The sequence below is a fragment of the Phascolarctos cinereus genome, unplaced genomic scaffold (genome assembly GCF_003287225.1).
Source record: "Phascolarctos cinereus isolate Bilbo 61053 unplaced genomic scaffold, phaCin_HiC Scaffold_4;HRSCAF=312, whole genome shotgun sequence".
Taxonomy (NCBI): Eukaryota; Metazoa; Chordata; class Mammalia; order Diprotodontia; family Phascolarctidae; genus Phascolarctos; species Phascolarctos cinereus.
The window spans coordinates 313,742,160-313,876,810 of record NW_027555847.1 but is presented as its reverse complement, the minus strand read 5'-3'; the positions used below and the strand labels follow the sequence as shown (position 1 = coordinate 313,876,810).

Genomic DNA, 134,651 nt, shown 5'->3' with positions numbered 1-134,651 from the left:
AGGTAAACATGATTTGTGATGTATGATTTCTATTTTAGCAATAGAAGCATCCTGTGCTTTACCCGTCTTGCATCATTCAAGCCATAATAGACTGCTGTACCGAGAAATCAGCAAGTGAGATCCAGGCGTAATTTAAGATGTGGATTTATTAGCGCATGACTGCCAGGGGTATTGACATCCAAATCAAGCAGCCCCCATCAGGGGTTGAGCTAGGGTTTATATAGAAAAGAGCATGGGAAAGAAATGCGTGGAACACTGATAAGGTAATCCAAAGATGCAGGTGTCTTTGGGGCTATGGATGGGAAAGTACAGGGAGTATACAGGACAGGGAGGGGAATGGATCTTTGAAGTCTGGCAAGAGGAAGAGTTTTTGGGCTGGTCAAGGGCACCCCTCTCCCTCTGTCTTGATGAGAGAATGCTCTGCAACAAGGGAAAGCTTTCTCACAACACAGGAACTACTGAGGAATTGGGAGGCTTCCAGAGACATGATCTGAGGGCTGGGGCCTGAGCAGCCCAGCTCTGTGTAGCTGTACCAGGGAGAGAGATAAGGGTCGTGCTGAGGCCCATGCATGAATAACTGCTAGGCACAGTGTCCTTAGGCTGGGGAATGGTTGTTAGAGACAGTGTTTCTGAGACTAGGGAGAAATTGGGGCACAGGTACAAGCACAAGCACCCAAACACCCCATCATTATGGGTCAGAGATCACACAAACCAGACCAGGTATCCTGGTCTCTGATATAAACATAATTATCTAAAGCAATTATATTGCAAGCTTTCTTATCCATTTGCATTGGAGGTACGGGCTATGCTGAGCTATGCAAGAGTACATTTCATTATTGTTTAGATTTAGGAGAAAAGAGGTCTGGGGCAAGATTAAGCACCAACTTTTGCTTTCCATGGCTTAAAGGGCCCTACTACCTAAAAGGCAAAATAATGTTCTGTGTTACAAGACAACTCTGGACAAAGGATGCACTGTTTCTGGAATCCCCTGGGTTTTCCTCACCACTGTATTACACCAAAACTTGACTGAGTGTGCTGGACCCTCGATTTCTTAGGGTTGATTTCCTACCCCTTGCACCCTGGATAGGCCACCATCTGAACTAGGGCCTCTGCCAACGTGCCCTTATCAGACTCAGTCAACATTATGTCATCAATGTAGTAGTGTAGACCAATGCCTTCAGAAAGGGAATCTCTTTCAAGTCTTTGCCCATCATAATGTCACAGTATGAGGGAGAGTTCAGATAGCCCTGGGAAAGGACATTGAAGGTTTATTGGACCCCTCAGGTGAAAGCAAATTGTTCCTGACTAGTCTTAGCTCAGGGGTGGGGAATCTATAGCTTGGAGACCACATATGGCCCTCTTGGTCCTCGAGTATGGCCTTTGACTGAATCCAAACTTCACAGAACAAATTCCCACCCCTGTCTTAGCCACATGAATAGAAGGGGAAAAAACCACTTAGCATGTTGATAGCCCCATACCATTCACCATGGGCATGAGCTACTTGGTACTGATGAGGTCAGGAACATCTTTAGAGAAGACATGATGATTTTGTTCAGTTCCCTTTACTCCACTGTAATCTCAGAGGTACCTCCTGCCTTCCTCACAGGTAATACAGCATTGTAAGGGAACTGGTATAATGAAGTACTTTTGCTTCTTTCATCTCTGTCACTAGGGAAGAAATATCTTCCACTTCCTTGGGGACCTAATGTCACATATTGTTAACTACTTGGGATATTCGGGTTCAGGAAAATAAGGGTTTCTATTTGGCCCTACCCACAGTAACATGCCTAGAGGGTTCTGAAAGGGCTTGCACAGCTACTGAGCCTGTAGTTCCTTCTCCCACCCTGTGCTGCCCTCTGTAGCTTCTACTGAAAGATCCAAATGGGGCAGGGGCTTTGGAGGCTTGGGTGGGGCTAAAAGGGCGTGCTCTGGTGCTTAATTTCTCTGTAAAGTTTTACTAGCACCTCCATGTACTGGCCATCAACTACATTCTATTTAGTAATTAATTTTATTTTATTGTTCCTCAGTTACATTTAAAAACAATTTTTAACAGTCACCTTTAAAACTTTGAGTTCCAAATTCTATCCCTTTCACCCCCTCCCCCTCCCCCCGCCCCAGTTGAGAAGGCAAGCAATTCAATGTAGGTTATACATGTGTAGTCATGCAAAACATTTCCATAGTAGTCATATTGTGAAAGAAAATATACTTTTTAAAAAACTCAAGAAAAATAAAGAAAGCAAGAAAAGTGTGCTTCAATCTATATTGAGACACCATCAGTTCTTTCTCTGAGGATGAACAGCATTTTTCATCACAAGTCCTTCAGAATTGTCTTGGATCATTATATTTCTGAGAATAGCTATGTCATTCATAGCTGATCATCTTACAGTATTGTTGTACACAGTACATTTCACTCTGCATCAGCTCCATGCTTTTCCTAGAGCATCCCACTCTATTTCCCATAGCAAAACAGTATTGGATCACAATCACATGTCACAGCTTGTTCAGCCATTCTCCACTTGATGGGCATTCCCTCAATTTCAAATTCTTTGCCCTCAGAAAAGAGCTGTTATAAATATTTTTGTACACAGAAGCCCCTTTTTATTTCTGTTGGGATGCAGACCTAGTAGTGGTTTTGCTAGGTCAAAGGGTATGCCTGGTTTTATAGTCCTTTGGGCAAACTTCCAAATTGCTATACAGAGTGGTTGAATCAGTTCACAACTCTACCAACAGGGCATTAATGGCTCATTTTTCCCACATCCTCTCTACCATTTGTCATTTTCCTTTTCTGTGCTGTTAGCCAGTTCCTGGTTTAGGTCTGAGACCTTGGGGCAGGTTCCTAAGCACCCCCCTCTCTATCCCCACTCTCATTAAGAGAGAACTCTTGCTTGGCCACCAGCTCCATTAGATGTCCCTGGCTTTCACTGCACTGTCCCTGAAAGTCAAGGACAACTCTGTCTCCAGCTGCTGAATTTACTGGCCCAGTGTATTTATATTGGCAGTCCAATTTATGCAGAATAGTCAACAACATGCTGGCCTTGCTACTTTCTTTACCATCCTGGACAGCCTTCTCCAGCACCCACCAAGCTAATTCCTCAGCTCTAATGGGATCCTGCTTCAGATCCCACAGACTCCTCATACACAGTCAGGGGGCTCTTGCAACAAGAAGTCATGATGTGTCCTGCCATGTGACCATTAGACCCTCCTCTATATTTGCTGGGCTATTCCCCCAACTCAATTACTGTGTGAGCCAGGAGGCTATCTGCTCTTGTCCCAGCCTGCCAAGACTACCAAATGTTGGAGATGTGGCTGTAACACCAGTACCCTCTTAGTTCAGGTTTGGTGTTGGGACAAATCAAGAGGTACTTGCAAGTCACTGAATATTTAACAGGAAGAGCTTTACTTTGCTACAACAGAGCGAAAGTATGCAATAGAGATAACGATAGATGCAGCTCCTCTCATCTCCATCTGTTTAGTAAGTCACTGGGGTATGGTGACTCAGGTGGTCTCAAGCACCTGCCAGTCTGAGAGGCCCAGACTGCACTGTAACTGGGACTTTTCATGCCTCTTGACCATGAACCAATCATGTTGTGGGGTGTGGGGGAGAGGAGATTGCATCAGAGAAGCTGGGGCTGAAGGAAGTTGCATCAGGAAAATGCTGGTCATATCACAGGTATATAATTTTTATCTTTTTTTCCGGCGGGCTGCTTTAGTTGCATCCCAGAACTTTTGGTGTTTCATCAGTATCATTCTCTTTCATATAATTATTGCTTCTACTACTTGTTCTTTGACCTGTTCACTGTTTAGTATTCCATTTTTAAGCCTCCATTTGGGTTAATGTCTTTTGTTTGTGCTCCTTAAATTGGTTACTATTTTTTATTGCATTGTGGTTTGTAAAGGATGATTACTGTTTCTGCCTTTTTACATTATGTGCAAATGTGTATGTTTGCAATTGTCTTTGTGTCTTACTACATGCACAACTTCTGTAAAAATTCCCTGTGATTTTGAGAAATACATATATTATTTAGCAAGCCCATTTAGAAGACACCATACATCTTTTAGGTCTAGTTTCTCCTTTTGTTCATCTTCATAACACTTGTCTGAAACTGAAAGAATGACATTGAAGTCTCCAGGTATTATTATATTGCTGTGTGTGCCTTAATGTAATTAATTTTTCCTTTATGAATCTAGATGCTAAAGAGTTTGGAGCATATTTAACATTGATATTGATTTACTGTCTATGGTTCCTTTCAGTATAATGTAATTTCATTGTTGATTTCTTTTTATGTTGTGAATTTTTGTTTTTTGCTTTAACACCATGATTACACCTCTTGCTTTTTTGGATTCACCTGATGCATGGTAAATATTGTTCTAGCCCTTCTGTTTATTTCTGTATATGTCTTTACTTTTTAGGTGTGTTGCCTTTAAGCCAGTGATGTCACACTCAAATAGAAACTGAGGCCACTAAACTGAACATAAAGATCCCTGCTGGTCTTATATTGGCTTAGAAAATCACATATTAACATTATCTATGTTTTATTTTATTTTTATTTGTTTTGTCAAGTATTTCCCAATTGCATTTTAATCTAGTTCTGGGCACCGGGGAGTGTTGCTATCTACATGCAGTGCAGCCTGCTGGCCATGTGTTTGAACCTCAGTTCTAAGCAAGTGTTGTGTTTTGTTTTCTTGTCCAATCTGCCACTCATTTTTGTTTTATTAGATTGTTTAGTCCATTTATATTTAAAATTAAAAGTTAGGTTTATATTTTCCTCCACTTCTCTCTAATATTATCTAAATTGGAACTTTTTTGCTCCTTTTCCTTTGCAAAGACAGTGTTTTGTCTCCAGTTATTTTTGCTTAATCTATTTTCATGCAATCCTATTCCCACAGATTCTCTTCACCTTATAGTCAAGTCCCATTCCCTCCTATTTGTCACCTGTTTCCTTAGTTTTGGAGTTTTGTTTAATTTATTAATTCCTTTTTCTTTCTTTTTTAAAATTATGTAAATCTTCTCCTTTCTGTCAGTTAAGTGAAACCTCCCTCTGCAAATTTTTTTTATTTTTAAAAAATGTCTTTCCCTTTTACTCATTATTAATGTTCTTCTGTTTCTATTCTACATTTTTATTCTTTGCTTCATGATTTTTTTTATAGGCAGTTGGGGTTAAGTGACTTGCCCAGGGTCACACAGCTAGTAAGTGTCAAGTGTTTGGTCTGAGACTGGATTTAAACTCAGGTCTCCTGACTTCAGGGTCGGTACTGTATCCACTGTGCCACCTAGCTGCCCCTTGCTTCATGATTCTTATGTAATTATAACTCCTTCCTTATTGGTAGAGATGAATACCCTGCCCTGTGTGAGAAGTGGGGTGGAGTTGGCAAGAGGGAGAGAAGTCAAGCCTTCTTCAGTTCTTCAAGCTTCAGGGCTTCAAGCTTGGAGTTGCTTTGGGCACTTGTGGCTTCCAACTTCTGGAGAGCCAATTCCACTTTATGTTGCTGAAGGAGAAGACTCTGGAAAGGCAAGAGATGAGCTGGCAGTTTCTACTCTGGAGACATTAGAGAGTTTCCCCTTGGGTGTGATCTAGAACTCTTCTTGCTCCCAAAGGGAGAATTTCATCACTGTGTTATTGGTACATATTCTCCTAGGTGTGCCTTCTCCAATTTCTCTAGCAATGATTTAGTTAAATGGATTTCTTTGCTATTTACTATGTATGTTCATTGTGGGACTGGTATTTGGTGGGAAAGGGATCAAATCTTGAATATAGAGATTAGGGCCCTCCTTCTCCCCAGTAATAATGACACAGTGATCAGAAGTTAGTTTGAACTTAATCATATCTCCTAGAATAACAATATTAAGACACACTACTTATCCTCTCTCTCAGAGGAGACCCGAGTAGCCTCAGGCCCTAACCTCCGGCATTGTTCCTGACAGGAAATTAAATACATTTAATTTATAATTAAAGCCTCCCTTGGAGAAGGATGTGGGAAGAAGAGACTAGGGATGTATATTCTGTCTTCCTTCTGACCACACAAGGACAGCCCTCAACACAGGTGGGCCTCACTATACATGGGACTCACATTATACATATTTGTTCTTTTAGTCTTTGTGCTCCTTAAGGAATGAAAGGAACTCCATCTTCGTTTTGAGTTTCCTCTTCTAAACTGTTTCTGTTATTGTCTTGGAGATATTGACTCCTTTCCCCCTTTTTTGTTGTGCCTCAAACTTAAAACTTTCAATTCCTGGAGGAGTTAGGGTAAAAAGTATTGCCCCATGGTAGAAATTTTCCTGTGTCCCTGATTGTGCAGTTCATTACTATCCTCTGAGTGCCCCATGATCATTTCCCCCTATTTCCCACCAAAAAAAAAAATCCCCACTGGGTCCATATCCTCCCACCCATCTTAATGTCTGTTGCCCTCAGGAGTTCCAGTTCTCCTCCTGAGGCCAGATATTGTCCGTGTACAACATTTTTTTAAGAGGTAGTGATCTCTCTTAAGTACCAAATCCCTGCATTTAAGGTCCCCATTTCTTGTGAGAGAATCTCCCTCTACTATGGGAGTGGTCTTCAGAGGAAACTTATTCCACTGAGTTGAGAGTTCCCCATTTTCTCCATTGCGATCTGTCCCTTTGTCACCTTCCTCTTCCTAGGAAACTTCTTCTGCTACCATTTCTCTTTAAGTTCTTTCACCTTTGTCTCCTTGTGTTCTTCTAGAAAGAAAATCTTAATGGCTCTTCCGTCATTATTTTGTTGTTGTTTTGTTGTTGCTGTCTTTCTCTTTTGATTTTCTCCCTTATATTTCTGTCTTATTTAATATTTACATATAAATATGCCATATGTTATATGCTATATAATATATAAATGTAGCATTCTTTTTTTTTCTTTAGTTTTTAGGCAATTGGGGTTAAGTGACTTGCCCAGGGTCACACAGCTAGTAAGTGTCAAGTGTTTAGTCTGAGGCCGATTTGCACTCAGGTCCTCCCAACTCCAGGGTCAGTGCTCTATTCACTTCACCACCTAGTTGCCCCTCCGTAAGCTTTTATGGAGACTCACAAACACTCTGGCTCTGTCCCAGTTCTGTTTTTTAGCTCTCTGGCTGAGCTATGGTTTAGTGTGTGAACTGCAATTCTAGGCAGAACATGCTTCTGCTTTTCTACACCTCCAGCTCTTCAGTATGGAGTGAGAGTGAGAAGGAACGGAGTGGAGTTCCATTGCTTTTTGCCACAGAATAGTAGGGTGAGTGTTGGGGTGTGTGTGGCAGGGAGGGTTGCCCAAGACTGCAGCAGTAGCAAGAGAATTGCTGAATGAATCCCAGAACTCAAGCCTGTGGGTCCCACAACACAGCCAGAATTAGTGGGTGACGAGGTGCTGAATGATCGTGTTAGGGATTAGAAGATTGCTCTTCTTTGCTGTTTATCAGGTTACCTTATTAGAGTTTTTGGTGCCTTAGCCTCATGCATAATTCACATCTTGTAGAGTTTTGAGAGGTTATGTTACCTCTCAACATGTTAGTATGTTTTTATACACACAGTTATACTTATACTGATATGTATGTACACACATATATTCCGTATATGTGTGTTCATATAGCAATAGCTGTGTATAGATATAGTATATTGTGTGTATATATATATATAGTACATATGAGATGAAAAAATATACATAACATATTCTGTATCTAAATGAGTATATATATGCCTATATATGCCTGTGTATATGTATATAACATATAAACATGTTGAGAGGAAACAGCAATCATATATATAGAATATACACAGGCCCTATATATAATCTACATGCTAATCTGTGTATCTATAAACATACTACATGTTAAGAGGTAACAATGTATAATAGATACACATATTCTGTGTATACACACATCACTGTATATTAATTTAAGTTGTTCTGGTTCTACCCGCCTCATTCTGTATCAAAGTGAGGTTCTCCTCCCCTTCCCCCTTCAGTAATGTAGATTTTCACTAGCACCCTCCACTTATGGAAGATAAGATGTTGTTCCCTAGACTATCACTCTTCTCCTCTTACCCCTTTCCTTTCTTCTTTTATCATCAAAACATAATGGAAATCTCTCTCAGAGTCCCCATCTTACTTGCTTCCTGCTCTAGACCCTGCTGATATTAGGGTTCTTAGGGTGCGCTTTTTTTCTCTTCGGTAAAATGAATAAAAGGTCCCTTCCCTTCCAGTTCTAATTCTAGGAGCCTAACACTAGTTTTCTCTGATACACACTGGCTGTGTGATGTGGGCAAGTCACTTAAATTCTCAGCAACTGGTGCAAGTCTCCAAAAACTAAATTGAAAAACAGTGCCAATCTGGATTGACAGAAAGTAACACTAATTCTGGAGTCATGAAGGACTTGGGTTCAAATCCTGCTTCTGATACCTACCTGTGTTATCTTGAGTAACAACTTCCCCAGGACTCACATTTTTCTCATCTGTAAAATGGGGGGTGGGAGTGGGGAGAGGTGGAGAGAGGCAACATAAATTGGAGTTCTCTTCCAATTCTAGATGACTGATCCTATGAAATCACACGTTTAGACCGATAAAACTCCTACATTATACACAGTCTCAGCCATTGCCCCTTCAAGTAGGAAAAGCTGTATACTCAACTTGAGGATTAAATCACCTATATTTTTTGAGGAAACCTTTTCCCCATATAGTAATGCTCTTGTTGAAAAAAATCTAAATCTAAATCAGATCTAAGTAACTGAGACTGACTTTTTTTTTTTAACAAGGGCAACATTGTTAAAAGTGTACAGCCAATAGAAGTGGTTTAAAGGGCATACTTACATAAATTTGAATATTTCTGTTTAAAATCATTAGAGTCCCACTTCATTTATAAAACAGAGTCAGTGAAAAAAAATGAAAGAATATTTAAAATTATGTTCTCTGAAACATCTGCAGGCTGTTATCACAGATCCATTATTACTAGACATAGAACCATGAGGATAATGGTAGTTACCCCTTTATCTGGTTTATCTTGAATGTGTCTAGTTTATATATAGATTTTGCATGATGTCCTCTTCAGACAGTGAGCGCCTTAGAAGCAGGGAGTCCCCCCTTCTTTGAATCCCTAGTGCTTATTAGTATAGTGCCTGGCACTTAATGTTTAATTAAGACATTTTATCTCCTCTTGAGTCTAGCATGAGCTTTGCACACTGTAGCTTAATGATTGTTAGTGAGATGCTGAATACTCTTATTCTGATTGTAGTCATCAAAAGGGATTTAAGCTTATAATTCGTCTCCACTTATTTTATCAGTTTGTACCTGCAGTGCCTAGTCAGATGAAATTAGTGTGCTCATAACTCAGAACCTGAGGCTGCCAAAATGTGGTGTCCCACCTACTAGCAAAAGCTTCTTAAGCCAAAATGAAGTATTTTGGTGAATAGAATTTAGGGTTATACTTACTTGCTTCAAGATGCTGTGGCAAAAGGGCATGTTTGTCTCTTGGGAATGCATGCAATCCGTTTATTATATCAAATATAATCACATTCGATTGTATTTTATGTAGAAAAGATCTGAGCATAACATGCTTATTAAAATTGGGTATTTATGCTACCAAACCATGGTAGAAGCAAGGGTTGACAGTAAGGAAAATGATTGTGGTAAGAGAATTTCTGGCTTAATTTTACAATTAACTTAGAGATAAGCACCTCCGGTAATGAGTCTGAGAAATAGAGCTTATCAGTTAGAGGTCCTCAGTCAATCAGGTTAGTTTCCTGTTTTATCTGACATAGAACTTACCCTCCAGCCATCTATTCTTTGATCTGCAAATCATTATCTTCCCTCATTTGCTTTCTCGAATTCCATTGTACCCATCCTGTTTACATAACTAAAATCTACCTAAAGTAGCTTAAAACTGATGTTGGTCTCTGGGAAAAAAAACTGATGCTGGGATCTTACTGATCCATTTTGTATATTATGATCAGTGCAGCCTGGGCTGAGTATAATAAACTGCAGTCTCTATCTCTGTGGTTATTGTACAATTGGCAGCTGTCCCTAATCAATGGACCTTAGGACTTTTATGACAGATGAAAAACTAAAATCAAAATTTTTTTAAAGTTTTAACTGCTGTCACCAACTTTTTGTTCAAGGCCCTCAGCCTGACTTATTTAGTGTTTCTTTCCTTTTACCACTGTGAATTCTCCATTCTAATCAGTGTTGCTCCAAGTGCTAGTTTTAGGGGCAGATGAGTAATTTTAAGTTCAGACCCTTTAAAAACATGAGCTTTAGCTCTATTATTTCGGGATTCCAAACTGAATTAGTCAGAATTTAAATTTCCAGTCACTTTGGACTCTACTCCCTCAACCCTGTACATTAAAATTTACTTTCACTAAGTATTTGTAAATACAATTCCCCAAATTGATTTTGGGTAGTTGTGCTTCAGAAATATCCTAGTCAATTTGCAGTAAAGAATCAGGAGTCCTGAATTTAAAAAAAAAGAAATGCTTTAATTTTCTAGCTGTGTGACTCTAGGAAAATCCCTTTACCCTTCTGAGCCAATCCCCTCATCTGTAAAATGAAGGGGTAAAGTAAGGACAGAGTTGGAAAAAATGGTCTCCAAGGTTCCTTCCAGCTCTAAATGCTTCCTTAGCCTCATGACCAATATTCATAATATTTTAAGGGATATTTCTGGTCATACATTTTGTCGAGGACTTTTACTAAATTTAAACTGTAGGAAAAAAATTCAGATTAATTTACTTGACCTCATCAACAGAGAATATCACTTTTTGTAAATAGCATGAATTTGAAGCCACCAATGGCAAATCAATTCATCTCCCTCCTATGTCTGCCTTTAAAAATTTATCTCAGCTGAGGAAGGTGGGAGGAAATTTTCTTTACCTCCTCAAACTACTCTAAAAATCATCCAGTTTGAGTCAGCAGTGTTATCTCTTCCTTTCTAGTCATTTTTTTTCAACTTATTGATTTTAGGTCTTTATTTTGATAAGTAGGACAACCACTTGTCTAGAATGCTAAAGACTGGATAGTCCTTTTCCAATTCTAAGGTAATGGGTCCCCACCAACTTTGAAGTTAAGCAGAAACTCTGAAATTAAATACTTAAGATATATTCAATGCATCAAAATTAAGCTTATACTTAAACCTAAGCTCCATTGTTTATAGTATTTAACATGCACTTTAATATTGTATGGAACCCTTAAAATTGATAGCCTGATTGAGATTAATTCAACCTCTTTGCCTTTCCTACTGTAATAAATAGTGAGCTACCTCCACAAGTCACTAGATGTCATAGAGACCAGGTGACTGAAGGAATAATCACCAGAAATGGATGAGGGACACCTTCAAAGATGTCATTACTTTAACATTGTTTGGGAAGTGGTAGAAGATAAGATAGAATAACGAATTGGAGGATTATCTAACCGAAGTCACTCTACCAGTGATTTTTACAATCTGAACCAGGTTTACAGAATCTCATCTCTTACTTTTATCAATTTTTTGTAGTCTGAGTGCCCACCAAAAAAAAAAGAGTAATGTAATTTACATTCTCAATGATCCCAAGCAATTCAGTTGTGGTATTAACTTTAGTACTAAGGTGTTAACACAAAATAAGAACTGTGAGTATATATGTGGCATAATACCAATTTAGTAAGCAGAACTTAACGATTACTGAAAAAGAAGTACACTGGCATCTTCCCATAAACACCAGATGTATTCCACATTTCTACCTTCTCTCCTACCCCATGCAAAGTGCCTTTTATGTCAGGCAACCAAACCTACCACACAGACATCAATTTAAGCCTCCCAAGTAAAATTAAGCTCTTAAGAAAACATCTATTCATTACAAAAATTAAAATCACTTAATGACACATAAGCACTGATTCACGTGGTTAAAAGCACAAATCATTAAATATAACTAATTTTGTTAATATTCAAAGGTTGAGAGGAAAGTGGTGAACTTACCTGAGTAAAGAATCAATTTTCGTTTAAAAGTGATTGACAAATTTCAGTAAGAAATTCTAAGTACCATACAATAATCCATAATTTGCTTCAGTTTATGAAACTCACTCCCCTGATTATCAACAGAAACTTTAAGTTAATTATATTTGAAGTGCCTAAAATGATATAGATTACTTTGTAAATGCTCAGTTATCTTTACCAATTTTAGATTACCCCAAGACAACTCAAAACATAAAGCATTGCCAATTGAGTATTTTAGCTTCAGGTCTAGTCTTCTATAAATTGCCATACAAACATGAATACATGGACCTCTCTGACAATAAAGAAGGCAAACTATGTTTCAGCTAGGTGAAGCAGTAGATAGTCCTCCTGACCCCAGGGCTGGTGCTCTGAGTTCAAATGTGAGTCAAGCACTTGACATTTCCTAGCTGTGTGACCCTGACAAGTCACTATATCCAATTGTCTCACCTCACCCCCAAAAGTAGTAATTTCTAGGATCAATTTTTACCCTAAAACTGGATTTTAGAATGTGATAACCAAATTCCAATCGTCACTTCCCTACTATTTGTTATATGCTGGATTAATTTCATTATGCACAAATCACACTGAGTGAATATACCTTGATAAAACAACCTGGTTACAATACCAATCTTCCTAAAATAAGTACATCTAATTTTGGTTTACAACGATGTGTAACCATAATTCTGCAACTTGAAGCCCATTTTTCATAATGCAGACGACTTGTGCTTCATTCACAATCACTGAATACTTCCTTTGTGCAAGACAGATATAGGCAGCCTTCAAGCTTCGTTACTTCGTAAAAGGTTTATTTCACCATAATTTTAAAAGGCTAACATGATAGTAATGCCTCAATTAAAAAAAACCACACACACACACATGCACCCATTTCTTTATCCTTAGCTAAGAGTTTTCTTCACATGAATGAAAAAAAAAACTACTTTGCTGGTTTCCTTTACCCCAAAACTAAAGAGGAAAAAAAAATGGATACAATGTTCAAACAATTCACATCTTGGTAACAGAAATTAAAATATAAGAAAAAAGTTTCATTTGGTCAAATGTTCAGATAATGTAGAAAATATCAATCTTCAAAATGGATGATGCCAGACAACAAAAGTGCCCCATTTCAAGATAGCCGTAATTTATAGACACAAAATGAGGAGGGGGTCCCTCAAATCTTCCATTAAAAATCAGAGTGCAACATCTATATTTAAACAACTTTATTAACAGTCAAGCAGTGATTAACATTCACATCTATTATGTCACATCATACAAATGTAAATACAAAATTACTACAGTACAATATATATTCTCTGCATGATCCAAAATATTTGGTGGCCCCAAAAAACTTTCTTTAAAATTCAGCAGCTTATCAAAAATTAAAACCATATTCTATTTAATATGAAGTTCTGTTAGCACAGAGTCAGACTTCAAGGTATATCAATTTAGTACAGCTTGAGAAGTTGCAGGAGGATGTTTGAAGGAAACATTCTAACATTGTGTGGCAGATATAAGAAACATTAGATTTAAAGCTTTTAAGCATAACTCATACAACCTAAGTTGTCAGCAGAAAGATCCAGTTGTTTTCACTAATGCTAAACTACTAAATTATTGCACCCAATGTTAACAAAGTATTAAATTGAAAAACTTTTAATATTAATTCACATACAATATTTAAACTTATTTATCCTTGCAAGTGACAATCTATTTAAATTTAAGTAGTGCCAAGTAAACCTAACTACACAGTACTTTCTTATCGCTGCTTTCATAAAATTATCTACACCCTTAGTTTGGTTATATGCTCAGAGGAAAACCAAAAAGTATGGTGAAAGTACAGTGGTACCCCTTTATAATGCTGGTATGGGGGGGGCCAATACTGACACCTAACTTTAAAAGCTGTGTATCACTTTCACTGTATCATGTTCTTTCTTGGGATGTGATCCAAGTTAATCTTTGAAACACCTAGACATGGCATAATGGGATTTTACTATAAGTCAACTAAACTGGCATAAAAAATTTTTTTTAAAAGTAAACAACCGTTTTGCCTAACCAGTGATAACAGTGCTTGGCAAACAGATTTGGCTAGGTTTATAAAAAAAGCACACTGGAAAATTTCTAACTTCCTTCAAATCATGCATACATTTTGCTAATTAAACATTTCACTAAAAAAAAATTCACAATAACTGTGGGGGATGCAAACCACAATAAGTGACAATTTGATTATCATAAAATTAATTATTCTAACAGTTACACCTAGAGATTAATAATTAGCACATATAAACATCAGTTGGGGAAAAGCCTATATAATACAAAGGGAAAAAAAGCACAAAAACCCCACCAATTAGAAAGCATACAGGTAAATAAGATTACCCTTCAGCAATGTTTTATCTTTTTCTTAAGTGGCATCAGAGATGTCTCAGTATTTAACACAGTATGTAAGGAATATCTGTATGCAAACTAAATTGGTGTCCAACTAAACAATACTAAGTGGCATTCTTAGTAGTTAACTGTAAGTAACTCTCTGGAGATCTGAACTACCCCAAGTCCCTTAGCAGATACTCTGTAAACCTTGTGAGGTTCTTAAAGATTCCACTGCCTACATTTCAATAATAGTTTACTAACTAGCAGTTGATAATATTCATTTAAGTTGTTCCTAGTATTTTATTAGCAATAAACTTAATATGCAGTGATGTATCTAAAGTATTTTATTTAAAGAAGGACTTAAGTTGAAATTATGCATGATACATCCTTCCCTTGGGAAGAATGCTTTTGCACCGTTATGTTAATACATTCAATATGAATAAGATATATTACCTATACGAAACCAATTTTTTCCCCATCATAAAAGGCTATATTTGAAATACTTATAGTGTAAATTTTATAAGCTCAATTATCCCATTTCAGCTATGCAGGGTACTAAATGTCTTTTGAATAACTTTAGGAGAGAAAATCTTCCATTTGCCTATTCTTGAATGTGTAGCTAGGGGGTGACTGAGGTGGGGGAGCCAAATCCTCCCATCTCAAGGTAAACCTGGTAGGTAGTTCCCCTATAAAGGTTTTACACAACCCCAGGTGCTAATAATAACTGGGTAGGAAAACTGGGCTAAATAGGAAGTTCCTCTATGAAACACATAAAAAACACGTATAATGAGTTTAACAAGCATGTGCTCCCCAAACAAAAAAGGGTACAAGAATTTATTCACCTGAGATAAAACTGGTATCTGAATATTTCATAACTGAGTATGCAAAGAGTTTCAATTAAGGAAAGCCAGTTGAAATTTTAAAATATACATTTGATTCTATTTTACAGTATATGCAATTTACTTCAGAACAATGCAAAAAGTAAGTCTTAACAAAAAGTATCACAGTGTCTATCAATGTTAATTACAAAATGAATGCTACTTGATTTTTTCTTTTAAAGATGCAATGGCTTAACTAAGCTTTTTAGTTTCCACTCTTAAATGATGTGTCTGATGTGTCCATCAAAACCAAGTAGCAATAATCTAAAGCATCAGAACTGGCTCTTAAAGGATTATTATTTACACGTTGATTATTTTGAAAATAACCAACTAGAAAATGTACAAAATGATTTTTACACAGTATGAAGTCATTAGAGATTAGACAATATGAAAAGCAGACTAATTTCCTGAATACATAAAAAGAAAACCTGTGGCATTAAGTTCATGTACTATTTTAATTTTTACTTGGAACTGCCAAAAGATGCATTTAAATGATATTAAATACACTTTCTGTTACCAACTTAGGTTGATCAGCAGCTTTTGTTCACTGTTAGAATCCTTCAAAGACGGAAGCTCAAACAGGAAAAAAGAAGGCATATATATAAAACAGTAAACACTGACCTCCTGAGGTTCCTACAACATAAAAATATTCAAGTAGAAAATCTACGTCACTTAGCAGCGGCTATTTCTGTAGTTGAGCACACTAACAGCACTTTATTCAGTGTGTAAGGAGCAGATGAAGTAAGCCGTGCTTTTAGCATGCCAAGAGGCAGAAACACTGGAATGTAACAAAGACAAACTCACAATTCCATGAACATTCAGTCAACATTCAAAAACTGTCAAGACTACACCACAAGAAGATGCTTTATATATCCCATGATGCAATAATTTGAATCACAACTATTAATGCTGAATCAGAATGGATCTTACTTCAAACTAAAACTTAAATGGCTTCTGCAAATCTCTGTTATACTATGTACTAGAAATATGGTTTAATTATGTAGTAGTAAAAGGACCCCCTCAAGAGAATGTTTCAGTCTCAAATAATGGTAGTCCTAATTTAAGCATTAAAATTTTTTTTTAAAGTATTCTCTTATTTCTGAGGCCAGATTGATAGCCCTTAATGGGCATAATTCTAAATATCCCTATAAATATGGTAAACACTTGCAAAACTGGATCTATGGTCTAATCTAACACGTGACAGTGTTGCTTTTAATCAACACATAATTGTCACAATGAAACACAGGTCCAAATAACGCTGAATTATGTATCTATATATAGACATATAAAAGACTGGTTTTAGCTTTTATGTTTGGAGTGAATTTTTGTCATTTTTATCTGAAATACTTAACCAATACCTATCTTATAAAAATATTAAAGTTTGTATCCAAGGTGTTTCCCTTACCAAACTTTTAATAGTAATTTGTAGCACTTAGGTTATCATTTAATAAAATAGTGACCCAATTTAGAAGGTTGAGAGATTAACTAGGAAGCAAAATTTAAGAGCTTAAAACGAAGCAATGGAATTTGAAAGCAAAAATGCAATGTGCCCTTTTGATCTAACTCAAAATTAAAACAAAGAAGGTGCTCTATCTGGCATTACTGAATTCACTTCATCCAGTTTATGCACTACAACTCCAAGAGCACATCACTTACTGAAATTTGCAAAGCCAAGGGGAAAGTGGGCAGAGGGAGGGGAAGGAATGTGTAAAAATTTTTCTGCATGCTACCATGCACTTGAAACTATTTTGAAAGAGCGTTTATAAATTCACGCACACAGCTCAAAACTTCAGTGCAATGGCTGTATCATTCAATACCCTTAAAGAATAGAACCATGCAAAGAGGAGCAATTTCTTATAAAAACTGTTATCCAGTATTCATTCTGCAATGCAAAAGTGAGAAACTAAAAATACAAAAAGGCTGTTATGGCTTAATGTTTTTGTTGCAGATTAATTATGCAGCATTTGAAAAATGGAAAGGTGTGGCTTCACCTCTGACCAGCAGAGTTAAAAGAAATCTCTCCATTTTCCTTCATCATCATGGGATACACTGTTCAGGCAATCTAAATTAATAAAGACTTGCACTTTCATGTGGACACAAGATCAAGTGTACCAGTTAGATTTTCACATTCACAGTATATAAGAAAATACACATGGAAGGAAAAGTAAAGGGTTAACTTAACAAGGATTTATTCACAGGAATACATGTAAGTAGAGAAAACAACAGAAAAGCTAAACAAATGAAATGAAGAGGATCCAAACCATCTTTCACTCTGTCACTTTTAACTTGCCCCTTGTGCATGTGTCTAGGGCACAGAGGGCCACCAACATGCGCCATACAGTGCAGGGACCCTGCATTACATCCATAACTTAAACATCTCTTTAAGATCATGCTTTGAACAAAAAAGAAAGCTTAGAAGGTATATGTTGAGTGGGAATAAACACTGAAATATAGCAATCATGTCATCAACTTCTACAATTGTCTTGACGTGCCAACTAACATTTATGCAGCCTTTACAGATCTTTTACCATGAAACTTAGTTTTAGAAGTTTTGATAAAATCACTAGTAGTATATAACCATGCAGAAAGCACATCACACTGACAGCACAGAGGCCAAGGTTTTGCACAGGTATATCCGCTTTCCACATTGTGCAGGTTACACACAATACAATATCAATCTTATTCCTAACAGATCCTAAAAAGATATTTCAAGGCCTAACTGTAAACTACAGTACTTTACATCTATAGTCTTAATAAAAATAAAATCCACAGAATCTTAAAGGAATTTCAAATGCAGGGCTATATTGGATTGGTAAACTGCAACACAAACTGGCGCAACATAGGTAAGTGAATACCAATTTCACTCTAAGTGATGTGAGCATGCTACTTTCCCACTAATTTAAATTACTTTCAATCACTATGAGCCAGAATGCATGCCTGAACCTTAAACTGCACATTAATAATGCCTTGGTCTAAAAATTAAATCTAATGAAATACAACCGTCAAATTATATTCACTACATTAATGTTTTAAATGTAAAATTAAGATGTCAATCTTTAGTTTGATATGCCCTCCCCCATTTCTCCCACCCCATCCCCCAAAAGGTGAAAGGAGTGACTCATTTGGCATTTCACAGGGCGCTTCATTTTGTTTTAATTTGTCTTGTTTTATTTCCAACTTCTTTTGGGGTACCTAAATTGTAACTCACAGGAACCTGCCTCTACTATGGGTAGCAAGCTCCATTTTAACTGTACTAACTTCATTTGTGTAGTTCTTCATTAACATGCAAATAACTAGAAATCCCATCAACTGGGAAAATTATGTAGAAAACCCTTATATTAAATTAAAAAAATAAAAAAAAAGCCTCTTTACTGTTTGTAACCCCCATTCTTAGGTTTCCTTTATTGTGCGCTAAAGAATTTTTCCTCTCTTTCTTATCCCTATGGTTCAATTATATGGTTCTTGTTTTGGTACAATTCCCCATAATATTTCATAATGTGCTGTTTTGTGAACAGATTCTCTTTTTTTGCTTCTTCACATCCAGTGCGGAGTTGTAATAGGAGACAGATTTCCACCCACAAAGGCTCCAGATGTTAAAACGTTTCCCAACATCGACTTAATACAGTGACGGCAACACCTCCCTCCCGCCCCTCCCAGTAGGGTTGGGATTGTACTGTATTCCCTACTGGTTTACCCTTCCCCCCTGTAAAGGGTAACATTTTCCCTGGGTGCAGAGGCTCCCTCATAGTCTCCCAAGACTGAAGGACCTGTAAGAAAACAGAAATTTTCTTTTACTGAATAAATACATACACTGGTATTAAAATCATGACTTCCATTACTCGTTTAATGTCTCCTCCCTCTCCGCCTCCATTACAAATAAATGAGATTTTTTAAAAAGAATTACTGCACACACCCACACCCCATGAATGATTTTAAGTATATTTCATTCAAAGACTAAACAAGTTAATGAGGTAGCCAGACCCCATTTGCAAATAAGACAATGAGCATGATTTCCCCCAATACTTATGAAAATTAATAATGTTGCTTTCCTTTGCCTTTGGCTATTTTTCATCGGAAGCAGGTATAAAAAATCAGTAGGGAGAGAACTGTCCAATGGAGGTACAATGTACTATATTAAACGAACTTTATGACATCATGAAAGTTAATGAATACACTGTTTTATACAGGCACAAATACAGCAATCACCCATTACTGGTAAAAACTAAACTAAAATATCACTTCTTTTAGGGCAGAGTTTTTACCATTTTAAAAATTATAACCCCTTTGACATTTTGATGAAACCTATGGACCCCTTTCTCAGAATAATGTTTTATTACAAAGCAAACCAATTATATTGAAATACAGTTAGCCATCCCAGTTCTAGGGTAAACCCTGCCCCTGAGGTGAATCAAATATTACTGCCTTTTGTTTTTTTTTAAAAACACATTTTATGAATCTTTGCAAGATTCAAAAACAAAGAAAAAATGGAAAATATTTTTATGTGGTCTGAGAATCAAAAAGGGCAGTATCTCACAACTAGACTCTATACCAAAAAAGGCTTTAGTTTAGTTTGATTCTAGTTCTGGCTACCTCACAGAATGTTGTGAAATTTAAGTGAGATAACAGATATGAAAACAATAATAAGTATAAACTAAATGCACATAACATAGTGATCCCTTGACAATAAAGATGACTCATTATACTTAAACTTAACACATAAAAGGCACATGCTGCTATTCAGTTAAACACAAAACACACACACACACACACACACACACACACACATGATAAGTGAAGAAATAAAACTTTATACGCTTCAAAAAAGAAAAAACAGTGGCACACCTAGTCTCAAGCACACTATTTAACAACTTTGTATTTATTCTGCATGTACTTAGGAAGGAACATAATTATTTCCTCCAATAGAATTTAAGCTCCTTAAGAATAGGGATTGTCTTAATCTTTCTATTTGTATGCCCAGCCCCTAACAAGGTACTTGATGCATACATAATAGGCTGGTAAATACTTGCTGATTGATGTCTGAACACAGTATCATTATGCTTAATTTAGAATTGCTGGCAAAATGAGACAAATAATGTACTGAAGCCTTCTATGTTATATTAATAGGTGCTGAATGTGGAAATAGCCAAGATGTCCATATTCTAATAATTGAGTGCTGGGAGGTCAATAATCTACCCCTACTAACTGCCATCCCATTCCATGAGTTACACAGAATTCAGCACACTCTCACATCTGTGCCCTCCTGCCTATCTGTCCCAACATATCTCAGCACTTTTCTACATCCTCACATCTAAAAGACTGTGAAATCTCAAGGAACTGCTATAACTGGGCCTAGAGGCAGCAATTAGGCTTTTCTCATCACATTTTTGACAACTACAACTCAAGGGCACCAGTAATAGCTAATGTCTCACCTAAACATCTAGATGACAGACATAGCTGAGACTCTTGCAGGGTAAATAAACAAACAACTCAACACAAGACTGAGGAAAATCCAATCATAAGGTGAACTTTGTCCATGAGGTTTGCTCTAAGGCTTCCTACAGGCTGCTGGGTGACTCCACAGTCAGAGTGCTAGGCATGCAGTCAGGAAGGATTGAGTTCAAACACCACCTCAGACACTGTGTGAACCTGGCCAAGTTCCTTAACCTATCTGCCTCAATTTCCTCAACTATAAAATGGGGATGATAACAGCATTGCTATCACCAGGTTATGACTGAATTACACACACAGAGCACAGGGCCTAGAACATAGTAAGAGCTTAATAAATGCTTACAACCCCCCCCCCCAAGTCCATGACTTCTCAGCTAATTCTAGACCTACAGATATTAAATTAGAAGTTAGACCTTTCTAATTGGCCCTGTGGAAAAAGGTAAATTTAATTTTTAGAATAGTATTAGACATGTATCTCATATGAACTGATGCAAGACTACTGTAGCTTTGGTACTAGTAATTATAGTAAATTCCTTCTTATCCAGAGCTAGGAAAGCAATGTCAACTCTCAGCATCAGGACTGGTGGCCCCAGGAATCTACTCCCTTTTAGCTTCTGGGCAAAAGAAAATAATGCTCATTTCATTTTTTAGGTATGGGAACTCAAGCGAAAAAGCTTTATGAGCAGCCAATAATCATCGAACAGAAACTTTAAATATCACCCACTTCAATGTCCTTATTATCCACTAGAGAATTTTTTTTAAAAGTTCAGAAGATTACAGAGCTGAAAAAGGACCTTAAGAGGGAAATAAGCATTTATTAAGCACCTTTGTGCTGGATGCAGTGCTAAGCATTTTACAAATATCTCACTTGAGCCTCACAACCACCGTGGGAGGTAGATACTATTGTTATCCTCATTTCACAGATGAAAAAACTGAGGCAGTTTTTTGTGTGCCCAAGGTCATATAGCTAGTAAATGTCCGAGGCCAATATTTGAACTGTCTTTCTGACCCAGGTGCCCCTTAGCATATTATCTAGTCTAAAACCCTTATTTTACAGATGAAGGAACTGAGACCCAGAGAGATTAAGTAACTTGGCCAAGGTCAAAAAGATAATCAAGCAACAGAGCAACAACTCAACCTTAGGTCCTCTGACAGAGTCACTGCTCTTTCATTAGACCACACTACTTTCCTACCTCAGTGCTACTTAAACCTTGGCTTAGTTCCTATTGGAAAGTTCGAACAGGGCTTTGTGATCAGAAGAATAGCAATGTCTAATCCAGGGCAGAGCAAATCTCCTATTAAAGGTCCACATCTACTCTTTTAAGCCTGTGAGGAGTATATTTTGTGCTTCAAAGATGTGCCTGTGCCATTTAAGTGACCATAGAGACTTTCCTACACTTACGTTAATTTGGTTAAATATTTATTCTCCTGAAAAACAGACTAAGTATGATTCCTGTCTTTCATAATTTAAAATCTTGAGGAACACTGCATTCAACTTTGTATGACTATATTCCTATCTCATGACACATTCCTTTTAGGAACTTACCCCTAATCATGGGACTGCAGCCTAAGTGCATGAGATTAAACTCCATAGTAAGCTGCAAGACGCTCTTTTAAAGGAAGAGGAAACTGGTCAGAGAAACGCCTCCAATTTTCATCCCCAACTTGATTTTTAAATCCATGAAGGATCTGTGAAGGCAAAAGAAAGCACATTTCAATTTGTTAGTTTCTAAAGGTCAACACAACTTTTTTTTTTTTTTTACTAATTAAAGAATAATTTTTTCCTAACCTTTTTGAAGTTGTGACACTGCTGACTTAATTACAATTTCCTTTTTTTTTTCTGGGAGTAAAATTTTAAAATTCAATTTGCTTTGAGAACTGAGACACTACTTCATGATAAATATACTTATTTTGGGGTGCAATAAGACCAGAGCTGGAAATTACATTATAAAGATGCCCCTTTTAATGGCATACTAGATAGTCTCTCCCCAACAGTAGAATTCCTACCTTTAAAGCTGCTCCAACACAAAATCTGTTAAAGCAGTGCAAGTTAATTTACTTGGACAAAGCTTCCAAGAAACACTTCTAAGAAGAAATAATACAGCCTTTTCACATTAAAAAAAAAACACACTCATGATTTGACTACAACTAGATTTCAATAATTTTAATATTATTTAGTGGCTCTATTGGCCAATAGCATTTACTTTTCAATTATTCAAGGCCAAGGAAATCTTTTGGTTAGAAAAGAATTAGAAGTCACCACCCACATGTAAGGCTAAAAATTTTGCTATTTAAACATTATAGATGATTTTTGGAATCACAAACTAGCTATTTTGAAAAATATGTTCTGTAACGAACAGAATGGATAAAAGAATCTAAGAGCCACAACTACCAAAAAATTCAACTTAAATATGTCATCTGATGATTGATAGTGCATACATAAAGTATAATTAATGCCATAATTCCAACTTATTTTGTACTGAGGGTAATTGTTTTCCACAATAAAAGAAAATGGAAACAGGAATATCATAACACTCCAATAGGAAAACAAATGTAGTAGCAAAAGGTGAAACCCAAAACCAAATAAAGATCTGAAGAAATAATACTTTTAAAACAAAGCTATAGTTAGTTACCTTACAGAACATGTCTCTGAGATCATCTTTTGGACTAATCCATGATGCAACAGCATCACAAAAAAATATAAAATCCTGTAATGTGAAATGATGAAATATCATCAGGACCCAAAATCATTATTTCCATTTAAAGTATCAACATGACATAAAAAAATCTAAATTAAATCCACTTTACAATAAAAAGTAAAGAAATAGGCCAACAGTGTTGAAGTCTTCCAGCTTTTGTGTACTATACCTCTCCCATTTTTCACACTGTTAGAATTGACTATGTCCTCCTACTTTTGCCCCATTTTGTATTATTCCAGCTAGATTTTTCCACATAGGCACTGTAAGCTTTTTAAAATTATTCTATGGGGGCAGCTAGGTGGCACAGTGGATAGAGCACCAGCCCTGAAGTCAGGAGGACATGAGTTCAAATCCAGCCTCAGACCAAACACTTGACACTTACTAGCTGTGTGACCCTGGGCAAGTCACTTAACCCCAATTGCCTAAAAAAAAAAATTATTCTATGGTACAGGCCACTGCACTGATGTAAAAATTAATTTAGCTATTTCCTAGGTTTCTGGCTTTTGGCTAGATAGCATCTTCGTACAAAGATTCTCTTTACAAGATGTCTAATAAATGCCCAATATGTACAATGTGCTAAAAATACAAAGGAAAAAAAAGAAAGAAAAAAATTTGCTGCCTTCAATTAAGGGCTACCAACAAAAAATAAGTTTCCCTTTTATCATTCTAATTTATTTTGGAAGTTGAGATTTTATTCTGACACTCATCAACATTTTCCCTCCAAGTCTGTTTCCTTTTTATATTTTCCTTTTAATATTTTGTATTAAATGTTTATCTTTTTATACAAGTTAGCCCATAAACCACTGTCACTGTTTCTGATTTGCAAATTCATCACCTTTGTACTTAGGGACAAATCCTGAAACTTTTTTCCTATGTACTCTCTCCATAGTTGTAGAGAAAGAGATATAGCTCATACCACAGAATCATGGCACAATCCTATAGATTCTGATTTAGTTTTTTTTTCTCATTTTTACCTTGGTTCATTCAAAACGAATTTACTCACATTATCTTAGAAAAAGTGACAGACCACATTGGTTTGGCAACATAATGCTTTGTTTTTCTCTCTTAACCTATTCAAAATTTGACAACATCCAAAATTCCTAAAAATTAAATCCCTAAGGGTCTCAGCTAGTGCTAAAAATCAGGCAGCTCCATTAGGAAATAGAACTAAAATCTTCAGTAGCTATTAAAATGACAAAATGGGGTCACTACTGATTTAGCTTGGCTTTGAAATCATGGAGAGATAGTGTGATGATGAATGTAATGTTGAACTCGGGAAGACCTGAGTCTGAATCCTACCTCCGATGCTAGCTTTGTAATTATGGGCAAATCCTTTAATGTAAATCCTCAGTTTCCTCACTTGTAAAGTTGATAAATAATGTCTATCTTACAAGGTTATTAGGATCAAACGAGATTAACTGGTAATGTACTCTGTAAACCTAAAAGCACCCTATGTTATTTACTATTTTCATTTCTAAATGGTGGCCCATAAAATATACAGCAAAATCTCAACATTAAAAACTGGACAACTATTTGTAATTTTCATTAAATGGACCTATAAAGTAGTAATATACACCCTGGAAGGTAGGAACTATCTATTTGTAACACCACCACCTAGTACAATACACAGCACTTAAAGGAGGCATGGGAATAAGTAATTTGCTGATTAATATGAATGCAAAAATAAATCCCAATGTGATTTCAAATATTAAAAAGAGACATTGCAGTTTGTTATGAACTCGTAACAAAATCCTCCTTTTGTAAAACCTTCAATTAGTATAAAAATTTTTTAAAACCAGTTCAATATGCGGATGGGCTTGATATGAAGTCAAAACATTAACAACTGAAATGAGTTTTGTGAAACAGAAAAAAAATACTCAAGGGACAGCCATTTATTCAGACACAAGAGGGGAGGTCACCAATTTAAAAATCAGTAGGTTCTTTTGACTATAAGATAATACAGGGGGGAAAAAACACCACTATGATATTTCACAGAAAGGAAAAATTACCATCCCTCTATCAATATGAGTTGTCTGCCAATGTATTGATCACATCAGAACAGAACACAAAAAGGTATATAAAATTCAAGATAAATGTTAAATTTGTATATAACTCCCCTATAATGCTATTCATTTCTTAAACTCCTTTCCTATTAGTGAACACTTTAAAATTCAATCATCAAATTTGTAAGAACATTTTCCTCATAATTTAGTAACACTGAGTATTATAACTTCAGATATGAAAACCCACAAAAAATGGCATTAAACATTTAAATAATTCAGGCAAATTTCAAATTTTCTAATTTGCATTAATATCTTTATTACATATATTATAGATCAATTAAGTGATATCATAATTGGAGAAACAATGATTTTTAAATTATAAAGGCAAATAAAATAAAACCTAACTTCAAATATATAGTAGGACCTATCATTATTACAACTTTTGCGCATATCATTTCTTAGTTAATTCAAAGATCTTTAATTTATTGGCATGGGTACTCCACAAAGACTTTAAAACTTAAGATGATCTTCAAGAGTATCTGTAGTTGAAAAAAATTCATCAAGCTTACAACCAACCTGGTAATGAATCTCTCTGAAATTAGCCACTGAATGAATGAAATGAAATTGGTCATTACACAATAGACAAATGGTTCGCTGGAACAAAAGCTTCCATTAAAGGCCTGGCATTGAACCCCATTGCTGTAACTTTCTAGAATTCAAGGTTATTAGCTCCACGGCACCTGAATATAACTTTAGTCTGATGTATTTTTGTAAATTTTTTTTTAAAAGAGGACCCCTCCCCCACATCCAACATATTAATCCACGGTTAAAGATACCCAATTTTTATTTGGCATTTCCCACCAGCTCTACATTAAAACAGAACAACTACTATTAAAATTTTATTGCTGCAAATAAATGAGTGTAAAATAATTGCTAGGTCATTATTTTATTTGTAGGAAGAGCATCTTATAGCTAAGTACATAAATTCCTTGCAAACACAGACTGCTAAAATATTTGTGCTTATATCCCACTTGTCTTGGACACTGAGAGCATTCAATTTTGATCTTGCAGCTTTGAAACCAAAGGCTTATTAAAAAATGCACATCAGGAATATAATTTGGAAATTTTATAGTATGATGAATCTGAAAAATGTCCTATTTCTTAAGTTGTTTGCAAAGAGAACCATTTCCAAACCTTGTTTTGTATAATCTTAGTTGTTTTCGTATTAGAAATGCTTTTTAAAAATTATCACTGAAAAAAGTTGTACCTAATTATTCAGCAACTGGACATTTAACACGATTAACTCAAACCTTTAGATGGAACATGAGTACAAATAAAATTAATTTAGGTAACTAAGCTTAATAAGAAACATAATGTAATAATACCAGAATGAGATTTTTGAAAAGCTCTATACGTGGATCACAACTTTCTGGGGGAAGTATGATTTGAAGTATTTATGGATATTACTTAATTTTTATAACATTAGTCTTGATGTATTTAAGTTTTGCCAGCCTCCCCTTCTTAAAGGGATGTTTTTTGGGGGCAAGAGAAGGAAAAAATCTATTGGGAAATGAGGATGATGTGAAAAAAAAAAACACGTCAATGGATTTTTTTTTAATTTTGAAGGGGCTTACAAAATCCAAATGGCTAGTTTAAATTTACCTAAGCTAATGATGAAACGGAGTATCAAATTATTCAACTATAAATCCAGTTTCAGACTAGCTACAAAATGATACTTTCCATTATTATGATACATGTAGACAAAGCCAAGTAAATTACATTCATATTTTTATCTATCTTATCTTTTCTTACACATTTATGCAGGGTTGGAGACAGTTTAATGAATACAAACTGAAGTGACCAGGTATCCTAAAGAAAAAAAAAGCACTTCAACTAGCACACTTTCAAAGGATGTCACTTTCTGGGGCAAAAGGTTCAAATTGTCAACAGTTATTTGTCTGTGGAATGTAAAAATTTCTAATCAGGTATTTCCTAAATTAGGATACAGCTGAGGATTTCACAAAAATTGGCTTAAACACACATTAGTGAAAAGACATTTCAATGACTATTTCAGTATATGTTTTCTATGCCCACTGGCTCCTATGGTCATTTAGCAAAATATTAAAAAAAAAATAGGGCTATTTCTGAGGTAATCTCCTAATTAGCAATTACCTTCAAAAGTTACATCATACTTTAAATATACAAAAATAAAATTCCCTACACACTGTTAAGTCACAATAACCAAGCCATGCTTATCTTGCCATTGTTCACAAAAAGTTTCCTGAATTCCATTTCTCAGTTCTTTGCCAGGTCACCACACCTGCATCCATTCCCATGCTCCCTACCAACTCAACTATATTATTCTCCTTTTACCCTTGAATTTCTAGTCCCTTTGTTCTGTGATGATTGTATCTTGCCAATTCCCAACTGTGGGTCACTCTCACCATCTCTGTCCTTTTCCCTTATTCATATGCACATGAACAGAATTGGGGGAAATCATGAAACTGCTGACGAGATCCATTAAAAATTTATTATATCTAATCTCCATTGGGCCACCACTGTCACAAGAAAAACATTCTATTCCTTCCTAATAAGTTCACTACTTTTCCACTATGCACAGAATTCATTTGAAATATTGTTTCTCCTCAAGCCTCCTCCAGTATCCCTCTCCCCAATAAACACTCACAGCAGAATACTTCAGTGAACAAAAAGTTATACTCTTTAGCAAGAACTGCTCCTTTTCTACACCTTGAATCATTTGGGCAGTCTTTGATCTCAGATGAAGAGGTGACCTTTCTTACCAAAGCCAACTTATGTAGGCACAACCCTTCATCCCATCCTCTCCTGACTTCACCAGCAAATTGCTTCCATTATTTTTGATAATCTCATCTTCTAATTCAGATGAGGAAGTGACTAATTATTCTCATTTTACAGATGAGAAAGCTGGGGTTCAGAGAGGTTTATAGGATCACAAGTTTAAAGGTGAAAGGGACATTGGAAGCCACCACTCTCTCATTTTATCTTACACATAAAGAATCTAAGGCCCAAGGAAGAGAAGGGTCCTTCCCTGTTGCCTACAAACATGTCTAGGTCTCTTCTACTCTTAAGAAATCTTCACTTGGCTTTTGCAAGCCCCACTAGCTATCATACTATGTTTCTCCTCTCCTTCAGGGCTAAACTCTTTCATAAAATATTCTATAATCAGTGATCCTACTGCCTGTCCTCTCACTCTTCTAAACCCTTCAGAGGTTGGCTTCCAACCTCATTATTCAATTGAAATTGCTATCTCAAGTTACCAGTAATTTAATTGTCAAATCCAATGGCTTTATTACAATCCTTGTTATTCCTGATCTATTTTATTGATACTGTTGATCTTTTCTTATTGGATATTCTCTCACCTACATTTTGATAACATTGCTTTCCTGGTTCTTCTCCTTGTCTTACCATTGGTTGGTTGGTTGTTGTCCTTCGTTTTCAAAGAGGACTAAAACGACATCACTATGCTGGAGTCAAGTTTTAGTGTGTCTGACTATGACTGATCAGACCAATATGAGCTTGTAATGATATACCACATGTTGAGTACAAACAGTTCTTGTGAACCTTTGGGGTAGATTCTCTAAGTCTGCATATTTCTCTTGAGCTATTTCAATTCTGCTTTGCTCATACAACACAGAACTTTTTCTGATGTGGACATGCCATGCTGAGTGGTCCTGTGCCAGTGTCTCCTATGTCACACAGTCAATTCCATAGTTCTTAAGCGAAACCTAGAAAGTGTCCTTGTATCGCTTCTTCTGACCACCATGTGAATGCTTGACCTTCGTGGGTTCTCCATAAAACAGTCTTTTTGGCAAGTGTATGTTTTGCATTCAAACTATACCCCTAGGTTATGTCCTGGACCCTCTCTTCTTTCCTTGTATTCTGCCTCATCTGGTGATCTCATCAGCTACCACGGTTCAAATATCTATACACTGATGACTCCTCAATCTAACTCTAACCTCTCTCCTTGGCTAGTCATGTATCTCCAGTTGCCTTTTGGACACCTCAAACTGCATGTCCCTGTGTAATCTTAATCCAACATGTTCATTTTTTCCCCTCCAAACTCCTCAATCTTCCCAACTTTCCTATTACCGTCAAGGGCACAATCACCTAGGCTCTCAACCTCATCCCTAATACATCATCTCACTCCACATATCCAAATGGTTGCCAAATCTTGGTTCTCTCTTCAAAACAGGCTATTGTATGAGACTTCTGATCTGTCTGCTGGCCTTAAGTGTCTCCCCACTCTAATCTACCTTCTACTCATCCACCAAAGTGATTTTTCTAAAGCTTAGATAGGTCTGACCATGTCAACCTACAGACTCTGGAGCCTCTCTATTACCTTCACTAGTTGATATTTAAAGCTCTTAATAATCTGGATCCTTCTTACCATACTTTGATTCCCTCTGCATGCATCCCTCCACATAGATAATGTTGATTTATGGTTTTCTAATAAGTCAATATACTTCCCGCAGCTATCCCTTTCTATTTGGGTTTGACACCACTGATTTAAATGCTGTTTTCTTCTTGGGTAAACAGGAGCACCAGAATTGAACCCAGGTTCCTCTGACTCCCAATATAGTACTCTTTACGTTATATCGTCCATAAAATTCAGAAGACAACAGTTTAAATCTATCCCTAGAGACGAAAATAAGTAATATACTCAAGAGTTAAATTTCTAGGCACAATCATCAGAGCAGTACATCATTATGCTGAGTCAATTATTCTAATAAAATTTTTCTTTGTATTTTTGAGGCAGCCAGTACAAAATCGAGATTCTATAATTTGCATGGAATAAGATCACTGATACAATTGTTTTCTAGAAAGCATTTCTCAGAAAATACAAAAAGAAAAAGCAAAAAATAAACACAAACCCTAGAGTTTAAAACTTCAAGATTAAGAATATTTTCCAACAGATTTTGTTATATAATTACTGAGCAAATGGAATTTTATTCTTTCTTTATGCTTGCCTTTACTAAATAAAGGGAGATCTCTTCATTAAAAAAAAAATTCCTCCTTTAGAATGGAAGCTCCTTGAAGACAAGGACTGCTTTTATGTTTCTTTGTATCTGACACATATAAGTACTTAATAAGTGCTTGACTTTACTCTGTAGGTAAAGGAATGGAAACCTTTTATTTTCTGATAGATGTTTAGGCATAGGTAAAATAGTGGTATAGCCCTACAGCTAAAAATAAAACCATAACTAACCAATCACTTCTGCTGCTCAAAGATTTCTTTAACTTCTTGATACAAAATAAAGGGAAGCCTAGTGACAGGAATGGTTCTATAGAAATCCCTTTTACGTTCAAAATAGTACATTGTTTCCTGAATTTGAAATACACAGTTAAGTAGTTATGTGCAAAGTTGCTTTAGGAGATACCATTCCTTTGTACTCAGATAAAATTCTCCCACAGTGCTGTTCACTTAACGGGCATTCAGAAAATATTATAAACAAACCAACAAAGCCCTCACTAGTTAATAAATTCAGCACGAAACATCCATTTTTAAGAGCTAGTTTGCATTTGCCATAAATACTGGCCTAATTTGCTATAAATTTCCATCTATTTGTTTTAGTTCAAAAACAGAAGTTAAAAAATTCATCTTACTTGGATTACTCCACTGGGGTTGACACTGATCATGGTACAAATCCCACGAAATGCTGAATCCTTTTCCTCATTGTCCCTTATATTCCTCAGAGAAGTACACCTATTAAATTATACAAGTGAGCTTTAGTAATAAAGTAAAAAGGTGCTTCTGTTTTATTACTAACAGTATTTAATGGAATTCTACTCAAAGAGTTCTTGGAAAGCTAAAAGATGCTCAATAATTCTTTTGCTATATCTACTTAATATCAAGTAATTAAAAAGTGAAATTCTTATTCCTTAGCAACAAATCAGTTATGTGAAAAATGGATGAATGAATTTAGATTTTGTACTAGATGTGCATCAACTGTTGAATTTCAGCCATGTGAAGGTTATTAAACTAGTCTAAAGAGTTAATACAAAAAGTATTCCATTAAACACCACTAATAGGTTTTTTTAGTTTATGAAAGCTATAGATTTTAAGAAGCAGAACATAGAATATACTGCCACAGTGTAAACTACATATCAATACAACTTATGGTAAAAAATATTTAAATTTTACAGCAGCAAGCAAACAGTACTTGTATACATAACAAATCTAAACATCTATTTCTTAATGCAATCCAAGTGTTCAAATTAATTTTAAAGTAATCTAATGCAGTCTAATTTTTTTACATCTGCATGCATCAGTATTGTTCAGGAGGATTTTTAAATGCTCTGTAGGTATAAATCAAGCTTTTAACACAGCAAGCATGTGACAATCTTATCCCATGCATCAATTAGTCGTTAGCCACAACATAAAATAAATATACATGACGATGCTACTGAAAAACTCACAAACCTGATAGGACAAGATTAGTCACATGGTTGGCAATGATTAAGGATTGTGATTTTGTAACCAACTGAAAATATATCTAAAAGTGAGATAGAGAGAGAGAAAGAGAAAGAAAGAAAGAGTGAAGAAAAAATGAATTTTAAAAAAAAAGATTGAATAATACACACCAGGGTCTTATAAACTGCTGTAGCATGGGGGCCACCTCTTGAGGACAAACGTAACCAAGACGACCAATTGTTATTGCTAAGGTAACGCAATCACGGTTATACACCACCAAACGCCAACCAAGACATGAGCAAATGAGGGGGAAGGAGAAAAAATAAAGAAAAAACAACAAATAACTCAGAAACAGAAACCAACAGAATCTGTGTATGATAATAAACATAAGATTTCACCAGTGCTGTTTATTACCACCCCCTAAAATAAGGGGCAGCAACATATATGGCATACTTTTGGGGAAAAAGAAAGCAAAAGGAATTAAAAAAATTTTAAAGATTGAGAGAACACCAAAAACACAAGCAATTTTGCTTCTCCCACCCAATTTATAATGCCCACATATGACTATATACTAACAAAAAGATTGACTTGGAGGTCACTTGGTATAGGCTAGTAAATATTTTAGGAATTCGATAACAAAATGAAAAATATTTAAGTATAGTTCTTTTGTTTGGATTTTTTGGTGAGGCAATCGGGGATAAGTGACTCGCACAGAGTCATGCAGCTAGTTAATGTTATGTGTCTGAGGCCGCATTTGAACTCAGGTCCTCCTGACTCCAGGGTCAGTGCTCTATCCACTGCACCACCTAGCTGCCCCAACTATAGTTCTTGAAGTTACATAATTTAGGTAAACTTACTTAACAATTTATATTTATTACAGAATCATTTATATGAAATGGACCATGAATCATCTCAAGTGTCATGTCAAGTATATTGTTAAAAACTTAAATCCGGTCTGTTCATCTCACCAAATTTCTTTACGTAAAATGAATTCCTTTCATACTTCAATTTTAGATCATCTAAATCAGTAGTTAAATCTCAAGTGTTGAGGTGCTCCATTCAGGAGCAGGAAACAATTATTGTGATAGGTCAAATCTCATTTCAGCAAAAGTCTCCATGTAACAAAAAACTTCAGGTCACATATTAATTTCAAGCAATATTCAAATTCTAATACAAAAAAAAAATTTTGAACAGGAGTTCACTATAATCCAATTTGTTCCACCTATTTTTTAAAAACATTTTTACTATATGGTCTAACCAATTTTCTACTTTTATTATAAAAGGTATAGTGGAAAAGTAGAGATAACATAAAGGAGTAAATGCTAATTTTTAATTTTAAAAATTAAAATGGAAAGTAATCACCAATATGTAATAATTGAAAATATTTTCTTAATATGAGATGAAACAATTGCAACTCAGAAGAGCATTCTACAATTCAAAAATACATACATAAATAAATACACTTATACATTTAAAAAAAAACACAGAAAACAAACCATGAGGTGCTTTAATGGTGTTCTCTCAAAAACTCACAAAAGGTTAATATTTCAGAAAAAAAGGGGTGGGGGGAAAAAGATAATGTTTAAGGATTACTTAAAGCAAACTACACAGATAATACTAAAATCCAGCAGATTCATATGAAGCAGAGAAAGAAAACCTATGTTTAAGAGACACAAACTATGCAACATTCTTATTAAACAGGCATAATGAAACATGCAATAAAGCAGATGATGTTCTATTAAAAAGTTCAGTGTAGGATATACTATTTTTAAAAATAATGTTGGTAAATAGGCACTGTATAATTAATCTTGGAGCACTGAACTTGAGCAGCAGAAGATCTGGTTTCAAAATTCAGTTCTAGCACTTAATAGCTGCGTTTCGTCTTAACTTCCATTAGGCTCAATTTCCTCATTTCAGGATACTACTGGAGCTACCAACTTTGAGAGTTGTAGTGAAATAATATGTATCTGAACTATCATTATCATTTCCCTCTTAATGTTATAAAATTCATGCTAGATGAAATGAAAATAATGGAAAGTCAATATATTCTAACTGCAGGAAGGTCTAGATTTCTAAAAAGTTGAAATGGTAATGAAATTGTTTCATTTTTTTATTTGTATACATAGCACCTGATACAGCACCTCCCTCAAAGGGGTCCACTTACTACGTGTTAACTGATTTGATAAACCATTAATTTTTAAAAGCTCCATTTTACCTCTAATGTGCAACATATTCCAATAAAACGTTTGGCATTAAGAGGTATGTTATGGAGCAATCTGTAAGTAACTAATTACCAGCTGTATTTTCAATGGAGGTTATGAACTTGGATTTCACCATTTTAATCCAACTTCTAATTTTATTATAGTATAGGTCAATTAATGTTCCAGGATGTACTGCTGCACATTCAATAGCTGGTATCCCACAAAAAACTTTAGGTACATCACATTCAACATTTATTTGCAGTTATGCATTCACATTTAAAAACAAAGGTTTCTTTTTTTTTAAATTATGATATATGAAAGCTTCTATAATTTTATAATAGTAAAATGCTTCAACTCTGGATGAATGTTACATACAGGTACTGTACTCTAAAAAGGAAAAAAACTGTTAAGATACAATTTTTTTCATTTTTCAGCAATGTTTCCCTTGTGAAAAGTTTCAGTACCTATACAGCCAAACAACCAGATCTTTTTAAAATTTTAAAAGATCTCCTTCCATACTAACTCCAACACTCTAAAAATAAATTTAAAACAAACCTTTTCCATTATAGTTGATTTTATTCTAATCTTTCTATGGAATCTTTAGAAAGACAATCGCAAATTGCAGATCATCACTAAAACCAGTAATCAGCATGGTACATAAAAAGAGGAATGAGATGAATGGAAAAGAATTCTGAAATTTATTACCCAAAACTATCAAGAACACTAGCAAGTAAAAACAAAAAAACCACAAATATATTGCATAGTATGGAAGGTGCTCTTTAAACCATACATACATGCTCTTTAAAAATGCAAAAGGGAAACAAGCCCCTATAAATCAAATCCCACAAAGCTCTGTTTAAGTTCACACTTAGAAGTTAGTTACTAGAGAGAATACAAAATGTGCATGCTAGTAACAACAAATTAGCTTTCAACAGCAATGCCATATCCAATGTCTCAATCTATCTCAAAAACCTTGACAGAGGGAAATAAAGCAGGATAGATAAAATTTTTGCAAATTTTTCAGACTCTTCCCCCATGTCCAGCTCATATGGCTCAAAACTTTAAAAAGTTAATGTGTATAAACGCAACATATAGGTGCAATATATTTTCTGAACCAGTATAATACAAAACCCTTGAGGTTCCAGCATCATTCAACCATTAGCCATACTTTAAGCCATAAATATCAATATGTATTAGAGGAAGCAAGGAAAATGGACTTCTAGTTGTCCTGTTTGTTCGTCAGAGTTTTACAATACTGGTGCAGGAATATAGCTTTATTAATAAACAGCATATTTTATACACATGATCCACAAATGTTTATTTTAAAAAGCTGGACAAATGTTAGTATTGGTATAGTTTTTCTGAGCAATTTAATTTAAAAGAATTTTAAAGGCAATTAGTTTTCCCTTCACCACAACAGTTCCGTTATATGGTACCTGTATTCTCTAACAACGTCTTTGGTGTGTTGGGTCTGTTAATGATTTCTACAAGCTGGTGTAACACCATTGGAATATAAGGCTGCATCTCTATACCTAGATAATAATAATAAAAAAAAAAGAAATTGTATAAAAAAATTTAGAACTGTATTTACTGTGATACAATTTTATGTTAATGATAAATCTGATAGCGCTTATGTTAATCTGATAGCAAACATAAAGAGTGTTCATTTTAAATCTCAACACTTACTAAGAAAGAAAAAAAGGTCTCACCCATTTGAATAGAGATTTCTCCAATTGCCCATGTTGCATTGTTGCAGACTGAAATAAATTCTGGGTTTAGGTTGGTTCCCAATATTGGCATGAAATCAGCTAGAAAGAATAACATTTTTTAAGATACTGTGCACTGACTGAAACATCTTACTCTAAGTGAACTCTGCTTCAAAGGAGAAAAAAAAAACCCTCCAAAACTACGTGTAAATTGACCTGGGGGAAAAAAGCAGATTGGATGCTACACTAGAATGCCACCATCTACTAAGTGAGACTGTTAAAAGAACATGCATCATCATACAAAATATATTCTTTTAGAGCAAAAAGGAATTTAGATTTTAGCAATATTGGTAACTTGTTTCTCTGAATTAAAATGGCTACCTCTATACTTTATAGGCTCCTCTTCCTAGGGAGCTGGAACTACAGATACAACTTAAGCTTTTTATTTTTCTTGTTAAGTCATTTAAAAAAGATTTACTAGACTTTATTTAAAGCATGATTTTTATTACGCTAGCAGTCATGAAGGGAAGAACCTATAATAGAAGTTGTGACAATATAAGACTCAACTTTTTTACAAAATAATTTACACAATACTTCAAATAAAAACCTAGTACTTGAACTGGTCAGAGACAATACAACTTAAAAACGCACAACACTTGGCATACAGTTAAATGCTTAACAAATGTTTTTTCTTTCCTTCTCTCACTTGTTCACCTACGAAAGGCATATTTGATTATTTAATCATTTATGGACCCCTTTGTATTACTCCAAAACCAGTTTCCCTTGAACTCTAAACAAGATTAGTGGAATTTTTTAATGTCTTATTCTTTTAAGAATCCTCAGTGCTGGAGTGCATGGGTGGTGGGGAAAGGGAAGCAGAAATTGGTCTGTATTTCAGTTATGAAATGGTATGATTTTTTTAACAACTTGTTTTTGGAAAGGTCATTAATTATAATCCAGCCACTGGAATAGGAAAAAGTAATGCTAGATATCTTATGCTCTTCCCCCCACCCCACTGGTGTAGTCTCATGTAGAAGCACAGCTGCAAAAGTGTGACTAATTTATACTGATATTTTCTTGTCCTACATAAACATATCCTCAAAATTCTGAGGAAGGCAAGTAATCAAATTATATATATGAAAAATTTGTCACCACATAGTATCCATTAAAGAAAAGCTGAGTTAATCATGCTAGTGATGTTATCATTATAGAGGAAGTGGAGAGGTAAGTATGGTCATACCTATGCAAGGCTTAACATGCTGAAAGCATGCCTTTGTCAGGTCACCTAACAAGGCAAAGGAACTCTGTCGAACTTCTGGCATTTTATCCTGCAAAAATGAAGGGAAAAAAACCATCATTCCAATTCAGAAAACTATATGTCATTTGAAGACATCAAAGTAACTGGTTACACAAACATTAGGTGAAATAATACTATAGGGAGCACCCCATGAAACAACACTGGAGTGGGGATTGGTTTTAATTTGTTAACCACTTAACTGACAGCGAAGTAATATAGTATATGCCCCGTATGGGATTAAAAAACAAAATCTTACCTGCATGCATTGGTACATCAGTGTTAGAATGTTGCTTCGAGCTACTAGCTGTTCAATGTTGCCTCCAAGTCCTTCAGCTAGGCCACTGAGTAAATCAAGAGCCACAATCATGAAATCTTTATCAGGAGCCTCATATTGATCGGGTTGAGCATTGTGCAGCTATAATTTTAAGAAATGGTTTTAAAATGAATACTTTAAAACATTCAAGAAAAAAGCTAAATTTTATAATGGACTATGGCTACTGCCAATAACTGATGGGATTTAGCAGGCTAGGAAAAAATGAAATTATAATAAAAACAATGAAAATACCATGGCTTGTGCAAGAGTCTTCTGGACAAGGTTCACACAACGCTGATACACAGGTTCACAGTATGGAAGGAAGCCAGACTGCAGGGCCGTGGCAACCGAAGACAGGCACTGAAACGAGAGTCAAGTATATGACTGCTTTTTTGGCTACACTCAATCAAGAAAGCCAGAGATCTCTGAAAGCACAATTCAACAAGGCAAAATGAAATCTTGTATAGCTAAATACTAATGGTTAGAGTCTCAATCTGGGTTCAGTAATGCACTAGTTGCTACATCAAGCCTTACTTCCTTGTTCTTTTTTTATTAATTTATTTTGATTTATCAACAATCACTTCCATAAGCTTTTGAGTTTTAAGTTTTTCTCCCCCTTCTTCCCTACCTCCGTCCCCAAGACGGCATAAAATCTGATATAGCCTATACATATACATTCCTAAAACATATTTGCACATTAGTGATGTTGTAAGGAAGAATTAGAACCAATAGGAGGAACCACAAGAAAGAAGAAACAAAACAAATAGAAGAAAAAGAGCAAACAATAAGCTTCGATCTGCACTCCAACTCCACAGTTCTTTCTTTGGATGTGGACAGCATTTTCCATCATGAGACTTTTGGAGATGTCTTAGATCCTTGCATTGCTGAGAAGGGCTAAGCCCATTAAAGTCAGTCATCATACAAAGTGGCTGTTACTGTGTACAACGCTCTCCTGGTTCTGCTCACTTCACTCAGCATCAGACCACACAAGTCTTTCAGGTTTTTCTGAAGTCTGCCTGCTCATCATTTCTTATAGCACAATAGTATTCTATCACATTCATATACCACAACTTGTTCAGCCATTCCTCAACTGATGGGCATCCCCTCAATTTCCAATTCTTTGCCACTACAAAAAGAGCTGCTATAAATATTTTTGTACATGTGGGTCTTTCTTCCTTTTTCTTATGCTTCTTTATGCCATCCCTACGATGGTTTTTTAAATGGATTCTATTCCCAAGAGAAAAATCAGTGGGTTCATCAAACAAATCATCTGTCTGGACTGCACAGCATGTTTAACAGCCCCTTCCCACTAACCACACTTGAATCAAACCTACCATACGTGTATTATGTTAGTAAGTATTGAGCTGGAGAAGTGGCATGAACATACAATACTCAGTCTGCTCTGAGGGTTAGAACTCTATGTAATTCTGGTACTCTTGGGTATACTCTTCTTCCTCCTTAGTCTTTGCCACAAATTTTTACAAATCCTATCTTTCGTATTTTCTAATTATACCTCTACCCCTAATTATAATCTTAGCAATTAAAAAAATTTTTATACCAAATTAACCCTTTTAAAGCTATTTGACAAATTATTTTTAATCTTAAAAATCTGGAAATGCTGTTATGGATCACAGGAACACAGGTTTAGAATCAGAAGGGATCTTAAAGATCCCAATTATTAAGGCTAATTTTTCCTTAAAAGATACTGAAACCCTTCTTGAGACTTGCCTGGCTCAGAGAACTAAAAGCTCAGGCTGTTGCCATCACTTCTTGGTCACTGCAGTACAAAATGTTCAGGAAAAGCTCCATGTAGTGCTGATGATTAAGAGACCATGATGGAAAACACAGGCAAGGGAGCTAATACATCGACTCAGCATGTCCTCAGTGGACATCCTTTTGGGATAGCCTTCTGCCATGCCTGAGTAATTCTCCTTCTGTTAACTGCTGGAGGACTCACATGGTTTCATTTTGTCCCAAGACTGAACACAGACTACCAGAGGATGGGCCCAAATCAAGCTTAACCCAAAATAGACATGCTGCCAGCTGTCACTCATTTTTAAATAAGAACATGTATCATAAACAAGAATTTGGTCACATTTTTCTGGTCCTCTTTTCCAATACCCTTTATAGAAAGTTTAAGTAGCTCCTAGCAAGATCTCTTTGTGCATTCTAGGGCCTAAACTATTTTCCAGTTCTCCACACAGGTACTTAATAAAGAACTGTCAATTAATTCACAGACACATGGAAGTCATCACTGCAGGCACTTCCCTCACCTCAACAATTTACTGCACACTTGCTATGTGCCTGGACCTCTAGCAGAGTATTCTATGTTTTAAGAGTCGAAGTTAAGTTAAAGTTACTACATTACATGTAATACTACAAATGCAAGTAGATCACGCTTTATGTCAGTATTTCAACTGGTACTGTTTTAAAATCTTTCTAGTTTGAAATAATTAATATTCTATTCCAATACTCCATTGTAGCGGGGCAGCAACCAAGGGCTATGCAAGAAAGGCACAACCTCTAGAAGGTCACACTCAGGTAGGAAGGGGGGATGACAGACTGCATTATCTGCTACTCAAAGACCAGATTAGCTAAATACTTAGGGGCATGCCCCTAGGAGGCTGGCAACTTACTAAAAAAATTCCTTTGGTCATTGCAACTTTTAAGATATTAGGAGTAATCCATCAAGAGAAAGAATAACAAAACGAATAAAAATAGTAGATGGAAGCACACTGCATGTGTTGTTATCACAAATACAGTTACAACTTACATGATAACAAACATTTTGTACTTCACCATCCTTCAAATCAGAGGTAGCAAACATATGACCTGCAACACTTCTGAGTGCAGCATGGACCAGATTAAAAAGCAACTGGAAAATACTTAATGAAATAAAGCACAATATAATGTCAATATGTGGGTTTTTAAAGTAAAGATGCAGTCCACAGGGATCCTTATGTATAGTTTAATGGCCCCCTTTGTGTTTGAGTTTGACATCACTGCTTCAAATGATCCTACCTCAAGTAAAGGGAAGAGATCTTTATCTTCATCTTTCAGCATGTTCCATTTCTGGATTAGTGGAGGCATTAGCATCTGTATATATTCCTATTTATATGGAAGGAAAAAAACCCATGAATTTTTAAAAAAGGAAAGTTCCATGATAAAACGAAATCAACTTTAGTACTGAAAATCAAGGAAGAGGAATTGCCCTTTATAAGACATCTAACCCTACTGTTTTACTTTTAAAATATTCTTTACAAGTTTGACACCTCTTTCTGGAGAATGGTAGAACCATCTCCATGGCTCAAGATAAAAAGAATCCTAGTTTTTGACAAACCACTGATGTCTTCTGACAATATATAAACCTGCCTTAGATTCCTTAAGGGAACTAACAGTATGTTTCACAACTCCACCGCTGGAAGAGGCAGCATGGTGTAATGGAAAGGGCACTGCGCCTGCAGTAAGGAGAGATGGCAGTTCAAGCCATGGCTGACAGCACTGTGGGACTAAGGGCAAATTCATTTCATGTCTCTAATCCTTAGATCTTCTTCTGTCAAATAGGATACTACTACTTGAAATGCTCACCTTGAAAGGCGGTTGTGAGAGAAACACTTTGTGAAACAGGATTTACCTAAGTGTGATTTTGAAAGATGATAGAAAACAGGTTCTTAAGCTTACCTTCCAATCCATTAGATCAGTGCTACTGAGGGTTGTGGCCTCATATGGGGTTGCAACCCACAGTTTAACAAGCACTGAAAAAGTCTGAAGTAGGAAAAGTTTAAGAAGCCCTGCTGAAATAAGCCTTGGAGGGAACTGAATCTATCTCATATTAATGAGGGAACTGAAACACAAACCTAAGTACTATGATTCCAAATCTAAATTAAACTGACATTACACCTTATCTTAATTCTCAATCATGTATCAGCCAGCTATATCTTTTTCTTACCTGATACAATGGGGGCTGTGGTAGACTCAACCTATAACACGCTATGGTTACTACTGCATAGTGCTTTAAAATTAACATGTAATCTGAAACTACCTAATATTCTAAAATCATGCCAAGGTAATCTTAAAATGAAGTTAAAATATAAAGACTTAAAGTATTACATAAAGATGAGTTATTAAAGATGTTTCTGATTTAACTGTAGACAGTACAAAAGAAGGCAAGCAAAATAAGACAGGTCCAGATGTCCAAATTCTCAAAGATCATTTCTAAAATAAATCAGGCCAGAGAGCAATGAAAAGTGAGTAGACTATATTTTGAGGTGGAAGTGGGTGCTTCAGATACTCCTAGCAACATCAGCTCTTACCACAATTTGCATTTGATATATTTTTGGTCAGACTAAGCTTCTCTTGAAGGTAGGAACACATGCAGGCAGAAACAGTTAGCACACCCATGAGTAAATTTAATAATCCATGTTTGCTCTTATCTAGATTCCTCATATACAGTGTACATTAAGATTCCTGGGGTCTGCTTACTCTAAATGGTACATCTGCAAAGGATGTCAGTTCTCTTTGTCCTTCTGATTATAAAAGTATACATGCCAAAATTTAAGAGCCTCTCACTCAAGTCAGTCTACAATCCTACCAGAGCCAACCAGCTCCAACTGGGTTTCAAGTGTGCTATTGTACATCCTGGACCAGGACAAAAGGACCCTGGGTGGCTATGTCATAGAATGACACTTGTTTTTTGTTTTGGCACTTGTTAAAATGGGTATACACTAAGGATATCCTATAAACTAACTGTGAGGGCACACCAAAGATCTTTTCTGGACCTTCTCTTGTTAAACCCTCTTTTTCTTGGTTCCCACTGTTTTATCATGCTTATTTATGAAGACGGTTCTCAGATCTATACAAGCCCTAGTCTCTATCCTGAACAACCTTTGCACATCACTACCTACCTTTTAGGTAATTAAAGTAAATTTTCCAGAGAACATCAGATAGTCAAAAACAAAACAAAAAAAAACCCCACCCCCTTAAGCTCCCCCCTGCATTCATCCCTCTTCTAGACCTTATCTCAATCAAGAATCTTCCCAGTATATCATGTTTACGCAACCTGACAGTCCTCCTCCACTCCTGATTCTCTCTTAACCCACATATCCTATGTGCTATATACTAACATTTCTACCTCTATAGCCTCCCTCCTATCCAATCCCTTCTGTTTACTCACATGGCTACCACCCCAGCTTAAGCCATTATCACATTCTGCCTGACTATTGCAATCCTCCTGGTTCCCCCTGCCTCTCACAAATCTCTCATCCCCTCTAATCCATTCTTCATACAACTGTCAAAATGGATTTTCCTGAAATATATTTCACTCTCTTATTCAAATTCCCTTGTACATGCAGGATCAAACATAAAGCCGTCTTTGGGACACTGAAAAACCCCTTACAACCTAGCCCCAATCTACCTTTCCACCTTACACACATACTACAGTCTAGCCAAACTGGCCTTCCTGACATTTTCCCCCACACAACTCTCCCCTTTCTATCTCTTGCCTTTGAAATGGTTGTTCCCCATGACTAAAATTCCTATTTTCCTTCAAGACTCAGCTTGAGCACCACCGTCTGCGGGAAAGCCTTCTCTGGTCCTCCCAGATGTCAGTGTCCCCACTCCTAAAAGTTCCTTCTATTTATTTTGTAAATATTTTTCTATATGCTCATTTATATACATGTTTGTCTCCTGATAGAATGCAAGCTCTTTGAAGATAAGGACTTGCTTTACTTTTCTCTCTGTAACCCCAATGCCTGCCACACAGTAGGTACTTGACAGATGCTTATTTATCAGCTGAGGATTAGAGGTAGGACTGGAACCTAAGTGTTCCCAACTCTGGCAACTGGTGGTGCAGTGGATAGAGCACTGGGCCTGGAGTCAGCAAGAACTGAGTTCAAATCTGGCCTCAGAAACTTACTAGCTGCATGAACTTGGGCACGTCATTTAACCCCCGTTTGCCTCAGTTTCCTCAACTGCAAAATGTAAAAGAACAACAGCATATACCTCACATGGTTGTAAGGACAAAATGAGATATTTGTAAAAGTGCTTCGCATAGTGCCTGGCATAGAGAAGGCATCCCCTTTACTACCCATCCCCACCTCCTCTCCCAACTCTTAAGTCTAACACTATATGTACCTGGTCATGCTGCTTGCAAATGCCAAGCCTGAACCTTCTACTACATTAGCCTGATCATTTTATCATTCCCCTCAACCAAGAATATTTATTGTGGTCATCTAGGTTGGAATAATTCTTTTTTCTGTTCAAGGGCTACATTAATTCTCAAATTGTCTTGCTCTAGTATTTCCTCCATGAAGCCTTTCTTGAGGTAGCCTGGAATAATTATTCTTTTTAGCTAACTTCTCTTAAAATGTTTTATAAGGTTTAGTCTTGTTTTCTGTTTCACTTACATCTCTTTTTCTCTAATTATAATATACTTTTGGTTCCCTCCCCAATAGGCAGCACTGTTGATTAATAAGCACTAAAGTAACTGGGTTCCTTTAAAATTTGTATAAACTAACTTCAATGGGAATTGAAGAAATTTCAATGGTGCATCTGTAAATGTCACAATGAATTCCAGTGAGTTCAGTGCTGTTTCTTTAACCTCTTTCCGTTTGACTTTTATAGTAGAGAACTTGCATATTAAGTCAAAGGATTAATATCGAAAGGGGCTAATACTAGAGCCACGCCTTTCTAATCGATCTATATTCTGTACGACAGATATACATAATTAAAAACATGCATCACTTCACGGTGCTACATGGCACTACATAATCCAACTAAGCTGTATTACCTTCTCTTAAAATTGTTAAAGACATCTACTTACCGGTTTATTTAAATGATGCCCTACAGAATCTGCTAATGTTCCTATGGCATCATAAAGAATGAGCAGATTCTTATGCTGGTATTTACTAAATGCGAAGACCAAGGTGTCAAGTATATAAGCAAGATAGGGAACAAGTTCTGTACAAGCCTCCTCTTCCAGGGTAGCAAAGGCACTGAGAATTTTTTTTTAAAAAGAGAGAGAAATGGTTATTATATTAAAAAAAAGTGTGACAGGGATAGGTACATTGACATATTATGTGTCATTATTTTCTACAAGCCCATAACACCCAAAAAGACTTCCTCTTCTTCTTCTTCTTTTTTTTAAAATTATTTCAACTTCCCATTCCCATCTGCTCCTCCAATCGTAGGCCTGCCTGGCTGGTACCATTTAGCCCATTGTCACCACCAGATCTAAAGATTAGACCTTAAGATTACAAAATACAATGAAATAAAGTTGTCACAATCTAGTCCTTTACAAACAATTCTAACATACAGGATTAGAAACGAAAGAAGTGGCCTACTGCCTGGGAGTAGCTAAACAAACTGCCATGTATTAGAATGATGGAATATCAGTGTGCCTTAAGAAACAAGAAATATGAAGGATTCAGGGAATCACAAGAAGGCCATATGAACTGATGCAGAGTGAAATAAACAGAACAAAGAACGATTTACACAAGGCCTATAATGATGTAAAGAAAAACACAGAAAGACAGTCAATGAAACAGTCATAGCTTCAGAGGATTTGGAGCCAAACAAACCTGGGTAAAGAGATGGCAGATTCAAACCGCGCCATAAGAACTGTATCTGTCAGATATGGGCAACCTACTGATCTGATCAAGTCAAGTGTATTGATCAAGTCTTTTTGTTTTCGTTTTTTGTTTGTTTGTTTTGAGGCAATTGGGGTTAAGTGACTTGCCCAGGGTCACACAGCTAGTAAGTGTCAAGTGTTTGGTCTGAGGCCCGGATTTGAACCTAGGTTCTCCTGACTTCAGAGCCGGTGCGCTATCCACTGCGCCACTTAGCTGCCCCTGTATCGATCAACGTCTCATAATTAACTGCATGGCTTCTTTTTTAGAAGATCTAGAGAAAAACATGAAATCAATTTACCACAGACTTGAGAGACAGAAGTGACCTTAAAGATTACAGTGGCCAACTCCTTCGTTTTACAAATGAAGCCCAGTGAGGTGACTTGCCCAAGGTCATTCCACAAACAGTTCAGTGACAGCTAAGGTAGACTTAAACATACACTAGCTACTACTTATGTTAAAAACAACCTTGGTTCCTGAAAAAATTTTAATTTTCTGATTGGTGCTACCAAGAACACCTACCAGTACACTGTTTTCCCAATTCACTTCATAGTAAAATACCTCTAGAGAAAAATTTTAATTGAGGAATCTTAATTATTTACAATATTTTTTCTTTATAAGTTTCATGTTCTGCTCATTTCCATTATTCTCATCACCCCCTAATCATTTTAGCTACTGGAAAGGATTTAAATGAGGCAAGAGTGAAATATTTTCTTGCTAAGAATAGGTTATGAAAGAATATTTGGTTGTAAAAAAACAACCAGAAATAAGGACTCCAAAATATGTTAAGTGCATTCCAGAAAAGTAGGACATTTATGTCAAAGGACATAGCTCAAGATAGGAACATCTCTAATCTTAGCCTGTAAAGTAATTCTAAAAATGGAAGGTTCAAATGCCTATTTACATAAGACTAGTAGTTGAGAACAGATAGGCAAGGGATCTCTTTTAGTGAAAGGATAATCCACCTGGGGGAATAGAAAAATGGAATACAAGTATTCCTTCAAATATTTGAAGCTAGATGTAACAATGTCACCTAGAAACTAGCCTAAATACAATCAAGGTTAGCAGTATTAAAAAAAGGTCCTAACTTTTTACCTTCATCACTACCGTCATCTTTGGAAAGCTCTAGATGGGGACTCATTCCCTCTTTAGTTTTCTCACTTTTGTTACTAGGTAGTTGTGTGCACATGTGCTATGCAGTGGGGAAAGAGAAACAATGAGAAATGTGAGCCTAAGTTTGGGGCTATTATTTTTGTGGCAAGCCCAAATTTTGGAAAGTACTGGAAGGCCCTCTATAAGCACTAAGCAAAAATTTAAAGGTGTGGAATAAGATTAATGTTAAACAAAAACAAAAAAAAACCCCCCAAACTTTAAGTTCCTTCTTGTTTCCCTCTATTCCTAGGGAGATACTACCAAATTATCAGCCAATTTTTTCCCCAAGCAAATAAAATTTTTCTAAAAAGCTAAACACTAGAAATAAGTAATGCAAATTTCTTGTAAACAGACCTGTTCATCATAGTTTCCCTAAAGCTTCATCATCAAGGAAAACATGTAAACAGGGCAGTAAGAAAATAGGTTTTAAACATAACATTCAAAAAGGGACTTTATAAATTGAAATTTGCTAATCTGATTTAAATGACTGCTAAGTCATTTCACAGGGTTTCTGACCTGGAACAAACCTTAAGAGATGCTGAAAAGTTTAATCAATGACTAAAGTACCAAAGAAAAAGGTGAGTTATTTGTGATTTAAGATGATAGCCTACCTGCAGGCAGCTTCTTGTACTCTCTTGTTGCTATCTAGAATACGTTTAAGTAATTCTGTCATTAATGGCTTCAAGTACGTATCTGGGGGCTGGCTAACTACCCAGTGTGCATAGCGGCTAAGAGTCCAGCATGTAATGGAACGTACAAGAGCTTTTTTATCAGAGAGGCACTGAATAAGGTGAGGGATGAGTTCAGGCAGATATGGTATCATACCCTGCATACAACCTGAAAAACAAACAAACAAACAAAAAAAAACAGGAGGAAATTACAAACTTTTAAAATAAATCTAACACAAGCTACTTCTCATTTTGAAAGGATTAGTTGAATAGCAGAGATGCAAATAATATTAGAACAAAATAATCTGTAGAACAGACAACATCCAAGTTTAGCTCCATCTCCCTTTTTAAGTATTATTCAATACATCAAAAACTTCAAATTACAAAAAAAAAGTGTATGTAATCCCTTGAATCTTTAGAAATGAAATCTATTACTTTTACTTAAACTTAAGTGACAAAAAGCAACAAGACATGAATTTTTATTGTAACTTACTTCCAGTCACTGAATGCAAAATATATACAGATCAACTCTAGGTATGCAATTACTTAACAAGATTCATTTTATTACATGTAAATTACCATATATTAACAAACTATATACAAGACTAGTTGGAGATTATTAATAGTGGGAAGACACTAAACAATAAAAGGAAAGGATTCGTGTATAAGGTGGGATTTTAGCTGTGACTCAGAGGAAGCCAGGGAAGTCATGGCAGAGATGAGGAGGGAGAGAATGTAAGGCACAGAGAACAGCCAGGAAAATACCTGGAGTCGGAAGATGGATGTCTTATTTAGGAATAGGTCATTTTCACTGGACTGGAAAGTACATGGGGGGGTAAAAAGAGTGGAAAAGTAGAAAGGTAGGAAGGCGCCAGGTTATAAAGACCTTTAAAAACCAAGCAGAGGGCTTTATATTTGATCCTGGTTAATAGAGAGCCACTGCAGTTTACTGAATGGGGTGGGGGAGGGAGTGTTATGGTCAGACTTTCAATTCTGGAGGATCACTTAAACAACTGAATAAAAGACAGACAAGAGTGGGGAGAGACTTGAGGCAGAAAGACTAACCAGCAGGTTGTTACTTTATAATAGCCCAGGCATGAGTTAAAGGCATCACCTTGAGTGGTAGACAGAGGAGAAAAGGGAGTATATGTAAGAGATGTTATAAAGAGTCACAAAGATTTGGCCACAGATTGGATATGGGAGGTGGTGAGAAGAATAGAGGATGATACTTACACATTAGGAGCCTGAATGATTAGAAGTATAGAAGTACCTCCAACATTAAAAGTTAGAAAGGGGAGGATCTGGGGAAAGATGAGTTTACTTCTGGACATGGTGAGTTTTAAGCAGCTAGAGATGGGAGATGGAGGTTAGGGATATATAAGTAGATTTGAAAATCATTAGCATACAAAAAAAAAAACAACCAAACCAACCAAACAAAAAAACACAACATCAGCATAAAGGTGGTAATTGAATTCATGGGAGCTGATGAGATCATCAAGCAAAATAGTATAGACAAGAGGGCCAATGACAAAGCTCTGGTACTTCCTATCAAAGCACCTCCTCCCTCATTTTGGTTTCCTATAAAATAGTTAAAGGCCTGAAAGCATGTTTGCCACTAATTGTACTAATATGTTACTTTCCCTTCTTGTAGTTTATTTTTTCAAACAAGTTCATATTGAGAACACTGTATTATGCTCTGGTAGTACTTTAAAAAATATAAATCTTGGACCCAGCTCTTCAGCAAATTAAAAGTTAACAAAAAATTTTCTGAGGCTTTTGTAAACAAAAACATCAAAGTGCAAAACGATAAACTACAAAAGCTTAGTAAATCCAATTATATTTCCTCAATACAATCAATTTTAATTCAAACATGATCAGCATCAACTTGCCAACAGAGCATGAGGTAGAAGGCATTCTATATAAAGCTAAGAGTAAATGTACAGTTATTTAATCTAGAGCTAACTTTGTAAGAAATAACTGAAAACAGCAAGTTATCTGCTAAATGTCTCCCAGAAGGGTGGGGACTTCATCCTCTGCTGAAAATAAATAAAAAAAACATTAAACAATGTCCATAAAATGGTTTCAACTTCTCATAAACTGCATGCATATATACATAAACACATATGCACATATACATAAACACACACTCATTAAAGGATGAGTGATGTCCATCATTCATTTCAAAATGTTATTACTAACCAAACAATAAAAGGGCATGTACTCAAATTATTTTTCTTGTAAAGCCACTGGATACTTTATGAATAATGACCATGGCCAGTGGTAAACATGTGGAAAAACTCTGACTGGGACAGAGTTATAGCTTATTGCTATGCAATGGAACAAGGTCAGATGGTTCAGAATAGAACTCCATCATAATACAGTATATTCAGATGTACTATATTAGTATTATATAATATATATAATAAATGCTATATAATATTGGTAACAATCTAACTTCTTATCAGTATTTTTCTGGTGATATAGTTATCTGAGTCACAAAATATTCTGATCTCCTAAGAACCTAAACTGAAAACCATACAAAGGGTCATGGAGAGACAAAACGCAGAAATGGTAGGCTATAACGCATTACCAATGAGAAATCATACAGGAAAAGTAATGAAAAAAATGTTATCAAAAAATTTATGATAGGAAAAAATTATGGTCACATGAGGAGCAGACAAACAATGGATAGTCAATGTGCTCCAATGGTATTTACCTAACATGAAGAGAATATGAGGACCACCCCATGGAAGCTGGCTCCTGTGTGGTAATTTATGGAAAGACCATGGGATCAAGATATAGAACTGGAAGGGACCTTGGGATTGAGTACAACCCCCTCATTTTAGAGATGAGGAAAACAGAGGTTAAGAGACTTGTCCAGGTACCACAGCAAATGTCTCAGCAAATAAGCCCAAGTCTTTGCAGCTCCAAACTCAGAACACCATCCACTACCCCACGGACGACAACTGAGTAGATATTTGGGCGTGGAAGGGCTGTGATATGCGACATTGAAGGGAACGGCCACACTGATGATAGCATACAACCACTGGGAGTCATCTGTCAACTTCAATGTAAAAAACAATTCCATTACATTATTTAAAAAGTTTTTATAACATAGTGTGTTATACTTCTCTCTAAAGAAAGACGTAGGCCTAGGGATGGAATTTTATACACAACGTCAGATGTAACGGCTATGTGCACAGGTTTTGCTCCAGGTTGTTTTCCTTTCTTTTTATTACAAGGAAAAATTCAATTGAGAGGGGAAATGTATTGGGAAATAACTGTGGTGTAAAAACAGAAAGGCAGGGGCAGCTAGGTGGCGCAGTGGATAGAGCACCAGCCCTGAAGTCAGGAGGAACTGAGTTCAAATCCAGTTTCAGACCAAACACTTGACACTTTCTAGCTGTGTCACCCTGGGCAAGTCACTTAACCCCATACTGCCTTTAAAAAAAAAAGTTTAAAAAAAAAGCAAAACAAAAAGTCATCACGACTCAAAAGAAACAAAAATACTCTGTTGTTCTTTGGTATAATGGTAATACTATTCTTAGTATAATAATTTTTTAAAGAAAACTGACAGTCTTCTGAAGTAAGTTTATTAAGGATTTAAAAGTAAAATCTAGACTCTTACTTACCTTCAGCAATTGCTCCTAAGACTAAGATGCCTGATTCTTTAACTACCCATTCGGGATGAAAAAGCAGTTCTTTCAAGAGGGGCAAAATATGTGGCAAAAGTTCATCACGAAACACATTCGCCAGGACATCTAGAGCGGCAGCAGAGCACTTTCCTAAAGGAATGATTTAAATTCAGTTACTCAATAACACCACACAATTTTCCTGACTAAAATTAGTGGCACTCCCCCCCCCCCAAAAAGGCATTACTTCATATATGACATTGTTCTAGAGAGAGTCATTAAATAATAAGATAATAAGAAAGCTCTTTGGGACAGAGTCCTGCCAGTTATGAAAAGAGTTCCAAAATCTACTGTGTGCTTTCTAGTGGCTGAATCTAGCACAGCACATAACACACAAAGGTCAATACACAAGAAAGGTCTTGCTCCTTCTTTTAGATAAGTAGTTAACTGAACTCCAACTGGGGATAGTTTCTTCCCCCTGTGATTTCCATGCAAAAATATTGGTTATCAATGGCAAATTTTAACTGAACATGTGTTGCCCCAATCAAATGTTCAGAATATGAATATCTAAATATATTGGCAAAGAAGAAACACTACTATTTATTTCCAACATTCCTAAAGCTTATTAATACTAAGAAACTAGATGGAGCATTGAAATTGTTGAAGAAAAATAAATCACCAACAAAAGGATAAAACAGGCTAAACATATACTGTAGTTTTAAATGTAAAGGAATAACAAAACATGCTACAGCAAAACTTGTTAAAGGTATGTTAATCTATAATGCTGATTTTTTGTTTTGAGAGGCATGGAATCTAACTACAATTCACTCACTAACCACAACTGTAAATCAAACGCCAAGCTTCAATTTCCTCTTTTGTCAAATGGGAATACTCCACTTTATAAAACCTTAAAAATGTTGAATAACAAATCTAACTACTTCCCACAGTTCCTAACCAGATCCAAGAGAATAATGAAAAAGTACTTTTGGACTGTACATTATCTCAAAAAAGGTCAACATGACTACATCCCTAAAGATAACACAAGTCAGATCTGGAGGTAAACAAAGCCTACATTCATACTGATACAAGTAATTTTATTTGATATTCTAATTCTACAATGCCTTAAGTTTAAGCATTACCAACTTTAGCTGCTCTGGGAACTAAACAGGTTCTTTAACTTCCCTGATCATCAGTTTTCTTCGTTGTAAAATTGGGACATCTGAAATACCTCACAATTGTGGAGAAAGTGCTTTGTAACTTATAAAGTGCTTTAACTGAGCAGCTACTACAGGAAAGTCATAACATTTTCTGCCTTACTTAAATTCCAATCTGATATTGTATCATCATCATCAAGTTCATCATCATCATCTTCCTCTTCCTCAATTCCATCTTCATCATGCTGTTGAGCCACTGTCCGTGATCGATGAAAACGAGGCCTTATATCTTGTTCACTATCAGGAATAGCTTCATCTTCTTCAACATCACCCTATTTTGCCAAACAAAACAATGACATTTCTTTAAGAACAATCTTCATCAGCTAAGATGCACATCAGTACAAGCGAAACTTGTATATTTTATTTATTCATTTCTTCATTTATTTACATATTATTCATATATTTCCAGACAGGTTGAGACTGTGCTTTATATCTACTATGCAAAGAGGCAGCTCTCATCTTTTTTTTTTTGGGGGGGGCACTTTTCACTTCACCAACATATTCATTTAAAGCCATCTTGAAAACACCTCTTTTGCCCTTCTGCTATCCACTTACTTGGTGGATTGACATCATTCAAATAGCTGAATGTGCTTAATAAGCATTTTATTCTAACTGATAAAGAGCCAAAATTAAAAAAAAAATACATAAATGCAACCCCAACCAAAACATCACATGTTTTAGCCCCAAGAGGCAGAATGCTCCAGGTTATAAACCTCAAAACTGGACTGAAGATAAAGCTTAAGAAACTTGTCCTCACCAAGGAACTGAGGATGATTAACAAAACAACTTGGATTTGCCTTTTGTCTACTCTAGGTAACTGCATTCACCCACTGTCTTACCAAACTGGATTATTCAATTCAATTCAAAAGGCATTTCTTAAGCACTGATATAGCTTCCTTTCTAATACTTTGTATCTTATTTTATTCATTTAAAAACATTCTGAAAAGGAGGGAGTTCATAGGTTCGGTTTCAACAAATGTCAAAGGGGTCCATAACAAAAAAAAGTTAAGAATTCCTGATTTAAATGAAATGATTAATCAAATACTCTAGCAAAAAATGTTTAGTGTACGAGTGTGTATGTGTAGAGATCATCAAATTTTAAAGAACCAGATTATAGTATACTTAACACATTCTATAATGAATATAACCTAATCCTTCTATGATGATAAATTCTCTACCCCTCCTCCCAAGTTTTAAACAGTTAATTAAGTTACATCACCTTGAGAATATTACAAGAGTGGAAAGACTAATGCAAAAATTACTCTTCTGTGGTGCTAACTGATATTTATATTTTGAGGAAAGGCAACAACCAAAATAAAAATGGATAAACATTGCCAGAGTTTTCTTTATAAAGGGGCTACACTAGGTAGAAACCCATTATTTTGATACTGTGGATATGGTAAGAAACCTAATTTTCAAGCTCAAAAAAGTGAGTTTTTGGGATATTAACTTTGTAAAATGTATTTGCTTTGTTGTAACCTTACAACTAAAGGCACAAATTTTAATATAAGAGGACTACTGCAGCAAGAGTTCTAATTAACATGATGCTAATAAGTTTAATATACTAATTAATATACTTAATATACTAAATATACTAAAAATAATACACACAGAGGAATAACTTAAGCTGGTGCATTCAAAGCAGAATCCAACTGCCCTGGAAGGATGTTGGAGGGAAAAAATAAAGTCTCTGAATTAGGCTGTTGGTATTTTTTTTTTAATTCCATGAATAAAGAGATACTAAAGGAGGGGCTAGAAAGGAAAACAGAATTTGTGTTTTTCAAAAACAATCTAAGTAAGCAAAATAGCAATTTGAACACAGAACAGAAAAGGAAGTAAAGGACACTTGATAAATAGAACATCAACAAAAAAAGAATTAGACCTACCCTCTGCTCCTCTGGGATGGTTATCTCTTGGATGACTATCTCTTGGATGACTCATTTTCTATCCTTCTATATCACTCACCTCACCTCAACTTTTTTCACTGTCCTTATAAGCTACTTCTACCTACAAACAGTTTCTAGGAATATCCTACAGGGGGAAACTGAGACTACTTGTACAATACAGAAGTATGAATAACTGCTCCCTAAGTTTCCTATATTTGGATTTTTATATTTTACATTTTTATATCTTACATTTTTTTTAAAGGGTGACTGTGCTGAGTCAGTGTTATATTGGAGCTTATAGCTTTTTTATCTTCGATCCATGATCTTTAAACCACGGTTCAACAAATGCTGGACACCAGGTGGCTAAGTGCCATTTCATCATATTGTCTAGTAGTTTTGGCACAATCTTCCCCAAAGCTATAAAAGTGCAATTTATTCTTCTTGCTCATGGACAGTAAGTTTAAAAAGTAGAATTCCATAGGGCCAGAAAGCACTGCTCAGTAGCTGTGGGGACCCACTTAAGGCCCTCCTTGGGCTTCTCTGCTGCCAAAGCAAGCTCAGGAAGATCTGACACGCTGCTTGTTTCTCACCCTTCACACCTCCAGAATTTGTTTCTCTTTCTTCGGAAAATGAAAAGTTTACAAGGACCTCTACTTCTGGGTCTGAAGCCTAAATCCAAAGGCAAACTATGGATCTGTTTTAGCCACTCTAAATGTTTCCTCTTAAACAAAATAACCTTGCAAATGAAAATTTTATGGAATTTTTTCTGGTTTTCTTTCAACAAAATTTCCAAAGGTAAAACTGAAAACAAAAAACTGCCTTTTAATTGTATAGAGTAAATATACTTTTGTAACCTAAAAAAAGTACAATGACTCAGAGAACATTATGAAGAATGCACAGAAGCGCTCAGAGCAGAATATCTGACATCCCATTTCTAAATTAGTATAATGCGAAATCTAGATCTACAAAAGTCTAAATTACAAATTGGCTTTATCTGGGGGCAGCTAGGTGGCGCAATAGATACAGCACCGGCCCTGAAGTCAAGAGGACTTGAGTTCAAATCCAGCCTCACTTACTAGCTGTGTGACCCTGGGCAACTCACTTAACCCCAACTGCCTAAAAATAAAAAAACAAAAACAAAAAAAAAATTACAATTCTAAAAAAATGGCTTTATCTATATATGACAGATCAAAGTTGTTGAAACCACAAAGAAAAAATAGACTTTAAAGAGAAAAGAGGGAAGCATTAAACTATTATTGCATATAAGCTTACGTAACAACAAACTAAACAGCTCTATTTAAAATATTTTTATACCAGTCAACTTATTTTTCAAACCCACTGCTTTAGTGTGTGATTATCAAGACGGCTTTCCTACATACATAAAGAAATAGTTTTATTTTGTTACCTTAAGTAGAATAATATCTATTTCTGAGTACTTCATGCCATTTACTAATACAGGAATCAACCTATTAAAAAAATTGAGATAAACATGAAACAATAAGTACAAAAATTTAAACTGCAGCTTTAAAAATACTCTGGTAATAACTTTGTTCTAATTACCTTTTTCTTATAGCAAAACCGATATTAACACCCAAGGTAACATTTTATTTCAAAGTTTTAAACTTAACCATTAATGAGAAGATATGCAGTCCCTACTTGTGAATACTTGTTCCCATTTTATTTATTCAGTGCTATAATCATCACTAATAGTCAAGTCTATTTCTTGAGGTCTCAATTTCATAGACTGTGGTGGCACATAAGCGCCCAGGCACACCTCGGAGACTGCCTTCTTCCCTTCAAGATAAATTTGATGTTTTTTCTTGCTGGAGGTGGAAGACAGAAGAATGAGAAGCAAATTTGGGAGACCTGCTCTTCCAAATGCTCTTCAATAGAGAGGCATTCAAATATTCAGATACTAGAAGGAATACTTTTGCACATCTTAGCTGACAGAGAAAGAGACAAGAAAAAACATCCACTTAACTTTTCTTCAACGATTTCTTAAAGAGATGAGGTGTCCAAATCAAACCCCCTCCTCAATTCAAAATAAAATGAATGCATTCACCACAATAAAGAGCTAATCAAGATTAGCTCTGGATAGATATCTATAGCAATATAATTTGATCTACTACTTCAAACATAATACAGCAACCCTTTAAATAATCAACAGACACAGTAATTAAGATTTAGAACATACCTTTATAAGTAGGACTCCCACAAAAAAGTTGTTTTTATCTTGCCCATATTGTTCTGGTTCTATTTTAGTGCAATGTTCAATTTTTTAAATTTGATTTGATTATCTAGTTAAGAGATTAGATTCATATTTTTGAAACCTCTTTGATAAGCTACCTTTTATACAGGCACTTATAACAACAAGAAAACCACTGTACTGTCAATCAAGCTCTAGTATGGAGAACAGCCAAAGCTCTATTCAAATAGCTCATGGGGAGGACAAAAGAGCAGTAATCATAAAAATTCTCAAGGTTTTTTATTACAAAATGCTTTAAATACAGACATGAAAGCATTTCGGGTCATCTAGTACAACCTCCTACCCAAAGTAACAACCTCTAAGTCTTCAAATGGTCATCCAGCTTCTTGAGTACTTCCTAAGATTATGAAATGTCTCTCAATAGCTCCATAACATTTCTCCTTATAACTGAACCCAAATCTTATTTGACAGAACAAATTCCACTGCCTTTAGTTTCATTTTCTAAGCTACAACAGCCCCATAATCCCTATTTCTACAAAGTTAAGTACTCTTTAAATATTGGAAGCATAATTATCATTACCTCCTTCCTAAGTCTTTCCTCTTCTAAATATTGGAAGCATAATTATCATTACCTCCTTCCTAAGTCTTTCCTCTTCTAAACTAACTGTCCATTGTTCCCTTCAATCATTTCCTAAGGATCAAGAGGGAGATCACTTTGTTCTAAAGAAGCTTCATTTCTAAAAGCAGAAATGTAGTAAGAGGGTCTGTAACAGAGTCCCCGAGCTCCCCCAACGCCCTCTCTTCCTCGACAGTCACAGTCCCAGAGCTAAGGATGCTGTAATGACATGTCTTATACCACCTTTACCGCCTTGTTTCCAGAAAGATTAATGGAAATATTTGTATTATTTGTAAACCTAGATTCATGTACCACCTGTGCATAGCAGGCCTGTATAATAAACGTTAACCGATTATAGGGTAGTAGAATTAGCTGGTGATCGTGGGATGCCTTTAATAAATAAGCTTGCCTAGATTCACTAAAAGACAACTTTTAGGTACTTTTTTTTTGTACAAGGTATGCTACAACGATCTTTCATAGAAGCTCATACACTTAGACCTTGTTCATTTGGATCCATCCAGTCTAAAATTTGTGCAAGGATAAGCTTAAGTTTACTTAGTAAACTCCTTTTCCATATAAAGTGCCAGGTAATAATTTTTAAAAAGCTTTTAAATAACTGATAACAATTTTGTAAACTCCATATTACAAAGCCCTATCTACATGTTAAACATGTGAAGTCATTATTCATTAAATCAAGCTACTTAAGACTTCTATTAACCATTTTTAGCTTCTTATTCTATCACTATCTTCTCTTCTTGTTCTTTAGAGGTGCTTATTTAATAGCTAACATTTATATAACACTTTAAGTTTTGCAAAGTGACTTACAAACATTAGCTCCTTTAATCCATCTGACCCAGGGAGGTAGGTGCTATCTGTATGCATATTTTACAGATGTGATAACTGATGCGAAGTTACATGGTTAGTAAGCATCAGGATATGAAATCAGATCTTATCTCCAGATCCAGCTCTATATCCACTGCATCACCTAGCTGCCTATATCCTTGTTATATGTTTCAGTCTACTCACAGCCATGGTACACTTTCTGTTAACTTCTGCTGTTTTAAAAGCAAGAAATGTTTGTTTAGGTTTGTGGTGGAGATGAAGGTTTTCCCCAAAAAAACTTCAGATCACCAAAGATAGGAAGAACTTCTTAACCAGGGGTCCATGAAACACCCCCCACCCAGGTATCTGTGAATTTGGAGAAATTACTTTTTTCTTTTCTAACCTCTAACTGAAATGAAGCACTTCCTTTAATTATTTAAAACCATTATTCTGAGAAGGGATCCACAAGCTTCACCAGACTGCCAAAGGAAATGTGATCATTCAGATCCTTGTGTGGAATAAGGCAGAAAGCCTCATTTATCTTCATTCTGATTCTTTGTAGAAAGTATACCAAAAAGGGAGAAAGACATATTTGAGCTGTGGGTTCAACATGGCGATCGGCTCTATAAGAACATTTTGAGGAGCTGCCTCAATTCTAGTGAGGGACAGAAGCAGCACTTAAAATACAGAGACACTCTAAAAATGGACAAAGTCCAGCTACTACTATAAGTGTTATTTATTTTAATTGGTATGGGGCCAAAGGAACGAACTGTCCAAAAACCATTTATGTCTGGAGGGGCAGCATGGCAGAGAAAGAGGATCTCACCTCAAAGTCAGGAGGACCTGGGTCCAAGTACCAACTCGGACATTAGTTCTGCAACCCTACTTTAGTTACAACCTCATAAGCCTCATTTCTCTCACCTGAAAAATGGAGATAACAGGACCCACCTTACAGGTTTGTTACAAGTATCAAATAATGTATAACGAGCTCTGGAAACCTAAAAAGTGCTAAATAAATGTGAACTTTTGGAGCACGTGTGGTTTCAGAATGAAGACGTGCCCATTTTACTTGGGCTTGTATTTAGGCTAGAATTAAAATGAATTTACATTCCCCTACGTGCAGAGCCCAACAGACATGTCTGAGTAGAAAAGTGAAGTCAGCATACAATTAAAACACCACAAATCATTAGGAATAATTCACAAAGCATTTACATGTTATATACATACATCACCTCATTTAAAGGCTTTTATCGAACTTAAAACAACTTCGTGAAGAACCTGCATCTTTTTAAAGTGCTTAAAAAGTAATTCCTTTTAATAATCAACCTACTAGTTTTCTAAGAGCCACTGTCAACCTTATTGGCCTCCTGTTTGTAGAATCCGGAATCCACCATAACCTCTCAAATCACCTCTTTGCATCAACAAATACTTTCTTGAAATACAACTTTCTTCACATCCATCCCCAACTCAAAGATCTATAATAGCTTCTCATTTTCGACTGGATTCAATTTAACTTCTTCATCGCAGTCTTCAAAATCCTGAGTAATCACTGCCCCTTGAACTAACCACACTCATTTTAACCATCATACCTTTGTTTATGCTATTCCCCTGGTGAGAATGTCTCCTATTCCAATATACACCTACTGCTCTGGTTTGGCCAATCACCTCACTATCCCCTGCCCAAGCCCTGTATCTGCTGACTGGAAATACTCCCTCCTTGTCCTCCCTCTTGACCCAGTTTCAAAGGCCATTCATCATTCAAAATCCATTCCAAGTTCCAGCTCTCCAAGGAAGCCTCCTCCACTACCTCACAGCAGCTCTCCTTTATTTCAATACCTATAGAATTTGTTGTGCCACACATTTTGATAGTTTGTCTGTCTTGCATTATTCCTTGTTTCACATGTGATTAAATGATGTACACAGCGGTGTGTTAAGTGCTAAGGATACAAAGACAGGAACAAAACAGTTCTCTCAATGAGTTAGTATTCTACTAGGCATGTATGCTATATTCAAAAATAAGCATAATATCAGAAAGACAGAGGCAAAATAGGCAGCCAGCAAAACGACTCCAGGAAGGTTAAAGGAAGAGGAGAAGTGTTTCTCTTTTGGAAGGAGGAGATGGGCAGGAAGTGGAAGGCACACAAACTAGGAGTATTTTGAGCAAAAGTGTTTAAGTCCAGTCTGGTATTAACATTTTTGCACATCTGGACTGGCTATATTAAGGATAATTATTAAAAACACCTTAAATTCATTCAATAATTCCAAAACGAACAAGGAAATAATTACTTTGACTCAAGTATTAATAGTGTGCAGAAATTCTACCTACTTAGAAAGATGTCTACAGAGTACATCTTTGCAGATTGGCTGTTCAGCCAAAGTGAGCCAAAATTCACAAGCTTCCAAAGCCACATTTTCATCTTGATCTTGGGTCCTCTGAAGCATGTACTATAAAATAAACAAGTTTATGAAATATTAGCTTATGCACAGTTAAAAGCCAACAAATAATGATATACAGAAGCAATACTACCTGTGAAAATCTGGTCACATCACAACTCTCTGAAACTCAAGTTTTCTCATCTCTAAAACGAATGGGGCCTGTCTAGATGATCTCCTTGATCTTTTCTCCAGTTCTAAATCTAAATTTACTGTTGTGGAGATGTTCTTTCTAATGCAAATGTACCCAGAGGTAGCATGGGGCAGTGGGAGGAGCTCTCTGGATTTAGTCAAAAGAAAAGGGTACTCCTAGCTGTTTCCATTTCTGATAACCTTGTACAAGTTACTTACCTTTTGACTCAGTGACTAGGCAATTTCTAAAGCTCCTTCCAACACCTATGTCACACTTCATATTATGCAATGTCCCTGAATTACTGCGTATATGGATTTTTTTTTTTAGGAAACAAAATAATACTCAATTGAACTTGCTACTATCGTGACTTTTCATGATAAAAATATTCTATAACGTTAATAACAAAATGTGCCGTTTGTTTACCTTTATATCTAAATAAAAAGTACTCACCTTCTCATCCATAAGAATCACAAAACACCTCAAAATTATTCCCTTACTGTAACACTTAAAAACGAAAAGTGGAGTCGCCCTCTCTCTCTGGGCTGGAAACGCAGTGTGTCTGGCCCCCCTCTGATTGGCAAGGGAGCTTTTACAAGCTCCATTTCACTTTTGCCTCTCCTTAGGCAAGGTAGTGCATTTCAGGCACCCTACTCCCCTCTCCAACCTGAAATGCATCTTCCCACTGCTGCACAAAAATTCATGTTATCACTGATACTGAGAATAAAATATTTAACAAATCAGACCTATGTTGGAGGAACATTCCTGGGTAACCAATCCACTGCTCTCTTCATCTCTACACCCCAAACAAAACTACTCAAGATATCCCTTCCAACCTCAGATATCTTAAAAACAAAAACAAAGTAAAAAAAAAAATCCTACCATATCTGCTTCTCGGAATTTTCCCTCCTAAGAAATCATTTAGTGGATTTATCTCAAAACCTCCACTCAATTTTGAATTTTCATATGTCAGTGCAACCCTGGACAACTACTGACATCTGTCTTTTCAGATCCTGTTTGTGTGTTTCTAAAGAAAACCTTCATTTGAGCAGACTTGGATAACTACCAGTTATTCTTTTCTGCTATTTAACTCAATCCTAGAAACTGCTTAGCAATCCTACTTTAATCAACTCCCTGAGTCACTCCACAAGTAATTCTCAAAAGTTCCTAAGAAGTCCTCAAATCTCACTATGCCGGCCCTTAGCAGTCAACAGGCATATATTCAGTGCCTCTTACATGCCAGGTCCTGTGGTAAGAATTAGGTACTCAAATAAAAACAGCTAAAATTTAAACAGTGCTTCAATGTTAGCGATGAGCTTTACAAATATTATCTGATTTGATCCCCCAACAGCCCACAGAAGTAGGAGGGGGATCAATGATCATTTCTATGCTGATGACTCTCAGAGCCCTAACTCTCAAACTAATATCTTTAATTACCTATTGTACATCTCAGAACTGGATGAATTGGACATCATGTACTCCTATCATTTCAGCATCCTCCCACCCCCAGTATCCAATCTGTTACCGAAGCTTGTCAGTTTTACCTTACCCTTTTAACATCTCTCATATATGCTCTCTTCTCTCCTCAGACACTGATTCTACCTGATGCAGGAAGTCCCTTCACTTCATCCTTGACGATTACAGCATGGTTGACCAGTCTCTCTCCGCTAGAGTCCATCATACCCAGCTGCCAAAGTGATCTTCCTGAAGTGCAAATCTGGCCCTGTTAGCGCACCCCCCCCAATATTCCAATGCCTCCCTATCAGCTGCAGATCAAATACAAAATTCTGTTTGGCTTTACAAGACCCTTCTAAACTGTCCCCAGCACCCCCTTTTCCAGTCTTCTTACATCTTATAGTCCTCAACTCCCATGACTCAATGTGCATTCTGATCCAGTGACACTGGTCTCTTTGCTATTCTTCAAGACACTCCACCTCCCAACTCTGGACATTTTTGCTGGCTATTCCCCATGCCTAGAAAAGCTCTTCTTCCTCATCTCTGCTTCCTTGGCTTCCTTGAAATCATGGCCAAAAATCTCATCATCTACAAGAAGTCTTTCCCAACCCCTCTTAATTCTGGTGCCTACTCTTTGTTGATTATTTCCAATTTATTCTGTCTATAGCTTGTTTGTACAAAGTTGTTTCCAGGCTGCCTGCCCCATTAGATTGGAAGTTCCTCGAGGGCAGGGACTGTCTTTTGCCTTTCTTTGTATCCTTAGCATTTAACACAACACCTGGCATACAGTAAGCATTTAATAAATATTGTATGACTGACTTCATGAAGGTCAAGTTAATACAAATCTTGTCTTATCTCTCCATCTACTTGTATCCTCACTTATACTTAGACTCTCATCTTTTGAAAGTTACCTTCCTCTTTTGTGCTTTGAGTCCCATTACTTTCCAGTAGAGGATTTTGCTTCTACAAGTTTGCTCTACAGCCACTCCCCAAATAACATGAACTTCTATGTGACCAAACAGCTATTTTTAAAAGTGCACACACAACTACAACCAGAACCACTCATAATATAAGATAGACATTGATATCACTCATTAAATCGAGATAAAGCTGAAATAATAATGTAAGAAGTAGAATTTTCCTGAATGTATATCAGTAACTTTAAAATAATCATGATTAACATTAAATGGTTTGATTTACACGTGCATGACATGATAGTGAATGCCATACCAACACCTTTTAAAAACTGATAATAAAATGTTTGAGACTGCTGACTTTTAAAGTTACATCCATGCCACTCAAAAACTCCTTTATGATAAACCATACATATATACATCAAATCAAGTGTACTGGCTATGACTAGGAAATACAGTCAGTCACTAGCTTTAATCACAAACATATCTGATAATGTCATAATCTTAATTCTAAATAATCATTCTGAAAAACTATAATCCACTCCAGTAAGAACTTTAACTAAAAATTAAAATAAACTAATATGTTCTTTATTGTCTAGTTTAGGAACCAAATTTAAATGTAAAACCACCTATTTTATGAAGATCATGAAAAAGTAAAGCTAACTAGTCACAGCATATCCAAAAGAAAACATTTCCAGATTATCTTTTAATTGGGAAAGGGAAGTGACATGATTAAGTCATAATTAATAATTACCTCAACTATATTATGCATATGAGGAAGCAGGCGATCCATTCGGACTTCAAGTAGCATCACGAGAGCCCGACACACATTTTTACGTACCTCTGGCTCTTCATCACCAGCCAATGCAAACAGATTCTATCACGTGAGAAATAAAATTTAATTTTTTTTAAATCCCCAAACAGAAGTAATTTGTATATAACCAACTAAATTTATGCCTAAACAAAAAATAAATTTAATTAAGCACATTCAAATACACCTAGTGAAGCCCTATTGTCTTCATTATTGCTATCTCCTTCTGTTGAGCTTATCCAATTTTACACCCTTGCCATCATACTGACTGACAATTTTCTCCAAAACATTCATGTGTACAAAAAAAAAGGTAGGCAACTCAAAACCTATAAATTAAAGAAAATTCTATTTTATCATCTATCTATTTACATCAAACATTGAAGATCTTCCCTTCAGACCTAGACCGCAATTGTGTCTAACATGCAGTCTTAACATTATTTCCTGAAGCTCAGCAAGGTTCAGTAACTTACTTGCCTATGGTAACACAGCTAGTGTCAGACATGGCGTTTGAACCCAAGTCCGTGTACTCTAACCACTGTGTCATGTGTTCACCTAGTTTTACAAATGAGATTACTGTGATCTGGAAGTAGCACAGGAGAGAGGAAGGAGTGTTAGATGTGGTATCACAAAGCCTGGGTTCAAATCCCACCTGTCACTCTCTGTGTGACCTTGCACAAGTCACAACCTCTCTGTGTCTCGGCTTCCTCATCTGTAAAACGAGCAAGTGTGTCAGGACTTTATGACTTCTAAGATCCTTCTCAGCATTAAAGCTATATCCTAATTCTTATTAGACATACAGACCAATAAACACTTAATAAAAAACAGAATCCTAGGACAATTAACAAATATGACAAGTTTGATACATTTATGTACATTATGATCACTTTTGCACAAATACAGACTAATTTAAGATTTTAGAATACATAAAATATTCAGCTTGGCTCAAGGACTGCAGTACATGCTCGGCTTAAAACAAACTAATAAGAAACTTATTATCTTTTAGGAGTAACTAATGATGCTTATGTTTTCACTCGATCAAGACTATTTGCTGGCATTTGCCACACAACTCCATAAACCAACACATATTTTTTGTTCCTTAACTTGCAACAAAATTAAAACAATGTGTATGGCTGTTCTTATACGGGCATAATGAAGTCATAAAAATAATGCAAAATACAATAGCTTCTACATAGGAATTACTTCCAAAGCTAAACTTAATACATCAAAGTGCTAGCAAATAAAAAATTTGACACAATTTTGTCAAAAAGCCTCACATTTTCTGATGTTGCAGCTTATCAACATGTTCCCTAAAACGTGGTACTCAGAACTAACACTGATAATCAGATCACTCTGACAGTGTACAGCGAATGCTAGTCAGCACTTCTGATAACCAGCTGAAGAGTACAGTATGACTATTTTCATTTACTTTTATTTTTCTTAAGTGGATGATGAGAGTGTTTCTCCTACAACCATCAGACCAATGAACCAGTAGAAAAGTACGTAATGTTCAGAACTGCAGAAAATAGAACTAGTCTTTGTTTACAAAGACACTGCTGACTACTTAAGCACCACACAGTAGGCATATATATATAATTTGTGGCAATTAAAGACAGGAATATGGATGAGACATGTGATTTTTCATCAGTATCTCCTATAGGAAATTCCTTCCACTAATGCATGTCAGCACCATTTCTGCAATATGTGCCAGCACTGTGGCAGGGCTTGAATCTGGTCCTCTAGGCTTTGAGGCCAATTTTCTCTCCACTACACCATGCTGAAGAATTGTGCCAAATTCCTTATTTACCTACCTGTTGTGTCCAGTTTTGTTTTGGAAGCAACTTCTTATGTGTATATCCTATGATACCTTACAGGATTTTCAAAAATAGTCTCAGGTTACCCACTAAAAATAGTGTGTATCTCATTTAATAATGCCAAATAAAAGTAGCTTAGTATTTTAATTATCTTGCAAGGTCAAGAAATAAAATTATTCATTGTTAATTGATAGGCCACTCGTAAGTTGGAGAGAAAAGCTTGCTGAGAAAAGATGGGTATGAATAAAAGGCCACAAAATCATGCTATGGGGATTTTAGTCTGGCAAAGTGTGTATGGAGTGAGAGGAGGGCAGAAGGATGGCATAATCCATAATGTCCGTTTGGATTGGACTGGAAAGCCTCTACAAGTGTAAGAAAGGCAGTCACAAGGAAAGTAATGAGCTGCTTCTGCTTGGCCCCAGAGGACAGAAGGAGGAACGATGGGTACATGCTATAAAAACAGGCTTGAACTAAAAGCTGAACTTCAAACAACTGGAACCATTAAAAAGAGGAATGGGCTCTTTCAACACGTGCCACTTCCCATCCCTCAAAGCTTGTAAGCAAAAGTTGGATGATTATTTGTTGGATGTGCTATAGAAAAGATTCTTGTTCAGAGAAGGTATTTTCATCTCCAACAGGTTTTTTTTAATACGTGGCAAGTTAGCAACAAACAAGTTAAAAACTTGTTTGTAAAACATCATGAAAATCGTATTTCATAATTGTTTTCCTTTCTATAGGTTTTTCCAGCCTGCCAAAGGGATTCCTCCCTAAACACAAAAAGTTAAGAATCTATGTTCCACATGTGTGATCAGGTTTTGCTACTCTTCCAATTTCACCCCCATTATTACTTCACACAGTGCAGTACAGAGTAGAATACTAGTACAGTAGTTCCTATTGAAACAAAGGCAATATGAAAGCTCGTGTACTAATGTTGAGTTATTTTGGAGTAAGTGGGATTGATAATTAGGGAAGGCTGCATGGAAGAGATGGCACATGAACCAGGCCTTGAAGAACAGGCACTCTGGGCATAAGGAACATGGTTGTTAGCAAAATTTTTAAATGTCTTTAACAAGAAAAATACGACTGAGTTTTGGGTCCTTGAGGCTTTTTGGAAGATGTGGACATTTTTATCCTCTACAAATCCTAATAGCTGCCTACCTTCTGGAAGATGCAGAGCTGAAGCCACCAAAGGGCAGTGTTTTTAACAGCACGTATTCTCAGATCACTAAATATTAGATGTGACAACTCTTTTGGATTCCTTCTTATAACTTGCCCTACTACCAGCTTTTTTTTGGGGGGGGGGGGAGGCGGGGTTAGGCAGTGGGGTATGTGTCTGAGGCCACATTTGAACTCAGGTCCTCCTGAATCCAGGGCCAGTGCTCTATCCACTGTGCCACGTAGCTGCCCCCCCTTACTACCAGTTTTGAAGACCCTTACTTTGGTTCTGGACTGTTTGAGTCTCTGATGTCATTGCTACCAACCACTTTGATTTAACCAAAATGTGTATCAGATGCAAAATATTGTGCTATCCCCTCGGGTTATAGTCCCTTCCCTCAAGGAGTTTACAATCTACTGGGTTTACAACATATGTAATGATGAGAAAACTTTAAAAAAATTTTTTTAAGTGGGATAGATTAATAATAGGGGAATTGAGAAAGGTTTCTCGGGGGCAGCTAGGTGGTGCAGTGGATAGAGCACCAGCCCTGGATTCAGGAGGATCTGAGTTCAAATCTGGCCTCAGACACTTGACACTTACTAGCTGTGTGGCCCTGGGCAAGTAGCTTAACCCCACTGCCTAGCCAAAAAAGAAAGAAAGAAAGAGAGAGAGAGAGAGGGAGAGAGAGGGAGAGAGAGAGGAGAGAGAGAGAGAGGGAGAGAGAGAGAGAGAGAGAGAGAGAGAGAGAGAAGAGAGAGAGAGAGACAGAGAGAGAGAGAGAGAGATAGAGAGAGAGAGGCTTCTCAAGAGAGATTAGCATGTGAACATTGCCTTGAAGGAACACAAAAATCCTGGAATGCAGAATGCAAGAAAGGGGAACTACGTGTGGGAATAATATAAAATAATGTTGGAAGTGTCAGTTCAAATCAGTTACAGAAAAATCTTTAGAGTGAAGCTGAGGAGGTTGCATTTTAAACCTGTATGAGGTAATAGGGAGCTCCCAAAGGGTTTAAAGACAGGGAGCAGCAGATTCAGAGCTCTACCCAAGTAGGATTACTTTGGCAATTCTGGGGAAGACACTGAAGAAGAAAGAGTAGAAACTATGATGCCCAACTAAAAAGTCTTTTAAACATCACAGCATGGCACCTAAGCTTTAAAAACAAATGACTGTGTATTTCCATATTGGCCTAGCAAAAGTAAAGGTGTTTCTTTTTGCACTTAAATAATTTTGCTGAAAGGTTATTATTATTATTTTTGGCTAGGCAATGGGGTTAAGTGACTTGCCCAGGGTCACACAGCTACTGAGTGTTACGTGTCTGAGGCTGCATTTGGACTCAGGTCCTTCGGACTCCAGAGCTGGTACTCTATCCACTGTGCCACCTAGGTGCCCCTGAAATGTTATTTTTAATGGAAAAAGAGGCAATGAACCCATGATCCTTATAGTGGTAAGAGGGCTAAACCAAACAATTATTTAAGCCACCACGAAAACTAGATAAAACTTCTACAATTAAAAAGCCTTACATGCCACCCCATCCCTGCTGAACGAAACAGCTTTACATACACACACACACACAGCTTTATATATATCTACATATAAATAACTTTCCCATGTCTTGGAATTAAGGTCATACGCCAATGAATACAGACTATTTAAAAAAAGGAATGCTGTTCTGTTCACACAGTGAATACGTTACTAAATCTTGTAACTTGAGTGGGGGAGGCGAGGGAGTGGTCCTAACCTCTTACCATCTTATTCCTGTTGCTGTCATTGTTCCAAGTACCTGGTTTCCCTTAATGGGGCAGCTAGCCACCAAAAACGACAGAATATTAAAGGTACGGATGAAGCACCAGGCCTAGAGTCAGGAAGACTCATCTTCCTGAGTTCAAATTTGGCCTCAGGCACTTACTAGTTGTGTGACCCTAGACAAGTCACTTAACCTGTATGCCTCAGTTTCTTCATCTGTAAAGGTGACTGAAGGAGGAAATGGAAACCCCCCCCAGTCCCCTCTGCCAAGAAAACCCCAAATGGGGTCACAAAGAGTTGGACACTGAACAACAGAGAAAATGAATACGACAGTTCTAGCACCTCAACCCAGAAGCAGGGCAGGAATCCCTAAGAACTGCTTTAGCTATTTATCCCCATGCCCTCCTGCCCTGCTACTCAATATTTTAAAGAAAATTTCCAGCTTTAACATTCTAATATGCAACGATCAGAACAACCAGAGTAGTAATTCAGGACATTTCTGTGGATATTAATGAAAGCCAAAAAATTAAGTCGGGATAGATCAAGCAAATGGATTTAGTAGTACCAATAAAGGAGCATTCAATGAAATGCTAGAAACTTTACAATTAATTTCTCATGGAACTGCCTTTACAAAAGGCACAAGTAGGACAGTGCAGAAATCCCACACTGTAATTCCACTTCTGATATTTATCTTATTTATAGTACAATATTAAATTTATTTTATCAAATATTCCTCTAAATTCTATAAGAAAGTCAAGTCACCTTTTCCTTAAATGTCATTTCTACAGTATTTCCTCCTCCCCACTGCCACCTGACGCATAACTAATTTTAAAATGGACATCAATGGAAATATTGGATTCCCCGGACCAAATTATTATTCTTTTAATTTGGAGTCTACAGTTCCTATTAAAAAATAATCTATATGCAAAGAATTGAGGATAGAGGTGGGTAAAGAAAAGTATCATTACAATTTCTATGAGCAACCTTAGGCATATATGTGAAGCAGAAAAAGATTTAATTAGCCATATTATGTATTTCTAAAAATACATGAGACTTCACTCACAATATTTTAAGACAAATGACCAAATTCTAATCTACATAACATAGCTACAAGTTTAGCAAAATTATAAGAATGCTAGTTATTAAATTTTTAAAAAGAACCACGTTCTTTGTATTTTTCCAATTTTAAGTACTACAAAGAAAGCATGAAAATATTTAGAACTAAATAATGGTTTGTGTGCAATTATAAAGAAGCAATACTAAATCCATTTAGTATTACTATGCACACTTTAAAAACAACAAAAAAATAGCTTACCTCAATAAAAGAATCAATGTGTAACATCAGAGCTTGGGTTCTACTGATGATAAATTGATTGACACATGCAACAGCATGAGACCTAGAAGTATAATGTAGAAGTTTAGAAACATACATATAATTCTGGTTTTCAGAAAGTATCAGAAACAAAAACAATAATACTATAGTTCAATACTGCATTTTTAAAAGAAATTCTCATGTCTCATTAAACGACGTTTTAGCGTGTAATCTCCTCGAAGGTAGATAACCTACTTGAGTTTTTGGACACATATTCTACTCTAAAGCCATCAAAGAATTTGTGCTTTCAAAAAGTCCTTTTTGATTCACGACTTGAAGGTTTTAAAAAACATTAAGCAAAAATTGTAGCTCATTTCCTCAGTTTCATTTTTTAAATGGCAGAGGACACAAACTTAATTAGAAATCATAAAGTACCCTGATACTACTGATTGGAACACAGACATTTTTGAGCTGCAAAAGATCTTAGAAACTGTCTAGTCAGTCCAATCCTTTTATTTTACAGATGAGGAAACTCAGTCCCAGAAAATTTAAGTAATCTGCTCAAGGAGGCAGTGGCTAAGCTGGAACATTTCTTCCAATTCCTACTCATGTTCTTTCTATAAAGTTCTAATTGTAAAGTTTCTTTCTAAAAATTTCAAATAACAGAGTTGTCCAAAATACCCAAAAGACTGTAAATAGCTAAAATGCCTTGAGTGTGGAGGAATAACTCCAAGCTCTAACTCTATTATCATGTTGCTTTCTGGGAAGGCTCCACTTTTTTAAATGGTCCACTGATAATTGTACCCTGTCCCCTCAAAAAAGCAAGAAGTAGGAGAAAAGGCATACTTCTTATTAGCATTTATTAAAAGCAATTATGAAAGAAAGCTTAATATTTATAAGTGCAATTAAAAACACAGGGATGAAGTGAAATCATAAAATAAACAGCTAATTCATATTTTAAACATATCTATATTTACAACCAGAACAGTTTTAATATTATGCATACTTGTTGTAAAATGCAGCAAGGACTGCTATTTATGTTAAGTGAATGGTTAATCTTTTTTCCCTTTCAAAAATACTTATTTACATGGCTAACCAACCTAGTCATACTTGTAGTTACAATTTAAAATCTCACTATTTTTTTCGGTAATACTGTTCAAAAAGCACAGTAAATATTGTTTTCTTGCAATTTACTGGCTGTTTGATGTCTTTTCTGACAGTCCTGGCTGCCAGCAATGATGTTCCAAAATCTAAAAATGTAGACTAAAAGGATAGTTTCTCCCATCTGCAAGGGGGTGGGAGGTAAAGAGATATTTATCATACAACAGTGAAATGCAATGTATATGTATAAACAATTTCCCTCTCATCTTCTTACAGTTTGGGAAGTGAGATAGCAAGGCCAACAGGGCAATCAATTTAATAGCTAAATGTAACTTTGAATAATCATTTCTCTTTTTCTATCATAATCCAATGTCTTTGTACTTAGCCATTAAGGGGCAGCTAGGTGGTGCAGTGGATAGAGTACCAGCTCTGGAGTCAGGAGGACCTGAGTTCAAATGTGACCTCAGACACTTGACCCTTACTATCCGTGTGACCCTGGGCAAGTCACTTAACCCCACTGCCTAGCCAAAAAATAAGCAAATAAATAAATAAATACTGTCATTAGCTGGTAATTTAGTTCCAATAAGCATTTGTCTCTATTGCATATATATTACACTGTATTATGTACTATAAAAAATTAGAAGCTACAGTCCTTGAACTCCTAATTGGTAAGACATGATAAACACAGAGGAATCAAGACAATTTGAGCAAGCAAAACACAGGTACATAATGCTCTGCGTATCCTATAGCCAGATATCTGGTAATCTGAACCTTAGGAAATAAATTTTCTTTCAAAAGATGTGGATCTACTACAAAAATATGGAATAATGCTAATTCACTTTATTTCATGGATGATACCCTGAAGCCTTCATACTAAGCATATATTTAATCACTATTTTGTATACTAACAGACTTGGCTATTTGGTTTCCTAATGTACAACCAATTAAAAGTAGCACAGCTACCACTGAAGTGGCAGCTATGAGGAAAAAAGGAGACAAACACCTCTATTATGACCAGTTACAAGAAATAAAATACAGCAGGGCTTCTGAACTATTTGGTGTATGGGTAAATGAAGCTAAACATTTCAACAGGCTCTCGGGCATCACTGTATTACAATGCAGCATAATGACTGATGTTCATAAATATGACCCTGATCAAATATGTAAATGTTAAATTATATTCGGTACACATCAGCTTTATTAATTAAAGAAGATGTGTTCTGACACTTCATGATTAGAACCTGGTTTAATAATAGGAGGCATCCAAGAGCACCAGCTTGCACAGTTATGGTAAAAATACACACACACACACACACACACACACACACACACACATACACAATTAAGCTTTAATAGCTTAAAACTGTACTAAGACTTTCTGAGCAAAGAGATATAGATATAGCTAACTATATATTGATACACACAGATTTATGTGTGTGTACCCACAATCACTCTCCAGCATATTTCCAAATATTTACAGATAAAACACCTTTTCCTTTAAAACCAGATATAAAATGCTTCACATACAAATACATGGTTAAGAAAACATTTCAGTATGATTTGAGTTTCAGCTAAATGTTATCTATCAGCAATTAAATTGTGTAAGTAGATTCTTCCCAGTTTCCAACTAGAGGGAAGGACCAGAGAAAACAGGAGAGAACTGGATGGATTAAACAGAGTACTGGGAGAGGGAGCAGAACACAAAAAATACGGTAAAGGCTGAGAAACTAGTGTGATTTTTATGTTTTTTTTTCTCCTAGAAGACTCACAAAGTAATTTTGGTTTGATGCCTCAAACACTGTTAAGGAGGCAGGAAAGATGGAGGTAGGGGGAAGGAAAAAATCTAAAAGTAGGAAAAAAAATTTATAAATCCTGTGCTTTAAGAAAATTAAAGGGTAGGAAGTTTTGCTTTTTTTTTTAAATAAACTTTCCATTAACCCAGATAAAAATTTTGAAACTTTTGGCACTGAAAGTGTGTTAAGTTTCCATTATCTGGAGAATTCATTTATGCGGAATAATTTACTCTCCTAGGAGACAGAAATACTTAAACAACAAAAAAGGAGTAGTGATTAATTCTGATAAAGTAAAATAAATTTTCTTAAAACTGCAATACTATATTTAGATATACCTTATTTTGGGACTACTGTGCTTGAAGAACTGTAAAAATTTAGGAATCATGATGTTAAGTGGACGGTCTAAAACATCACTATCTAAAATTTCAGCAGAATCTTCACATATTTTCTGAAGGGCTCCAAATGCTCCCTGCAAAAGACACAAATTCAAATGTTAAACATTAACACTATATTTTAGAATGAAATTTATGTATAGTTAAAAATTATTATTTTGACACAATGTTTCTATCTTCAAGCGTAATCATATTTCCTTCTTTAATAACCTAAAAGGGAGGAGTCTGAAAGTATTCATGGATTTTTAAGTTTACCAAAATAAAAAAATGTTCCCCTTCATGAAGAATAACCTACCTTTGCAACTTTCATTTTTCACTAAGATTAGTAAAACACTGAGGGGAAAAAATTCTTCTCATTTCATATAAATAATATTATGTATTTAACGTTTAAGAAAAATTAAAGGAACTTTCAGGTTGAATTAGATATAAATTAGCAACCATTAAAAATATAATAATCTAGAATTTTAAAAAAAATTTTCTACAAACTGTAAAATCTTATGTATTCCATAACTGACACGTGACATTTCTAGTTCTGAGTGGAATATTTAAATCATCTATGATATATGTATTTATACTTCCAAAAGGCTATTCTCTAATTCTTTTCCTATATAAAGAATATAATTTTTTCTTTATATCTTTAGTATGCAGGCTCAACTTATTTCCAAATGTATTCAACAAAAGCACAGGAATTACTTTGAAACGTTAGTAAACGTTTCTACTAAATGAGTCTGCTGTATAAAAGAAACTTAACTTGGTTTAAAGATCTCTTTCTGGCATAATTTGGAAATGCTAAGTGAATTTGGCTCAGGAAATAAATGACTCCTGAGAAAAACATCTCTGTATTTTTCAGATCATAAAACTTTTATCAAAATAGTAAGAAATAGATTTAAATATTTCTTCCCAGAATACTTGCTACATCTGAAATATGGCAAAGTATATCCCCTAGGATACCCTACAGGGAGTTGAAGGAGGGTGGGAAGGCCACAGTGTTGAAGATGGTGTATATATGTGTACACACTTGTAGCTAAAACAAAAAATCTAATGGCTCTGTAAAACTGTCTGCTTTTCATCCTAACCTAAGAAATTACGTAAGTTAACATTAAAACTAAAATTAAATTTTTTTGTATTTTCTACAATTTTAGACAACAGATTATAAAAAGAAGAATGGATTCAGATCTCAAGTAGAATAAAATGCTTTTGGTACAAGTATATTCAGTTGTTTAACTAAAGAAAATATTCAAAAGAAATGGAAAATCAAAAAACTAACTTCAGGTTTTAAAGTAGAAGAAATATTTTTAAAATAAATCTCAAAAGGATATTAGTGAGTAGTAAAGTTAAGTATAATTTGAAAGTATTATATTGACAGAGCCAACAACTTGTTTGACAATGGAAAAAAAATCTAAATGTGACGTGAGCATCCTTACTTCACACGTATTATAGTCTTCAGAATCCAACAAGCTGCAGAGCTTTGGTAAGAGCTCAGGCCAGTTCTGTAATTCCCCTTTGGAGGCAATGGTTGTAATCAGAATACCTTGGGAAGAAAAAACGAAGTTCTCTTTAGAAAAAGAAAATTCTCAGAGACAGGATTAATTTATAGTTCTTTTCCTTAATACACATGCACTTACTAGCATGCGTGTCTCTCTCTCTCTCTCTCTCTCTCTCATACACACACACACACACACACACTCTCACACTCTCTCTCTCCTGTCCTATATACAAATGACAAACTAAAAAGTAAAAAGTACCATTAATGCTTAGAAAGAGAAAATGATCGGAAAAATGAGTTTGATGATGTATATTTACCCTTTAAATATTTTTTTTTACCATTTTACCATTATCATACCAAAAATATTTACCATTTAAATATTTTCATTCTGCCACTAATCAAGTTATTATTTGCAAGGTAAAAAGTCCAAAGCACTCTATGTGACACCTACAGCAACAGAACATGCAGTGGATGGTGGGGGCCTTCCCTCTGATCAGTGTTACCTAAGTAGAATCACCAAACTACTCTTTTCTCTAAAAATACACTCCTACTTGCAGAGGAAAAGAAAAAAAGCACGTGTCCATGCTGCCAAATATTAACACGTTCCATTCAGGTAACATTTTATTGTTACACTCATTTTAAAGATCTCTCCTCAAAAGTTTGCTGTAATGTGGTATCACACATTATACTCTTTTCAGAAAAATTCCAAACAAATTCAGAATAGTTCAATGTCCTGACTCCAACCCTCACAGCTGCTGAAGTGGCAGTTTTACCCAAAGCTACAGCAGACCCTCCAAGGCCCGCTCCTTCCACTGTGTCACTGCCTCTGTGGCTGGCAGCTGAAGGACTGTTTCAGTGCTATTCAAAATATGAAACTTACAAAGACCAAATGTCTCCATGGGACACATTTCATTAATAAGCTTATCTTCTGTCATTGCCCTGAGTGGTTTAACAATGACGTGAAGTCATACTCCTTCAAGTCCTCTAATTCTACTTTATCAAAATTTAGAAAAACCCCAGAAGCAGCTGCTATGCTCAACTAGAATAATATTTCACTAACTCAGTAATAATGAAAATGGCCTTCTTGCCTCCAATATTTTCAAAATATTTGGTTAGTCAGTTAAATAGTAAGCTCCAAGAGCAGTGTTCTGGTATTTGGATCAGAAGATCTGGGCTCAAGGTCTGCCTCCAATGCATACTGGCTGGGCAAGTCACTTTATTAACCACTCAGTGCCCCAGATAATCCTCTAAAAAAAGCCTTAAGTTGCAAAGACAACCTTGATCTGCATTAGCAGGGTAACATTTCTTACCAGGAAGCTCTTTATATGGATGAAATTACATGTCCAGAATCTCTTCTGTCTCGCCCCCCCCCCCAAGATGTAAAGAGTTAGCTTCTCCCAAATTATTCAATGATAAGAATTTGAAAGCAGAAGAGTTTGCCAGTGCAGTTCATTCTACTCCTTTTGCACACTCCTCTCCAAAATCCTTCAATAAGTAACAAGCACAGTGTGCCCTAATCAATGACTTATCTTACCAAGGGTGACTATAGCACAACTTTAATTCTCATGTTAATACACAGTAATGCTGCATTTAACCATGAACAGTGGGGGAATGTCATTAATCTTTTTATCTCCCTCAATACCTAATACAGTGCATCAAACAAATGTCTGCTGAACTGAAATGCAACTTGCCATAAAAACAACTGGATTAATAAGAACATTCAGGAATTCATACAAAGCTGGTCTCTTTTATGTAAATATCTTTTATGTAAAAAGCAAGCAAACAAAACTAAATGGTCTTATTTTAATTTTTTTTCTTTGTTGTTTACAATAGTGTCCAACTCTGTGACTCTATTTGAGGTTTATCTGGCAGATGAAAAAACCGAGGCAAACAGGATGAAGTGATTTACCCAGGGTCATAAAGCTAGTAAATGTCTGAGGCTGGATTTGAACTCAGGTCTTCCAGGCCCACCACTCTATCCACTGCACTATTGAGCTGTCCCTTTATTTTAATTTAGCAAATTTAAAAGTCAGTCATGTTTACTTCTACCACTGAAGTCAACGGGAAGTCAACCATTCCCTTAACTCCTGATCTCCTCCCACCCTACCCTACCCCGCCCCTACAAAGTGGTCTTCCATTCCTTGGATCTGTCATGACATTCTTTGGTCTTACCAAATTACTAAGTCATATTCTAATTTGCATTACAGTCATACTCCTTGCCACTTCTACAGAATAAAGGCTTATTGAGGACAGCTTTCTAATAAACTCAATAAATTAACCATAGCAATGTGGAGAATACTTCTAAACAATTTACTCTAAAGAGTAAACAAAATGCTTTAAGAAAGTATGTGCTATGATTAACTATATTTTATGGCTGATCAGAAAGCTTCAAATTTTAATCCTTATTGTTAAAAACCTTTTAAAATTATATTAATATATTCATGTTTTAATAAGTATATCAAACAGTTTAAGGTTAATTTCCATTTGTGTCAAGGCTGTCAATCCAAACTAGTTAACCATCACTGCAGAAGCAGTATGGTATAGTAGTAAGACGTATATATGAAGTGGACTCTAGTCTCAGCCCTGACATTTTACTGTGTGGTCCTAGCCCAGTCACAAGCACTGTAAAATTAGGCTAATAGCTGGTGTGCTGCCTAACAAGGTTATCATTAAATACATAACCTAAGCAAAAATGCTCTTTAACACGTAAGTACTATATAAATAAAATGGTGTTAGTGGTACTGCATGATAATGTAAATGTATCAAGTACTATGCATTTAGGATGGAAGTTTAAAACATTTATTACATACCCTCAAAATGTTTTCCATTAAATTCTATCAGGTGTTTGCTACTTTTGTTAATGTCATGATTGGTCTTTTCCTCCTAAATGGAATTCTAAAAAGAAATTAATCAGGCTTCTCCTGTAGTTGCTATTATGAAATTTGCGTGGCTGAATGCTCATGTCATGATCCACTCTTTTTCTGCAGTTAAAGATTATTTTTGGTACTAAATATTTATTATGTAGTAAGAAAACCAAGTGGTCATATGAACAGAATTCTGAATTATTGTAACTCCACTGGCCCCCAAACAGGATGGGGTCAGAATATTTTATAAATTTATAAAACCATTACATACGCTCCACCATAATTTTTTTACTTTACTTTCTATTGATGGTCTGTTTATGTTGCGATTCCTAATCTTTTATTTTCGAGTTAATAAAAATAAAAGAAAAAGACCCTTCCACAAAAGGCAGCATAGGACACCAACAAGAGTGCTAGCACTTAGAATGCCTGAAGACCTGGGGTCAGCTCCCAGATTCCGTACGTGCTCAGACAGGTCCATAAATCTCTTCATGCCTCTTCTTTCCATCTTTCAAACAATGGAGTTGTAGTATATTATGTATGAGATTCCTTCTAGTTCTAAATCTATGATCTAACAAATGCCATTTCTCATGGTAGAACCAAGTATTGCATGATTCCTATCTCATGAACATTTAAGGGCCCAAACATACAACGTCTCTTTCTGGGTTTTTCATCTTCCTGATTCGACGTCTAAAGTCAAAAGCTCTCAACATGTGTAACATGCTCTCTTTATATGTCTCCTATCTACATATAAGATTCTTCTAAAATAACAGCAGGATAAAATAACTTTATGAGCCTTCCAATGTCAGCTTGACATAACAGCAGAAAGCACTAAGATCTACTAGTCTTTGGCATCGAAGAAGAAAAAGAGGAAGGAGGAAGAGGAGTTAGATGTATATATGAACCGTAATACGCAATAAAGACCATGTAACAATTAACAACGATCTGGGATCCTGAAACTTCCTAATACACAAAGAGCACCCCACTGAACAAAGATGTGAGACACACAGAGTAGTCTGCACATCAAATTTAAACAACATTAACCTAGGGACACCTACGGCAACTTGTATTTCTTTTTTAAATGTTCTGACTTTTTTTTAAACCTCTTTCTTTGAATTTTTTGGTACTTTTTTCACTTGTGGATTTGAGAAAACTATTCTTTAATAAATAAATGTTAAAAACTAAGTATTTTTTTCTCTTCATTTTAGACATTTCTTCCAAATACTTATACAGAAAAATTATTTTAGAAAAGTTCCTGGTGTTAAGTGCTTTCCAAAAAAATTAGAAGACAAAAACCAACATTAAAACCATAGAAAAAGATTCAACTTAACATAGGTATTTGAACATTAGTTTTCAAAAAAAGATAATTATACAAAACTGTAGAGATGGAGAGATGGGGGGGGAGAGAGAGAGAGAGAGAGAGAGAGACAGAGACAGAGACAGAGAGAGAGATGGGAGTGTCAAAGAAAAATAGAGATGGTCAAAGAGCAACAGTAAGTTTGGTTTAGCAAAAGAGCATCAGACTTGAAGTCTAAAGAACTGATTCTCATGTCCAGGCTGCAGCATTTGATAGCTGTGTGACCACAGGCAAGAAGCTAACTTATAATCTCTAAGCTTCAATTTCTTGATGTATAAAATTGAGAAACACACATACACTGAATAGTCTAATAGATTTCAAACAACAACATACACAAAGTGCCTTGTAATCATACAGCACTAAATAAATTAAACAATTACCACTACTGGGGAGAAGTGGGAGGGGAGAGAGTACAGGCTTACACTATCTTCATAAGTTTCTTTTCTTATTAAGAAAAATAGCAATAGAAGGAAAGAACATAAGGATGTGTGCATAAGGAAGAAAAGCTGTTTTACAGTTGAGAAAGTGCTTTGTAAATCCCAAGAACGGAAGTAGGAAACTGCCTCTGGTTTACCCAAGAAAAGTCACTCCTTCTACAGTGCAGATCAGCACCTTCTATGCAATCTAATTGTAGATAAGCCAAGAACTCTGAGAAGTCAGGTGACCGGCTTAAGGCTCCAAAGCCAGCACGTCAGATGCTAGTCTTGAAACCAGGTTTTTCTGACGCCACGGCTCTCTAGCCATTACGCCACACGTGCTTCTCTCGAAACGTGAATGTCTTGTGTAAGTCCTAATATGAGGTGTCATTGAGGACTGTCTCTGGAATAGTGGATAAAGTGCTGGAAATCCCAGGTTCAGAGCCTGCTTCACACTCATAACCAACTACGTGACCTGGAGCAAGTTACTCAGCCTTCCTGAGGCTGTTCTCTCACTCTATAAAATGGAGATAATGGCAGCACCCACGTCACAGGGTAGTTTTGAGGGTCAAATGAGAAAATATGTCTGCCAAGGTTTTTCACGCTCTTCAAACCCTAAAATATGACACAGATAAATGTAGACTTATCACTGCCCTTCTTGCAGTGATAAATAATCGAGAAGTGTTGTGTTGGACTCTTTGAGACCACGTGGACCACCGCGTGCCAACGCTATCCATGGGGTTTTCTGGGCAAGGACACTGGAGAGGTTTGCCATTTCCTTCTGCAGTGGATTGAGACAGAGGTTAAGTGGCCAGCTAGGAAGTGTCTGAGGCCACATCTGAACTCAAGTCTTCCTGCACTGAGGCCCAGTGCTCTAGCACCTAGATGCCTAACATACAGTAGAGAGAACACAAAACTGATTAACTGATGTGTCCCTCCCTCCCACCCCCCCAAAAAGGAGCTACTGCATGTGGATTGGCCTCCCATTATTTAAGATCAGGAGGGCGCACATCCACAATCCGAGAACGGTTTTTACATTTTAAAATAAACTAAAACTTTAAAACCCATTCTTAGCTCTCAGGTCTTTTACCTCCAATCCAGATCCTTTTTTGACCCATCTCACATGAAGAGATGTCCTTCTCTTAAAGATAAACTCTTCTTCTTGCTCACCTGATCTCATTCCATCGTACCTTCTCTAGAGGATCACTCCCTCATCACCCTCACTCTCTCACATCTCCCTGTCTGGTGACTCCTTAGCCGCTAATTACAAACATGCCCAGTACTTCACCCATCTTAAAAAACCTTTACTCAATCTGATTGTAGCTACTATCATCTTAAAAATCTCTGCTCCCCTTCGTGGCTAAAATCTACTGTAAATCCATTTATATCAGGGCCTCTACTTCTCTCCCTGTCTTCTAAACTCTCAGCCATCGGATTTCCGACCTCATTATTTATCTCAGACTACTCTCTCCAGAGTCATCTCTTCATAGCCAAATCTAACGGTTGTGGCTCAATTCTTATTCTTGATGACTGCTCTAAATCCTCATCCTTTGTGAGTTCCTGGTCTCTCTGTAACCTCTGCCAGCGTGTTTGACCTTTTTCTCCTGGATTTGGGGTTGACTGTGGTCTTCATCAGTAGCTAGGTGGCACAGTGGATAGAGTGCCAGACTGGAAATCAAGAAGACACGAGTTCAAAGCTGACCTCAGACACGTGCTAGCTCTAAGACCCTGGGCAAGTCACTTACCCTCTCTCTTCCTCATAGTTAATCTATGTTAGCTAACATTTATATAATTCCTACTGCATATCAGGCACTGCACTAAGTGCTTTATGAATATTATCTCATTTGACCTTTACAACGACCCTGGAAGGTAGCAGCTATTATTCCTATTTTTACAGATGAGGAAAACAGAGGTAAAGTGACTTGCCCAAGGGTCACACAGCTAGGGAAGTGTTTGAGGACGGATTTGACTAGCATTGACTAGGCCCAACTCCGGCCCTAGCATTCTAAAGTGCTATGCAAGCTTTAAAGCACTTTTAAAATGTTAGCTATTATTGTTACACACTCTCCCACCATGGTCGGGTTGCTACACACCTTTTCTTCTTTCCTTAAGCCTACTGTACTACCTCCTCTTCCACAACAGAGGACTTCCCTTCCCATATTTCACTGTGCAAATTGAAGTCATTCACTATTAACTATACTTTGCTCCCTCTTTTCCTCGATTTTACATCTCAAAGCCCCTAGAAATCATCTACAATTTCCTCTACTTTTGCTCTAGTCTACTTTCCACTTCTCTCCTACACAAGCCCCATTCCCATCTCCTAGCATCATGCACTCTAAATTTCTCTCTCTCCCAATCTAACAGCTCCTTTCTCCGCAGGCTACGAATAAACTCCCAATCTTAAAAAAGAAAATATTCACTTGACCCAAACCATCCCTCAAGCTAACTGTCAATATCTCTCCTGCCTTAAATGGCCAAACTCTTATAAAAAGCTCTCTCCACACTCAATGCCTGTATTTTTCCTTTCACTCATGCCTAGCTATCTGGTTTCAACATTCAAGACTCAAATGAAGCTCTCTCCAAGGTTATCAATAATTTCTTAATTGCTGAATCTGAATGTCACTTCTCAGTCTGTATCTTTCTTGACCTCTATGCAACATCTGACACTGCTGACCATTCTTTCTACCTGGGTGGTGTGGTTTTTTGTGTGTGTGTGTGTTTGTTTTTGGTGAGGCAACTAGGGTTAAGCAACTTGCCCAGAATCACACTGCTAGTGTCAAATGTCTGAGGCTGGATTTGAACTCAGATCCTCCGACTCCCAGCCCGGAGCTCTATGCACTGAGCCACCTAGCTTCCCCTCTCCCTGGATTTTTGAAATACTGCTCTATCCTGGTTATCTTCCTACCTATATGCCCCATACCCCACCTCCTCAAACTTGTTGGATCATAATCCATAATCTGCCCCCCCATGTATGTCCTCTGTGGCTCTGACCTGAACCCTTGTTTCTTAACTCTCTAAACCCTCACTTGGTGATTTCATCATGGGTTCAACTATAATCTCGGCAAACCACTTCCTGGGTCTAGTTAGTATACAGCCCTAGTGTCTGTCTTAAGCACCAGATCCATATCAACAACTGCCTACTGGACATTTCCAATTGGAGGTAATAATAGGTAGCACTTACATAGTGCTTTAAGGTTTGCAAAGCAAACCTCATAGGCATCTCAAAATCAGTATGTCTAAAATACATACTGTTATCTCTACACCCCATCCCCATACTGCTCTTCCTTCCTAACTTCCTTATTTCTGTTGAGGACATTACCATCCTGCTAGTTACCCACACTCACAATTTCAGAGCTACCTTGAATTCTAGCTCTCCCTCACTCTTCATATCCAATTATCAAATCTTGTTGACTCTACTTTCACAAAATCTCTAACACGCCCCTTGGTTTGCCTCCTAATGGAATTTCCTGTTTTCAGTCTACATCTTCGTTATACTTTCCTCCAAACAGGTGCCAAGTTGATATGCCTAAAGCACAGGGCTGACCTTTGTTACATTCAACTTAAGAAGCTCCAGTGACTCCCTCTTTTTTCTAGAATAAGACACAAACTTGTCGATTTGTTGGTCAAAGTCTTTCACAATCTGGGTCCAATCTATATTTCCAGACTGAATCCATCTTTGTGCACTTTACATTCCAGACAAACTGGCTCATTTGCTGTTCCCAGCACAGAATATTCCATCTCCACGCTGTCTCCTCATGCCTGGACACAGCTTCCTCTTCACACCTTGGCTTCACAGCTTAGCTAATGTCACCTTCTATAGGAGGCCTGGGGGTTAGTCCTCCCCTCCCAAATTTGTGTATATTTTGTTTGTAATTAGCTGTAAGCTTATCAGTATATAAATCCCCCATTAGAACATAAGATCCTTTAGAACAGGGACTTTTTGTTTTTTCACTCCCAATGCTAGAGAACTCTCAGTAAAGAAATTGCCTTTACCAATGTTGGTCTGAAACTTAGAGAACTGCCTGGATATTGAGAAGTTAAATCACTTCCCCAGGGTCACAAAGCCAGTTATGTGTCAGAAGCAGGACTTGAACCAGGTTTTTCTGATTCAAGAACAGCTCTCTTACTTATCACTAGGTAGATAAATCACCTACTTTGCAAGTGATAAATCTTGCCTGGCACATCAAACATCTGGCAAATGTTTACTGAATAAAAAAGATGAAAAATGAACAATATTAACAAAATTAACAATACATCATGGACATTGTACAAAAAGGTCCATTAAAAGATTTAGCAGGTAAACGTATTTCTAAGTCCCCCCTCAATGAGTTGCAGAAAAACTAACCTCTATGCCTATAATAAGTATGTTCTCCCGTGACTGATGGTACATTTTCTAAAACTCTGGAGTGATTGTACAAACAGCTTGTTTTACTCAAGAGATAATCTCTTGAAAAGTTGTAGGAAGTGAAGAGTTTTGCTTTATTTTTGTAGATTGAGTTCAGTAAGTCCTTTTTGGAACTTGAACCTGTGTTATATGGCCAGTATGCTAACATTTATTTAGTTTTCCTAAAATATAACAGTGAAAATCAAAATGATCTTCACACTGCCTTTCCCCAATACCCAGTCTAAAGTACAAAATAATCCAGGTCAAAAGCAGGAGTCCTGACCCAATCATGTGAAAACCTTGGCCTGATTCCTTAGAAGTGACTTGGAAATAAAAGATTCTCAAAAACTTCTGACTTATAATACTAAGATTCTCTCCTCTTCAGTGACAAGTTAGTGTGCAATCCAAACAAATACATGAGGAAACCTTTCTGTTAAAAAAAACAAATGACAGTTTGGGGCAGTTAGGTGGCAAAGTGGATAGAGCACTCGCCTTAGAGTCAGGAGCACCTGAGTTCAAATCTGGCTTCAGACATTTGACACTTACTAGCTGTGTTACTCTGGGCAAGTCACTTAACCCCACTGCCTAGCCAAAGTAAATAAAATTCATAGCATAAAATCTGACTGGATGAGTCTATTTAGATTATATCCAAAATTGCAAATGGCTACACTATCAGAATAGTGTTATTTGGACAATTTATTCCATTTAAATGGCCAATAAGGAATAAAAATCACATATTCCTTTATTATTTAGTTCCATAAGTTAACGTTTTAAAGTAAAACTTCTGTATGACCACTTTAAGCACTTGAACTATGAAATAATAATCCATGTCAACAAAATGCACCACACCTTTTCTTACAACAAAAGAAATTCAATAGTCACTGACAAAGAATAGTACCATACCTCCCCACTCCCAAAATATTTAATACTAAATTCTCTTACAAGGTCATTTGGAATCAAGGATACCTAAAAGTGTTTAAAATGAAAAGGCATCCAATCCAAATCTTTCCCCAAATCTCTTCTTTCGTCTTTTCAACCCTACCAAAAGCCCATCCCCACTCCAGGGCAACCTACTCCCTATTTTCGATAACCACCTTCTCAAGGCACTGCCCCCTAGGAAAATGATATCATCATGAATGGAGCTTCAAGAGCCAAACATAAATGTTAAGATTACCTAGCTTTCTTGATGGATGATGGATATTGATAACAGTAACATTAGTGAATTGGTTGGAAACAATGTAACAGAAAAAATTTTCCTACTATAAATCTGTCTTAAAAATGGATATTAACAACAATCTCAAAAATTGAACAAGACAGAACACAGATAAATAAATTTTATATTGTAACTTACCCACAGTGGCTCTGATTAGAGGGGAGGAGTCACCAATATTATTCAGACATTCACTCTTAATAAAATCTGTTACTCCATTTGGGAAGTTGTGAAAGTGTGCCTTCACATTATTCTTCAGAATGAGACCACTCAAAGACCTTGTGGGTTCATCTGCAATAAAACAGTCAACACTGCTTTGAACTTTTAAGTAGTTTACACGTCAAAAACGTTACAAGAATTTTAATCTTTTTAGAGTTGATTTAAGGGGGAAAAAAAGATCACAGGACATTATTCGTCTTGCTTTATGATGAGAACTAGGAAAAAACATTGTCATAGAGTCTCAAGAGCTAGTTTCAACATTTAGGTTGATGAGAAAAGAAACAAATCTTGTTGATTAAGTACATTTGTATAATAACCATTCCATGCACAGTCACCACCATGATTTTAATGACAATTTGCTTTTAACCTCAGCCCCCACTAACATATATCCAAACTCTAACCAATCTTGCTCACTACGAACATCTCAGTAAAAAGGTGAGGGACAATACATACAAAATGTTGGGTAAACTGTCAAATGTAGCTGCAGTATAAAATGGTTAATTCTTTTCTATCCCAAGAGGAGATTGATTCGTGGTAGGCAGAATTTGATGACACACAAAAGAGTTAGGAAATGGTGTTTTTAAAAGTATCAACATTAAATAAATATACTTAATTCTTAATTCTCATAAAGTATATCACATACCTATTTATTTAACTCATAAAGTATATCATATACCTATTTAACTAAATACTTGAATATCTACAATTGCAAATTAATTAAAAGATTTTCTTTATAAAATGCCCGTTACATTGACATTTAGCAAACTATAAGGTTACCCTCAGCAAAGTAAGAGTTAAATAGGTAAAATAAAATATATATTAACTTCAAATTTGCAGAACACATTTTTATGTTTATAAAAGTCAGTACGTTAGACTGAAACCTAAAGCAAATTTTAAAAGTTGTTACACTGGGTGGCCAGAATTTTTATTAATAACTTGTCTTTGGCTCCATCACGTGAATGATTTGTATTCCAAAACATCAGAATTATATCTTCTCTGTTGTTTAGGTCAACTACGAATATCATTCATACACCAACACTATAAACAGCAATCAGGTCTCTTGAAATTAAACAGCACATGAAACAAATGCTTCACATACCCTAGTAAGCTAATAGGAAGGAAAATTTCCAGGTTCGTTTTAGTCCAGTCCTAAACCCCTGATTCAACTTAGTACTCAAATGATCCTTTAAAAGGTAAGATGGATAGAGAGAGGTAAACAACTATCAAGCTATTCCTGAATTCCTCTTTCGGCATATTCATTCCTCCATGAGAAATAGCATCTATCAATGAAATTCCTCAAGGTAATTATTTAAGGCCATCTTAATCCCAACCACGACACACACATTTGATGGACAAACACTTTCTCATCCTCTGTCCCCTATGACTTTCCAAAGCAACCATGTCTAAGAGTAAAATATTTACCTTGTTTAGGTGACAACTCATTCTCCAAGACTTTCAGGGTACCTTTTAGCAGTTTCAGCAATCTTACTTTTAATGAAATTTGTCTGTATTTTTATAAAAGCTAGGAGATAAAATTCACAAGCCTGCCTAATTATATACAAAAAATTATAAACAAGTTAATGGGAAAATGTCTTCAACTAATATTTAATTAGCCAAACTAAACAAGGCTGCACAAGTTTTGGAAGATTATGATTTCTTAGATAGTCTTTGCCCAGAATATTATCAGTTTCCATGGAATGAAATATTGGAACACTACTCATTTTCTATTAAGGACTGGGAACCATTAATTAATGTTCACCAAATTAAACACAAGTTGATAACACAGAAAACTGGCTGAACATGTTAATATATTAATATTAATGCTGTATAAATAATTTTTAACATCTATAGCACTTTGCTTTGAGATGTTAACACTTCAACTATAAAATGGCCATATTGAGAAACCATGTACAATGGAAATAATACTGGATTTGGGGGTCAGACTGACTGTGTTGAAATTCCTGACTCTGCCACTTAGTTATCTGTGTGACCTTGGCCAAATTAGTTCTCCAGGTCTTTGTTTTCCTCAACTAAAAAATGAAGAGGTTGGCAGATATCACTGTATCTGTGCAGACATAGATATATGGATCTATAGATCTACAAACGGAAATCTATATTTTCAACAGCAACAAAGATTTGGTATAAAACCTATGTCTCAATTTGCTTAGCTGTAAAATGGGGAATGATAAATACCACCCACCCCATCTACTTAACAAGACTGTTGTACAAATTAACTAAGATGAGGTATGTGAAAACACTCTAGAAATTGTGAAGTGCTATATTTGAATACAAGGTAATTATTACTCAATTGACTCCTATTGTGGGAAAGCTACACATTTCATGTTTTCACCACAAAGGCAATAACAGAGGTAAGCCGCTAACCAAATTAAACCAAATGCATAGTTTTCCCACAATAGGAATCAATTTACCATTTACCAGAACTTCTAAAGTACTGTTACATTCCATAAAAGACTATAAAACCTCAATAATTTAGAAGAGGAAATGTGAAACTGGATTTATATTACTCAAAAGTATATTACATATTGTTTATACCTGTCAGTTCAGCAAATACTTGAGTATCAATAATGTTAAATTAATGAAAAGATTTCCTTTACAAAAGGCATGTGGCACAGGAAAAGGGAAGGGATTAAGTACTGTGCTAAGCGATATTCAAAACGTTATATTTCATTTACGCAACCCTGTGAGATAGGTGCTTTTGTGGTCCCAATTTTACAGTTGAGGAAACAGAGTTAGAGAAGATGTCAGGTGACTCGCCCAGGATCTCACATAAAGACAATTAGCATACTACAATGGTCTGACTCAGAAACTTAAGATCCATGGAAGATTCTTTTTTTCCTTAGCGCCTGAGTTTTGGAAGGCTATTACTCTTGGATTTGTTTTTCCCCAAAGACACATTTAACACTTTAAAGATTACTTTATACTCGTTCAATTAGAAGTTCAGTAAAAATTATCATGTTGTATATGACCTATAAAAGTGCAAATTAGTATGGCTTTCTACCACATTGAAAAATTGTAATATTTTGAACTACTTTAGTAAGAGAGAAGATCTGGTATTTCTGGTAATTGTAGTAAAGGCTATTACAGAGGAAGACATTAAAAACAGTTTTTTTTAAAAAGTGCCCTTTCAAATGATAAAACAAGTAGAGAAACTAGTTTGTATAAAACTTGTTCTGCTTAGTACCTGACAATATGCCTCAGTGTTTATACGGTCCAAAATCTTTAAAATAAACGCAAAGCACCCCTCCTCCCACCAAAGTCTACTATACTTATGACTAAGGATTAGAATATTCTAAAATAGAATGGAATTGGCAATACATTTCTCATATGCATAAATCTGAATTTATTACACAAAACTCCAAACAAGGAAACCTTATGAAACATTAACAGAGAACACCCTGGAAAGCTTAAGGTAAAAAGAAGCCTTTTCAAACTTTCCTGTCTTTTCATATATTTGTAAGGGGGGGGGGAAAAAGCATTATCTACCTTCCAAATTACAATCCATAATCTTTTTTTTTTTTTTTGGCTAGTCAATGGAGTTAAAGCCACTTGCCCAGGGTCACACAGCTAGTAAGTGTTATTCGTCTGAGATCGGATTTGAACTCAGGTCCTCTTGAATCCAGAGCCCATGCTCTCTCCACTGGGCCACCTAGCTGCCCCTACAATCCATAATCTTAAAGAAAGCTTTTAATTATTTCCACTTACCTTCAGATTTCAATTTTGTAAGAACAAAAATCAGGTAGTTGTTAAAATCAGGATATTGGTTGAGTTGTTCCAGTTTCTAGAACAAATGTAGTTAAGGAAACTTTTCAAGATAATCTAAGAAAGAGTAATTGTTATACAAAAAAATCAAACACTCAATGTTTTTAGCTTCTTGTTTTCATCAGGATTAAGATTTCTTTATTAAATCTGACATTATTGCTTACAGTTGATTCAACTGTTTAGACTATAATAAGAAGCTTAAGAAAAAGGTGCCAAAATAACTTAGAACTCAAGATCATGAAATTGGTGTAGAGTGTTTTTAAACATCTTAATTTATCAATAAATCTTTAATAGTCTTGCATATCTTGGTTCTTAATATTCGAATTCGATCCTGTTAGATAATCAATTTTCTCCTTTCTATAATCAAATTTCTCCTTTCCAAAGCAGAAATACTCACAATTCATGGTATCTTATCAATGACAATTCAATCACAACAGTTCTACAAGTGTCCCTACCCCCTAAGATTTACCATATTGATTCATATTTGCAGGTGTTTCACTCTGGGTGAACAGTGACATAATGTTCCACTAAATTTTCCTTGCTCCCTGATTCTCAAAATGCTCGTTTACCTCCAAGCTGAATTTCACTGAAAGGTGCCACTACAAACGCAAAAGTATCAGCCAGAACATGTACAAAACGATGTGGATGCTTTACTCATTTCTGATTAAATCTGATATAAACTATAGTTATGAATATTTGCTGCTTATTAAATGAAGCCCTCTCAGTGCTTAACGGATCATATAAAAATTAACAAGCATAAAACAATAATCTTCCTTTTCCCAACAGACGGAAAGGCAAAATGTGTTTTCTAGAACCTTTAACAATTGACAAATTCATTTCAGAGAGAATTCAGTAATGGTTTAACAGAATGAAAGTAATCTTTAACCCCTCAAGTTGAACTCCCTAATTTTTATTTGCCATATATATAACATTTTACTGATAAGCACATTTTCTTACAATGTAATGAATAATTCCATGATACCAAAATTTCTCAACTCCACTACGTGTTATTTTTAAATAATTAAAAGCCAAATGGTATTACTCTTTCCCAAGGAGCACAAGCAAAGGACAAAGCAGTAAGCCATTACTTTGAAATAAAATCTCACCTCTAGTTAATGACCTGAATTCATTTTTTGAAGACGCCAATTATGCAAAATTTATACACCTAGATAACCTAAACAAAATTTTCACAAGTTTCAAGCATTTTGACCTTACTAATGAGTAATCCAATTTTTAAAAAATTATGAAATATTATTTGATCAGACAGAAAACAAAAATCCTAAACTTGTTTTACTCATTTGGAGGTTTCACGTTAGGTAACTGATTTTTACCATAGGAGAGACTGCATTATACCACACTACATGATATTCTGATGATTCACTGACATAGACAATTCAGGTAGTAATTTGAAAACTTCACTAGCAATCTATAATCCTTTTTTAATGTTGCCTTTTCAAGATCCCATGAGGCTGTTAGCTATGACATCATAAGAGAGTGGTATGCCACAGCCATGGAACTCAGCAGCAGAACTGAAAACTCAAAACTGGCTGGGGATCAAATAAATACTCCTCTTACTATTTGCAACTTTCTAGAAGAATTACCTTTAGGATGTCGCAATTTAAAAAAATCTTTAAATGAACACTTTTGAATAAGTCCCATCAATTTCACTAAGAAACATGGAAAACGTATTTGCCAACAGTTTAGTTAATTGACTACTCATAAGCTCCAGCCAAAAAATATCATCTAGCTATATACGCTTCCCACACATTAAGGAATAAAATTTGACTGCAACTTTCCTCGTTTATGTCATTCTATTAAATATCAACTAAATTATATGCACTTCCCACATATCAAGGAATAAAAGTTGACGTAACTTCCCTCATTTATGTCATTTCTATTAAAGCATTATAAATTTAAAGACTCCAAAAGACTGTATTTAAAAGCATCGCACGAGAATAAATCTTAAAAGCAACTCCACGTTGTCGGCGTGGAAAAATCTTTCTCTATTTCATTATGTATTTGAGATTGTTGTTCTGCAAAATGCCAAGCGAAGCAGAGATTTAAAAAAACAAACCAACAACAATACCCCCCCCACACACACACCGTGCTTTGGACCAGAATCAGCAATGGGAAAATTGTATCTTTACTCTTGGATATCTCTTGGGGGGGATAAGTGTATTTGGGGGGAACCTGTAAAGAGGAAGAGGAGTGCTCCTTTCCCCCCAGTTTGGGACATGGCTGAACCACGCGTTTAAAAGGGTTTGCTTCCTCTTTCTCCCCCGCGCCTTTCCCCAGCCCCCCTGTAACTGGAGCGCTCTCCGCCCCCCCACACCCCCACCCTGGGGTCGCCAGTCCAGCGGGAGCCAAGGCTTTAAAAAGAAAGCCCCAGCTCGGAGCCAGGCGGCAACAGGTGCTGCGCTGCCCCTCTACGGGGTGGGGCGAGGCCCGCCCCGGCTGAGTCTCCCTCCCGTCCCCAGGCCTGGCAGGCCAAAGCACACGCGATACCCCGGGCCGAGGCGGGCCCCGCGCGAGGCTGCTCCAGCAGACCCATGGCGGGCGGGCGGGAGGCCCCGCGCCTCCCTCCTCCCCGGGCTCCCGCCCCCACCCCGGCCCGGGCCGCAGTGGCCAACCTCATTGTGTAGGCCCAGGCCCCCGCCGGTGCTCCAGAGCGCCCGCGGTCCGCCTGGAAATCGGGGGCCATGCGGCCCCGAGGCCGCCGCCCGCCCCGGCCGGAAGCCGGCGCCCCTCCGCGAGCCCGGGAGCTCGTGGCACGCCTCTCCCCGCGCGCCAAGCCCGGGACCGGCTGCAGGAGGGGGAGCGGGGCGGGGGGAGGAAGCCGAAGGGAGCGCAACCGCCCGCTCGCCGCTCCCTCCACCGCTCCCCCCACCACCCCCCCCGCGGGGCCCGGGCCTCCGGAGGGGCGATGCGGCGCGAGCCCGGGGCCAGCCCCGCCACGGCCGCCGCGAGGGGCGGGGTTGGGGGAGGGGGGGAGCCGGAGCCGAGCGGACCGGGAAGCGCGGGGGACCCCGCGGCGGGAGCGGCGAGGCCCGCGGAAAGGATACTTGTTGCACGGTTCTCTGGGTGGAGGTGTCCGGGGACTGGGACTCTTTGAGCAGCTGCAGGATTTGCTGAAGCCCTTGCTCGTCGGGTTTCCACTCATACTCCATCTTGGTTTGCTGCAAATAAAGCCAGACACAGGAAGAGACGAAGCCAATGTTAACTCTCCGTGCACAGGCCCCAGAGCCGCCCACCCCGGAGCAGCCCCCCCCCACGCCCGCCGCCTCGGAGCACCCCCTACCCCCACCCCGGGACCTGCCTGGGCTGCAGGGTTTGGAGCCTTTGGACCGGGAGAGCGAGCCTAACACTTGCCAGCAGCAGGGCCGCCAAGGTCTGCTGCTGCTGCTGTTTCTGCGGCTGCTGCTTCTGCGGCTGCTGTTGCTGTGTGCACGGAGCCGACCAGACTGAGTCACGGAGAATTTGCAATCTGGCCCTAAGATCCGCTTCGAGGATCCCCCTGGGTCCTAATGCCACCCTCTTCCTCCGCCGATCCCCGCAGCTCGTCCCGGTGCAGAGCAGAGCCTCTTTCCACTAAGGAAACTAACGGATTAAAAAAACAAAAACAAAAAACTGAATTTAAAAAAGTCAACTCCAAAAATGATTTAAGAAAAAAAGCGACTCTTCGGATGGCTCAGTGTTTTCCCTAGTAGCCACTTGATCAAAACACTGAAATAGTGGACACTTGAACTCAAAAGCCAAAAAAAGAAATCCTCTAACGGGGAGCAAGCAGTAATTTGTTAAGCTCTAGGGACACACACACACACACACACACACACACACACACACACACAATTACCTACAACATTAACTGTATACATTGAAAGTTAGGGTTTTTTTTCAATTTTTCTAAAAAAAAGATAAATAATTTCCTACATTAACAAAATTGCAACACACCTGCATCAACCTTATATGGGGAATTTCATGAAATGTCACTGAAAACTTAAGTTGCCCCTGTTTCACCCTTCGAAATTTGAACCGGTCATAATGATGCACTTGGGCTTCTGAGCATGAACGCTAAGTACCAATAATAATTTACATTTAGATGGCACTTCATTGAAGTTTTTCGAACGATTTTCACGTGAATTTTGGGGGGTGTGTTCTTACAAAACACTGAGGAAGAAGCGTCAGGTTTTGTGGGGGGGGGTTAAGCTTTTGATGAATGAGGCCACTGAGGCTGGGAAAAAGTTAAGCGACTTGCCTGAGGACACAAAACTAATTACTGACAAGATTAGTTTTAAATCTATCAGTTTGGGTTTCCTATCTATAGCAATATGCAAACTCCCTTCCATATAATGACTTGGATTAGTGTAGTAGCAAATGGCTGTCATTAAACTAAACACTTAAATATGAGCCAAAATTATTGATATAAACATGCATTACGTTGATAACTATAATTTAAATTCAAATTTTGAGTCTAGGTCCATCGAGTTTGGCCCCAAACAAGAGATGCGAGAGGAGACTGCACCTTCTTTCTATTGGTGGGAGTTTACTGATGTGCAGCATTGTGTATGATGCCAGATTTTTTTTGTTGTTGATTATGTTTGCTGACTTTTTTATTCCTCTTTTTTTAAAACTTATTTGTTTTAAGGGAGAGATTTCTGGGAAAGATAGGGCAAAGGGGATAAGGATACAGGGCAAAAAGTAGGAGATGTAAAAACAAGCTGAGGAAAACTTGGCTCCCTCTGATTTTAGAACCCTAATGCCTCTTGAGCTAAGGAGGGACATGGTCAGACCAGTCCTCTGGGAAAATTATTTTGTTAGCTATGTGAAGGATAGATTGAATAAGGGAAAAGACTGGAACCAGGGAAACCAATTAGGAAGATATTGTTGTAGTCCAGGCAAGTTTGGTGATGAAATAGCAATAAGAAAATCTGTTTTTAAAAAAGAGAAATCAAATTAGAAAATTTGGTTGGCATAGATCATAGCAAATCCATGGAGTCTGGGCACTTTGTGTGACCTTACTTTGCTCATCTATAAAATGAAGATGGTTGGATCTTCTCCCCACTCACCAAAGTCATAGTTAGGGATACAGGCTATACTTGTTATCTCAATGGTATAGGGAACACCAGAACAAAGAAATCCTTCTACCAACTTTGGTTGGCACCTTCTCTGCAAATTGTAGTCTCAGAGAGTTGCCTCGAGCACTGAGAGTCACACAACCAGTATGTGACTGAGATAAGCCTTGGACCCAGGTCCTGTGGTTCTACTGCCTGTTCTATAGCCATTGGGCCAGGTTGACATGGTTAAAGCAATAGTTCTGTTTTCAAAAGTCTTATGACTTAAAGACAAAATTCTTCCTCTGTTAGGGGTTAAAGAAAAAACAATCCACAACAAACTTAATTTGGCTATACTGCTTTCTCTGGCTGTCATCCTTTTTTCTTTATTTTTTTTTCTTGCCAAAAGGCAACCCTCACTTCTACTGATTCACCCACCTTCTTCATTCACTCTTTCTTACCTTACTATATGGCCTTTGCCCTTATTAGTCAAGTGAAACTGGTCTTTCTAAGGTTCTCAATAACTTCCTTATCAACAAACTGAGTGGCTATTTCTTTGTCATAATTTCACATTGCATTTCACTCTTGACTATGGGGCCATCTTGAAATTCTGTTATCCATGGACCTCTGTGATGCTATATTTTTTCTCCTTCCACTTCTCTGGCTGGTCTCTTTTCCTCCATTCGCCCCCCATAAATATGGCCATTTGACATGGTTCATTCCTTCCCCCTCTTTTTCTATATTTTCTTCCTTGAAGATCACAAATATTTATGGCTTCAAATATCCTCTTCCCAAAGATGGACCACACCAAATCCATCTTCTCTAGTCCTGACCTTTTCTCCTGAGCATTAGAACCATTCTACGGCCTCCTGGCTCCTCATGCCTATAACCAGATATTCCTCCCCAAACTCTGTGCAATCCTCATTGTGCTAATTGTATTGTCATTCTTCCTATCACACATACTTGATACCTCTAAGAAATTTCTGATCCTTCTCACTTGACCTGTAATATCCAATTACCAAGTTCTATTTTCCTTTCAAAATATCTCTTGAATTTATTCCTTTTATATTGCCTCTACTACAATTCAGATCCTTATCATCACCACACCTAGAAGAGTATAATTTCTCCTTTTCTCTACCCCCTTTCACCCTTTCTCTCCCTCTTTCTACCCTATTCCTCCCTTTTCTCTCTCCCCCTTCTTCCTTTCTCTCTCCTCCCTCCCTCTTTCCCCCTTCCTCTCTTTTCTCTCTCCTCCTCTCTCCCTCTTCTTTCTTTCCCACTTCTCTCTATCCTTCTCTCTCTCTTCCCCTCCCCTCCCTCTCTCCATCCTTCTCTCTCTCTCTCTCCTCCTTCTCCCTCTCTGTCTCTCTCCCGTTTCCCTCTCTCTCCCTCTTTCTCTCTATATATACTCTGTGTGTGTGTGTGTGTGTGTGTGTGTGTGTGTGTGTGTGTGTGTGTTATAGACAAGGACAAATATAGACAGAGGAGAGGGAGAGAGACAGAGACAGACTCCTTCCAATTCCTCCCACTAACAGCCCTTAATCTTCATACAACACTGCTTTGACCATTTTATTCCCCTGTGCTCTCACTTTTCATAGCTTCAGAGGCTTCCACTCTTTACTGCCAAGCAAACACAAGGCTCCATGTTTTGGGTGGGACGTAAGCTGGAGACTGTTAAGAGAAGAGCAACTAGGATGATGAAGAGTCTGGAGCATATGCCACATGAGAACTGGTTAAAGGAACTGAGGTTTAGACAGAATAGACTAAGGGAGGATAAGGAGAAAGAACAAGGCAGTTGTCTTCTAGGCTCTGAAGGGCAGTTATATGGAAAAGGAATTACACTTGTTCTGCTTGGCCCCTGAAGGCAGAACTACAAGCAATGAATAAAGAAGCGAGGAAAAACTTTTTAACAATGAGATCCATCCAAAAAAGGGATAGCCTTACTCTGGGGGGGGGGGGGTGGTCTTTGTCAGACACTGGGTGGACAAAATGCTCAAGATCCACTCCAACTTAAATCTTATGACTATCATTACATAAAATAGAAAATTACTCCCTGTTTCAATAGACAGACATGTCTGTATTAAGTTAGTCTGTTTAATACCACATTCTCCATTTCTTTAAATTTAGAACATTATTACTAATCAGAAGGTTTGTTGGGTTATTTTTACATGTGAAAGAATCTAAAAAACCTAAGAAAATCTAAGAAAACCTAAACATTTTAAAAAGGGGAATAAATGGAAGTTTAAAACCTCTTTCTTCTGATAAGTGATGACAGGTTCAAATCATATGTAAAATCCAGGTGCAATGGTGATTGGGCAAGCTAGAAAGACTGTCACTCAACTAAGACAATCATTGGCAGAGTAATTCTTTGAAGGAACAGTTTGTCTTACTGGCTAGAAAAAGACTATCATAAATAATAATAATATTAATAATGATGATGATAATAATAATAATAAGCAGGTACCAGGTATAACAACAAGAATATCTGGCCTTTGAAAAGTTTAGCCTTGAGCTTCCGGAAACACAGAAACTTAAGTTTCTACAACCGATTTCAAATGGACTGAACGTGTGCCATATTTCGCTCTGATTTGGAACAACAAATTATTTATTGATTTTTCCTTTAAAATCCTTCTTGAATTAATCCTTTCCATTCCCTTCTGTCCCAACTATAGTTAAGGTCCTTATCATCATTCAAAATATGAATCCCCTGGTGCCTAATGTAGTGTTTAGTGACTGACTGACTAGCCCCTCTAAAGTTAGAAAAATTGGTCAATAGTCAGTCAATAAATTTTTATTAAGCCCTCACTATGTGCCAGGTATTATGCTATACACTGAGGATACTTAAGAAAGGTAAAAGTCCCTGATCTCAAGGAGCTCACAGTCTATCAAGATGCAAACAACTTTGTATAAACAAACTTTGTACATGATAAACTGAAGATAATCAACAGAGAGAAAACATTAATATTAGGGAAAGGCTTCCTGTGGAAAGTGGGAAAATTTAGCTGGGTCTTGAAGGAAGTCAGAGAATCCATGAGGCAGAGATATGGAAGGAGAGAAGTCTAGGCAGGGATACAATCAGTGAAAAAGCTCATGTCCAGATATGGAGATTCTTGTTGGGAGGAACAATGGATTGAAGTGTACTTGGGAAGGATGTGGGGGTAAAGATGTAAGAAGATTGTAAAGGTTGGGGTGGGAGTAAAGAGGGGAACACCAGAAGACTGTATAATTGATCCTGAAGGTGACAGAAAGCCACTGGAAGGGCAGGGAAGATGACATGGTTTTTTTTCTTTCTTTCTCTTTCCCTCTTCCCCCTTCCCTATCTTCCCTTCCATTTCCTGCTTTCTTTTCTTTAAATCTCCTTCCTTCCATCCTTCCTCTTTCTCTCTTTTTCTCTCCTTTCTTGCCCTATCTCTCTCCTTTTCTTCCTTCCTTCCTTCCTTTCCATCATAGTAAAACATATCAAAGTTTACAAGCTGCTAACATACCTTTTAAAAGCTTAGGGTCTTAATGCCATAATACCATGATGTGATATCAGAGTAGGAGTTTAGTGGAAGTAGAGGGAAAAAAACCCAAAATTTAAAAAACCCACTTTTTTATTAAAAGATTTTATATGGATAGGAAATAAGACATATAGGTTAACTGTCAATGTTTTCTCAGTCAACTCCTTTTGGTATTAATAAAATCTGAGGTTATAACCTTGGTCCACTCTGGCTGCCTTTCCTATCTTTGTTCTCCTTAGTGACATTTCTACCTCTCTGGAATCAGGAAGACCTGAGCTCAAATCCAGCCTCAGACACTTACTAGCTGTGTGACTCTGGGCAAGTCACTTAACCCTGTTTGCCTCAGTTTCCTCATCTGTAAAATGAGCTGGAGAAGGAAATGGCAAACTAGTACATTTGCCAAGAAAACCCCAAATGGGGTCACAACAACAACAAATACAAAAAATAACAACAAATACACAAAAGCAACCACAAATTGAGGGCCTAGTCAATGAGGGCATTAAAAGGGAACAAGCGGGCTTTCAGAATGAAAATTCACCAATCGACTACTCTTCCCCATCTCTTCCCTCTTAAACTTAATGAAAGATGCTATCAGATCCCACTGGGCTTATTGTCTGGACTATGAAAGAGTGTTTGAATCAGTAGAGCAAGAAGCCTACTTTCCAGGCTTCTTAATGGCTAGGTAAATCTCTAGCCATACTTCAAGATCATTTAGGATTCTTTAGAACATGTAAGAACACAAATAACCTCATTCAATGACCGTTTGATAATAAACACTGGGCAAAGCATAGAACAGCATATGCTAGACAGAGGTACTCACCATTGACAGAGAGAACATTAGGTGCAGAGTCCAGGAGACGCTGTGCTCCAAGACACTGCAATGCCTCCTGGAAGAGATCTGTAATCACTGGGATGAGTTTGGCCTATGTAGAAAGACCTAATGGATAAAGAATGCCAATTGCCCAGATTTCAAAATGCACTTGGACTGCAAATCTATAAAGCTTGTCCAACGGTATGTATATCTGACACAGACAAGACAGAGGGACAGTGAACTGTGTGCACAGACAAAGAGAAGGAGGAGATCATGGTTGATTGATTTTGGGAAATTGTAGAGATTTTTTTTTAACCTACTGGAAGCAAATGAAAGCATTTGAAAGGAGATGTTAAAAGAAAGTGAGGAAGGTCTTCTTTTGTCTCACTGGGTGAACCTCCAGGGTGGACTTTTGGGAGAATAGGAACGAGAGTCTGTCTCACCAGTGTACCCAGGTTAGGATCCACCTTGCTGGAGGAGACTACTGAATTGATGACGTTAATGACTGATGATAACATCTGAGGATCTGGACAGTTTTCTTGGAATAAGCTTAAACATTTTACTGTTATGTAAACAATTATTCTCTTACAACTGTGAGTTGTGTAGCTGACAAATATCTCCATTTATGCAAAGAGACGATACTCACTTTACTGCTTTGGGACTTCTGAGTTTTCCACCAACCTCCCAAGCACATTTCTCCAAACACACCTTCCCCACCCCCACCCCCACTCCCCTTTCAGCTTCCTTTTGTAAAGTATTGTCTTCCCCTATTAGATTGTAAGTTCCTTGAAGGCAGGGACAGTTTTGTTTTTTAAAATTTGTATCCTTAGTGCTTAGCACAGTGCCTGGCACTTGGTATTCGCCTAATAAATGCTGATTAAGTGATTAAGTGAATTTGATCAGTCATATGTTTTAACTTCCTATCTGAACACTCTTAACACTGGATCACCAAAAGATGCTATGGTGAAATAAAGACTAACCAAATGAATAACTGAAAGAGTATGACATTAAGAGAATGCAACAGTTCAATGAACTGTGATACAATTATGAGAAACTGAACCAAAGGTAGTAAGAAAGAGAAAAAAAGATCCCCCCCAAAATGATTGAGTCAGGATCTTAATAATGAATAGGTGAAGGAATGGAATCAATGGGTTTTACTTTTTTTAATGAAAAAATCCAGTGGCTTGGTAATTATATCTATCTATGGTATTAGACAATCCTTTAGAATAATAGAAGCTAAAAATAGAAGCAAAATTTTGAACCAAAGAAGAATCCAAAAAAAAAAGAACCAAATAGAAGAATCAAAAGAGAATTAATTCAATTAGTTTGTATACTCTGCAAAAGCAAGGTCAACATTTTTCATGTATGTCTGTATCTTTCATAGATCCCCTAGAAGCATGCTGTGCTAGGTACACAGCTATAGGCACTCTAACTTGGGATGACTGACTGATTAAAGTACAGTAATAATTTTATTCTTAGAAAGAATTATACTAAGAAATAATTTTCCAAAATTACCCACTACCATTTTGTACAAATACATGACCTTAAAGTGTTACTGCTTCTGCTTACTGGGCATTTTGAACTGGATGTCTTATAGGCATCTCTGACTCAATATTGCCCAGACAGAACTCATGATCTCTTCTGGACTTGCTTATTTTGGTCAAGGGTACCACAATCTTTCCAGTCACCCAGGTTTCATAACCTTGGTAACATTCTTGACTACTTATTGCCCCCCCCCAAAACCCAGTGGTTCTCTCTCTCTATTGCCTCTAGGATAAACTATAAACATTTGGCATTTAAGGCTGGCCCTATCCCACCCTTATTACATATTAACTCTCCTCCATTCATTCTCCCTGCCTGCCATTTAGGAGGCCTTTTGAATGCCCTCCTTACACTCAATACTCCATTTCCTATTGTTGTAACTTAGAATTTTCTCCCCCATCTATAGTGCCCTCCCTTCTCATTTTCACTTCTAGGAATCCCAGGTTTCCCTCAAGATTCAGATCAAGTGCCAAGAAACTTCTCATAGTCTCACCAACTGCTACTGCTCTCTGGGTCCTTACCCCATAGACTTTTACCTACCTGTTGTGTGTTTTGTATATTCCTAAATACATTTGAAAGTAATCACCTTAAGGGTGCTTTTACTTTTATCCTTTGCATTCTCACCTCAGAGCTTAAGGAATAAATACTTCTTGACTGAGTCATTGATTAATTGCTCCAATTCAGTAACTGAAAACTACACAGAGAATTTAACAGTTACAAGTATACATATCAAGGGTTATTTTTTCCCCTGTTGTTTTTTTTAAAGTTAAGAGGGTTGTTGCTACTTGTTGTCTAAGCAAGCACATAAGTACACAAATGGCTTGGCATTGAAGTGAGCAGTAATAAAGCTTGAACAAGTGAATGTTCAAAGGTCAATCCAATCTACAAGCAAACCACCAATTTCTTCTCATTTTTCCTACCTTTACTGCCACTCCCACTCAAGTATAACTTTTAGAGATCCTCCCTTCCACAAACATTTTAAGTATTTCCTATGTGCAATGCACTATACTAGAGAGTATAAAGGTTTGGTGGAGGAGAGGGGAGGAGGGAACATTACAGATTTATTAAATAAGAGTTAATATCAGCCCTGGGCAGCTAGGTGGCTCAGTGGATAGAGCACCAGGCCTGGAGTCAGGAATACTCATCTTTGTTGAGTTCCAACCTTGCCTCAGACACTTAACAGAGGTGTTACATTGGGCAAGTCACTTAACCCTGCTTGCCTCAGTTTCCTCATCTGTAAAATGAGCTGGAGAAGGACATGGCACACCACTCCAGTGTCTTTGCCAAGAAAACTCCAAATGGGGGAGTTGGATATGACTGAACAACAAAAATTAAAAAAAAAAAATCAGCCTTTCCATCTATTGATCCTAAGAAACCCTAAAGCTCTTTGGTGCTGGATGTTTCTTTTTTCCTTTCTACTCTTTCTACTCCGTTCTCAGGGTTTTGATGGAAGACAGAAGCAGGATTCCTCAATCTAACAGTCTTTGAAATATTTCTCAAAACCATTCTCTTTCATCCATTATGGGACGCCCCTCTGACAGAGGTCTTTATCACCACTTGCCTGACTATTTTAATCACCTCTTAACTGGTCTCTCTCTAGCTTTTCCTCTCTCTTCATAAAGCTACCAAAATAATCTTCCAAACCTTAAGTCTGACCATGTTGCTTCCCATCTCACAGAGCTTCCATGCATTTTATTCCAGAGGTAAGAGGGATTCAAATTCAACCTTGGTATTTAAGGCTTTCTACAATCTGCCTTTTACCTACTTTTCCAGACTTATTTCACATTCCTCTTCTTTACACACTACTTTCCAACCAATTTGGTTTATTTTGCTATTCCTTGAATTTGACATGCCGCCTCCCATCTTCTGTACCTTTGTGAACAGGCTGTCATCCTCCGAACCTGAAATCACCATCATCATCATCATCATCATCAAAGATAGCATTTAGATATGGCACTTCAAGGTTTGCAAAGTGTTTTATATATGTCAACTCGTTTGATCCTCACAACAACCCTGTGAGGTAGGTGCTATTATTATCCCCACTTTTCAGGTGAGAAAACTGAGGCTAAGAGGGGTTAAGTGACTTGCCCAGGGTCACACAGTTAGTAAATGTCTGAGGTTGTATTTGAACTCAGGTTTTTCTGAGTCTAAGTGCAGTTCTATCCTCTGTGCAACCTAGCTGCTTAAATATAATATAATAAATCATATGTAGTATATATACATATAATATATAAATATAACATTTAACTTAAGTAAACATAATGTAATAAATTATAATGTATAATATGCAATACATTATATAACACACAATATATTATATAAATTCACATGTTACATAATATACAATAAATGTTATATTATATGCTATATATAACATATAATAAATGTCATATGTTATATGGCATACAATAACCATGTTATATATGTTAAACAACATGCAATAACTTATGCTATATATTGTTATATTATATACAGTATGGGTTATATAATGTATAGTAAAATATAGTATGCCTAAATATATTTAACTTAAGTAATTTATCTACTACAAAAATAATATTTAATTTAAATACATACTTATTTATCTGCTTAGATATTGTGTCCCCTAGTAGACATGTAAGCTCCAATCTATATCTCCAGGACTTGTCATAGTAACTGGCACAAAGTAGACACTTAATAAATGCTTATTGATTGTTTTTTATTATTTTTTTAATCCTCTGCATCTAACACAGTACCTTGCAAAGAGTTAACATTTAATATCTGCTTTTTGAACTGAATTCAATTCATGTCAGTTCAAAAACTCTTCTTTCCCTTTTAAATCAAAAGATTGGGCTCTTAATATCTCTTCATGAGACACAGGCCTCTCCCAATCCAAATCACAATCAAACTCATTACAGTTGCATTTAAAGGCCAAACTCTAGCTATCTGTCCTATTTCTCCTTAGGTTTTGATCTAGTAAACTATCCTATGTATTTCTTCACACTTTTCTTCATTCTCTTTTAAGAGAAGCATTCTAGTTAAACTAGAAATGGAAGAGAATGATAAGAGAAAGGAAGACAGAAGATTAGACAATGATGAATGAGGAAAAATTACCAGAATATTTAGAAGTATTTTTTGTACCAAAGTAAAGGACCAAAAAGTAGTCATTTTTTTTAAGTATCAAGAAAGAAGAAAATGTCATACATAGCAAACATTGGATGTGATCAGTTATATTCTTTAAGTCTATGTTCGTGAAACATGGAAAACAGTAATGACAGAAGACAGGTCAAAGTAGACACCTACACTGCAACACAGAGTAAAATAGATGGTAGTATCACTAGCTTTGGGAAATGAGAAAAAAATAAAAATAAAAGCTAGGGGTGGAGGTTGGTAGTCACGTAGGGTTTAATTTTCAAAATGCTCTATGTGAAAGCTTATCCAGAAAAACAATTATGTCTCTCAGATGTATACATGCTGTCAAGTCATACATATCACGTCAATTCATTGTATATGCACAAATACCTTTATGAAACTCATAAAACTAGGGGGGAGTTAGTCATGTTACAAAATATCTAAATATGTGCAAATCCAAATTTATGAAACAGATAAAGGGGGGAGGAGGGTTTTTGGGGGTAAGATAATAAGTTCCCTTTTGGACATATTGAATTTAAGACGTATACTGGACATCCAATTTGAGATGTTTGAAAGGCAAGCTGAGATGTGAGAGTGGAGGTCAGCTGAGAGTTTGGGGCAGTAGAGGCAGATTTGAGAATCTTCAGCATAGAGGTGATAATTAAATCCATAGGAGCTGATGAGATCACCAGGTGAAGTAGTGTAGAGGGAGAAGAGAAGAGGGGCCCAGGAGAGAACCCTGGGGGACACCTATGTGTTAGAGGACATGATCTGGAAGAGGATCCAGCAAAGGAGATTGAGGAAAGGTTACATAGGTACGAGGAAAAGGACAGACTAGTGTCCCTAAAACCTAAAGAGAAGAGAGTCTCAGGGAGGGGAGAGCGATCAACAGTCTCAAAGGCTGCAGAGATGTGAAGGCGAATGAGGATTGAGAAAAGACCAGTGGATTTGGCAACTAAGAGATCATTACTAACTTTGGAAAGAGTAGTTCCAGTGGAATGATAAGGTTGGAAGCTAGGTTGGAAGAGGAGGGAAATCAAAGGCACCTATTAGAGATGGCCTTTTGAAGAAGTTTAGCTACAAAGGGCAGAAGAGATATAGGATGATAGAAGGATGAAAGGATCAAGTAAGGGTTGGGGTTTTTTTCAGGATAGGGAAGACACGGGCATGATGGTAGATAATAGGAAATAAGCCAGTAGAGAGGGAAAGATTGAAGATACATGAAAGAGTAGGGATGACAGAGGGGACAATCTGTAGGAAGAGTTGGCATGGAATGGGACCACTTGAACAAGTAGAGGTAGCCTTGGTAAGAAATAGAGCCACTTCATCATGTGAAACAGGGGTGAAAGAGAGGAGAGTGTCAGAAGGAATCTGAGGGAGAGAAGAGGGAGTTCACAGCAAAAGACCTAATTTTGTTTCTGTAAAATAGGAGGCAAGGTCAGAGCTCTCCTGATTAAAAAAATGGTCAAGCAGGATGTTACTCCTAGATTTACTTGACCACAGTCATGAGCCACCCAAGCTGGAAATAATTCTAAGCCCTTTAAATACAATTAAGTACAACTATTTAGAGAAAGTATCTTGTCTGGTAAATGTCTTTAGGTACAGTAACAATGTTGTAAACTCAAGGGCAGAAAAAGGGCAGTAGTTTACTTTTTGGTTTATTTGCCAAACTGGCAAGTGCCAACTTAGAGGGAAGTTATAGGAAGTTCAGGAAGGGAGTGGTTCTAATGTAAAGTGGAAAGGCCACTGTATTTGGAGTCAGAGGAACCTTAATTCCTTCGGGGTCTCATTAGATTGCAAGTTGCTCAAGATCAGGGAATGTCTTATGCCTTTCTTTGTATGCCTAGTGCTTTCCAAGCAGGCACTAAATAAATGTTTATTGACTAATTTTGAGCAAATCATTTAACCCCTCTGAACCTCAATTCCTCATCTATAAAATGAGAGGGTCTCCAAGGTTTCTTCTAGCTTTAAGTCTGGAACTGATTGATGATACTAATGTGCTGTTAATAAATTCAGTTGTTTGGATCTATATCTGGCCACTGGACCCAGATGGCTCTGGAGGAGAAAGTAAGTCTGGTGACTTTGCACGGTCCTCCCTCACTTAAATCCAACTCCCTTGCATCTCATAACATCACCTCCCTGGTGTCATGGTCCTCTTGGAAAATGAAGGACAAACCACAAGGTCCTTGACACAGAACTCAAAATATTAATGCTGTACAAAGCACTTCCCAGGCAAGCTACTGATTACAAATCCGCATATTTCCTACATTTAAAAAATGGCAGTAGGAGAAATAACGTGGGCAATTATGCTCAAAATATACTCAAAATTCCTGTACGTCTCTGAAATTATAATATCAATGAATCAATGAAAAGTGCGATTCCATTTTTTAGGATACACTTGTATTAAAAACTATTATACCTTTTTTGTAAAGTGAAACAGGCCTATATACTGTGGCTACTGTGAAGCAAATTATTAGCTGGTCATGTTATTGTTCAGATAAGCTATCACCATTCAAGCCACATGTAATCTTGATTTACATCAACTCATTTGTTCTCAAGGAACAGCTAAAATATGTCAGTGCCTCTCAAATTCTTAATGGGGTTTTGTTTTGTTTTTTTCTCTTTGGTACAACTGAAATCTAGCTTGCTTAGGTCATTTAGGAGTTTTAATGTGTTGATTCTACTATCCGAACTTGAGAAAAGAGAAATAAAGAAAGGAACACAGTTTTGGGTTCACTACAGTCTCTAATCAGAAAAGGGCCTCGGCAGATCAGACGAGAAAACAGAGGAGGAAAATGCTAAGTGGCTGGAGTCACTATCTCCAGTTTTCATCTGACCTTCTCTTTTTTTAAGGCAATTGCACTCAAGGCTACTAGGAGCATACTTCAATCAGGTTTTCAGCTGTGGAAGACCTGATTGACAACCTATGGACATAGTGAGGGATACAATTCTGAAGAGAAATTGATTAGGATCTTATATTTCAGGCCCCCTAGAATCTTTTCAAGCTCAATTGCCAAATTGAATGTGGTTTGCTGTATTTATCTCTGATTCCTCTGTCAACCAAATGTGCTGTCATTAAAGTCTACAGCTGCTGAATTACTGGATACCATCTCAGGGCCCAGAAGGTGCACAGATATGGTGAGTTAAGTGCTTTTGGATACCACCAAAATAAATGGCCTTTTCCTATGGTCTAATAATTCAAAGTGGATTATCTCCTCTGTTATTTAAACAGGGTGACATCCTGAAGAATTCTCATCAGCCAATCAGAGGGAAAGAATTGTAGAGGCAAGAGGTAGAGGAGGAGACTCAAATAGCACACAGTAAAAACAGATGAAGGAAATTAATCTACAAGAGGTTACATAGGAAATGAGAAAGGAATTAGGAATGGAACCCAGAGAATTGGAAGGGAAAAGAAGTAAAAAGGAAGGAACTAAATATAATGCTTAAGAAAAGGGCCAAAACCGAAAGAACAGCCCCAGGATTCAACAGAAAAATGTGAAGGAAGATGGGATGTATGATCAACTGTTAAAAACACAAGTAGTCCAGAGATGTCCATGGGGACAACAGGTACCAACAATATTGTTTTTAAGACAATAAAGCATTAAATCACTAATGATGGGCATGTTTGCTTGCTTTCTTTTTTGGAGGCAATTGGGGTTCAGTGACTTGCTCAGGGTCACAGCTAGCAAATATCTGAGGTCATATTTGAACTCAGGTCCTCCTGACTACAGGGCCAGTGCTCTATCCACTGTGCCACCTGGCTGTCCCAGACTTTTTTTTTTAAGCCAAAGACAAGGTTTATTAGAACATCCCTCATACTGGGCAGACTCTTACGGAATATGAACATCTGTGAGTTATTGGCTAGATTCTAAGAATCTGAGCAGTGGCTAGATTTTAAGAATCTGAGCGGACTTTTTGAAAAAATTTATTTTAATGGGGCACCTGGGTAGTGCAGTGGATACAGCACCGGCCCTGAAGTCAGGAGGACAAGAGTTCAAATGTGGCCTCAGACACATAACACTCACTATCTGTGTGACCCTGCACAAGTCACTTACCCCCACTGCCTATCCAAAAAAAAAAAAAAAAGAACGTGGACAGGATGGGCGAGGTGTCAACTGGCATCTGTGGATGAAACATGCAATCAAAATGCCTTTTTCACTACCTGATGACCTGTCCAGTTTGCTAATATGGAATTCTGCCTATAAATGCAGTATGTTTGTGATAATTTAATGTGGAAATTACTGTTACTTCTTTCATCTTATGTTTTATTGTTTTTCTTTTTAAATTGAAATCTCTTTCCAATAATCTCTCCATTGAACTTTCTCCTCCAACAAAAAACTCAAGTGAAACCTTCTATTTCATGCCTCTTTAAAAAAAGGATAAATTAAAAACATGATTTCCCCAAAATGACAGTTTCACTAACGAGAATGGTTTTAAAATTTGATAATTGTATATTGAGAATAATATTGAATAATAATTATTTGAAGTGCTACAATTAACTATATTTCAAGCAGGCATGTTGATATAGACAGTAATATTTTAATATTATTCCTAATAATATGTCTGTCTCATATTTAGTGTGATTTGTGTTTCTACCAAGCATTTTATGATATTTTAATGTATTTAATATTAATTTTATTTACTTTAATATTGTTCCTAATACTTCTGCCTCATATTTAGAGTGGTTTATGTTTCTACCAAGCATTTTATTACATTTTAATATAATTAATATTAATTTTGTTTACTTTAATATTATTCCTAATAACACTTCTTCATATTTAGAATGGTTTATGTTTCTGCCAAGTATTTTGACATCTATTTAAATTTTTTTTTTTATTTTTAGGCAATTGGGGTTAAGTGACTTGCCCAGGGTCACACAGCTAGTAAGTGTCAAGTGTTTGGTCTGAGGCCGGCTTTGAACTGAGGTCCTCCTGACTTCAGGGCCGATGCTCTATCCAGTGCAACACCTAGCTGCCCCTTGACATCTATTTTTGATTCACTCCTTACAACAACCTTGAGGGCTACTTAAATAGGGCAAGTATCAGCCTCCATTTTACAGATTAGTAAACTGAGGTTCAGAGGAAATAAAATGACGGTACTTGAGGTCACAATTAATGATAATTCTGATCTAAAGAAAGAAGGGGCAGGGGTGGCTAATGAGAATGTACAAAATCATACAAAAACCTCACTTCAAGTCAAGTCAACATGCATGGGTGTGGGGCACTGGGCTAAGCAACGGGAATACTCATTTTTTTCTACTACAAACCTTTTGTTTTTTTAAAGCACAGATGGTAACATATACCAATTTGAATTTAATTTTCTTTTATACTTGAACCCAACAAAGGTATTATTGAACTGTGAGAGTCGATTCAGTTCAATGCAACAAGCATTCACTAATAACTTACTAGGTGCTGGGCCCTGGGGATGTAAAAGATTTTTTTAAAAAGGAAAGAATCCTTGACCCTAGTGAGTTTACATTCTGCCAGGGGAAAACAAACTGTACCCAGTTAAATAAATACAAATGATTTTTAAGACTAAACATAACAATTTAAGGGTGGGGAGGAGGAACACGGACAATCAGGAGTAATTACCCCTTGAAGGAGTAAGCTGAGACTTGAAAAGAGTAAGCAATTCCTAAAGGTCTAAATGAGGAGGGAGGGCATTCCAGGCAAGAAGCAAAGGCACCTTGGCAGGAGATGGATTGTCATGGGGGGGGAATGATGGTGAGGAGACCAGCTTCACTGGCATATGGAATGTAAGAGGGGGAGTGATGTGAACCCAACCTACAGAGAGAAGATGGAGATAGACTCTGAAGGGCTAGAAATGCCAAATACAGTTATTTCTTCCACCTCTCAAATTTACCCATCATGCTTTCAATATATCTCCAGTCAGCATAAGAAATTTAATGGGAATTTTGGGGAAGTTTTGCAGAAACTGAAGATGAGATAGACAAAGTTTAGAAACTCAGAAATGCATAATATATATGTATAATATTGTATATCAACATATTTTATCTTTTTTTTCATTTTGTTTTTGGTGAGGCAGTTGGGGTTAAGTAACTTGCCCAGGGTCACACAGCTAGTATAAAGTGTCTGAGGCTGGATTTGAACTGAGGTCCTCCTGACTTCAGGGCTGGTACTCTATCCACTGCCACCTAGTTGCCCCTATATTTTATCCTTTAATAATATAATAATTCAGACTTCTCTGGTATGAACAGAAGGCCAAAAAATTTCATGCAGATTTTCCAGATCGAAGGCATGTGGTCCTTAACCCCCTCAAAGTGAAAGCGATAATTGTAGAAGCATTTGGTGAAACATTCTGACCTGGGGAGTGACATGGACTGCGCTATGCTTTAGTGATGCCAATTCTGCAGGTGTGTGAGAGATAGATTGGAGAGCTGAGGAGGGAGGGGAGAAGATTATTTGGGAGGATATTGTCATAGTATAATTGAGAGATGATGAGCCCCAGAAAAGGAGTGGTAAGTAAAAAGGAGTGGTGAGTGGAAGGAAGGAGACAGATGTTGTGGAGTCAGAAATCACAAGATTTGGCAACACTGCATGGCTGGGGTGAGAGAGAGAGTAAAGAAAAGTTGGCTCTTTAAGAGATCTCCTTGGCTATGAACCTCGAAGAAAGGTGGTGCCTTCAGGAGAAATAAGGGAGAAAGATGATGGAGTTCTATTTCAGGTGTGTTGAGTTTGGGGCAGCTAGGTGGTAGTAGATAGAGCATCGGCCCAGAAGTCAGGAGGATCGAGTTCAAATCAGGCTTCAGACACTTACTAGCTGCGTAACCCTAGGCAAGTCACTTAATTCTGATTGCTTCCCTGTCCCCAACACCCCACCACCACCAAAAAAAAAAAAGACTTTGAGTTTGAGATGCCCATAGGACATCTAGTTCAACATTCTAGTTGAAGCAAAATTGGAATTCAAAGGAGAGGGAAGAGGGCTGAATATAGAGATCTTGCAGTCAGGTGGCCAGAGAAGATAGTCAAACCAATAAGAGTTAATCAGTCCATCAAAGGAGGGTTTAGAGAGAGAGATGAAAAGAGGGACCAGATGGAGTTGTGAACTGATCCAACCATTCTGGAGAGCAATTTGGAACTATGCCTAAAGGGCTATGAAACCATGCATACCCTTTGACTTAGCAATACCACTACTAGGCCTGTATCCCAAAAGAGATCAGAAAAAAAAAAAAGGAAAAGGACCTGTATGTGCAAAAATATTTATGGCAGCTCATTTCTGGGTACAAAGAATTAGAAATTGAGGGAATGCCTGTCAGGATATGGCTGAACAAGTTGTGGTATGGGATCATGATAGAATACTATTACACTATGAGAAATGATGAGCAGGATGCTCTCAGAAAAACCTGGAAAGACCTGCATGGACTTACGTGAAGTGAAATGTGCTGTGTACAAAGTAACAGAAATATTGTAAGATGATCAGCTGAGCAGTACAATGTTCCAAGACAACTCTGAAGGACTTGTGATAAAAAACACTACCTATCCCCAGAGAAAGAAATGATGATGTCAATACAGATTGAAGCATACTTTTAAAAAACTTTATTTTTCTTGTCTATGTTTTCTTTTACAACATGACTATTATGGATATGTTTTGCATGACTACACATGTATAACCTAAACTGAACTGCTTGCCTTCTCAATGAGGCAAGGTGGGGAGGGAGCAAGGGAGAGAATTTGGAACTCAAAGTTTTGTAAACAAATGTTAATAATTTTTTTACATGTAACTGGGGAAAAGTAAATAAATGAATTAGAAGTAAAAAATAAAAGAAAAGAACCGCTGAAAAAAATAAAAGAGGGACCAGAACAAAGCCCTGCCTTGCACCCCCACTAGGGTGTGAGACCTCTAAGGCTAACAGTAAAGAGCCTAGAGGAAGAAAAGTAAAAAAAGCTTGGCTAAACCATGGATTAGAAAATCAATTAATTGGTTTCTCAGTATCAAGAGTTATCTAACGTTATACATTTGTGGTGAATATATATATACATATATAATTTTGCTGAACATAGTTTACCCATCTGTAAAACCTAATGTTTGAACTAGACAATATTCAAGTCTTAAAATCCGATGATCCTAGTGGGCTCTACATTCAGTCATTAAAACTGAAAATAATTTATCACAAAAAGAATGAAAATGGATTTGCAGCTACTAGAGGTAAGCACATAGAGAGAAGCAAGAAATTGGGTCTGAAGGCAATAAACTATAAAAAGCTGTCTGGGGCCATCTAGTGAGGGGGCAAACAAGCTTGTATATGTTATTAATAAGCCCCTGAGGGCATTGCAGTAACATAGAGAATACATATATACAGTAACATATAGAGTATAAATATATAGAAATACATTAAGTGATGCTTTGTAATAATGATCTCCAGTCATCAAGAAAAAGGTAAATTGTGTTTTGTTTCAGGGTGCAAGACAGTTTGTAACTGATTTTAGAAAGATTTTACTCCAAAATAGTTAAAACAGAAAGTTTGGGCAATTAAATGGGTATACTTCAGTTATCTGGAATATCTACATATTCAAAACAATTTTTTTAACAATTTGAGACAAATAAGTAGTACAGTCTGACAGTCTGAAAGGGTGTAAGTCTGTAAGGACGGAAGAGGAAAGATTAAAAAAATGTTGGCATTTTCCTTAAAATAAATGGATTTGGAATCAAAGGATGTCAGTTCCTATCTGCCAATTATTACTGTGCCTCTGGGCAAGTCACTCAACTGTTCTAAGCCTAGGGAGGGTTGGACCAAGTAACCTTGAAGGATATTTCCAGCTCTAAATCCAGTGATCTATAACCTCAATGACAGAACCCGGGAGTTAAAGGGAAGAATTAAAATGGTAGAATCAGGACTCTACAATTCCATAAAACCAATTTCAAAGAATTACTCTCCTGAAAATCTTAGCATAAAAGTTGTTTTTATTTAAAAGATGAGATTTTCTGTCTTTCTGCTTAGGATGTTAGATGGAATAAGAAACCCTATTTTAGTAATATTTATTATACTAATGAATTAATATCAAGTTATTAAAATGATATGAAAGACAAAATAGCAATATCAAAAACATTTCCAGTAAAAGAGAATGACCCAAAGTACTATTTATATAGTACTTTAAAGCCTGCAAAGCCTTTGTTACCTTTGATTCCTACAACTCAAGGAGGTAAGTGCTATTATTATCCTCATATTACAGATGAGGAAACCAAGTCTGAGAGAGGTTAATGACTTGCAGCTAATAAATAGTTAAGACAGGATTTAATAGTTAATTTAATTTAATAGTTAATATTAAATAGTTAAGGCAGTCCACATAGCTGCTGACCTTAAAACACACACAAGAGGAAGGATTTTATTACTAATATTTCACATTAAAAATTGTGTTCCCTTTTAAATCTAGGATGTTTGGCTTTTCTAAGATCCAAAAGCAAGCTCTGATATGATCAAATTAATGGCAGAAAAGAGAGCATAGCATAAGTGAATGCTGGAGGTAGAATGTCCTCAAGTGCAATTATTTCTGTCTATACAGAAATGGAAATAGCGAATGAAAAAAATTGAAGCACCAACAGAAAAACTGCACACATTCTTCATCAGGTTTTTTTTTTTCTTGTTTTGTTTTTGTCTTTGGGGAGCACTAACTTTAATACTTGCCTGCTTAATGCATGAAATTCCATTTTAAAAACTCAGCAACCATATTGGGTCCATTCAATTAAATAACATTCAAAATTATTACAAAGAAAAGAACCAGCAGAAGCTGCAAAAAGCCCTAGGCAAATAACCTTTAGTTCAGGGGAAAGCATATTATTCTTCTAACATGGCTTTTCAGATCTCTGTAGGAAAAAGGCCCTTGGAGAGTTCAGAATAATCATAATGACACATTTATTTTGTGGGAGGAAAAACTGTATGGGAAGCATCAAAAATTAACCCATGATAAGAAAATTCCCATTGTAGAAACAAACTGATCTTTGTTAAACAAACAGAAACATTTTTAAAAAGAACAATTCAATTTGTGTCAACTGGGGTAAATTTCTTTGAAAAGGTTAGAATTCCATTATTTTTGGACACCCCCCCAACCCTTAGATAAGTCTATGTCTTAGATATACTGAATTTAATGAAAATTACCAGCAGAAACTATAAGAGCTCTACTACATTTTTATCTGAATGACACAAGAAAATAATCTACAAGTTGTTAAAATTAATCAAATAAAAAATTATGAACTTTGCAGAGTGCTAAATTAAGGAAATTATTTTTGATGGTCAAATATGAAGCTCCTTGTTCTTGACATTTTAAAAACTTAAAATATTTATTGTACTTTTAAAAAAATCTTTGAATATGACTCACAATTAAAATGTCTAGTTTATATACGTAACTATCCAAAGGACTCCTAATCTATAAATAAGCACTAAAAACCATATTAAAAGTGAATATACTATACAGAGGTCTGAGTCTATATTCAATCTCAAGGGAAAGAGAGCTGATTTTCAGATTAATGAAATTGCTTACAAATTAAAATTCATATGGACAAAGTTTTCCATAACTAACTAGTCTCAGACACACTATGGCCTCCTGCTGTTTATCAACCACCTGCAGGTTTGGACCAGGGTCCCAGTTTTACATCTAATATATATTGGGACTATGTGATCCTGGGAAACTCACTTAATTTCTCAGTGTGATTTCTCCAGCCAACTCTGGAGTTCCCTAATCCAAAGAAATCATAGCTCTCACCTCTCAAAACAAAAGACAATGGAAATATGAGTTATTATGAGAATAGTTTTTATATCTATTTCAAGTTATTTGTTCTTCTGTTTTTTGTTTTGTTTTTTGCAAGCATCTGCTTGCAAGATGGACTGCTAGGTGGTGCAGTGGATTTATCTTCCTGAATTCAAATCCAGTCTCAGACACTTATTAGCTGGGCAAATATGTAACCCAGTTTGCCTCAGCTTCTTCATCTGTCAAATGAGCTGGAGAAGGAAATGGCAAATCACTCTAGTATCTCTGTCAAGGAAACCCTAAAAGGGTTCATGAAATGACTGGACAACAAAAACTTGCAAGATCCATATGGCTAAAAAAAACCCTGAATTATCTTCTAGCTCAAAAATCAAAAGGAAAAAAAATATGCTGAACTAATGAATATTTTGGTGTCAAAAGCTCTGAATTAAAATCCTACTTCTGCCACTTACAGATATCAAACCCAGTTAATATTCTGGATATTTTTACTGAACTGCTTTCCTCTCCCTTTAAAAATTTGTTTTGTTTTGTTTTAGCTACAAGGGATGTTACACTGGGTGGGGAGAAGAATACATTCTGAAATGAATAAAAAACAGGATATTAATATAAATTTTTTAAAGAATTCCTGGAAAATGTATGTATTATACCATCTTTTCAAGAGAGTCAAGAGTCTGATTTCATAATCCCAAGAGAAAACTGAAGTTCTGCTCCAATAACTGTGAAGCAGAAATACAACAGCAATTGAACCAAAAAGCAGATGGATATTATTGTCATATAGTATTGATTTCAAACTGAATTAACTAGTTGGATTGACTCAATGTTATTTTTCTGAAAATTACAGGACCATCAGATATTTAGGGAATTTAGGGAATTAAAGAAGCATCATTCAACCATTCCATAGATGTTTATTAAGTACCTACTATGTGTCGGGAGCTGTGCTATGCTCTGGAGATACAAAGAGAGGCAAAAGACAGTCCTTATCCTCAAGGAGCTTACAATCTAATGGAGGAGACAACAAGCAAACAAATCTATACAAAGCATCTGTGCATACAGGATAAATAGGAAATACTTAACAGAGAGAAGGTACTAGAATTAAAAAGGACTGGGAAGGCTTCCTGTATAAAGTGAAATTTTAGGTGGGCTTTAAAGGAAGCCAGGGTAGTCAGAAGCTGTAGGGGAGGAGGGAAGGGTATTCCAGGCATAGGAGACAGCCAAAGAGATGGAGAGCGTTTTTCCTGGAACAGCCAGGAGGCCAATATCACTGAATCAAAGAATATGTGTCAGGGAATAAGGTATAAAAAGACTGGAAAGGTAGGAGAGACTAGGTTAGGAAGGGCTTTGAATGCCAAACTTTGTATTTGCTCCTGGAAGCAATAGGGAGCCACTGAGTTTGTCAAGTGAGGCAGGGAGGGGTTACGTGATCTGACCTTCACTTTAGGAAAATCACTATGAGGCTGAATGGAGGATGAATTAGAGTGGGGAGAAACTAGAGGCAGGCAGACCCACCAGCTGCTACTGCAGTAGTCCACATGTGAGGTGACGAGGGCTTGCACCAGAGTAGCAGCAGTGTCAGAGGAGAGAAGGGGGGCATACTTGAGAGATGTTGCAAAGGTGACATCAGTAAGGCCTTGGGCAGAGGGAATGAGAGACAGAGTGGGTCAAGGAAGACACCTAGGCTGTGAGCCTGAGGGACTGTGGGGAAAAGGGGGGAATGCTAAGAGGGAAGAGAGGAAAGGGTTAAGCGGAATTCTGTTTTGGATGCGCTGAGTTTAAGAAGCCTACTGGATTGGGGCAGCTGGGTGGCACAGTGGATAGCGTGCCAGCCCTGGAGTCAGGACCTGAGTTCAAATCCAGCCTCAGACACATAACACTCACTAGCGGTGTGACTCTGGGCAAGTCACTTAACCCCAACTGCCTCACCAAAAAAAAAGAAAAATCCTACTGGACATCTTTTTTTATCTGGTGTGGAAATGGTTTAGAGTTAGAAGACCTGGGTTCAAGCTCTGGTTCCTACCTTTCCTAGCTGTTAACTCTGGAGAGGTCCACTGACCTCGCTGAATCGCAGTGTCTTCATCTGTAAAATGAGAACAGTAGTACTTGCACTACCTAACTCAAGTGATTGCTCCGAGAAAAGCACTTTGCAAATCTTCAAGTGCTATATAAATGTGAGTTATTATTGTCTAGTAAAGATTTGAAAACAAGTTATTTATTAAAAGCAGAAATGAGAACTCAAAGCTCTATTTTTTGTCTACAGAAGCTAAAAAGGTATGCCTTAAGAAATACTGGTCTATATTCCTCCACCTGCACTAAGGACGTGATTCTTTAATAACTGCACTCCTGGGGCAAATATTGTTTTGACTCCTACTTCCTGTATCCTCTCTAAAATTTTAACTTTCACCTGAGTCCAAAATTCTGAGGTAGCAAAAAAGAAAGTTGTTTTTTTTAATTTTGTGGCATTTGTAAAGCTCTTATTCATCAATAAACTAATCACAAGCATTTATTAGGCACTGAAACTATGTGCAAAAATGGACAGAGTTAAGCTCTGCTGATACAAAGTAAAAGGGAAAAGTCCCTGCTCCCATGGAGCTTATGAGCTCATTACACACCTTATATACAACATACAGATTAATACGTATATGTAAAATACATAAAGAGTAGACCAAAGGTTATTCTTTTGTGTCATGGGCTCCTTCAACAGTCTAGTGAAGATAGTGGGCCCCTTCTCAGAATAATGCTTTTAGATATATAAAATACAATCAGATTGGATTGTCTTGACTTGGGTGTGAATTAGATTCAAATAAAATAGAATTCATGGGATTACAAAGGAAGCTAATTAAATTAAAACATAGTTATAAAAATATTTTATAAGAAAAGCTCATTGGCACAAGGTAACCTTAGAGGAAAAAGACACTGGAGGAAGGACAAGAAAAGTCTCTTGGAGAAGATGGCATCTGAGTTAAGACAAGTCTTGCAGGAAGTCAGGGAGTATAAGAGAGGGAAGTGGGGAATGAGAGCATTCCAGATGTGGAGAGAGTTACTGAGGCAGAGAGAGAGGCAATGGAGCATAGTGGGTGACTAAGGCAAGTAGGCCATTGTGATGGATTGCAGAACGCATGGAGGGGAGTTGTGTATAAGGGGACTGGAAAAGTAGGAAAGGGCTCAGTTATAAAGACCTTTAATAACTAAGCAGGACTTTCCGTGGGGAGAACCTGGGGAAATGATTTCTCGGTTTTCTATCTAGCAGGGCAGAATTTTCTGGCAGAGTTAACAGAATCACAGAATAGGACCTCAGGGATGCCTCAAAGGCAAATTCAGTCCAACTGGTCCAACCTAGGAATTCCTTCTGCATTGTTGCAGATGAGAGGACCTCCAGTGTTTTCTTAAAGAACTTCAATGAAGGTTAATGCACTTCCATCTGAGGGAGACCATTTCACCTTAGGGCAGCTCTCATTGCTAAGAAGGTTCCCTCACTCTTCTTTATATCAAGCCTAAATTTGCATCTTTGAAATTTCCAAGCTTTGCTCCTGATTCTTCCCTTGGAAGCCAAGCAGAATAAGAGAGTAAGTCTAATTCTTTCTCTTCAGTTTTTCAAATACTTGAAGACAGCTATCACATCCCCTTGAAAGACACATCTTTTCCAGGTTAAATATTCTCATATCCATCAAAGTAGTTCTCATGTGTCCTGGACTCAAGGTTCTAGTCATCTCTTCTCCAAGCTTAACACCCCAGTTCCTTTAAGGCATCCTCATGTGGTATATGTTCTGGGCTTGGCCCCACTCAGGACAACCCTCTGGTAGTTCATGTTCGGTACTGAAGCAAAATGAGATCTTCATAAGTCATTCAATTAAAAAAAGAGAGAGGTTTACTTAGCATGAGATGGACAGTCATCAAGGATATGCTCTGAGGATGCCTCAAGTTAATTTGGCTAAATGAAGGTTCTCTGCCACTGAGTCACCCATCACAGTTTACCAGCCAACCATCAGAAAGGCTGGGAGCCTGGAACTCTTTGTGACTGTCTTGTATGAAGACAACCAGGAAATGAGCTTAACTGTCTGAATCTTGAGCTGCCAAGCCAACCAAGTCTAGAGGATGGTCTTTTAAGGAAAAATGAGCCTTGTTTGCATAAGGGTGGGGAGTAGGATATTGCTCCTGATACCATAGCATGGGTGGACTCAAGGCCTTTTAACATCCTGATTGCTCTCCTCTGAACAACCTCCACCTTATCAAAGCCCTTCCTAAAATGTCCCAATCTAAACACAATAATCCAGATATCATCTCACCAGAGCAGAGTGCAGCAGGACTAAGGCCTTCTTATTCCTGGATGCCACGATCCTCTTAGCACAGACTAAGAAGGCATTAGTGTTCCTGGCTGCCACATCACACTGTGGACTCATGCTGAATTTGCAGGACGATAAAACCCCCAGATTGTTTTCAGACTAAATGGTACCTTGGCCATGTCTCATAACTGTGAAGTTTATTTTTTTAAACTATTAAATTCCATTGATTCAGGCCCACTTCATAAGTCAAGTGCTTTTTGCATCCTGATTTTGTCATCTAATGCATTAGTTATCCCTTCTAGAGGGATAACTGAAAAAAAAAGTGTGTGTGTGGGGAATCTGATCAGCATGCCATTCATGCCTTTATCTAAATCACTGATAATATTGTTAAAATAGTACGAGGTCAAGCACAGAGCCTGGGGATAGGCTGAATAATGTTATCTCTGTGGTTACATCTACCAACAAATCTTGTATGATATTAATCATGGGAGACATTTTATGATAGAAAGACTTTATTAAAGGCTATGCTTTGCTCTACTGAGTCATACATTTAAAAATAATCAAATCAATGAACAAGTCTCTATCCTAGGCTCTTTTCTACCTCCCTCCGTAGGTAACCTCATCAGCAAACATGGGCTTAACGATCACATCTATGAAGATTTTATATACATATATATATATATATATATATATGCATATATATGCACACACACATATATATATATATATATATATATAATACATATATATATAGCCTCCACATGGGCTTAATTATCACATCTATATATATATATATATATATATGTGTGTGTGTGTGTGTGTGTGTGTATAGAGACAGATAGATAGATAAATAGATATAGATAGATAGATAGATAGATAGATAGATAGATAGATAGATAGATAGATAGATGTATATATAGCCTCCACCTCTCCCCTGATCGGCAGTCTTGCATCACTTGCATCACTAATTGTCACTCTCAATAACATTGTCTTCTTCACTTTTTTGCAGTGAATAGAGCACTGGGCCTGGAGTCAGGAAGACCCAAGTTCAAATACAGCTCAACTGCTTATTAGCTCTGTGACCCAGTCAAAGTCATTTAACTTCTGTCTGCCTCACAGCAGCAAAATGAGAATAATGACAGCAACACCTACTTTACGAGGTCGTTGTGAGGATAAAATGAGGTAATATTTATAAAGCATTTAGCCCAGTGCCTAGCAAATAGGTAAGTCCTTAATAAATCTTTGTTCCCTTTCCCTTCTGTATTGGGAATTCCAAACTGGATCCAAACTGGATCATCATGTTTTCCCCCCAAAACCCATCTCTCTTCCAGATTTCCCTATTTCTGTCTAAGGCACTACCTATCTCCTGGCAGAGAAGTGATAAACTCAAAGTGGAGAATAAGACATACATTTTTAGACATTGTTCCAGTCTTTTAGGTTGACTTCAGCATTCCTGGACTCCTCAGCCTTCCTCAGACCACACATCCAATCAGTTTCTATCTCCAGGACACCTCTCACCTCTAGTCCCTCCTCTCTGTTCACAGCCACTAGGTTCTCACCACCTCTTGCTTAGATTATCCCAACAACCTCCTAATCGGCCTCTCTACTTGTCTACTTGTACTGGTCTTCCTTCTATTCTCTGCTGTGCATTTAAGGGAAATGCTTCAATGACCCTTTTCTGGGGGAGCAAGGGCAGAGGCAATCCTATCATTAACTCCCTTTCCCCTTCCACTTGCCCCAAACTGAAAAAATAGCAATAAAACCCTTTCAATAAAACATGTATAATCAAGCAAAACAAATTCCCACACTGACAATGTCTAAAAAGGCATTTCTTATTCTGCACCTGGAGTTCATCACCTCTCTGCCAGGAGGTAGATAGTATGCTTCATCTTCAGTAGTCTGGAACTGTGGTTGGCCACGACATTTATCAGAGTTCCTAAGTCTTTCAAGCTTGTCTTTCTTTATAATGTTGTTGTTATTGTATAAATAAGTTGCCAGTTTTTAACAGTGATCTGGAAATCATCTAGGGCTTTGTTGTCCGCATGCAAAGATCACTTTAAATTGGCTTGATGGTTTTTCCCCCCAATGACAAATTTATACTTTTAGATAATTTATACACATTTATACTTTTCTACCTACAGCTATTTTCACCACTGGCTTAGATTTGCTCACTAGTGTCTTACAGGTGCAGCTTGATCAAGCATCAAAGCAAAGCTAACTGGCTTAATGGGAAACAAGTCCTCAAAATGGGGCCTTAGCCTCATTAGCACCACATTCTAACCCAGATGGCCCTAAACATCTTTGCAAGGCATCAACTTCTGTCCTTTAAACTTTCACTTTCCTCCCCACTGGAATATCAAAAGGGGGTGGGAAGGAAGTGAAATTAGGATTCCAAGGAGTGGTGATTTGGCTTTCAAGATGCAGAGCCTTAGCAGAAGAAATCAAAATCATGGGGGTATAGGGTGAGGTGCATATCATCCGTATCATCTTTATCTGCTACAGAACCCAAAGGTACTTCAGGTAAGCTTAGAGGAAGGTAAGTTTACATCTCAATACTCTTTCATCAGTTACAAAAAGTGGTTGTGTTATCCAGCTCCTGTAGCAGAAGTCTGTAGACTATTAAACATAAAAGAATGATTGCAAGGTAGCAACTTGTCCTAGGATCATTTCTATCCCAACTCAATTCTTTATAGGCTCAACGTATTAATACCAAACTTAGTGCTGAAACCTGCACCCAAAAGGGTTAGACAACTGCAGTTGTCTGCAGCCTCACCCTTCTTAGTAACAGGTCACTACCACAAGTGGCATCTATTTCTTTCTAATTTTTTTCCTTTCCTTTTTCTTCCAGTAAATTAATCTCATGATCCACATATATTTTGTTGACATTATAGTCAGTAATAGCAGATAGATAGATCCCTGCCTCCTTTGCACTTCCTCCATAATTCTTTTTTTTTTTTAATCAAGAATTTAGGGGACAAACAATTTGTGGAAAATCTCTTCATATACATCTATGTACACTTTCAGTCTACTCTATATGGTGTATAAAATTATTCTCTTTTAAGTTGTGGGAACTGATCAGGAAGAAAGAATATCTACATGGTATAATAATAGATATGAAAATGCTCTGAAACTTCAGTCAAGTACTCACAGGTTTACTTTTAGAAAGACTGACTAGGGGCAGCTAGGTGGCACAGTGGATAGAGTACCAGCCCTGGACTCAGGAGTACCTGAGCTCAAATCCGGTCTCAGACACATAACACTTGCTAGCTGTGTGATCCTGGGCAAGTCACTTAACCCCATGGCCTAGAGAAAAAAAAGACTAATAGGCTATTGCCAAAAATTTAATGTTTAAGAATATTTTATGCTGTTGAATGTATTTTTGATGATTTTGCAAAATATTGAGAGCTGGGGCACCAAATTAGGTGTTACAATCTAATTTTAAGCAGTAAATAATGTGATCTAACACTTATGTCTTCAAAATTCTCTAGGGCATAGGAAACATTTTGGCTTTTTTATTATTAAAAGTTTTAACTGCATTATTAAGAACTGATGGATTAGCGAACTATGCACATTTTTCCTAGAGAGCAACCAGAAACTCACTAATTATAGCTAGCTGTAAGAAAGGCTGCCCTGATTATATTTTATATTATAGTGATACAGATGCTTATGAATATAATTTTATTCAATTGAAGAAATTGGAACTGCTCTAAAACAGCTGCCTAGCAGAAATCTTTAGGGAACTTGCTTTAATGAATAGGTAAGGATGATTCCTAATTTTCCCAGGTATTGTTTATAATGTAAATGATATGGTCCTTGCAGTTTATTTTCTTAAATAACTTAAAACTTTTCCCCTGAAATCTTGCTTAATTTGCTTAAGAAAAACCCCCTTCCTCTGCTGATAATACAAAAGATAAAAACAGCTGGCTCACCTGTGTCCAAGTCAATGAGGGACAAATGAGCAAGGTTAGATGTAGTAGAAGAATATGCCATGTTGGATCAGAGAAAGAGTCGACCCATTCAATCTACAGAGAACATAAATGTTCTCTAATCACGGTGTGGCATCCTTAACCAACCACCCACCTCAGACCTTGATCTAATTTTGCTCTTATCACTTATTAGCTATTTGTCCTTGAGCAAATCACTAACTTTCTAAGCTTTAATTTTGTCATGTGGAACATGGTCGGGGTAACATCCATCTTGCTTATTTTGCAGGGTTATTGTGAAGATCCTATGAGATGCAACTACAGAAAACTGATTTTTTTTTGTCAATCCTTAAAAAATTAGGGATATATTACTAAACATCTGTAGTTCCTTAAATCCTCATTATCATATATGCTAATGGATAATGCTATCATCTATCTCTCATTCATAAAGATATCTGAGCCCTTCTTAAATTTGTTATTTTCAGCCTGTACCTTATTATGGGAGTGGCTATTATTAGTTTATTACTACTATTTTAAGCTATTAACATTATTATTGCTATTATTACTATTTTAAGCTATTAAAGTTCTTATTATTACTAAATTATATAGTTACTATCATTATTGTATCATGTATTATTGTTATTTCAAGCTACTGAGGTTTAAAACTGCACTAAAACTTCTGGGATATTCTTTAAAATAAACATAATTCTTTCTATTATCCCTTTAATATTTCAAGGGATGTAACCTGGTACTGTTATCCTAGAATTTGGGGAAGAAGTTCATACTTATTTTTTCCATTCCTTTCAGTATTTCATGAACTTTAATTAAACTCCCACCCTGAATAACACTAATTTTATTAGTTTATTCTCACACATAAATCTCTCTGTTCCTTTTGATGATTTCAGGTCCTTCTCTGGGCCCCACTTCCTTTATGTCTAATACTTCAAAGAGTCATGAGAAAAAAATCCCTATATAAATTTGAGCTGGAGGAAAACGTTGTGGTATGGTGGAAAGAGTGCTATTGTCTTACAGTTAGTGGCAAATCTGAAGAACTCACTCTTTAAGCCTGTTTCTTTAGCTGTAAAATAAGGATAAAAATATTTGCATTGCCCGCCTCATTGAGTTATAGTAAATAGAAGTCACTTTGTAAACCTTATGTAAAGCACAAGATACATTTCATCATACTCCTATGAGTTGGTACCAAGAACTTTACACTCACATGGTGCAGACACATCATTCTGCTTTGTTCAAAGACAGGATAAAATGTTCTGCCTTACTTCTGCTATCTCTCTCCTGGAAATGCCTATCACTTACTTCATTGGCTTCTTGGCCCACAGAACACTGGGCCAATGTGATATAATGTAGGATCATTGATGCAGAGCTGGAAGGAGACCTCAGAGGCTATCTGGCCCACTCTCCTCATTTTATAGATTATACAACTGAGGTCCCAAAAGGCTAATGACTCACTCAAGGTCATAAGGTAATAAGTGACACAGTCAGGATTCAAAGCCAATTCTTCTGCCTCCAGCAATGACTCAGATCCTTTCCTTTCTTGGGTCATGCCTGATGGTTCTATCTTTGAACATCCCCATGGTCATGTCTGCAGACCTTCCCACAGATGGAAGCTGGCCTGCTCTGTGAGGCAGTGGTCATTTGTAATAACATGTTACATGTTTTGGGCAATGGTTCCATAATTTCACACTGTGTGAATTCCATGTGAAGACTCCGAGAAGTGCTTTATTTATACTGACTGACTATGTTGTCAATTAAGCAGATAGGACATCCTGTGCTTTTATCATTTTCTGTTAGACAAACTCCTCAGCTCCCCACTAGCTGTTTGACCTTTGGTAAGTCACACCCATTCACAGAAAGAGATTCTTCCTGTATAAGGTGAAGGGGTTGGTTTATATGCTCCCTGAGGTCCCTCCAGCTTCAGCTGTCTCCCTGATACCTTCCTCTGTAAAGAACAAAGCAAAAAAAAAATCATGGAGTGTTTCATCTTTTATGTCCCTGACAGTACCTTTTATACTCCAATGATCTAGAGAGGTCTCACTGATTTTCTAGTTGGCTTCCTGCCTTTGATATTGAAAATTCTCTTATTAATGGCTCTGTGTTTGTTGCAAGGTGCTAAATGAATTCGAATTCTTTTTTTCATTTAACTGCCTGTTAGGCCCCATGGTGCACCTTATGTTCTTGCTCTTCTCATCATCTGGATTAGGTTGCTTTCATTTTCTCTACAAATACTTTCTTCTTTTGCCAGAAATACTTTTCAAGTGCCAGGTCTCTAGCCGATGTGTGGCAATTGCTTTTCTCTGGATTCCAATAAGGTGTTTCCAAATTAACTCCAAGAAAATAATGTTTTGCATGACTTCATGTGCATAATCTATTATCAAATTGCTTGCCTTCTCAAAGAGGAGGGAGGATGAGAAGGAGAGAGGGAAGAGGAAAATTTGGAATGCAAAATTTTAAAAATGAATGTTAAAAAATGTTTTTTACATATAGTTGAGGAAAAAAAATAAAATGAGAAACATCAAAAAAGGAAAGAAGGAAAGGAAGGAAGAAAGAAAAAATAAAAGAAAGAAAGAAAGAAAGAAATGCCATGATTCCAGGATTCTTATGGATTATTTTTGACTTTTTTTTAGCAACAAATGCCACACTTGCTCATAATCTAAAATTAACTAAGTAAATGATGAATTTCTTTGGTTTTTCCTCTTTCCTGCTGAAAGTTGAAATGATCATCTCTCTTGCATACAATTCATCCACAGACACTTCCTTTACCAGTTTCTGTCACAAACAACCCCAGTGCATTTCCTTTGTGGGTTCAAAAATTATTTGTTCTAGGAAGTTTTCAACTTATACAAAAACCTCTTCTCTATAGCTTGCCCAAATTAGGAAATTTGCCAGTCTTGGTCAAGTGTTTAATTAAATCCCTATTGTTGCCCCCTGGCTTAATTTTGCAGTTTTTCTAATATTGCTCCATCCTGGATCAATGTAATTATTCTGCCCAGATCCATAGTATAAGCCTATTACCATTTTATTATTTAAGTATAACATTTCTACTAGGAGAATCATATCAGTTGAATCTGCAAGTATTTACAATTTCATGAGAGCCTGGGAAATTACTTGGCTGTCTGCATTTTAAAAATCTGTACTGATATATTTTGGGCTTTATATCACCTTCATTTCTCCCAGCTCCCACTAGCCTTGGCACTATTCCCATTTACTTCACCAACTTCTAATGTAGCCCTCCAACTCATCCACATTCATCAGTTGTCTTCAACCTTCTGAGTTTTAAAACTGCTCTACCGTCTTTTTCCTTCTCAGAGATCTTGAGGTTTGATAGCTTTCTTCCTATACTGAGTCCATCTACTCAAGAAAGTCCAATTCCAAAACGAAGCTAAGCTTCAAGCTGTACACACACTGAGATGGAAACTCTTGGTCTTATTTCCTGTATGAAATATTTAGAAGTTGTGGATTAAATCTCATGCCCTGAAACCTAAAGTTGTCCTCTGAGACCCCACTACTACACTCTTCCACATTACTGGTAACCAGAGGTACCAGTATATGACTGATTCTTCCTATAATCCTGGAATTTTGCCAATCTTGGTGAGTTTAGTAAAATCTCTTATTACCACATGCCCTAATTTTGTAGTTTTCCTAATCTCATTCAATTCTGGATTAATCTGATTATCTAAGCTTATTATAAGAGATTATTTTGAGAAGTCTACAACATTTGTACCCTACAGGCAAGTCACTATGCAATTTCATGGTTATCACAAGCCCATCCTGTATGCATTTACTATAGTCATTCCATCTCCCAACACCAACCTGCTCATGTTGATCTGTGATGTCCTTTCCTTTCCCTCAGAAGAAAATCCATAGTACAAGGGACTACTCTCAATGGTTTCTAAAAAAAACCAATGGTGCTAAGATGTAGAAAGGAGCTTTTGGCAAAAGGACATCCATTCCAATTAAAATTGCTTAGAAAATTGGAATTTATGAAGTGTTTTTTATGTCATGAAGGCATAGGAAAATTCTAGTCATGAGTGTTAAAACACATTAATACACTTCATAAGTTTCTAACTTAACAATAGTTGAGAACATAAAGCACTTCAAAGCTTATAAAACACTTTACAGACATGATGTCATTTAATCCTCACAATAGCTTTGTAAAGTAGGCAATTAGTTATTGATATATTAATCCCGTTTGCAAATAAGGAAATAGGCTCAAACTGGTTTAGTTACTTGCCCATAATTACATACAGGAAGCATCAGAGGCAGAATTTGAACTTAAGTCTCTTAAAGCCAGGTCATTCCTATTTTTGGTACTTAAAAACATTTTTAAAAGCTAGAAGCATAACATTTAAATTTTTTAAAAGGAATTTGATTTTCCTTACCTTATGCATGAATAGTACTTTTGATTGCTTTAAATGATTACTATAAAATATTTTAACGTTCTTAATTTATTTTTTTTTTAGGCAATTGGGGTTAAGTGACTTGCCCAGGGTCACACAGCTAGTAAGTGTCAAGTGTTTGGTCTGAGGCCGAATTTGAACTCAGGTCCTCCTGACTTCAGGTCTGGTGCTCCATCCACTGCACCACCTAGCTGCCCCTAATGTTCTTAATTTTCAATGAGAGCAAAAAAATCCTCATTTGATCTTCCCCCACCAGCTACTGTTCTCTATCTCTCCTCCCTTTCATGGTTAAACTCCTTGAGAAGGCCATCTACAATCAGTGACTTGACTTCCTTTCCTGTTACTCCCTTCTGAACTCTTTGCAGTATGGTTTCCAACCTCATCCTTCAACTGAAACTGCTCTCTCCAAAGTTAGTAATGATCTCTTAACTGCATTTTCTCAGTCCTTATCTCTGCAGCTTCTGACAATACTGATCACCCTCTTCTCCTGAATACTCTCTTCTCTCTAGACGTTGGTGACACTGGTCTCTCTTGGTTCTCTTCCTACTTGTAGGACCACTCACTCCTCTTTCTCTTGCTGGATCTTTATCCACATCAAGACTACTAACAGAAGGGGTCTCACAAGGCTCTGTCCTGGACCCTCTCCTCCAGTTGGTAGATATTACTTGGTTATCTCATCAGCCCCCATGATTTTAATAACCATCTCCATGCAGATGATTCATCTACTTGTCTAACTCTAACCACTTTCCTGACCTCCATCTACTCTTGTATCTACAACTGTCTTTTAGACATCTCAAAATTAATCTCCTGCAGCCATCTTAAACTCAACATGTCCAAAACTGTACTTATTATCTTTACTCCCAAACCTTCCCCTCTTCCAACTTCCCTATTACTATCAAGGATACCACCATCCTCCCAATTATCCACACTTCCAACCTGAGTGTCATCCTCAAGCCCTCACTCTCGACCCTCTTAGACAATCAAATGCTGTCATTTCTTCCTTGATAACATCTCTCCTATCTGCCCCCTTCTCTCTTCTGACAATACTACCATCTTAGTGCACACCCCCATCATCTCACACCTAGACTACCTGGACTATATAGAAAGATATAATTAACTGCAAAAAACCTTCTTTGTTCTCTTTGCCTTTCTCTCCCTACTCCAATCCTATCTACACTCATCTGTCAAGTCATTCCTCCTAAAATGCAGATCTGATTGTATTTTACCCTATTCAATCAACCCTCTGTGGCTCCCCATTACCTCCACACAAAATCTTGTTTGCCATTCAAAAGCCCTTTATAGCCTGGCCTCTTCCTGCCTTTCCAGGCTTCTTACACTTCATTCCTTCCACATACTCTGTGGTCCAGTGAAACTGGCCTTTTTGGCGTTCCTCAAACACAATACCCCATTTCCTGGTTCTGAGTGTTTTCACTGGCTATTCCCCTTACTTCACAGCCCCTCTCCTTCCCCATGCTGGGAACTCTCTCCCTCCTCATCTCCTGACTTCCCTGGCTTCCTCCCAGTCTCAGCTAGAAGTCTTTCCCAGTTCTTTATCTTAGTACTACCCCTCGGAGACTCTTGAAAATTTATCCTGTATACAATCTTGTTTGTACATAGTTTTTTTGCATGTGGTCTCCCCCATTAGACTGTGAGTTCCCTGAGATCAGGGATTGGTTTTTGCCATTCTTTGTATCTTCAGTGTTTATACAGCACAGTGCCTGGCACAGAGTAGGCACTTAATAAATGCTAGATGACTGAATTTTTTTTTATTTTAAAAGGCAGCTGTTTTTTAGGATGCCACATTTAATGATTATGTAAACACTGTTTAAGCCTTCATTATTTTGGTAGTCTTTTTTTTTTTTTGGTGAGGCAATTGGGGTTAAGTAACTTGTCCAGGGTCACACAGCTAGTGAGTATAGTGTATCTGAGGCCGAATTTGAACACAAGTCCTCCTGACTCCAGGGCCGATGCTCTATCCACTGCGCCACCTAGCTACCCCAAGCCTTCATTATTTCAAAGAAATGTCTTAAAATGTACTTAGTTAAATATTTAAAGTTTTGTGATCTTAGGTGTAGGGATACTTCCTCCACTCTTGCAAATCACAAACTTACTATGCTTTAGTGGACAAGTCTTTGTAAGTTGCATCCTCAAAAAAAAAAAGCATAATTTAGTGACCAGCCTTCTGATAATGAGCTTCTCTGCCCTTAGACAGGCTAATCCTCACTTTACAGATTGACAGTCTATCCACAGTACCCTAATTAAAGCCTTTCCAGCTTGGTACCTTGAAAGCCTTTCTGAGAAAGCAAGTTGAGCTACTAAAAAGAGGCCTCCAGATAGGACTTTCAAATCTGATTATATTACTGTGGGACCCAAACGATATACTTGGAACATAGGTTTAAATGTCGATGAAATTGTCTAACCTCCTTGTTTTACAGATAAGGCAATTAAGGTCCAGAGAGGTTGACAGGTCTCTATGCATGATATATCCGGACTAATCCTGCCAGTTATTTTTAAAAAGCACAATGAACTCATTACCACATAACAGACACTTGCCTAATCCAGTCATTTATCCCCCTCCAATAATTTTAAAACATAATTATATAAAATATATTTAATATAAAATAAAAATATAATTAAATATTAAAATGTCATTAAATGTGCAATTGAATATATAAAACATAATTAAACACATAAATACATTTCATGTGAAATAAAATATATAATTAGGTATATAAAATATAAATATATAAATATATAATTAACTTTTCTTTCAGGAAGGACAGAAAGTATTTCAAATCCATAACTGTGGTTGCTGTTTCTTCAAAGCCCAATTTTCTGCTGGTGGGAAACGCAGGATCATAGGAGCAATCAAAACAATGAACCATATCTAGATCTGGAAAGAACCTCAGACGCCATCTAGTACAACCCCCTCATCTTTACAAATGAGGAAACTGAGGTTGGGCGATTTGCCCGAGGTCACCAAGGGGGTTAGCACTGCAGGTGGAACTTGACCCCGAATCTTCCGACTTCGGAGTCAGTGCGCTTTTTTCTACCATACGAAATGCACTTGGAAAACACTAAGAGAGACATTCACACACGCGTGGGGGCCGGAGGAGTCGCGGGTTGGGGTAAGCTGCATGCAGCCAGCCCGCGGCTCAGCTCGGCGCCGTGCGTAATTGTCCGTGCCAAACCAGGGCGCAGGGTCGGGATCCCGGAGTTAGAACGGGTGGGGAGGGGAGAGAAAGCATCACAGCAGGGGCTTCGGAGCAGAGGAAGCACCCGCGGCGGGATACTCCCCGCTGCGAAGCGCCCATCCGTCTCCTACCCTGTCTCTCCAGCCGACGCGGCTCTGCGGCGCCGCCCCGGCCGTCCCGGCCGTCCCGGGGACAGGCGGAGCTGTTAGGGTTTGAACCGCGCCGCCGCCGCCGCCGCCGCTCCCCGGGCTCCAAACGGCCGGGCGGGTGCGAGAGAGGGAAGGATGGATGGGCAGCCCGGGACCGCTGCTTCCCCACCCCAGGATCCCCGGGGCGGCGCAGGGCGCTCTCCACCTACCCGGTCCTACACTATCCCAGAGACCTGCGGCGGCGGCGGCGGCGGCGGCGGCGGCGGCAGAAGCGCGGTCCTTCTGCCGAGGAGGATCCTGCCCCTTCTCCGTGCCCCGAAATGGCTGCGGAACAAAGGGAATCAGGGCTCCCCGCTAGGGCCCGTCCGATTGGACGGGGGGCGGGGCCGGGCCGCGGGAACGTTCGGCGGGCGGTCTCCGTGGCAACGGGAGCCCGGGCTGGGAAAGTGGTTCAGGGACCGCTGTCTTGGGAGGGCGGGAGAGGAGGAAAAGGTGGGCGATGCTTGCTGTTCTCCTGAAAGTAGCGCCTCCCCAAACCTCCCGTTCCCACCCCCACACGTTTTCCCTCGGGTGCAGTGCGTTTGATGCTCACAACTCAGAGAGATGGGATTGCAAAAATCCCAGCCAACAAACTGCGCTGAACATAAAGCCACAGACAATGACACAGATGTGTCATGGTGGCAGGGAGGTGTTTTCGAAGGGCGCTTTATGAGAGCTAGAGAGGAAGGGGTTTAACGAATGGACTGAAAACAAATGGCCCCAACTTGCAGAAAGAGAAAAAAAAATCCTACTCTGGATCATAATTTCCTCCTCTGTAAAATAAGTGTGCTAGACTAGGATAATAAATTGTAGTTGGATAATAAATTTAGAGCAAGAAAGTGTTGGGTGTGCCCTGCCACGCCACTTTCTCTTCCCCCTCCAGAGTTCTATGACTCCTCTTCAGTCTTTAGATTGCTACCAGCTCTCTACCTCCTGTTCGAAGGCTCTGAGGCTCTGCTTGTGCTATTACAGGTATCGCTGTTCTTCCTGCTGTCTGGGCCATCTTCCTTGTGGCCAAACACCTCCCACTGCTATTTCCAGAGTGGTAACCTAGAGAGGGCTACTGGGGGGGGGAGGGGTGCTAAGTCATCTAGTTCCACCTCTTCATTTTATAGATGAGACCCAGAGAAGTTAATTGACTTGCCTAAGGTCACATACCTCTGAGGATTTGAGCCTAAGACCTATAGACACCAAATTCAGCTGTAGTTCCACTGTAGCATGAAGTCTATCTAAAGTCTCTTTTAGTTCTTTATTTATGATCCTTTGAAACTAAGATAGCATTTCAAAAAATCAAAGCAAAACAAAACAAAAAACCTCCTATACACTCTAACATTCAGAAAAGTCCCCAAAGGTGGAAAGCTTCTTTGTCTCATGGCTGTGTTCTATGTGGGCAAAGACAGGAGGCCTACCTCAAAAAATAAATGTAAATATATTTACTAGTCTTTAATCATGTTGGCCCTGATGGTCTCATTTTAAAAGAACTGTGACACTTTGTGTCTTATGTCTGACAGGGAGCTGAACTAATCCTTTCTAAGACTGAATGTGGGGTGGAAAAGCACTTCTCTCTCCCCCAGCAGCCTGACCTCTGTTCCCAAAGGGCTATGGGTAGAACATGTTAAGAGAGGGCCCTGAAGGATCTGTTCTCTCTGAGAACTCCTGGGTCTAAAGAACAGCCCTCCCCACCTCGAGCCTTGTCCATGTCTCCAGAAGGCAAGGGACCCTGAAGTACTCTCTCTCCCTGAGTGGAACAATATCAGAAGAATTCACTCCCCTCCTCAAACAAGGCAAGGTCCCTGAAGTATTCCCTTTCAATAGGAAAAAGATGGCATCCCTATTTACTGCTTATCTTTGGGCTACCTGGAAACTGCATTACACTAATGACTACCTCGTCTGGAGGAACAACCACATACCCCATTCCCTAGCATCTAGAATGACCCATTCGGGACCTAGAGTTTTCCTTTTCTTCCTTCTGCTCTCTTGGACAGGAAGTACTGTACTGAGGGGAGGAAGTCTCCCTTTCCTCAGTTCAAGATGTCAGCACCTGCTGTAAGGTCCCCAGTAGCCCTCCCTAGGTTACCACTCTGGATATAGCCATGAGGAAGATGGCCCAGACAGCAGGAAGAGCAGTGATAGCAGTAACAGTATAACAGAGCCTCAGAACCTTGGCACAGGAGGTAGAGAGCTGGTAGCAATTAAAAGACTGAAAGGACCTGGAGGGAAGCAAAGGAACCACAGGACTCTCAAGGGGGAAGAGTTTTGGCACGGTAGGGCATGCCTAGCCCAAGGACCTAAGGAGAAGCTGGAACTAACTTAAGAGCAATGAGAACATAACCACAGCAAGATGCAGACCTTTTATCTCCATTGATTCCTAATCCTTTCCCTACTTGGGGAAGAGGGCAATTTTAGGTTGGTGGTATGAACCTAGACCCAGTAGATCTTGGGAAAATTGGGATTAACTGTAGGCAAGCATCTTTTGGTTGTTGAGGGCCTGGAGATGGGCTAAGTTTTGATGTTTCCTTGGGAGACTCTGGGTGGGGACATGAACCATGGAAAGTAAAAGAAGTAGAATTCTCACAAGCTTGAATTTACGTTTGAGTTCAAAGCTAAGAGTTCTGAGCCACAGGTTACCCTATGGTAATACAGTTGAAGCTCATTCTATGAAACTCTAAGAAATCTGGGAGAAAAAGTGATGATGAAATGTCTTCCTACTTCCCCTCAACAAAATAGCAAAACTACTTTGATATTCTATTTGAAAAAGAATCAGATTATAGAACTAGGAGTGGACGGTCTCAGGATAACCTCATGGGCATGTACTATACAGTTGTTTTGCATGTAAGATAACAAAAATTAGAGAAGAGCAACAGAAATAAATACAACATTAGCAAGAACCAAATAGTAAGTAAAGTATTTGGAGATAGTTGGTAAATTCTATGGCCTTTTCTCAAACCTTATCCTTCTAGTTCTGTCTTTAGCTTTTAATATTGTTGGCCATCCCTTTCACCTGTATACAGTCTCTTCCATTAGCTTTTATGATACTGCTCTCTTACCTCTCTGTGGAGGAATACAGGTTGGTAGTTAGCAACGACAGGAACTAAAGCAGACTGCCTATCCCTGAGTCAGATGGAGGCTTCACAAGGATGTGGATCCTTCTCATTGAAGAAAGCATGTTCCTCACTGGAGGAAGACTACTTATTCATAGTTTGGGGGCATTCTGCCCGACTTTTGTTCAGCAACCTGTAACTAGATGTGGCAGCTATGACTAAAGAGCTTTCCACCTCATTCTCAGCAGGGAGAGGTTTTCTAGTCATTGTAGCTTAGCAGAGGGGAGCCGATATAATCAGCAGATATCCCTGAAAGGTTGAAGCCTCAAAGCTGAGAGAGAGAGAGAGAGAGAGAGAGAGAGAGAGGGTTGGAAGTACCAGTAGCAATGCAATGACCATCAGGCAGTAGCCAAGATGATGCCCACTGGGCATCAGTGATTATATAATACCCAACAGGGTCCTAGCAAAGAGAACTACTCTAGTGGGGAGCTGGTCAGTAGTAGGAGAAATATCCTAACTTCCCTGTTTCCTTGTAATTTAGGCTAGTTTTTCTTTTAAAGGTGTTAAAACTATCTTGGCTTAGGGACCTAAAATCTCAGGCTATGGACAGCACTTTCTAGTTGCCTGAGTACAAAAGAACCATGAGGATCTCCATATGTGCTCTGGTGCATGACTAACTGGGTCATGGTCAATTCAAAAGCAAAGGAATCAGACGAATCAACCTGTGCTATTCTCAAAGCATATATCAATATATATCCTTACCATAGGAATATCCTTCTCCTGCTATGACTAATAAATCTTTTGTTAATTGTTGAATGAAGTCAGTGTCTCATGTTGTGCTAATATTAAACGTTTTAAACTCAATATGCCCCAAACTGAACTCATTATCTTTCCTTCTCCTCTTCCTAACGTATCTATTATTATCAAAGGTACCACTATGCTCCTGGTCACCTGGGCTTACAACCCAGGTGTCATCCTTAACTACTCACTCTCATCTCCTGTAGTTAATGAGTTGACAAGTCTATTTGATTCTACCTTCATAGCATCTCTCCTATACATACCCTTCTCTTCTCTGACACTGCCATCACTCTGGTGCAGGGCCTCACCATCTCACACCCTTAAACTTTTGCTCTAGCCTACTGGTTGGTCTCCTTTTTTCAAGTCCCTCCCCTCTCTAGTCCATCTTCTACTCAGTTGCCAAATTGATCTTCCCACTAGTTGTTGGTGTTTTCTCTCACCTCAAATTTATCTTGTTTATATCTTATAAACATATCTTTTTATATTTTGTAAATTTATCTGTTTATATTTTACAACTCCAAGTGGATTTTATACTCTTTGAAAGCAGGGATTGTTTTGTGTTTTTTGTCTTTGTATTATCTTCAGCACCTAATGCAGTAATAGATATTTATTGAATTGAAATGGGTAGGAACTGCTTTTTAAGGAAGGGCAGGTAGGTGGTATAGTGGATAGAGTGCTGGGCCTGTAGACAGGAGTTCAAATGTGAACCAACACTTAAAATGTGTGACCTTGGGCAAGTCACTTAACACTGTTTGCCTCAGTTTCCTCATCCATAAAATGAGCTGGAGAAAGAAATGGCGAACCACTCCAGTATCTTTGCCAAGAAAACCCCAAAAAGAGTTATAAAGAGTTGGACATAACTGAACAACAAGATTTTTAAGGGAAGAGAATATTATTTAGTGTCACATAAAAGTTACTGGCTGAACTTTTTAAAAAGGAAAAAAAATACCCTGATAGTGAAAGATTATGAAGCTGAATCCAGACAAATTAATGTCTCATTATTTGAGAAACATGGAAATTAAGTAATCCACAAAGAAAGCATTTGAGTAATTAGCAAGATTACCAAGAAAAATTGTCTTTTCCTTTGAATCTATTATGTTAAACTACAAATAGAAGCTCTAAGAACCACCATAGCCCCAAAATTAGCCATAATTTGTAAGACGGAAATAATTTTTAGCAGGGCATTTTATTCTCGTTATTTTTTGCTCTGTTTGCAACTAGTTGACCAATCAAGTTTTCTTCTTTTGCCCAAATACAAAACACACCATACACTGAACAACATCCCAAAGATTACTGATACAAAACCAATTTATTTTATTAATAAAGCATAAAAACTATTTTGCTTTTACTTATGATTTTGAACTTGATACATTGTATTACAAACAATGTGAATAAGCCTTGCTCTTCACTCCAAGACCTAATAATAATTATCTCCTAGAGCTACACTTTAAAAAAATAGCTTTATGCATAAATATCAAGAGCTAACATCATTTGTTTTCATGTTCCTGTTAAATGTCCTTGATGCAGAAACATAGTCAAAATAAAGCCCATCTGTGAGAAAAACAACATTCTAGGAACTGGGGAAAAAAATAAGCCTTCTCCCAGGTTTAAGGATGAACAAATCATGGCTCAGTTAATTTTTACTACAAATCATATAAAGGATAGAAGAAATACATAAGAAAATTGGTTGAAATGGGCATTGAATAAATATAATACATGTAAAAATGTTAAATTTGTGAATTTAATAAATATCCTAGAAAGAAATCCTTAGATACATTATCTTAAAAACTCTGTAGAAGCAAACAGGAATGTAATAAAAGTAGTCAGAAGGACTTCTGAGGCAATCTTTTAGGGATAGGCAATCTTCCAAAATGTAATGCCTTCTATGAATCACTTTCTTCCTTTTATCCTCCTGAAGAGAGGATAAGAAATCTCACCTGCTGCATTAACACTAGATAACATTAAAGAATTGGTTCAACACTGAAAACTCTCAAGACACTGACATTCGGAAAAATGACTCAGTGAAAAAAGTACTTTCAGCAAAGAATTTAATCCAAAATTTGAAATAGTTTATTTTATGCTATCTACCTCCAGAGAGAGAATAGATGTGCAAATTGAAGTATAATTTTTTCTCTTTATTTTTCTTGCTTTTTTTTTTAACATGGCTAATATGGAAATATGTTTTACATGATTTCATATGTAT

General features: G+C 37.2%; 1 protein-coding gene across 1 annotated transcript; it reads right to left on the bottom strand.

The window, feature by feature from the left end:
• Positions 1-13,141: 13,141 nt before the first annotated feature.
• On the bottom strand, positions 13,142-91,466 carry TNPO1 (transportin 1). Its single transcript, XM_020998366.2, has 25 exons — positions 91,196-91,466; positions 90,942-91,055; positions 87,823-87,898; positions 84,022-84,171; positions 73,591-73,697; positions 72,110-72,243; positions 68,884-68,965; positions 62,801-62,923; positions 59,441-59,559; positions 54,876-54,936; positions 51,688-51,856; positions 50,371-50,523; positions 46,682-46,907; positions 44,114-44,285; positions 40,315-40,401; positions 37,546-37,653; positions 37,237-37,395; positions 36,924-37,011; positions 35,687-35,785; positions 35,414-35,509; positions 31,947-32,022; positions 30,969-31,068; positions 23,257-23,331; positions 22,170-22,312; positions 13,142-18,942 (listed from the first exon to the last, which is right to left on the bottom strand). Exons 2-24 carry the CDS (start codon positions 91,044-91,046, stop codon positions 22,205-22,207), a joined length of 2,673 nt encoding a protein of 890 aa, XP_020854025.1. The 5' UTR covers positions 91,047-91,055; positions 91,196-91,466; the 3' UTR covers positions 13,142-18,942; positions 22,170-22,204.
• Between the last annotated feature and the right edge of the window lie 43,185 nt (positions 91,467-134,651).

Bases quoted from the DNA above. Each gene is read 5' to 3' on its own strand.
- TNPO1 (XM_020998366.2), bottom strand. From the start codon at position 91,046: ATGGAGTATGAGTGGAAACCCGACGAGCAAGGGCTTCAGCAAATCCTG. The intron at 50,524-51,687 runs GTAAGGCAGAAA...TCATTCCTTTAG, and splicing joins AATATCAGATTGGAATTTAA to GAAAGTGCTCTGCTGCCGCT. The intron at 23,332-30,968 runs GTAAGATGAATT...TTCACATTACAG, and splicing joins ACCCCAGTGGAGTAATCCAA to GATTTTATATTTTTTTGTGA.